We start from the raw sequence: 144,179 nt of genomic DNA on the forward strand, positions 1-144,179 counted from the left end.
CACATTTGCAAGTAGGTAAACATGTGCATACTTTGCATAGGGAACCGATATTTTTGTCTGTAATGATAATAGAAGGGGTCTATAACATAGTCCAACCCCTAATACTGATTTTTTTTAAAAAGTTAACAAATACATTAAGAAATGATATTTATAAAACCACCTCACACCTACAAGTAGTGAGCCATGTGTTTTTCATTATCTGTATGATAATAAAAATGTGGAGGACCTGGTTAGGCAAAAGAGATTTAGTTGAAAACATTTTCTTTGTCGAAGTAGTGACAGTCCAAACTTCACAATAGTCAATGACTTTATAATAACGCAGTAGTATAGATGTACTGCTACTCTCTTTGATAGAGAAGTGAATTTAGACATACGGGGGCGGATCCAGGAATTATACGGTTAGGGAGAGAGCGCAGCTTAATTTATGATGTAGGGGGTTTGGGTGCCGCCTTGAGGCCCCCAGTTGGTCCTTGGCGAACCCTGGTGGGAGCCCAGGGACTTCGCCCCCGGAACCTTCTGGGTTTAATTTACAGATTTTACAGGACTTGAAATATGTCTCCTATGTAGTTATATTTTCATTATACATTCTGTCACTCTTAATAAGGAGAAAGTAATAAAATTACACAAATTTTAAGGAATATAAGTTCTCCCAGTGAAAGAAATTCAATGAATCAAAATATTGGAATTGAAGAAATTATTGCTTTTTTATCGTTTACGTTTTTCTAAACAGAAGACCGCAATTTACATTTTAAATTGAAAAATTTTAAGGGGGGGGGTGCCGGCTGTGGCCCCCTTAAACCCACCACTGGCATAGCCTACATACATGTAGTATACAAAGATTTTATGATTATCAGAAGTATTTGATGACTTTTTTTTTTTTCAAAATGAGCAGTTGTTGTATAGTTTGATTTATCAAATAGTGACTGTCCATGATTTATTGAATTACACATAGCCATTCTTACACGTCGACTTGTTGATCGTCTAGCTGTACTATGTAATCTTCTGAGGGAAGCTTCCCATAGAGAGGTACACGAGCAGTACTTGGTGGATTTACGGCACCCTCCCCCCTTAATTTTTCTAAATTAAGGTAAATCGTGTTCACTTGTTTAGAAAAATGTGAACGATAAAAGAAGCAATAATTTCTTCCGCTCTCGGAGAAATAAATGACAAAATCTTTTAATTTATTGAAGGATTTTTATTGGGACAACTTACATTTTTTCCAAACACCCTTAAAATTTGCGTCGTTTTAGTAATTTCAGCTTATTAAAAATGGCAGAAAGTAGTAAAACTGACTACTAAGGATATATTTCAAGGCCTATAAAATCTGTAAAATACAGGATCTTCCGGAGGCTTCGCCCCCTCAAGGTGGCCCCCAGACCCCCTGCCTCATAAACTTGCCCCCCCCACCACCACAATTCTTGGATCCGCCCCTAACGAGACAATATTGTTACTTTCATGACTATTTACAAGGGAAAGCAAGTACGACGTTTTGTAAAGCAATATATATCTAAGAGTTATTTCCCTTTAACTGCTGGATTTCGTTGCTTTATTTTGTTGTTCCCATCGCTGACTTGTCAGTCATTCCCGTATAATTCAATTGATTGCCAAGTTCACATTATTGAAAAATGTACTTAAGAGTTACGACAAAACAATATAGCATAACAGTTCCCTTCAATGAAACAGAAAATAGAAATATTATAAAATGTGAAAATAGCTGTAGGTATAACGTTATGTAATATTTTTGTCAACTTTAACTGACATCATAAAATATTGTCTTGCGCCATCCCCTGAAACAATAAATGGTTATTTTCATGTTTACCTTCTTTTATTTGATGTTTAGATATGCTTTGAAGGCTTATTATATTTCTTAAATGTTCGTGGTTTAATTGGCTTTGTTGATTAATAACCTCCGTTACAAAATACATGTATATAATCTCCGTCACCGAGAGTTTAAGTCTGGGTGGTTAATACCCTGTATTATTTTTCAATGAAATAAAATCAGCTATCCAATTTCAGCTGTTGAAATGTTAATGTAACGACTGTTTGGGTCAGTTTTTATGTAAAATAATTTTGAAAATTCAAATTCCATATTTGGATCGATTGTCGATATAACCTCTGTTTCGAAAGTTTTCAAGAGTCTTGTATCTATTGACACTACTTGAGGTTTGTTTTTTTTTCAATAGGAAGGATTTCCATTGAAAAAATGCAACACAGGATAAAAAAGAATATTTAAACTTTTGACGTCAGGACAAAAAAAATTACCAAATAAAAAATACCTAAACTCCGTTATGTACATTGTCTGATTTTCGAATATAATTCCCCTTACACCACCACATGTATTTGTCGTAATTGCCAACAACATTAGCAGGGAGTAATAACGCATGCTATAAACTTTTAAAGTTGCATTATATAAATTTTTGGTATCTGAAAACTGTTAATAAGGTTACAAAATAGTGACTTAAAAAATTCCACCCAATTTTTTTTCTTTGATATCATTTCGTCGTCTGCATGGTAAATTGATTTCTAGCATTAAACTGGCAATCAATATCGCGTAAATATTGTTTAATGTAGATTTTTAGAATGTTGCGTTATGTAGGTTAGGTGTAACGAAGGTTGGTGCCATTCACAATTTCCATTTTTCTATCCTAACAAACATTGATATTTTTGTTTTCTTTCATGTCAAAAGATGTACCCGCGAAAATAAGTCAGCCAGCTTATAAAGGAGCAATACATTTATCAACCGTTTCTTCACAAACGCTATAACGTAGCTTAGGTTTTTATCATTTATTTGTCTTTTTCTTCTTCAATCTTAAATTGTTATATTTTCATGTACTGTATTTAATTTTATTTTGTCATAACTGACCTTTGACCTATGGAAATGGCTTATATAGGCATTGTGCCTGCTGTCTAATCCTATTTATGTATGTATTTTCTATATATATACATGAATAAAATACTGTTGAAATCAACGTAAGTTAGGTTCTTATATGCGACATGATAAAAATATACTAATTTGTGGAATTATGAAAATGTTATTACTGGTATGCTTAAGTTTTCTTCCTTTTTATAAGAGGGAACATATATATTCTGAATGAAAATACTATTTGGACTTCATAATGAATATATCTTAATATTATACGCAGTTTTAAAACATCGTTACGTTAGGTTGGGCGAATTTTGGTGACATCCACAAAATAGAATTTATTAAAGAAAGGGCAGGACATTGATCCCCGAAAGGTTTATATATGATTAATCATGGTTATTTTCCGTAATTTCAACTAATTTTGCACCACACAAGACCAACAGCTGAAAAGATATTAATGCCTTCGGTTTCTTACTTGTGAATGGTGACATCCGGTCCCCCCCCCCCCCCCCCCCCCCCCCGATATTTCCGGGGTCCAATTTGGTCAGTAATCGAAACATCTGTTAAAAGATTAACTCAAAACAAGAGAGAGTTTACATATTTTTGAGTATTCTCCCGATATTTTTCAGGAATGGTTCTTAATAATATTAACTGGGAAAAAAAACACGTTAAAAACCCGAAATTGTACGAATTACATGGGGATGACTAATGTACGTACACATTATATTTTGTTTGCTTCTTTTTTTAACTCACCTGAACTGAAAGCTCAAGTGAGCTCATGTATTCTGATCAATTTTTTGTCCAACGTCCGTCTGTTCGTCCGTTCGTAAACTTTCAACAGTTTTCACTTCTTTTCCAGAACCACTGAGCCAATGACTTTCAATCAAACTTGGCATTTGCAAAAATTGACCAGTAATTCTTTGTTCAATAGAGATAATCTATAGAGAACAATACATGGCAAAATCTGTACCATACCCCATATCAACCCGAGACTATATGTAGTTGTACGGCGAAAGCTTATATATACTAATTTATATGATTAGGCAATGTCAAAATCTGTACCATGTCCCATATCAACCTGAGACTATGCAAAGAAAGCTTATATAGGTAATGGCTGTTGTTTAATCCATTTATGTTTTATACATATATCTTAAAATATTGCTTAAATTAAATCAACCCGGAACTCAAATATCAGCCCGAGAGTCACAGCCAACGTAACCTGAGCTACGTCAAAACAAACTTCAAACGAGTGTATATATAGGCTGACATTTCACACGGGTATTTAATCAGAGGACAAAAGAACACGGGGGCCATGTTGGATTTAATGGTGAGACAGAATTATATTTGCATGACATTTTAACGCCATTGATATCTGTATTTTTAGTGATCAATGAGGGATATGTTTATGTGGAACTGCTAAGTAGGGCAAACAGTCATTCAGCTATACAGCCGCCACACTGTGGAACTCCTTACTTAACCATATAAGGGTAATCTCCTTCCATCAGTTCAGATCATTCATTGAATGGGAAGAAAAATCAGATGCAGCTCCTGTCGAGGACACAGCGTGGAGGTGTATGGTTGAGTTAGTGAATGTGCCATCATTTACTGTATTTAGGTGTATGGTTGAGTTAGTGAATGAGTCATCATTTACTGTATTGAGGTGTATGGTTGAGTTAGTGAATGTGTCATTATTTACTGTATTGAGGTGTATGGTTGAGTTAGTGAATGTGTCATCATTTACTGTATTGAGGTGTATGGTTGAGTTAGTGAATGAGTCATCATTTACTGTATTGAGGTATATGATTGAGTTAGTGAATGTGTCATTATTTACTGTATTGAGGTGTATGGTTGAGTTAGTGAATGAGTCATCATTTACTGTATTGAGGTATATGGTTGAGTTAGTGAATGTGTCATTATTTACTGTATTGAGGTGTATGGTTGAGTTAGTGAATGTGTCATCATTTACTGTATTGAGGTATATGATTGAGTTAGTGAATGTGTCATTATTTACTGTATTGAGGTGTATGGTTGAGTTAGTGAATGAGTCATCATTTACTGTATTGAGGTATATGATTGAGTTAGTGAATGTGTCATTATTTACTGTATTGAGGTGTATGGTTGAGTTAGTGAATGAGTCATCATTTACTGTATTGAGGTATATGGTTGAGTTAGTGAATGTGTCATTATTTACTGTATTGAGGTGTATGGTTGAGTTAGTGAATGTGTCATCATTTACTGTATTGAGGTGTATGGTTGAGTTAGTGAATGTGTCATCATTTACTGTATTGAGGTGTATGGTTGAGTTAGTGAATGTGTCATCATTTACTGTATTGAGGTGTATGGTTGAGTTAGTGAATGTGTTACCATTTACTGTATTGAGGTGTGTGGTTGAGTTAGTGAATGAGTCATCATTTACTGTATTGAGGTGTGTGGTTGAGTTAGTGAATGTGTCATCATTTACTGTATTGAGGTGTATGGTTGAGTTAGTGAATGTGTCATCATTTACTGTATTGAGGTGTATGGTTGAGTTAGTGAATATTTATTGTATTTATGTGTATGGTTGAGTTAGTGAATGTGTCATCATTTACTGTATTGAAATGCATGGTTGAGTTAGTGAATGTGTCATCATTTACTGTATTGAGGTGTATGGATGAGTTAGTGAATGTGTCATCATTTACTGTATTGAGGTGTATGGTTGAGTTAGTGAATGGGTCATCATTTACTGTATTGAGGTGTATGGTTGAGTTAGTGAATGAGTAATCATTTACTGTATTGAGGTGTATGGTGGAGTTAGTGAATGAGTCATCATTTACTGTATTGAGGTGTATGGTTGAGTTAGTGAATGTGTCATCATTTACTGTATTGAGGTGTATGGTTGAGTTAGTGAATGAGTCATCATTTACAGTATTGAGGTGTATGGTTGAGTTAGTGAATATTTATTGTATTGAGGTGTATGGTTGAGTTAGTGAATGTGTCATCATTTACTGTATTGAGGTGCATGGTTGATTTAGTGAATGAGTCATCATTTACTGTATTGAGGTGTATGGTTGAGTTAGTGAATATTTATTGTATTGAGGTGTGTGGTTGAGTTAGTAAATGTGTCATCATTTACTGTATTAAGGTGTATGGTGGAGTTAGTGAATGTGTCATCATTTACTGTATTGAGGTGCATGGTTGATTTAGTGAATGAGTCATCATTTACTGTATTGAGGTGTATGGTTGAGTTAGTGAATATTTATTGTATTGAGGTGTGTGGTTGAGTTAGTGAATGTGTCATCATTTACTGTATTGAGGTGTATGGTGGAGTTAGTGAATGTGTCATCATTTACTGTATTGAAGTGCATGGTTGAGTTAGTGAATGTGTCATCATTTACTGTATTGAGGTGTATGGTTGAGTTAGTGAATGTGTCATCATTTACTGTATTGAGGTGTATGGTTGAGTTAGTGAATGTGTCATCATTTACTGTATTGAGGTGTATGGTTGAGTTAGTGAATGTGTCATCATTTACTGTATTGAGGTGTGTGGTTGAGTTAGTGAATGTGTCATCATTTACTGTATTGAGGTGTACGGTTGAGTTAGTGAATGTGTCATCATTTACTGTATTGAAGTGCATGGTTGAGTTAGTGAATGTGTCATTATTTACTGTATTGAGGTGTATGGTGGAGTTAGTGAATGTGTCATCATTTACTGTATTGAGGTGTATGGTTGAGTTAGTGAATGTGTCATCCTTTACTGTATTAGTTTGCATTGTGCTTCATCGTTTGTATCATTATTTACGGTATTACATGTAGTTTGCATTTTGCTTCGTCGTTTTATGCAAAAGTTGCAGCCTTCCATCTGTATTACTGTAAAAAAATAATAATAAAAGCTTTATCTTTATTTGTTTTTTCTTTTCTTATAATATATTTATGTCTTCTTAACCTTATTTGCATATATTGTAACTTAATTATTGTTTGCTCTTAGCCATTTTTGTTTGTTTTCTTTCTTTTATTATAGTTTGTGGTAGAGAACGACCCAACCCCATGGCAATTAACGTTGCTCGATAAAATGTTCATCTTATAATTCATACATTTTGGTCATGCTTTGCTAACAGTTTAAACTCTCATGTAAACTACTATTTAGTTATGTTTATTTTTTATTTTATCATCGTGATTTATTATCTTTTTCCCCTTTAATTTTAGTTATATGTAATGTGGTTTAAATTTAATGCTTAAATCCTATAGTCTTCTGCTGGTGTATATTTAATTCTTAACGTTTGAAAGTGTGTATTTATGCTTGTAAATAGGTGCATGTGTTCCGCATGCTTACCTTTGTATTTCATTTTGTCTGTGGTGGTCGGATTGATTTTAAAAGATTTGATTGATTTGAACATATTTTATTGTATAAGAGCATATTATACAAAGGGTTTGAACACCAGTTCTTTCAACTTACGGGGTTCTCACCTGAAATACAACTGTCAATATACTAATTAATATCATAAATAAACATAATCATTTCTTAGTTACATTGAATAAACGGATAGATATACATGTATTAAAGGTTAGTAATTTGAATAAAGCATGGTGTTAGGTCGTGTAAACAGACGGTTTAAGACCTCCGCTCCGTAGAGGTCTTCTTGTTTGATTATGTATTGTACACAGTGCCAACTCCGAATAAAATTTACTTTGATAATAAGTTCATACTCTCTCTCTCTCTCTCTCTCTCTCTCTCTGGGAGTGGGTTGGTTGCTAAATCGATTCATGCATTTGAAAAATTTCCAAATCAATGCCCATAGGTTTTATATCAACCTCGAAGTCTAGTTTCTCAATTGTTTTATCAATTCTCAAACTCTTTAATTAAAATTTCTATTCTATTGACAGCGAACATCTCTTGTGACCCCAGCACCCGAAATATATCACCGGCGTAGTGCCCATGACGTCCTACTCTGTGTAAATATCCCCTAGAGTCATTGAAAACATTGTCTTATGAACCTATGCAAGGCCTGTGTTGGGGAGCACCTTTCGGATTCATCTAATAGACACAAACTTGTGTCCATTAAACACAGAAATTTTACTCCACACTAACCGAAATGTCAAGATCACGCTAAAAATCACTGCAAACTTCAATGAAGAAATGCAACATTCCTGTTTGTTCTACCCGCGTCACCTCAGGTTAATACAAAGATCACGATGTATCAGATGTTCTGGAAACATTCACCGTATTCAGCTCTAAAATACGAAGTTTAGAAAAAGATTTAGAAGAACTTTACACCAAACTTTATCTCCGATATGACGAAATGGTTTCCGATGTCCAAAACGGGAAAGGGAAACTGACAACGGCCGACCAACAAGAAGACTGGTACTGGGGGATCACCGCCATTGTCAACCAAAGGAAATCAGATATTGAGGAGATGTAAAAATAAATAACTTGACGCGTTAAAATACAGGTGAAATCACACAGAAAATTACAAAGCTCAAACAGATTATTTCCGACTTGAAATCAATCCTAGAATCAAATGACGTCTCCTTTACCTCTACTTACAAAGCTATGAATTCCGAGTTTAGAACAGTACCTCCTAAAGTCCTATTTACATTGCCAAGTTTTTCTCCTCAGAAAATAAACAACGATCAGCTTAATGAAATGGTTGGTTGTCTGTCTTAATTATCCATTAACACAGAAATAACTACGCAATGACATCACCAGAAGCTGTATCGTCTCATCCAGTCAAACCACTGCTTGATGAACCCCTACTCACTGCCATTATAGACACTGCGTATAACAGACTACGCAGTGTTAGCTGTCTCAGTGATGAACAAGTGTGGGCACGTGGGGACAACAAAACCATGAAGCTTCTCAACCTCAAGGGTAAACTACTAAAATCAATAAAAACCAAGTCGGGGATCTGGCCACAGGACATAGCAGTGACAAGGAACGGATATCTTGTTTATACTGATTGTTATAATAACACTGTAAACCTAGTGAAGAATAAACATATACAGGCCATGCTAACACTACAGGGGTGGACACCGCGATTTGTCTGCAGTACCGCCTCTGATGATCTACTGGTTACCATGGACAATGATGATGAAACACAATCCAAAGTTGTGCGTTACTCTGGCTCCACAGAGACACAAACCATTCGGTTTGATGATCAGGGTCAACCTCTTTATTCATCTCATTTCCTTAAATACATCAGCGAGAACAGGAACCTGGATATCTGTGTGGCTGACCGTGAAGCTAAAGCAGTAGTGGTGGTCAATCAGTCAGGAAAACTCCGATTTAGATACACTGGTCATCCTTCTAATACCAAAGACTCATTTGATCCAGTCGGAATCGCTACAGACAGCCAGAGTCATATTCTGACAGCAGCCACTGACTGTATCCACATCCTAGATCAGGACGGACAGTTCATCCGTTACATTAACAACTGTGGTTTACGCGATCCATACGGTTTATGTGTGGACATCAGAGACAACCTCTTTGTGGCTGAATGTGTTACTGGTAAAGTGAAAAAAATCCAATATCTATAAATACAATATTAATTACACATCTCAACGCAGTGTTAATTACAAATCTCAACGCAGTGTTAATTACATATCTAAATAGCGTTAATTACACGTCTCATAATAGTGTTAATTACACATTTCAAAAGTGTTCATTACGCATCTAAACATAGTGTTTATTTCACACATGTATCTTTAAAGGTGTGAATTACATATCTAAGCATTGTGTTAATTACTGCTGTCTGTTAATTATAGTTGCTTGTTAATTACAGCCCCGTGTTTGTGTACTGCAACAAAACTTGAGTTTCGTAACATAGAATACAAATTGAACATCATTCTGTTTGTTAATTATATCTTTCCATTTGTGTTTTATTATTTAATGTATACATGATAAATAAACATGATTTCAAGAACAGCCTTACAATATTACCGAATATTTACTTAGATAAGTAGTACCGTAACAAAGAGTGACCCCAAATGTCCGGCCTTCAGCACAGATCTTCAGACCCAGATTGCGTTTACAATCAATAACGGCACAACACGTATTTGAGTCTCCACAGTTCTGCAACATCAACATAGATAAAGTGTAATAATGGTCTGTATTTCATAACTTGAATATCTTACAACAGACCGCCGCGGTGGTCTATAGGTACAGTATCTGCCCATTAGTGAGTCATCATTTTATTTTTTCACAATATATTTCATTGAAAAATGCCTTTTTGAAAAAAGTGAGTACAACGTTATTTGTAGCTCATTTTTATGGATGAAAGGTGAAGATAACGAACAGTGATTAATCTCATAACTCCTACAAGCAATACAAAATAGACAGTTGGGCAAACACAGACCCCTGGGCACACCAGAGGTGGGAACAGGTGCCTAGGAGGAGTAAGCATCCCCTGTCGACCGGTCACACCCGCCGTGAGCCCTATATCCTGTTCAAGTAAATGGAATTATCCGCAGTCAAAATCAGTGTGCCAAGAACGGCTTAGCAATCGGTAGGAAACACGTCAGACAGCATTTGACCCAAAGATAGGTTGTATTGACGAACTAGATCGTTATATCGACCATATAATTTGCAAAATCCGGCCTTTAATCGAGACTGTTGAAACCCCTGTACCATCAACTTGTTTGTCAGCAGCTTACCTCGATTTAAAAACTGACTATACGCAGAACAAGCTCTTGCATATCGAATTAGTTGAGATATATAAACACCATATGCAGGTGATAATGGAATATTGCTACATAAATATGGGAAGTTGACGATGGAGAAGCTGAAATCATCCCGTTTGTCATACAGTTGAGTTGTCAATTTGCCGTTAATGTCTACTTTCAATAAAATATCAAAGTATGAAGCAGAAGTGGACGACTCTGTGGTGTCCTTTATTTCGAGCTCACAGGGATATATCAAATCGACATATGAATGAAAGTTATTATTGTTAATAGACAAAACGTTATCGATATATCGAAATGTCGAATTGAAGGCCACAGCGAGAGATTTTTTCTTCTCACGTAGAAGTTTTTGAGTAAATTCTGCTTCATATGAATATAGAAACAGGTCAGCTAACAAAGGAGCACAATTCGTGCCCATGGGAATTCCAACAGATTGTTGGAAGACCTGATCATCAAAGACCACGAAGATATTGTCAATGAGGAACTCTAGCATATTTTTTTATTTCAACTTCAGAGTACTTGTGCGTGGAATCAGAGTGGTGTTTAACAAAGTAAGTTTTTGAATGACTGATCACTAGATATGAATATTTGTGTTTTCCGTTTTTGTTGAAGAAACAACTGTCTATGATGTCAAAAAGTCTAGTCTTTAATTTATCGTGAGGAATGCTCGTGTATAGTGTTGAAAAGTCATAGGTTTTAATGTTATTGATTTGGGAAAAATTCTGCGATTTCAAGTTTACTAAAAGTTCTTGAGAATTTTTTAGAATCCACATTTGATTAACACCACTTCTGGCATATGTAGTCGCACGGTAAGTTTGAAGTTTCTCCTTCACATCTGTTAATATTTTCGTGAGGAGCAAAGATAGGAGCTTGGTAGAGCATTTACTGGATCCAGCAATGTATCTTTGTTTGTAAGGGTTGTTATGTAGTTTAGGAATCCAGTATAGGTACGGTAACTCATATCCATTCGACCCATTGACTGGGATATCAAATGTGTCTAAAACTGAAGAATGGTTTTGAAGAACTTCATCTTTTGAAAGGGCAGTTGAAGTATAAGTACGATTACCAAAAGTGGAATTAATGCCAAGTTCGTTGAAAATACAATTGTAATAATGAACCTTACAAACAAAGACAATGTTGTTACTAGCTTTGTCAGCTGGAACCAAAACATATTCCTCATGTAACCTATAACTATCTAATTCTTTTATCACTTCTGGTTTACTAAACACAGAAGGATAGATGGTACTTACTTTTGTTTTCATGTGTCTAATGCAGGATTTTAATATTCCTCTTATGCTTTTAACCCATTCTGACAATGTATCAATTCTTTTTCATATTTAGCCAATCGTCTGGCATAATCTTCGACAGAATTCATAATAGAGATGAAGTTCTGTCGCCAATTAAAAGACCGAGGTTTTCTGTATTTAGGACCTTTTAGAATAAGTGATTTGAGGTCCTCATTTTCAACTATATCAACATAACCAGTAATGACATGTCCAGCTACACTATATTTGAAAGAAGATGAAGAACAAGAACACGTTGGTGGATTACGTATAAGATAGGTCTATATCTAGGCACTGCAAAGTTTGTTTATATTTAAAAAGTTTGGATGCAATAGTAGAAGTATAGCTGTAGGAAATACAGGGTGTAGACTTGAACTTGAAATAAGTTGGAATACACGACTGCACCCTTTTATGACGGAGCCTGCAACATGTAATCCGCTGGAAAAGTGTTTAGCTAGTTTTGTAGTGTAGCTTTAGTGCTTATTGGTTAATTATATTTGTGTTTTCTCCATTATGTAATCCTTTCCCGTCCTGACGAAGGGACAGGTTGTCCCGAAAATTTGACAATTCCAGTTGTTCATGTCGTTGGTCATTCTAGTATATAGAACATCATATCTCTGATTTTAGAAATTTTATTTTCAAATTTCTGACTGATGATTTACCTTCAAAAATTAACAATTTATCTCGATGGCGTTCCAGATTGCCGTATCCTGGGACCCTGGATTCAAATTCCAATCTTGTCCACTGCATTCCCTGTTACATTATCGCAAATAAAGATGTCTACACATATTTATAGAAAATTGAGCTATCATACAGTCCATTTCAGACAAATACCCCCTGCCTATGGGAGAGATGTTAAGACCACAGGCACTCGACGTTTTAAAGATCTATAATAAAAATGTTGTCTAATTCCTGATAACATAATATTCACAACACATGTACCATGCCACCATCTTGGTTTTCTTTTTTACCAGCTGCATTGCATGAAAAGTTCGGCGAAATTTCGATATAATATGATAATTAGACCCCTACCGTTGTCAAGGTCTTATCTAAACACAATTAAATAATTTCAAGTGTTTGACACATCGCATTTTATTTTAAACATGTTATTTTCTATTAAGTAATCTACACTGTATATGTAAACAAAAACATGACACGAGCCTTGTTTACATACCAAAGAATTGTGATTACTGTATTTACTTGTAACTCAACAACCGATATTAAAACTTAGGTTGACCATTAGAAATGCTTTAGTTAAGCAATGTAAACTAGAAAACTTAAAAACTGAAACTTGAAATTTTCAGTATCTATGAGTTATTTCCCTTTAAACGCGTATCTTTCACTCAGTAAGATTAAATATCGTATAACATAGGCTTTCAGTGTTAAATTGCTATTACATTTCGTTGTTTTATCATGTTTCAGGGCTGTATAATGTACGTCATATATTGTTCCTGATATATTGTTCCTTCAAAAAAATTGTACAACATTAACCACAGATTACATGAACTGCAAACTACATGTGGATGTAGCATGTGGGGGAAACGAGTACATACATATTATATGAATGAATAAAAATAAATGTTTATTCGGTATATACATACATACAAACATACATAGATACCAAGGATAACCCAAGAAAGCTCGAAAGCTTATTTCCAATGGGGTCCTTTGATGAACGGATGTTTGCGCTAGGGGGTCATTTATGTGGGACGAAACTGGAGTACCCGGAGGAACCCCACGTGTCCGAGCGGGCGACCGCCATACCCTCTCGCATACAACCACTGCCGATCACGGGGATCGAACTCGGGTCGCAGCGGTGAGAAGAGAAAGCGCTACTGTATAATCTGCGCTACCCGGACACCCGGGTTGCAGATGAATTGCCAATCAGGAATATGAATAACGTTTAATCATTTTTGTCTCACTTGAGCTGAAAGCGTACGTGAGATATTCTGATATTTTTTTGTCCGGCGTCCGTCTGACTGTCCGTTCGTAAACTTTTACCATTTTCATTTCTTTTCCAGAACCACTGATCCAATAATTTTCCATGAAATTTGGCACAAATCATCCTTCGGTAAAAGGGATTCAATTTTGTTTTCAAAAGAAGAATCATGCTTCTTTCATGGGAGAGACAATCAAGAAAATGTAAAAATAAAGTGGAGTCATATAATAAGGTGGGATCATTAACAAATCTTTCCAAGAACCACTGAGCCACAAAATTTGAAACTTCCATGAAAGCTTCCTTACATGTTGTACATTCAGGATTGTTTACATCATGCCTACGACACCCCTTCTGGGGGTGTAGGGTTGGTTTACAATAGGGGACCAAAGTTTTACAAGTGGATATGTAGCAATTTGTTTTAAATATTCTATGATTAATCATGTTAATTTGAAAGCATCCCCATGTAGCGTAAATTCAAGTTTGTTCAAACTACCCCGGGCGTAGTGTAGGGACACCATCAGAAATCAAAGTTTTATGTGGGAATACATGTATATAGAAAAACATCACCATCTTCACTAGAACAGCAAGTATCACCCAAGTAGTGCAGATTCAAGTTTGTTCAAATTGGGGGTATGATGGGACACAGTGAATTTATATCGTTTGGGTTCGAATATACAATTAAAAAAGTAAATCAAGGTATAGAATTGTAAATAAATGATACCTAGTTTGCCGATGTAAAACCAATAAACAAAATGGTATAAAATGATATGGAGTTGGACTTTACTTTTTAATATTTGATATTCATCAAGCGTAACACAATTATTATAATAATCACATTTCTACTGAAAAATACCTGCCTCATCGGGCAAGTGTGTGTCCGAACTGGGCTTTCACTTGCCTCGTGCAATAGGATAACCGTTAATGTTGACCCCTGTAGTTGTAGAACAACGTAAGATTGTTTTCGTTCACTGGGACGAATTTCAATACACATGGGATATAATGAAAGGATATTCATATACACATTATATACATATACGATATATTTTTCTAATGAAAGGAAGTTTATGGCATGACTGTATTATATCATGCAATGTTAAATGCTGATAAAAAATGTATATTGTTAACATTATTAAATCAACGTTGATTTTAAAACTGTTTAAACTAGAGATAACATGCACATCTACAGTGTATATATACAGGCTAACGCGCCATACAGGTACAGTATTTAATCACAAGACTAGACGAAAGATCGAAATAACAGGTAGACCGTTTTGGATTTTCAGGTGAGGAAAAACTGTACATACATTGTACGCATATTTTGATATTGTAGTGTAATTACTATCAATATTGTTATGCCTGGTCTAACTATCAATTATAGTAAAAGTCAAGTGGTATGGATTGGTAGTAAGAGGTATTCAGTAAACAGATTAGTGGAAGATAAAGAATTGGTATAGGGCAATAATAAATTCCAAGCTCTTGGAATATAATTTGATGTTGATTTAGGTGAAACAGTAAAAAAAATTCGATAAAAAGAATCATTGCTATTCAAAATCTTTTGAAACATTGGGAAAGAAGGAATCTTACTCCTTCTGGGCGTATTACAGTGATTAAATCATTAGCAATTTCAAAATTGGTGTACTTGTTTATTTCATTACCAATCAATCTGAAGACATCACAGATAAGTTAAATAGAATATTCTTCAACTTTTTATGGAAAAGTTCTGTCGCAAAAGGAAAAAAATCAGTTGTCACACAAGATTATGAGAAAGGAGGATTAAATATGGTAAATATTGAAAACTTTATTGCAAGTCTAAAAATGTCATGGATTAAAAAACTTCTCTTTGATACAGCCAAATGGCAATCTATTATAGGAGCAGAAGTTGATATCAGCAATGTTATTAAATTTGGACAATTGTATGCTTTACAAAAACTTGAGAAATCAAAGAATATGTTTTGGAGGGATGTAATTAAATCCTGGAAATGATTATTTTTCTTTTTGAGAAAAAAATCTTCTGAACTTATGGTTAACAGTGTTTTATGGTACAATGAAAATATACAGGTAAATAGAAAAACTTTATATCTGAAAGAATGGTGTGAAAATAATGTATATACAGTTAACTCATTGTTAGATGAGAATGGAGACGAGATGAGAATGGAGATATCATGATAATCAATTCATGGAAATGTATAGAGTCAAATATCATTTTTGTGAATATCATTTTTTTGTAATTTTTGGTTTAGACAAGCATTGAAGAAATCAATGAGAGTTAATGGAATAAACCAGTTTATAAAAGTTCAACAACCTACTATTCCTCTACATATAGCCCCTTTCATATATTTTAAAAGGAACAACAAAAAACTGTACCAAATTTTTAATTATAGTGAGGAAAAACCTACAGGTCAAAAGAAGTCGGATATATAATTTGATATCTCTTAAGAAGAGTGGATTACAATTAATAAAACTATTTTTACTATTACAAAGGATACAAAATTACAGTGGCTATAATATCGCATAAATAATAAAATTTTAGTCACAAACTTATTTTTGTTAAAAATAAAGAAAATACACAACGATTTATGTTCGTTTTTGCGAAAGAAAAGGAATCATTAGAGCATGTTTTTATGACTGTGAAAATGTTGTTTTATTTTTCAAGAATGTGCAGTCTTGGTTGAGGGATTTTTTTTAGTAAATTTTGTTGATAAAATTTTTTTTTGCTGTATATTTGAGAAAATGAAAGGATCAATTTAATTAATTACAATTTAAAGTACTTTGTATATTGTTGCAAATGTAGAGGCAATCCACTTTTGTTAAATAACTTTGTTACCACTTGGACAAATGTGTACAAAGCAGAAAGGCGGTTAGCATGTAAAAATGATTATGGAGATGTCTTTGAGAAGAAATGGAATACATTTCATAAATTAAAAGATTTATAGATTTTAGATCATCCAGAATATATATGTATTTGTATACATTAGCCTATGTACCCTCAAAATTATTATCATTTATGTCATAACAGTACATTTGATAAACATTTGATACCTTTAGTTTGTGACAACCTATCAGATTAATATTATCTTGTATAGTGTACATATGATAAGCCAGAGTAACTTCATTCATTTCTAACCCTCCACCTCTTCTTTTATCTTTGAATGAATGCCTATTAGAGTGGATGTGTGAGTAAACGATAGATAAAATACACTGTACCCCTTAGTCAGGTGGGTTTGTAAGGGCATGGTATTAAAACCCTGACTGTCATTATGTGAATAAATGTTGTGTGAACCTGAATTTTTTTTATTGTAATGACATTAATACCAATATTGTAATACTATTGCTATCAATATAATATGATTTGATGTATTCCAAATTAGGGCCCAAATGGGTATAACACTTAACATATATGATTCAAATCACAAAACAACACAGGACTGAGATTCAGTACACAAATATATTTATTTTGTTCACAAATACATGTATAATGTCAACATGTGGACTGGGCATGCTCAATAATTGTCATGTATATGGGGATGCCATGTGTTGATTACAGACTCCGCTGAAATGGACATGTGTATGTAATACAATATCTTATTTTGTTAGTTATATCAGGGGTGGATCCAGAAACTGCGGTTAGGGGGACAGAACTTATATGAGACAGGGGTCTAGGGGCCGCTTTGAGGTCCCCAGTGGGTCCAGGGCGAAGTCCTTGTGGGGTCCTATGGGGCGAAGCTGCAGGAAGCTTCTGGATTTTACAGATTTTATAGGACTTGAAATATGTCTCCTATGTAGTCATCTGTACTATTTTCTGTCATTTTTGATACGGTGTAATTAATAAAATGACGCAAATTTTAAGGGGTTTTAATAAGAAATGTAAGTTTTCCCATTAAAAGTAATTCAATAAATCAAAAGATTTCTTCATTTATTTCTCTGAAACTGGAAGAAATGATTGTTTCCTTTATCGTTTACATTTTTCTAAACAAGACACAATGATTTACCTTAAATTTGAAAATTGTAGGGGTGGGGTGGGAGGCGCCGGCTGCGACCCCTTAAATGTGCCACTGAATATGATACACAAGAAAGCAAGAGACGGTGATAAAATTATTTCAGTAATAAGATATCCACTTCAACCAAAAACAACATATACAATACTAATGACACAAAAAGCTGTTAAAGCCAATGCAAAATATCCCTATTCCAAAAGTCACGAAAAAACTTAAATATAAGACTGTGTCTGTAGATTATAATAGGCTTTAGAGGATTCCAAGATACGGTGCTATAGGACAATTGGTTTATTTAAGATATCCATTTCTATCCATACCGGTCGCGGTAGCGTATTGGTAGATCGTTCGCTTCACAACCGGGAGGTCGCGAGATCGAACCCCGTTCCTGCCATGGACGCGTCAAATCCAAGACGTTAAAATGGGTAGTGATTGCTCCTACGCCAAACACTCGGCATTTAGAAGTGAAAATCATGGTCTTTCGGATATGGCCTTAAAACGGAGGTCCCGTGTCGCGACAGGCGTTGGCATGATAAAGAATCCTCACTACTACGACCCTCAGCGCTAAGCATAAGTCTAAATTTGTAGTACTTTACCTCCAGCTGGTGACGTCTCATTATGAGTGAAAAATTCTCGATGGGACGTAAAACAAAGAGAAAAAAACAATTACTCAACATCTACCCAAAGTAGCATGCACAATTACATACACAGTACCTTTAACAAAAGGTTTATGCATGCAATGCTTAGTTTGTAATTGAGAGAGTTGTTAACTTAATGATACATCTCAGTGTAAAATAGACGCACATGGATACTAACCAACCATGGCCGGGTTTCACAATACGATCTGTCATAAGATAAATCATAAGAGTTACTTAAGATCTGACTTATGAATATCATAAGATACATATACGGCATAAATCTTAAGAGAGATACTTTGTTACATTGTAAAATATCGTGTTTCTTTTATCATCTTTTAATTGCGTGGATGAATTTAAATGTTACATGTATATGAAAGTTTGTTTTTATGAAACAAAAAGTCTCCCCAGTTCCCTAAATTGGAAGAGCTCCAAATGAAACCTCCTTGCCTTAATGTACTGCATGATATGGAGAAGAAAGCATGAGCAGGAACATATACATTATGAACAACCATAAGCCATACAGGAGAAGTGTTCACAAACTATTTACATCCTTAACCCCTCAGATCCATTATAGCTTTAAGGATAACTATTGGATCCTCTTGTCCCTACGATATACATATCTGCAAATGGCATTGCAGTATTGTATAAAATGTCAAGTCTATCGGATAAGTCAGATAGGATTAGAAGCGTTCATAAACTATTTTAACATCCTCCACCCCTCTTAGATCCACTATAACTTTTAGGAAAATAATTGGATCCTCCTGCATATATACAAATGGCAATGAAGCTTTGTACAAAGTTTCAAATCTATCCAATAAGCCATATAGAAGTGTTCAAAAACTATTTTACTTACTCCACCCCTATTAAATCCATTAAAACTTTTGGGGAAATAATTGGATCCCTCTGTCCCGACAATATGAACATCTACAAATGGCAATGAAGCATTGCACAAAGTTTCAAATCTATCAGATAAGCCATATAGGAGAAGGGTTCACAAGTATTTTACACCCTCCAACCCTCTTAAATCCATAATAACTTTTAGGAAAATAATTGAATCCTCCTGTCCCACCAGTATGCACCTCAGCATTGTACAAAGTTTCAAATATATCCGACAAGCCGTATAGGCGGGGAAGCATTCACAATTTTTTTGTGACAGACAGACGGACGGACTTTCCTAAAAGTTATAGTGGATCCAAAAGGGGTGGAGGATGTAAAAATAGCTTGTGAACACTCCTCCTATAAAAGGTGAAGGTATCGAACAGTGATCAATCTCATAACTCCTATAAGCAATACAAAATAGATAGTTGGGCAAACACGGACCCCTGGACACATCAGAGGTGGGATCAGGTGTCTAGGAGGGGTAAGCATCCCCTGTCGAACGGTCACACCCGCCGTGACTTATCTGATAGATTTGAAATTTTGTACAATTTTAAATACTTCAATATAAATAGGAATTTGAAATCTTACGATTTTAGGCATTTGTAATTATTCAATACAGTGTATATCTATAATATTTAATACATGTACATTGTACTTATTTTTTAAATGATGTGACCTTACACTATATTTCAAAAGTTACACCCGTTTCGTGTACTGTTCAATTTCAGAAATTGTGATGCATATACAAAAATGAAAACATTGAATGATATTTTTATAGAAACATTATATCAAAAGTCATATATTTTTATATTTTCTCCCTCATTTTGTATTTGATAGTTGCTTAACTAATTTTTTATATAAAGAAGAAAAAGATAATAGGATTGATGCGTCCATTACAAGTTAGCAACACCGCACTTGTTTTTTTTCAACGAAATAATATACTGAATATAAAAAATGTATGAGGCTGTGGGTGTGTAGGGAAACCCAAAGACACAGGTAATACTTAAGCAAATTTATAACGAACTACGCATTAATCGAGCAAAATGCGTACGCGTGCTCATTTATGTATACATGTACATAATTCTGGGCGAAAAAGCTTCCCCATGCAGAAAGCCAATAACTGAATGAAATAAAATAGTACGAAAACTAACAGGACGATAAAAACGTGTAGAAATAGATTCACCCAACATTGCTATTGTGTCTATAAATAATAAATGAACGGTATTCAAATACGTTTACTTGTGACCACATAGCAGCTACAAAGTCCATGTGCATGCGCTCAGATAGATTTAAAATGTCTATGAAACGATGTCCAAACTTCTCAGCTGTTGAAATATCAGTATTGTTTGGCGAGATGGAGAAAAGGAAAGACATTTGTTTTCAAAACAAAACTGCGGTTCAAATACTATGAAGAAAACTTGGGGAGATGTCACTTCTAGAGTCATTGCTGTAAAGTTACAGATTACGTCCGGTCGAGGGAAATAATGGAGAAAAAGTGGAGAAAAAATGGACATGCCTAAACAGCAGAAGTAGGAAATAGTTGGCTGTGGGATATTCTAAACGAATATTGAGTTCATTATAAAGATCACATGTCGCGGTATAGGAAGCTTATCAATGATATCCCAACTGCCTATTTTGTATTGTTTATATGAGTTATGAGATTGGTCACTGTTCGTTATCTTCACCTTTCATCCATAGCCTTCATATAGTCTAATCGATTGTTTCTGTCCTTAAAACCACGTTCCCTCCGCATAAACTACCTATCTCTTATCACAACATAGTTCAGTATAGACTTAAGACAAGTATTTGGATGTCTTAAGATTTTTAACAATCTTAAGATATGACAGTTAAATTGTGAAACAGCTAGAATGGATATTATGACTAATTTTGGTCTTAAGACAGATCTTAGTCGTAAGATAGTTTTGTTACACTGGCCCCAGGACATTGCACCTCATGGGTTTGAAAATGAATTATTATGCACTAAATGCACTGGAAGTGAATGTGACTTCATTGTTGGCTAGTGAAGGTTGTTGTCAAACAAACCACATGTACAATGGATCATTGGCTGCGTGAGTCGGTATTTACTTACGATGCTCTGTATGGTACTCTGTAATGTACATGTAATCTAACTGATTGTCGTAATCTCTTAATATACGGCCTCTTCAGATTCTCCTCTCTTGCACACACAGATAGGCGACAACCACATTTATGCACACACAAAGTTAAGATATATTTTAAGTTTATCTTAGGACGGGTTTGGTGATGTCTTAACTTTAGGAGAAACCTTAAGGATATAATTATCTTAGGTTAGGACAGAGTGGATAGTCAAACTTAGGACTAAGATACATCTAAGTTTATCTTAAGATGTATCTTGTCCTAAGATGGCTTCCATACCATGCCTACTGCTCATTTTGAAAATAAATATATTTACGTCATCAATGAGACAGGTAATATTTTCATAAAATTCTGAGAGGGGGAGGGGTTTGGTTGTTAAATATATTCATACAATGTACATTTGAAATATCAAACTTAATGGTTGAGCAGCTGTATATTTTACTTGATAAGTGTAATTTCACCTTATCAGTTATTTTAACTTGTCAACACCTCTAACTAAGATTCCCTTTTTCATTGGCAGTGAACACTTCGTGTGACTCCGGCATCAGGAATGCATCCCTGGCGTTGTGCTCAGGAAGTCATCCAGTGTTACCTCTGTGAAACTGTCCCCATACAGGGTCGCTGTGAACTTTGTCGTAAAAATCTATGTGAAGCCTGTGCTGAGAAGCATGTTTCGGATTCTTCTAAAATACACAATGTCGTGTCCTATTTACGCAGGAAATTTACTCCAAAATGTCCAGACCACCCAGAAAAACACTGCGAACTTCACTGCAAAACATGTGACGTTAATGTCTGTTCTTTCTGCATATCATCTGGTAAACACGAAGGACACACACAATCAGATATTCTGGAAAATTTCAGCTCTGAAACAAGGAATTTACAAAAAGATTTGGAAGAATTGGAGACCAAAATTTATCCCAGATATAAAGACATGGCCTCCGATATCCAAACAGAGAAATCCGAGTTTGAAACGAATTACTGGAAACTAACAACAGCTGCCGACCAACAAGGAGAAGTCTGGTACCAAGAGATCACCGCCATTGTCAACCAGCGGAAATCTCACATTGAGGAGATGAAAAACAAACACCTATCTACCTTGGATAAAAATACAGAAGAAATTACACAGAAAATCACTGAACTCAAACAGATCATTTCCGACTTGAAATCAATACTAGAATCATATGACGTCTCATTAGCCTCTACTTACAAATCTAGGAATTCCGAATTTAGAAAATTACCGCCAAAAGTCCGAGTTACATTACCGAATTTTTCTCCTCAGAAAATAAACAAAGATCAGGTCAATGAAATGTTTGGTTCTCTGTCACCACTATCCATTAACACAGAACATAGCGACATAATAAAGTCACCAGAAGCTGTATCCTCTCCACCATTCAAACTATTGAAGTCACCAGAAGCTTTATCGTTTTCCCTAGTCAAACCACTTCTTGATGAACCGCGACTTACCGCCACCATACACACTGGGTACCAGAATCTATTCAGTGTTAGCTGTCTCAATGAAAAAGTCTGGACACGTGGGAATGACACGATTCTGAAGCTCCTCAACCTCAAGAGTAAACTCCTGACATCAATGCAAACCAAGTCAGGGAATGATCCAGGGGACATTGCAGTGACACGGGACGGAGATCTTCTTTATACTGACTACAGAAATAAGACTGTAAACCTAGTGAAGAATAAACAGATACAGATAGTTATCAGATTACAAAGGGGGTTGATACCTTTTAAACTACAGGGATGGAGGCCTCTCAATGTCTGCATTACCTCCTCCGATGATCTCCTGGTTACCATGATTAGTGATGATGAAACACAATCCAAAGCTGTCCGTTACTCTGGCTCCACAGAAAAACAAACAATTCAGTTTGATGATCAGGGTCGTCCTCTCTATTCAACTGGTAATTTCAGTAAATACATCAGGGAGAACAGGAACCTGGATATATGTGTGGCTGATTGGGGAGCTAGTGCAGTAGTGGTGGTCAATCAGTCTGGAAAATTTCGATTTAAATACACTGGTCATCCATCGGATACCAAGAAATCATTTTATCCACGCGGCATCATTACAGACAGCCAGAGTCACATCCTGACATCAGACTTTGTCAATCACCGTATCCACATCCTAGATCAGGACGGACAGTTCCTCCGTTACATTGACAACTGTGATTTACGCGATCCATGGGGTTTATGTGTGGACATCAGAGATAACCTCTTTGTGGCTGAGCGTGACACTGCTAAAGTGAAGAAAATCCAATACCTATAAAGACAGTGTACATTACACATAGTAAAACTGTTAATTACATATTTAAGTAGAGTGCTATTATCGGTCGACAGGGGATGCTTACTACTCCTAGGTACCTGATCCCACCTCTGGTGTGTCCAGGGGTCCGTGTTTGCCCAACTATCTATTTTGTATTGCTTATAGTAGTTATGAGATTGATCACCGTTCGTTATTTTTACCTTCTTACAACAGTGTGTTAATTACAGCAGCTTGTTAAGTACAATCCTGTGTTCATCACAGTCTTGTGTTTGTGATGTGTAATTAACATGTGTTTATCTGGTTAACTGATTGAACATTATAGTCTCTCACTGTTGTTTAGTAATTATATCTTACAATATCTGTAGTATTATATTTAGTGGAACATTATCAATCTTGACTAATTTGACTGCCTTGTTATAGTTATTTATCTATTCTATACACATGAAGTACAATGAATAACTTAAATATGTTTCCTAATATTTATGAATATTTTGTGTGCTAATGTTAATGTATATTTGTAAGACCCTAAAATGCGATAGTTGCTCCTTAGAAGTGCGATGGTCTGTGCCAAAGTGCGATGATCACACCAAAGTGCGATGGTCTGCGCTAACGTGCGATGGTTTGTTGACGATACGGACGCCAAAGTGGAATGGTCACACTAAAGTGCGGTGGTCCCTCTCTTTTATAGACACGATACGCCAACGTGCGATGGTGCATGGCTCAGTAACGTTTGTGACATCACATTATTATGACGTCATTCGTAACGTCTTTCAGAAGTAAATTGGAAAAGATATTTTGGTGTCCATTCAGTTTTGCAAAATCTATATCCCAAAATTCATTATGTCGTGGTGGTCTAGAGGTTAGAGCGTTCGCCCACATATGCGGAAAGCCTGGGTTGGAATCCCGGCCGCGACAAACCTAAGACGTTAAAGCACATCGCCAAACGCTCGGCAGCAGGTGTGAATGCCACGGGTCCTCGGGGACGCTACAGAACCTTTACTGTTGAATGGTCGTAAGCACCGAGCAACGCCCTGAATTTGAAACCATTCGCCGGTCTTGGTGACGTCTCCACATGAGTGAAAAATTCTCGAGAGGGACGTAAAACAAGATACAATCAATCACTTCATAATGCCCATGTATGACTGTGATAATGAGCGGGAAATTTAAAAAAGAATCCTAAGTTAAATGGACATAACTCTATCAAAGTATTTTTTTTTTACAAAACCGTCCATATATTAACTCAAACCCCGCCTCATTTCGTGATTTATTTATATACCAATAATTAGGATCATGTCACAAGACAACTTTTAACATGAGGCACCGCCAGACAAAAGCAAGCCTTGCAGAGGCGGATCCAAATGTGATACATATCGTTACGTTATTTACGTCTGAAGTGTTCAAGATACACACATCTACTTATTCTTATCTGTATCCCAAATTTCATTTCCAAATGCCTATCTATTACTGAGATAATAATCTGAAACTGAAAGTCCAAGGGGTATAACCCTATCAAATATTATTCAAGCATAACCAAATAAGATCTTATCTTGGATATCTGCATTATGTATCTACAATTTATAAACCAAATTTCAAAGGAAAATATATGTCAATAGCAGAGATAATAAACGGAAATAGAATTATGACAGAAGAACGGAATGACGGGAACGATTCACAACGTAAGCTCCTTACATTTCATGGCCGGAAGACTGGATATTGTACATAGTTTTATCAACAAACCTGACATTTTCTACAGCAATAGAGCTATCAAAGTCCTGCAATGTGTAAACGTCCTAGGAAAGTATCCTCGTCAATCAGCCGGACATCTCAAAGAACTGCTTCCTGCAAAATTTATTCTCACATTAGGGATTAGCGAACCAAAAATGACCTCTTCACACCATTACGTTATGCTTTTAGAACACGCATGTCTACAAAAAATTGATACAATGATAAAGCATACATATATATCAAACTGAGACCAAATCTCACTTTGTAAACATTCATAACACGTGTATTTGCATACATTAAGTGATAAACTTCATCCACAGAAATAATTTTCCATCCCCACACACAACCTAGGTAGGAATGTTTGCGTTTCGATAAAATCTGCTCTTGAAAATGATTTGTTTCAACTAATTTCATGTATATCCCCATGTCAAAGTTTCATCTCCAGTCTACCTCTAGGTCCCCTGAATTGAACAAACTTGAGTTTGTGCACCTGAAGATACTTGCATATCAAAATGATTTTAAAGATGTTTTCCAATATTTCTCCATATAAGACTTTAATCCCACATTGTGGTTCCAGCTCACTGTTGTTAGTCGTGATTTGAAAAACTTCAATCTTCACTAACTTGAACCTGATGATATATAAATATTACTATAGGAGTATTCAAGGCCTTGTGGTTATTGACACCATTTTCAAAGATTTCCCCCCAGATATCACCGTGCCAAACTTTTAACTATCGTATATGATTAAGATTATAAATGCTAGATTTTAAACTATACTGTCGGCCGATCTTATCATGATTTTCTTGCGGATTTAAAGACATCTGAAAGGGTGGGGGTATTAGCTACTAGCTAGCTACAGTATATGTAGTTAGCATCAAATCAGCTGCTAAAAAAACTTGAATATTCTAAAATATATATGAAATTTCAAAAATATTTTTGCAGTGATTCATTTTTTTTTACATTCACAAATAAATTACATATATTACTGAATATATCCTTTATATGCAATGTACAAGAGGGTAAATAGGATGGTACAAACGTCTAAGAAAGTACCCCCTTGTTCTATAACTGGGGGATTGTCCCTCTCAGGTGATTTTGATACGAACTAGAGAGGTTCATAGTACAACTGTATTATAAATTAAGGTTTAGAGACAACATTTTGAAGTAATTTGTTTTCCTTGGTTTTATTTAAAAGCGACAGAACGTGACAGTGAGATAGAAAATTTACAAAATCTCATGTTTCATCTACGTGTACAACTCTACAATACATTTTACAGTTCTGAATCCTGAAAGCAATAAAAGACAGATTAGTTGTACATCTGTATCAATGTAATATTTTCTAAATAGATTAAAGCAACATGTTTTCAAATCATTTTGAAATTCAAACAAATGCCTGTAATCTTTCATCTATGTTGTACATTGATGCAAAAATCTTACTGTCACACAGTTTACATTCATCAGTATTTGTAAACGAGGGCTTTTCAAATTTATGTTTTGTCAAAGTTGAGTAAACATTTTTGTTTTCCTGTAGACATGTTTGGTTTCATTTTGTTGTTTGATAAAGGAAATTTTAGAAAATTCATTTTTTGATATCAATGTTTTCAAAAATGTTTTGTACTCGCACAGTCAATTCTTCGTTTTTTTTGTAAGACTATCATAAAGTTCGCAAGATTTTGATAACCCATTATCATCAACATTTGTTTAACATATAATATGCCACTTTTTATTCATTCATCAAAACATATTGATTTGCCTTTCAAAAGGAAATTTATATTTGGTCATACTATTTGCAGGAAGAATGTTTCTGTAACATTGGATATTTGGTTTTTGTTGTTGTCTTAACATAGGTTAAACAGGAAAACACTTGTTTTTAGAGTGCCGTAATCATCAATAAAAACTGTTGATATTTCAGACGCCTTAACTCAATACGTTGCAGAAGCTCTCTCTATTTTCTTTAAGGTAGTACTCTACATCGTCATTATGGCTGACTTCCTTTAAAAACATGGATGAAAAAATCGTTGTCAGCAATATTTGACTTTTCCTTTTCCATTGAAATACCTAGCCGAGTAGCTCAGTAGGTTAGAATAACGACTGCTGAACTGTAGGTCGCAGGTTCGAGTCCAGCAGGGGTTTTAAAAAAATTTCAGATTACCTTCTACTAAAACTGTATTTTTTGACAAAATAAAGTAAATTTGAAAATTTTCAACTTCAAAATATTGTTGTACATATCCTCCACTTTTCATCAACATCAAATTTCTCTGGTGTAGCATACCCCCTTAATGACATGTTTACTTGTACGACATGTCAAAATTAATGTTAACAGTATCATAGTTTACGGTGTTCAAGTAAGATAAACAGCTAAGACCTTTAACATACTGGTAGGTAGTGAATTTTTCTTCTCCTATTTATACGATAGATTTTTTAATGAATAGAAACGGCATGGCCGTTTTGTTATGTCATCTAACATAGAATGTTGACATAGAAACCAAACATGAACAACGTCAAAACAAACTGTGCAAGTATTTAAACAACCAATAACACGTAGATAGTATACACAGGCTGACACGCCGCACAGGTATTTAATTCTCAGGACTAGACGGAAGGTCGAAATAACAGGGAGGCCATGTTGGATTTTCAGGTGAGACAAAATTATATCCACATATCCTGACATTATAACTCCATTATTATCGATATTTTTGGTAATCAATCTCACTTTGATAACACTTTCCTATAATTATGAAGGGGAGATTTGATAAATCAAATGATGCACTTCGAATATGAAAATTAATGGTCATACGTTTTATATCATGCTGTAATTTCAGCTTATCAATCGTTTTAACCTACCAAAATCTTTAATTAAGCTTTCCTTTTTTATTGGCAGTGAACATCTCGTGTTATCCCGACACTAGAAATGCACCCACGGCGCAGTGCCCAGGAAATCCTACTATGTGACCTCTGTGAAACTGTCCCCATACAGAGTCACTGTGAACTTTGTCATATTAACTTATGCAAGGCCTGTGTTGGGGAGCACCTCTCGGATTCGTCTGAAAGACACAAAGTTGTACCCTATAAACACAGAAAGTCTACTCCTATCTACCCGAAATGTCCTGATCATGCCGAAAAACGCTGTGAACTTCACTGCGAGGAATGTGATATTCCTGTCTGTTCTACCTGCGTTACCTCAGGTAAACACAAAGGTCACGAAATATCAGATGTTCTGGAAAAAATCAATTTAAAAACACAAAGTTTAAAAACAGATTTGGAAGAACTAGAGACCAGAATTTATCCTCGATATGACGAAATGGTTTCCGATGTCCAAATTGAGATAGCTGAGTTAAAAACGAATTATGGAAAACTGACAACAGCTGCCGACCAACAAGGAGAAGTCTGGCACCGAGAGATCACCGCCATTGTAAACCAGCGGAAATCTGACATTCAGGAGATGAAAAACAAACATTTGGCTGCGCTGAATAAAAACACAGAAGAAATCAAACGGAAAACATTTGAACTAAAACAGATCATTTCCGACTTGAAATCAATACTAGAATCAAATGACGTCTTCTTAACCTCTACTTACAAAGCCAGGAATTCCGAATTTAGAACATTACCTCCTAAAGTCCAAGCAACATTACCAAGTTTTTATGCTCAGAAAATAAACAAAGATCAGCTCAATGAAATGTTTGGCTCTCTGTCATCATTATCCATCAACAGAGAAAAACGCGGCTACACAATACCAAAATCATTGCTTGATGAACCTCGACTCACCGCAACTATAGACACTGGATATACACACCTATACAGTGTCAGCTGTCTGAGTGAAGAACAAGTCTGGACACGTGGGGATAAAACAATCATGAAGCTTCTCGATCTCAAAGGTAAAATACTGAAATCAATCCAAACCGAGTTAGGATATATACCACAGGACATATCAGTGACACGAGATGGAAATCTTGTTTATACCGACACTGATGAAAACACTGTAAACCTAGTGAAGAATAAACAGATACAGACCGTGATAAGACTACAGGGATGGATGCCTTGCTTTATCTGCTGTACCTCATCTGATGATCTCCTGGTCACCATGATCAGTGATGATGAAACGCAATCCAAAGTTGTCCGTTACTCTGGCTCCACAGAGACACAAACCATTCAATTTGATAATCAGGGTCAACCTCTCATAATGCAGATTCAAGTTTGTTCAAATCATGGGCTCCAGGGGTTGGATGGGGCCACAATAGGGGATCAAAGTTTTACATACAAATATATAGGAAAAATCTTCTTCTCAAGAACCACTGAGCCAGAAAAGCTGATTTTTACATGAAACCTTTTTGACATAGTGCAGATTCAAGTTTGTTCAAATCATGGCCTCTGGGGTAGGATGAGGCCACAAGGGGGATCAAAGTTTTACATACAAATATATAGTTAAAATCTTTTTCTCAATAACCACTGAGTCAGAAAAGCTGATATTTACAAGAAAACTTTCTGACATAGTGAAGATTCAAGTTTGTTCAAATCATGGCCCCTGGGGGGTAGGATGGGGCCACAGGTGGGGGGGGGTCAAAGTTTTACATACAAATATAGGAAAAAGCTTTAAAAATCTTCTTCTCAAGAACCATTGGGCCAAAGAAGTTGACATTTACATGAAAGCTTTCTGACATAGTGTAGATTCAAGTTTGCAAAGGGTAGTTTGGGCCATAATAGGGACTAAGGTTTTACATGCAAATATATATGGAAAGTCTTCAGATATGGGCCAAAGTGACTCAGGTGAGCGATGTGGCCAATGGGCCTCTTGTTTATATAATAATTTCGTTTTTTATTTAGTTTTCGTTTTTTATATAATAATTTCGTTTTTTCTATAGTAATTTCGTTTTTTATATAATAATTTCGTTTTTTATTTAGTTTTGGTTTGCACTAATGGGCTTCCGTAGTTTTCAGTGTAAATGACAGATTAAATCTTGTTATCAGCAGCAATTATTTTTTCTATGCTAGATTTTGTTGTCTGCATGGTACCAGTTTTCACATATCAAAATTTGATTTTTGACCATACGTTCCCTTTAATGAGAATAATTCATATCATATTACTGATCACTTGTTACAATAAACAAACAGGCCCATGGGCCACATCGCTCACCCGAGTCCCCTTGGCCCTGTTGTTGTTCAGCTATGGGACATTTAAAAGATTTTTTTGCAATCTTCATTCCCATGTAAAATGTTGATCCATATTGTGGTTTAAACCTAGCTCCATACTCACAACATGATACAAAGTCACATGGAACAAATCACTACATGCATATTACTATAAGTGTTCATAGCCCTGACATCATTTTCAAAGATTTTTCCTATACATAACCATGCCAAACTTTTATCATCTATTGTTGCCCCACCCTACACTCGGAACCACAATTTGAAGAAACATGAAACTGTATTAACTGAGAATGTTTGCATACATGTATCAACATGAACAATCATGAGCCTTAAAATTGAGAGGATTTTAAAAGAATTATCCTATATATCCCATGTTAAACTTTGATCTTCTATTGCGGACCCATCCTACCCGCTCAGGTCATGATTTGAACAAACATCAATCTGCAATACTTTGGGATGATTGTATATCAATATGAATATCCATGGCATTGTTGTTCTTGAGAGTGTTTTTTAAAAATCTATCCTATATACCCCCATGAAAAACTGTTATCCCCTTTCGTGGTCCAATCCTACCCTCGTGGCTCATGATTTAACAATTGTAAATCTGCATTATGTCAGGAAACGGTCATGTAAATTTCAATTTCTCTGACACAGTGGTTTTTACGAAAAAAAATTTTGAATGAATCCAACCTTTTTTGATAATTTCCCTTTGGAGGGAGTACGGATAAGTGGTTCTTAATTATGTTCACTTCGAAAGGGGCGTGTCTTTCATTTGAACAAGCTTGAATCCTCTTTACCCATGTTCTGTCCCACGTTTGGCTTAAATCAATCCTGGAGAAGTCGGAAATGTTAAAAGTTCACGGATGGACACAGACAAAATGTGATAAGAAAAGCTCACTTGAGTATTTGTCTCAGGTGAGGTAACACAGTCTCAGGGAATATATAGCTGCTGCACGCAAAGCATCGAAGAAACTATCTCGTTTGAGACAATTAAAGGAGAAGTTTTAAACGGTCTCGTGTTTGCTCCATACCTTCCTGGAGGAACTAATTATACTAAGGTATATATGAAGTTTGTCGTCAGAAAAATACAGTAATACATTGTTAAATCTTATGCTGGTCTGTTTATACAACTCTGTACCATATCACATGTTGTTCATGTCTTCATCACATGTTTGAATATACATAGTACATGCAGTTGTAAATGAATAATAATTTTGTAAGTTTGTTTCATGTTCAAATCTTTCTTTTTCAGAAAAAAGGGAAAAGAAGCCAAATCAAAAAGAAGATGAATCTCCATCAGATTCGGAATAATATGGGCTGAGTTTTCAAAAATACAAATTTTATCTGGTAAAAAAAACCTGTTGTTTATTCTATTTTATTACGGTTCAGGTTTTTAAGCATATTCACAGTTTATATAAAACATTAGTGAAAGGGTTTGAAAACATTTATCAGAATTGTTTGAAGAATGTCGTATATAATCTCGTAAAACTGAATTTTAAATACTCTCAAAATGTTTCCATAAATGTTCTCAAAACGTTCTTCTAAATGTTCTCAAATGGTTTCTTTGAAATGTTCTCAAAAACATTTCTTTTAAATGTTCTTAAAATGTTTCTTAGAAATATTTTGATAATGTTTCATGAAATGTTTTTAAAACATTCTGCTTAAATGTTATTTAGAAATGTTTTAAACATGTTTCTGAGATCATACAAAATCACTTGAATAAAACATTTTGTAAAATGTTTTTCCAACATTTGTTATAAAAATGTTTTTAAAATATTGCTGTGCTACCTGGGATAACACTCAGATGTTGATATTTCTACAAAAGTATAGCATACTACATAGGAAAAAGTGTCACATATGATCCTCATATGAAGTGAGTTTCATATGAGGATCATATGCAAGTCATATGTGTATCATATGAAACTCACTTCATATGAGAATCATATGTGACAAACATATGATTCTCATATGTAGAAAATAATATGAATTTCATATGAATTGATTTTCATATGATTATCACATGGTATAAATTTCATATGAAAATCACATGATTTTCTCATATAAAATAAATTAATGTGTACCATATATGAATTTTTAAAAAATAGTATGTCTTCTCTGACAGAGCAAAGTATACCGATAACGTAAATTCTCGCATATTTGAGGGTTTGAGAAAAAACACTGGTTGATTGCTCATTTTATGAAAAATGTACAATATTGGTTTAAAATCTTAATGTTGGGAAGGACACAAGTTTTTGAATATCTGCTTTCTAAATCAAAAGTTAACAAGCAAAATTTTGTCAAGTTATTCAATATATTTTAAGAAATATGTAAAATTTTAACCTTATTTAATCCAGAAAAGGGATTGATCAAAAATGAGAATTGCAACAAATGATAATTGTTCTTTAAAAAAAAAAGTTTTTTTCTGAACAAAGACAACAGAAATCATTTACTTTTAAAATTTAATTTTAGTGATGAATCCATAAATTAAAACATGTACAGCAGGAATCCATGATACATTAAAACATGTACAGCATATTCTTTACATAATCACACCATACAGCACATTTTTTTATGTTGGCATAAAAAAAGATCCCCCACTGGTCAATGAACACAAGTGTGGAGTATAGGTTTAAATATTATTTGCAGCCTTTCAACAGGGGTGGTCACATCCCAAACATGAGTGAAAAATTCTCAAAGGGATGTAAAACAAAAGCAAACAAACATGTATACCTATTTCAAAAAATTCTCAGAGCATCAAGGGGATTGCTTGTGCAAGTACACTAAAAATACATACAAAGAAGATTTATATCAAAAATGACTTTGCACAAGCTGATGGTTTAGAAAAATCAAAACTAGATGGACATTTTAGTGAATATACATTGACTAGAAACAATCTGTATCCCCTGGATAACTTGTGTTTAATAAACTTTGTATGCTTGAGTTCAGTCTCCTCTTGTTCAATCCTGGCTGGGGTTTTTCCTTCTTTGATGCTGCAATGGCACTGGATACAGTGATGAACAAGTGGCATGTAGGAAAGAACATTTGTAATAGGAATAACATCCAAATCCTCAGAGAACTTTATCACAGGACAACCAAGATGTGTTGGTCGCTGTATAACCCCCTTTTCAACAATTGCTAATGAACTTCTCCTAGCACCCTGAAGAAAGAGTAGACCACCTTTGAAGATTCCAACTTTAAACTGAAAGTGAAGAATATTAAAACATTTTATAATATCATATCATGATCAATGGTAACATACAATGTATCGTTCGTACAGAATTGCAGTCATCAAATTTCATTACTTTTTCATGACCTCAACCCATTTTCAATGACCTCAAAGACAGACAACAGACTGATGAATAAGACACAAATATGAGGTCTTTCTTACCACATGAAAACGACTTAGCAGTTGGACATATCAGGAAATATAATTTGAAAAAGTTTCTTCACATTTTCATTTGATTTGTACGAATTATACATTGTTACTGTATGTATAGTCCACAAAATGTGATTTAATGATGCTGTTTCTGAATAAACTGCACTATGGGGATAGAACAATCTAAGTTTTCTCCTCTTTAATGTCATTTTTTAAGATAGTACTCAAATCTCGTTGATCCACTTCTCTCTGAAGTTTTACGTGTTTCGTTGAACATCAATGTGAAGTCAGTGCCCCCACCCCCATGTTTCCCATATCCACCACCTTCAAGCACGTTGTGCAGAACGCTCTATCTATTTCTCTTAACAGCCCTGACCTACTCAAAATTGTGCTCCCACTCAGAAGAATAAACACATTTCCAAGGCACGACTCATCAGACTGCATACCGGTATATGTGCCATTACCTGTAGCACACTTGTTCATTCGCACCTAAATGCTCACAGTAATGGAAATTACTTTGTGTCAAGCCCTTTTATGATACAGATTATAACCAACATGGTTTTAGTAGTTCCGGATTAGGCGAAACAATATCCATTTATTTTAAAGGAGGAAAAAGTGAAATCCCATGGCTTTCCATGACCTAGCTCTCTCAAAATTCCCTTACTTTCTCAAGACCTAAAACCAAATTTCATGAGTGAGTTCAAATTCCATGACCCGTACGAACCATGTACATGCATTACACTATAAGGTTTAGTATCTTTGTTCCAAACTTGAAGTAATTCATTGGTAACCGTTATAATACACTCATGAGGAACATATATATCAAATAGCAATTGGAAATTAAGAGAGTGATTTTAAAAAGAATGCACCTCATCCTCTCTACTCAAATACATGATGGACATACCCTCAGCAATACTTGATCCATCTTTACATCTACACATTTGGTAGCTGATCATCTTCCCTTCCAAACAGGGGGATGGGATCCCTAGGTCAATAAGACCCTGCAATAGGAGGCATTGGTGTTGGAATGCTGACATATCTTGCAGCTTTGTTTTGTTGTTGGCTGTACGAAGTGGTCTCAAAAGCAAAGGCTTCTCACAGTCTTGTTTGATTTCTGATAGATTTCCTATATTAATGTAAAGAAAATTATGGATGCAAAGCTTTCAGTTTTGCTAAAGCATTACCAGTACTTGATTGTTTCAGGCCAAATAAACCTTCTTAAAACATATTGAAATAGTTTTTGCTGTCAGATATCTAGAACATGTACTATATTATTCTACAAGAATATTCATAACATTCATGCATGCAAATAAATGTGTACACACTTGCAGACATTCCAAAACATCTCTGGATGTGACATAGTCTTACTATGATATTTTGCTGAGGTTCATATAAATAATAATATAATTCTTTACATAAATTTTCAAAAAGTCTAATTTCTTATAAACTAATTTGGTATTTATATAGAGTTAAATTGACATACCAAAAAAGTTGCACATTTCCTTCCTAGTGGATAAATCCTGCACCTCCTTTGTACACTGCCTCCTACAACATTGCAATTTCAGTATGAAAACGTGCTTACATCAGAAGCATACCTCATTCAAAAACAAGAGGCCCATGGGCCACATCGTTCACCTGAGTCACCTTGGCCCATATCTGAAGACTTTCCATAGATATTTGCATGTAAAACCTTAGTCATTAATATGGACCCAACTACCCCTGGAGGCCACTAATTTTGCATACTTGAATCTACACTACGTCAGAGAGCTTTCATGTAAATGTCAACTTCTTTGGCCCAATGGTTCTTGAGAAGAAGATTTTTAAAGATTTTCCCTATATTTGTATGTAAAACTCTGACCCCCCCCCCCCCCCAGATATGAATATTAATTATCAAAGTCGTTTACTATATATTTTCATCAAAATGTCTATCAAAAATGAATGATCTTTCCTTGCAAGAATGTAGTACCATAATACTTTCTTTACAGATTAATTCATCTATATGCTACTCACAAATTTTTTCAAATCCTTCCCTTGTCTGCTGTTCACATTCTTGGTAATGTTAAATTTCACTCGCTGATGGGCATCTAGAGCAGTTAAATGGCTTTCAAGTGATGTTGCCTGAGTATCAGTTAATGAATCAATGCAGACTTTAAAAAGATGTTTTGATGTTCCAAGATGAAAAAGATGAAGAAGTCCAGATGGTACATCTCTATCAAATAAAAACAAGTAAATATGGTAATCACTCGGATTTAAAAAAAAAAAAGAAGAAATTCTCATTTAAGCCTTTGGTTCGGGTGAGCTAATATTAAAGCTGTACTACCCGATGTTCATGTATTTTTTTTGTACATAATTGCTTTAAAGCAGATTAATTTCTTTATAAAGTTATTAACTTTCCCTTAATTACATGCTTAAAAACATCTGCATGTAAAAGAATACAGTGCGAATATTATTTAGAAAATAAATATAGTGGGTGCATATATAAATCATCCCATAATAGACGTCTATAAATAGAACCACCCGCATCAGGGGAATCCCAACACGATGTATTAACTCAAACGCAACTGTCTAGTTTTAAGGCTGAAAGAGCGTAAAACAAGGAATTACTAGGAGGTATTTGATTTTTTTTTTCTATTAAAGTTATGGTGCGGTACTGTTATGTGGCGTCGGTGGCCGAGTGGTTAGGCTGTCAGACTTTTGACCGAAAGGTTCGAGTCCTGGTCGAGGCAGGGCTGACGTGTCCTTGGGAAAGGCAATTTACATGAATTTCCTCACTCCACCGAAGTGTAAAAGGGGTACCTGGCTATAGACAGTGAAAGATATTGTTAGAATGTTAGTGCTCTAGCGCTTGTAATGGCAGCTTGCACTGTATGCTTCCTAGGAGGCTGAGAAAGTTCTAGTTTGATATAAGGTCTGCCGGGGTAATAATGTACATTACATTTGTAAAGCACCTTTGAGCGTACATAGTGTATGAAAAGGGTGCTATATAAATATGGTATTATTATTATAACAAAATACACAGTTTTACACAGATAAGACCACCGATGATCTGAAAGTTTGAACTGGTAACATGACTGTCACTTGAAATGGCAGAGTACGTGACGCGGTTATTTGTATACATCGATTTAAAATCAAATAATTTGGGTTAAAACAGGTGAAATAATTTATGATATGTCGTACAGCCTCATAACTACATACGTGCGATGATTTAATAGCGCTTTTAGGAGATGGAAAAAAATATTGTAATTCGGACCATACAGCTTTAACAAAAGTGCTTCAAATATTCACCTTTACTATAACGTCAAATGATTTCCCTGGAACAGGTTATAATTCATTTTCGGGGAAGGAGACAACTTTTCATCAAGTGTTCGCTTTACGAACTACGTACCTATGGGGATTAAGGATGTCCCAGAAAGGGTTGTCATACTCCTTCACACCAAATGATGCCCAAGGGGATATGATTTCATGGAGGCGACTGCCGTCCCTTTGCTCACGTACAAGACCAGTTTTCCGTGGATACCTTAATGAGAATAATTTAGGGTTAAATTACAATTAAGTCAAACCTCCTTATCTTGAACTCAACCGGACCAAAATTAAACTTAGAAATATGCGAGGATTCAAGAAAACAAGGTAAAAAAAAAACATAACGGAAAAAGCGGTTGGGATTGCCAGTTCACATTGACACATGCATCCCTGATATCAGTTAGTGTTTGAGATAACAAAGATCTGCATCAATTGTATATTACTGAAGTTCATAAAGTGGTGTGGCCTGTGACAGTAATAGACCTCAGTTATTTATGAACCACTTTCACTACATTTGGTTATACTATGGTTTTACCTTTTCATTCTAATTATAAATAAGTGTTCATATTTATACATACCTGGCAATGTTCTTTGATATTGAAGGATTGCTCAAGTGGAGTTTGGCAATTTCAGTTGGTTTCAGAATGTATAAAGGTAAACCATTGTCATCTTCTCCCTGATATTACAATAAATCTGAATACAACTTTTTGGCAATGTAAATAAAATATCAATATTATAAAAAAAAAATTGAAATGTTAAGTTAAGGGTTGGGAATATGGTTATATTTCCTGACACCTTTCCTATGTAGGAAATATTGGGTAGATTAAAGGTTTTTTTTTCAGCATCGAAATACTGTGTAATATATCAGTTGAATAAAATCAATAGATATATATTTCATAATGAGAAAAAAAAAACCAAATGTTTTATACTCATAAACATTTTTTATAACTGCAATCTATAAAAAAAAGTCTGAATCTGTCCTCAGCTACTCTTAAAATAAATTCCATATCCAACAACAAAACACTGATTGGATCATCATGAATCCAAGTGTGATGAGTATGCATTTCAAGGGTAGATCCATGGGGGTGGGTGGAGGGGGAGGGGTCCAGACATCCGCTAAAGGGGGTCTTTAGCGGACCAAAAAATTTAATTTATTCAATTTCAACGAGACTTTTAGTAAAAATGATATGAAAGGTGGATACTTATATGCAATTACATTATTCAAATTTATCAACACCATGTAGTTTATCAGGATAAATGGGACGAAACACTGATACATGTGTATATATTTACGATATTTTATTTTCGTCAGATACAAGTATCATTTAAAAATTCTTAAAAAGTATATATAATATAAAATATTTTACCGCAGAGATTCTGGGGGCCTATGCAGCCCCAGCCCCCCCCCCCCCCCTCCACCTAATTGCAAGTAACCTTTAAACCAGCTCTTTTTTATCATTGAAAATCGGATGTGAATAAGTCCATAACAATGACTAGAATATGGGAAACAGGTAGTAAATTTAATGTTAATATGTGCACAATCAAAAGGCGTAAATAGGGTGGGGGTGGAGATTGTGAAACACCTAAAAGATCAAGTGCTAGACCCCCCTCCCCCTTCACAAATTTCTGGGTCCGCCTTTGCATTTTTACTCATACCAAATGAATGATGAATCTTACCTTAGCTATCAAGCTGTTTACATCCAAGTCCCCAAATTTCATGTTTCTGATATGATTTAACGATGGTACATTGGGAACACCAACTTCTTTTAAAATGAACCACACATACTTTGCCACTTCCAAACTCTTTTAAAGAAAACAAAATGGAATTGACAGGAATGACATTTTCAGATACTGTGGTTATACATTATTTTTACTGTTCAAAAACAAGTAGAGTTGGGGAATATCACTGATGCAAATTTCAGTATCAATATAAGAATTACTGACTTGGTCATGTATCAAAGCACATTACTAAAACAAATATTTAATTAATTCAAATGTCATATAATCATACCTCCCACACACACAAAAAAATGCATTTTCAGAGTTGATGATTAGGGAAATATTTGCGATCAGTTGTTCTAAACAAAGTATAATTCGATTCGATCTGTTTGTAATGAATGTGAAAATTCTAGTTTGTTTGGTTTTTTTAAATTTGGATTTTAATATGATTTACACATTTTACTTACAATGTGATGTGTTGTACTATGAAGCAATCCATATAAAAGAAGATTCAGCTTGTCTGGAAATGGATACCACTTGCTGTCATTTGTTTGGTCCTCGTATGTTTGGCTCTCAGAGTCACTACTGAAGCCTTCATTCTAAAAACAAAGTGTCAATATTTTCCTATCCTTTGTAAACATGAAACTAAACGGTCTAAAATTTGCACTCAACAACTTCTTGTAAATTAATAAAATTTCTAAATAATGATACAGAATATTCAAAGTACAATACCAATAGATCATAATCCTCTGTCTCCGAGACGGGTTCAGTCTCCCCATCGGTATCCGAATCGTCATCGTTAATTAACGTTGTGAAACTGTTTTCTAAAATTTCTGCGTCTCGTTGAAACGAACGCGAACTAAACTTCGTCGTATTGTCGAGATTTTCCTCCTTGTCACAACAGGTGTTCATCAGGCTTTTGAAGCTGTCATTTAATAGGTGTTTTCTTGTAAGATTGTGTCGATTTAAATGATTTATTTTGTCAAATGACACATCACAGACGTTGCAGCGAAAAGCCATCGCGCCAACTGTCAGTGCCAAAATCAATGTTCAGAAAACGCTTTCACACCGTTTGCATTACTTGCCATCGGTTCAAGCGCGAAGTTAACCAAGCATATTTTAGCACGCGCTAGCAGACGATCAAAACATAAAGGTTCGGAAAGATGGAGAGAGACTACTTGGCAGTAAGTATCGCTAAATTTGTTTATATTCAATACACTGACCCATATCTATGAATAAAATGTTTAGATTTCAATGCAATACAAGTATCTATGCGTGTTTACTCAATGTCTAAGGGCAGTAACTCGAACAAAGATGAGGAGTGGATCTAAGAACTGTCTGATATTTTGGTTTTATCATAAACAAACAGGAATCATAAATAAACAATTCGTTAACTTTTAATTGGCATTCAGTCATTAAGGTGCATATGGTATTTATTCACAGGACTCTCAAGATGACCTATTCGAAAACTCACAAGTGGGGCCTCTCCCAAATCTCTCAGATTCTCCACAATTAGCTCGAGTAGTTCCTGAATCACCCCCTGCTCCTCCCACTGTTGACATTCCTCCACAGGATAAAATTATGGCAGTGTTGTCAGAAATTTGTAAGGAACTTAATTTCTTTCTTTTTTTAATTATTGTAATGATTAACTTATTCAAAAGTATCAATTTATTCAAAAGTAATATATTATTTTTCAGTAAAAATTGTTTATGTCTAAATATTAATGTTTTCTGGGGGGAATAAATAAATAAATAAGTGATTATAATATAATTGATGCTTGTTTGTTTGATACATATTTCTCCTAGAATTAGAATTAAAAGCACAGTTTGACCAAAATCAAAACCTTCATAAATAAGGAATATATTTAATGTTCTTTTAAGTGAAAGAACAGAAAAGGCTGACAGAGGAGGTTAACAAATTGAGAGGAGAGGTCCAAAGGATTAAGAACAAAGAAGCACTCTCAATGACCAAAGTGTCAGTAGAAGGGTCAACTATTGAGGTATGGTGTTTTATCATTTGTAATGAAAGTCATATAAGATTAACAGTTAATATGATCCATTTTATATTCCAACAGAAAGTGAATTAAATTAATTAAAACCTACGGTATGATGAAAACTTTTAATTTTAGTAAAAGCATTTATGAATCATTTATTTACAAAAGCCAATAACATTTTACTTACCTTATGCTAGTATAACTGCAGGCCAGTAATATATTTAATATAGCTCACCTGAACTGAAACCTCAAGTGAGCTTTTCTGATCAACCGTCCGTCCATCTGTCTAGCTTCCATGGCCCCTGGGGGTCGTATATGGGGTCACAATAGGAGATCAAAGTTTTATATTGAAATATATTGCAATTTTTTTTTAAAATCTTCTTTTCAAGATCCACTGGACCAGAAAAGATGAAACTCAGATATACAAGCTCTCTGAAGTAATGTAGTTTGTAAATTGTTCAAATCATGGTCCCTGGGGGTTGTATGGGGCCACAATAGGGACTTGTGATTTTTTACATCAAAATATATAGGAAAAAACCCTTTATAAATCTTCAAATCAAGAACACTGACCCAGAACAGATGAAAGCCTTGTGTGAAAAATTCCTGACATAGTGTAGCTTGTAAATTGATAAAATCATGGTCCCCGGAGGCAGGGTGCGGCCACAATAGGCAATTTAATTTTTAATTAGCAAAATACAGGGAGAATGTTAAAACTTCTCTCCTCAAGAGCTGCAAAGCCATGAAAACTTATATTTATGTGAAAGCCTCCACAGCTGGCATAAATTCAATGAAGTTTGTTGAAATCTTGAACCCCAACGACAGGGTGGGGCCACAATAGATGATAAGAGTTTGACAATGGAATTTATTGGAAAGGGTTTTGAAAGCTAATTCTCAAGAATAGCAAAGCCATCATTTATCATATTTACATGGAAGCATTAATTGTCAGGAAGTGTACATTCAATTGTGTTCAAATTATGGCCCCTGGGTTTTAAGGTGGTGCCACAAAATGCAACAGTAAGCATTGTGGTTCATGGGCCTCTTATTTAAAGCCATCATATACCTGTTTTATTTTATATATGCTGTGAATTAATGAATTAATTGTATTTTCACAGAAGGAGTATATAAATTTCCTAAAAGTCAAATTCAGCGTATTTCCGTGGATCAATTTCCAAGATCAAGAAATACAGGTTTGTTAGTTGATATAATCCTGATGAACAGTGAAAATTGTTAACTGGTTAAATACTTCAAAAGAGGTGCAAAAGTGTTCACCTTGCTAACAAAATTAAGAATGAGTACCTTAAATTGGGACATATTGTTTTTATTTCAAAAGTGAAAAGTACATTTTTTGCTGTAAGAGGCAACATTTCCAATTTCAATTATCAGTTCACCTGAGCCAAAGAGCTTTTCTGTTCGAAGGGTGTCTGGCATCCATCTGTCTGTTTGTCCGTTCGTCTGTAAACTTTTCACATTTTTCACTTCTTTTCAAGAACCACTGACCCATTTTTAACCAAACTTGCCAACAAGCATCCTTGTGTGAAGTGGATTTCAGTTTCTTCAAATGAAGGACCATGCACCCTCTTCCAAGGGTTGATTTTTGTTGAATTAAAGAAAATTGAATTGCATTTTTCATAACATCTACTCAAGAACCACCGGACCAGAAAAGATCAAACTTCTGTAAAAGCTTCAATACATTAGTGTAGATTCAAGTTGTTTAAATCATGATTCCCGGGGCTAAGGCAGGGTCACAATAGGCAAATAAAGTTTTATATAGGAATATAACGGAAAAATCTTTACATCTCTTCTTCTCAAGAAGTGCAAAGCCAAGATCATAAGTGGTCATGTAACATGTTCAAACATTTAATTTATACCTTTGATGTTTAAATAAATAAATCATTTAAGTATTATTTCACACTGAAACATTATTCGGATGTAAATGCGTGTTGATAAATGATGTAATCTATCATAATGCCCTTTATGGGATTTTGATGATGTGACCAACTCATATTTTTACATCCCAATAAAAGTTTTGAAATGATACCTTATTTCGCAATAAAATACTTCTAAGAACTGGTGCAACCAAACTGCATCAGCCAAATTTTACAAAGGTTAATGAAGCTATATTATATTGTTATGCCTGCACTGAGAAGCAAAGACATTGACAAATTAACCCCCGTATGTTGTTTTTATTTCAAAAACAGGTATGAATTTTCTAACTGTATGATAACATTTTTTAGGGAATGCTGAAGGACTTTACCAGTAAAGCAGGTTGGGCAGAAAGAAGTCATGTCCTGGGGGTTTTGTCGAGCTTTGGCTCGACAAAATTTACTTATTACAGGAACCAGACAAGAGCAAAGGTAATTAAGAAACCATGTGTAGTAAAAGGTGATGTCTTGATTTAATGTAAATGTATTTCATTACAAATTAAGACATAAAACAATGTTAAACGTTTTAATGTAAAGGAAACTTTTTTCAGTGGGGTGAACTATTAAATACACATAATTCATGGAAATAATTTGATATTTGATTAATTGTATATTATGTTATTTGAAATATCTAGTTAACAGTATACATATGCTTGAAGTCATTATTCCTTTTTGTAGTTAATGGGCAACAAGGAGATTGATGTGGAGGGACTTTCTTTAAAGTCCCTCCACAACTACCTGTGGAAGTGTTTTTTGCCACCAGCAATTCCACTTGTGGACATAGAGAGGGAACGCTTGACCTTATTGCTGGTAATTAATTTCATGCAATATTGTTTGTTTTACCATTTTCAACCACATTAGTTATACAGTATTTTTCAAAATGCTCTATATATTAAGATAAAGATTTCGTTTATACCACATTTGCCTAGCAATAATTTATAGATTCATAAATTTGATATGTGAAAGAAATATTTAATTCTCTTTCTCTTGCCTGCATGGGAATCAAATTTTTGTCTCATGTAAATTCAGAAATTAAAGTAGACTTTAAAAATTCTAAACACTTTCATTTTAATTGCAATGAGACTACATTGTACTACAATCTGAAGTTTATTTATTTAAAAAAAAAAATAAGAAATGGAAATGGCATGCATTTACTCGTTGTCACATGTCGCGGTCAAAATGTACCATCCTCTCCCATTCTGGAAAGAGCTATGAGCGAACTCCAGATTTTGGCTTGAGACAATAGCATTTCCTTAGAAGGAAATCATTTCACTTTAGCATTGATTCACTTAAAGGCATGCATAATACCTGAAACAATACTTGTACATGTTTATTTCTAATTTCCATAGAGATCTTTCTGCGCATCACAGAAATTGTTCCGTAAAGGAGGAACAAGTGGCTTTGCTTTTTGGGCTGAATTCCATAAGTTTGTGGACACCGTCAACAAGGATGGTAGACTGGACAAGTGGGAGAAATTGGAGGAAAAGGAGGAGAGAAGAATTGAGAAATATTTATCATAACTTTTTAAATTAAGATTTTATAAATTCAAGTTATTGTTTATTGTATATTTGTGTATTTCTTCTTTAAAATCATGTGCAGTTATTGATTTACTTGTTACTTTTAAATATGATATGTTTTTTATATGTGTATGAAAGGAACTGAAATTTAGCACAAAATATAAGTATCGACAAGTGCTTTGTCTTCTTTTCGGTGAAAATTTCACTTTTTATAAATGTGAATCTTTCATTCTGATTTCAAAAGTTATGTAAATATGCACTGTCAAATCTTTTATTTCTGTTCATCGTTGAAGCCGTTCCATATCTATAAGATTGAGATATTTTAGAGAATATTGAGTAATCATTTTTTTGTACTTTGCATTGGTATTTAATCAAGAAGTAGTTGTAGAATGAATAGAAATACTTGATTTCCAGCATCTGCATATCACATAATTAAAGTACACATACATGTCTCATATGATTTACATATGAGTTTCCTTACATATGATTCTCATATAACATATTAACACAGCATGCACACAAAACCTTCATATGTGAATCATATGAAGTCCCTTACATATGATATACATATGTGAATCATATGTAAATCATATGAAACACATCATATGATTCACATATGATGCCCTTTTTTTATGATTCTCATATGAAGCTAATCATATGATCCACATATGAAAATCATATGTGGATCATATGTGGCAAGCATGCCTGTGTATAATTTAAACCTTAGTCAACAAATGATATCCTATCCAGAATCCAAAGTCAGGGGCGCAAGCTGATTAGTAAGGGGTTCTAGGGGGCGCCATGAAGTTCCCTTAGAAGTTCTAGCTTTTACACGCAATGTTTACCTTGTTGCCCTGTTACCTCAAGGCCCCCCTGAGGGGGGGGGGGGGGAGGGGGAGGGGGTGAATAAGCTTCCAGAAGCTTATAAGCAGACCCTTTTTAGTAACAAGTTCCCCAATACGGGTTCTTTTTGATTCGGAAGATATCAAATTGTACATTTTTGCACTCCTTTTACTTTTTGAATTAAAAAAAAGTTCAATATGTTTTAAAACTTCTTATTATTTTTTATAAGACTTGAATTTGCGATTTTATGTTGTTTTAACGATTGTACATATCGCTCACGTGATTATATAAATAATAAGATACGTTTACGACCTCTAGAATGATTTATTTATCATCTCCTTTTTCTCCTTTTTCTGTATTCGTTAGAAATATAGATACTTTTAAAATCCCATAATATAACTATTATTGACCTGTAAGTTATCTAAGAAATAAAAATTTCTTGAAGAATGGTCAAATAACAGACTTTTGAAATTTATTCCTAATAAAACTTAAGTTTTATTTTTCACCAAGGCAAAGCATAATGAAATTCCATGAAAAAAATGGGTTGTTTTTTTTTCAAAATTTTCAATTATAAATCATTTCTTCTCACAAACGTCTTGGTCTCACTTTTTCTAATGATTTAAAATGGTTTGTGTATATCAATGGTATTGTAAACAGGGGCGGATCCAGGAATTGCGGTTACGGGGGCGCCACTTTATGAGGCAGGGGGTCTGGGCCGGGCCGCCCTGAGGCAACAGGGCAACAAGGTAAACAATGCGTATACAAGCTAGGACTTCTAAGGAAACTCAAATTCATTTTATGTAGAAAAAGATAATCTAAATTGTATGTGACTTTTGTTAGACCTATACTAGAATATGCTTCAGTCGTATGGGGTGGATGTTCTTCTGCAGAAATTGCAAACGTAGAAAAAATACAGCTCCGTGCGGCTAGAATTGTAACGGGACTGCCAATTCTTGCATCCAAAGAATCTTTATATTTAGAAACAGATTGGGAACCACTATGTACATGTATAAAAGACAGGAAATCCCTAAATTGATGACAATGTATACAATTCACCTCAATCTTGTACCACAATATCTAGGCGATATCATTGACAATTTTCGAAAGGATACATGGTGCTACAATACACGTTACGAATATGACTATATACCTCCCAGAACTATAAGCAAGAAATATATAATAAATCATTTTTTTCCAGATGCCATTCGCAAATGGAACTCTTTAGCAAACGAAGCAAAGAAAAGAATTTCTATCTGTCAGTTCCGCCAAAACATTTCTAATAACAATAGTGCCTGAACATTTTCTTCTTGGCAAAAAAAAAAAAAAAAAAAAAAAAAAAAAGGTAAATATAATTCATACTAAATTAAGACATAACTGTTTGATTAACTATGATTTACACCGAAAAAACATGGTCAATTCTCCTAACTGTGATTACGGTACGAGAGAACACACATATCATTTTTTTTTTTCTTTGTTTGTAAAAGATTTTCAGTAATGTAATTTCGTTCACTTTCCCCTTTTCATAAATTTGAATGTTTTAAGAATCATTAGAATATGTTAAATTAATTTCAAGCATATTTTGTTGTTGTTGTGCGGGTGCACTTTTAGACATTTACTTTTCTTTAATGCTTTGAATGCTTTAAAGGAAACTGCAAGCATCAGTAAAACTTGGAAATCTAAGGTTTTTACTAATATTTAGTACAACAAAAGGAATATATACTCTAACATTTAAAGGCGATTGTCAATGCCTTTTTCAGGAGCTTCCGGGTGATTTGGCCTTGGGTCTCAACAAAGGCGTTGCCTTCGACTCACTGAGGGTGTCACGGACCCTTACCGTGCTTTTATACTGTAGCTATTGTGTCTTACCAACAAGGATCTAAATAAAGAGAAATAACTCTGGATCAATTTTTCCAATTGAATTTGTCAGAGTTATCTTTCTTTTAAGTTTTTTTTTTTTTTTTTACAGTATTTATGAAAACTAACGAATATTCAAATTCGAATATCATCTCATCAGACGAATATTCATTAACATCCCTAGTTTTTACTACTTCCTGCTTCTAATCTAACAAATTAGATAAGAATTAGAATGGCAGTTATCAAGAAGTATGAAAATATCTATCTACGACAGGAAATAACTAAAGAAACTTGATATATCAATGTGATTTTTCCCTCCAGAAAATTGTTCTCTATAGATCTAGGTCTTTTTTTTTTGTTTTTGTTTGTTTGTTTGTTTGTTTGTTTGTTTTTTGTTTTTTTTTTGTTTGTTAACCCGAATTGATCCATTGGAGCTTTTGAAATGTTCATACAATTAATAACTGGCCATTTTGACCCCACCTTGATACCAAAAATCCCTACTCCTGGGGTCATTAAATTTACTCTAAATATCAATATTATTGCAATTTCGTATCAATAGTACTAAAAAGATGTTATTTAAATGTTTTACACATAAACACAATAAACAGAACCTGATTGCCCTTCCGTGAACTCTTCAAAAATTAAGGTGTTATGAACTTTCATTATCAGGCGCGTAGCCAGAAAGAAGATGAAGTGTACGCAAAATATGGCAAGGGGTCTGGTAGTCGCCTTAAGACTGGGGCCCAGGGGTGAAACCTCCGGAAGTTCTTGGGTTTTACCAATGAAATCACCTAAGTATTTTTCTGCGTATGAACAGGGTTTCTTGTCAACCTCCAAAGACAAAAAGAAGTCACAAAATTACTTTCTTAAGTGTTGCCAATTCACCGTGTGTACTTGGACTGACTTTACATTTTTTTTTTTTGCGAATTGTATTGTCCGCTAAAATATTTCGTTATTTTTTCGACTGGTATATTATGGTAAATGTTAGAGATAACAAAGAATATCCTAAACCCGCCTACTACATGCTATGTACATATATGTACATGCATACATAAAAACATGACACGAGCCTTGTTTACATAACAAAGAATTCTGAGTGCTGTATCTCACTTAAATAATTCAACAACTGATATTCAAAACTATAGTTGCCACCACTTTCACAGCTATATATATATATATATATATATATATATATATATATATATCCAGATAGCATGACTACGTTGGCTAATGGTTGGACCGTTGGCCGATGGTTGGCGTTGGTTAAACAACGTTGGCCCAACATCGGACCAATGTCAACATATCACGTTCATACTCTGATGCCGTGGTTAGTCGGGAATACAACATTGGGCCAACGTTGTAATATTGTGACTAATTAATTGCCGGAGTTTGTTGTCAACACAATGCTGGCCCAACATAGGGCCAATGTCATCTTATCACTTTCATACTCTGGTACAAGGACTAGTTGGGAATACAACATTGGCCCAACATTGGGCCAACGTTGTAAGATCGTGATGAAATTCGACTAAAAGATAGATTTTAATATTTATGACATACGCACACACAAATGCACATGACTCGCATATTTTGAAGAAGAGGATGCTGAGTTAATTTAAACAAGATTAGTGTAGAATGTATAATTGATTTGAAATATTTATAATTTTTATAAAATATATACACACATAATTGATTTTTTTTTTTTTTTAGAAAACATTTTTAAAAAAATTATATACATTCATGCAAATATCGTTAATGCAGGGATACAAATATTAACCTTGCATATGAAAAGAATGAACTCAAAAGAGAAAGCTTTAACACATTGCAAAGATTACATAACTGCAATAAAGTGTTGGATTTAGGAAGCAGATTCTAAGATAAGAGCACATTTACTGACCAAGCAATTAGGACGGAGTTTTTCACAGCTTGAGACTGGCCAGTTTCTATGGTAATTTTGATATCTGATATGTTGGGATGGTCAACCCTGCATTTTTTCTTTACGCGTCCAGCATTCTTATCTCGGAATTTTACTGAAGAATAACGTGATACAAGACAACTGAAAAGGAAAATTTATTCTGGGGAATCGTTTTTATTGTGAATTCAAATTAAAGTAATACGTCCCGGTGAAATATATATAATGCCCCTTTAAGCTATCAGGGGGCATAACTAGGACTATTTCAATGTGTAGGCCCGAAAGATGAAATTGAAGGTTTCACCGAGGCGCGAAGTGCCGAGAGGATATAAGTGCGGGAGGGGGGAGGGTCAGGGGGTCACCCCTGAGAAAATTTTGAAATATTAAGACTCGTTTGTATAGAGCATCAAAATGATTGCTATAGATATTAAACTTTGTACAACGAGTCATTGTGCTCACCAAAGTTTTGAAAAAATATATAACCATTATGTAGAATACATTATAAAAAGAAAAGGTCCGACGGAATGATAATTTCACATCCGATTTTAGAAATATAAATGAACATCTTATTTTTTTGCTAATATTTATGGATATAAATGTGTTTTGAAAATGAAAACCAAAAAAATGTGCCAACTCGAGCCTAACGAAGCTAACTTATCTAAACAATAAAATGCTTTATTTGCATAAAAAGATATTTCTGATTTATATTGTTATTAGAATTATTTTTATCAGATAATGCGAGTATGGAGATTGCCTTAATATGAAATGTTTCATTTTACAATTTCTGTGTTTTCTTGGATATATTTTAGAATATTCAATCTTTTTTGCGGCTGCATGATTTGATGCTAACTGACTAGCTAGTAGCTACCCCCCACCCCCACCCCCACCCCCTTCCCCTTCCCCCTTTCCGATGTCTCTAAATCCGCAGGAAAATCATGATAAGATCGGCCGACAATATAGTTTAAAATCAAGCATTTACAATCTTAAGAATTATCAGTTTAATAGCTTTGAAATTCATCATTTTATTGAAAGAGTTGTAATTGTTTTGAAAACAGTGATTTCCGGATGCGCTAAAGTGACGTATATAAATGCGCAGATGAAAACAAGGGGCGTCTATTCCGCCATATTGAATTACTAAGCGAATAGAGGGGGATATTACAGCTTCAATCCGACTGTTATCCGAGGAATCCTCTGCTGGGATCTGCAATTTCTGAAATCTATGAGCAGACTGAGGAAATATTAAGTGTGTTGTCGTGTGATTTTACCAGACAATTGTTGGTAATATTGTAATTAACTTGTTGAGTCGAGTCTTCCGTTGTTTCCGGAAGTCGTAAAATGGGGACGAAGGACGACGAATATGATTACTTATTTAAAGGTATATACAATATTGAGGTGATGTTAAGGTGTATGAGCAAGTACTAGCAGATGCCATTGCATCTTGAAACCATCGGGTTATGTATTTTTCAGTTATCATTCGATTGTGCGATTTTTAGGGGTGCATGTTGAGATGTGTCAAAAGTTGTCAAACTACATAATGGCATCTCAATTATTCATTGTTGTCCAGAGACCTTCGGACGTGAATGTTGTGAGTTAGTTGTTGATATAACTTTGTCATTGCATTGTTCATCAGTGGGACTGGAAGGGGGATAAGCTCATGGAGGGCATGGCATTGCATTTCAATAGGTAGATCGATAGAGAGGGGGGTGGAGCTGACATTCAGACTGACTACACTGTGAAACAAACCCCAGTCTCACGTCAAGTATATGATTATTCCATTTAGTTTTAGACTACAGAGCTGAAATCTTTGACTGATAGGATCTGTATACAAATTACATGAACTTTTTTTGATTTTGAAAAAAGGTGTAATCAAGTAACAGGTACATTCACATAAGGAAGGTGTTTGAATCATTTTCTGTTTTGTGTCCTGGAATCTGATACTTTGTTGAGAGTAGGTATGTGTAAATATTTATATGCTGTCTGGAGTTTTTCTTTGTTCAGTTTTCATTTAAAACACTTCCTGTATCTCCTGATATTTAGTTGGTAAATAACCTGGTTCAGGTGTTGTGATGACTCAGTAATATATAGATATGATATTTTTAGTGTGTTGTATCTATGGTGTGTGTTGGCATTGCGTAATAAGTATTCTGTAACAAACAGTTCAGTCCAATCTCAACAGGTCTTGTCATCTCAGACTTACAGGTACAAGTGTCACCTGTTTTGCATCAGGTAAATTTACAGATTTTTGTAAAGTTGGAGTAACTTAATAGTAAGGATTGGAAGGGTGCTTAGTCCCATCATCATGATCAAGAAGAAAAAGTGATGCATAAAATCATTTGAATGCTTTGAAGGGCAGATTTTGTTTGGGGTGTCATTACAAATAACATTTCTCTTTCACCCCCATTCCCATTCGATTTAACTTTAGTACAGCAATATATAATGACTAAAGATCTTTGATAGTTTTCATAAGCGTGCTTGTCTAGTTTGTCAGTTTTATTTAGAGGAACATCTCGCAATAATTTCTACCTACACTATGTTTACAAGGAGGTAATTCATTCAATGCAGGATCCTGGCATCTATGTGTAACTTGGGGGGGGGGGGGGGGGGGGGGGGGGGGGGGACAAGACACCCAATGAGAGTGGGTGACTTTCAACAACACATCCTCAGCTCTTTAAGTAAAGAGCGATAGAGATGGCTCTGTGGTAGAGCATTTGCTTCGTAACCAGGTGGTCGTGAGTCCTAAGATGTAAACATTGGTAGTGATTGCAGCAATGCTCCTTCACCAAACACCCAGCATTTAAAAGTGAGAATCACAGGTCTTTTGGATGTGACCCAAAAAACCGAGATCCCATGTCACTGCAGGCGTTGGCACGATAAAGACCCCTCACTGCTACAGTCGTAAGCACCAAGCATAGGTCTAATTTTGTGATACTTCACACACAGCTCGTGAGGTCTCGATATGAGTGAAAATTCCTGAAAGGGCGTACAACAAACAAACAGCTTGGTAAGAAAAGGAAAATTGCTGAAGCTGGACCACTTAAAAATTTATGAAAATACACCTGTGGTGTGCATGAGTTCCTAAGTTTTTAGAAAACTGTGTTTGGCTAGTTATGAGTAGGAGACTGTTAAAAACAACAAAAGGTGTTTTGGAGCAGTATATTTTTTTTTTCTGTGCAATATAAAGTATTTGGTCTTCCGAAACTTTGTCCGGTCCGACAGAACCTTTAGTTATGTCGGACCAACAGTGATTTGAAAGATTTCAACAACTTTGATCTGTTAGCACACAGTTATCGACTCGCCACATGCAGTTTACTTTCGCCATTGGCGATCGGCTAGCGCTAACACAGGTTCTAGTTTCAAATTATCCATACAATATACACTCTGGATATATTTATCTATATGTCTGCAGGGTTTGAAGCTAACTTTTTATGTCTCCAGCCCAGCCGGACTGATGGGATATGATTTCAACCAGTCCGCAGAAAAATTTACCAGTCCAACAGAGTTTTCCAGAAATAATTAAACATGTTTCGTAAATGTTATTGAATTGAAATTTAACTCAATATGTCTCAGACAATATTGTAACACTTAAATGTGGGATTTATATTTACAAATCAGATTTGTCTGATATATACGGATCGAAGCATGCTAAATGTGTTTATAAAATTTCATAAGTATATTTTCAAAAATGATACTTTAGAAAATTAACCAGTCCCACCGGACTGACTAAAACAAATGTCAGTCAGTCCGCCAGACTTTTAACCAGTCACAGACTGACGGGCATATGTTAATTTCGAGCCCTGTGTATGCATTGCTATGCAGTGTGGTCCATTTCATTTGATTGTATGTCAGATTTGATGGCCCGTTGAAATTTTTTATGTAGTCGTGTCATTGACCCATTCTTGGTCTGCCCATTCCCTGATGTACCATGAAATCAAAATTGTTTCTGTATACGTAGGGTTATTTCTCTACATGCATACAAGTATCAATGTGCTCCAAATCTGTACAACAGTATCGTTATAAGACGGACACTCCAAAGGATCTGACTTTTAAAATTCCTTTGAAAAACACATTTGATTGCTTGGCCTATTCAGTATTAGGAATTGTCCATGACTGAGTAGAGTTGGACAGTCTAAAGTGTGAATGAAGTGTTATAATTGGGCAGTTGGATTTATCTAAATAGTTAAGTTTGAATTTTTTTCTCAATCGTACATTGTGTTGTTGTACCCTACATTCGTTCGATCGTACATTGTATAGTTGTACCCAACATTCGTTCGATTGTACATTGTGTGGTTGTACCCTCCATTAGTTAAGGACCAGGAAGCTGTGTTTGGAGGAACAAGTGTTCGGTATCCTGGTAGAGACTTGTATAATGTGGTTACTAGGAGGATGTCTTCTATCATAGGTTGCCATATACTCTGTCAGCCCGTCTGTACGTTTACCTGATTCGCAGTTTCAGATTTCCACAGCGTATTACGTAATGATGGGGATATGTAAATTTAAGTGTCCTGTGCTCTGTTGTGGGGAGTTGCTGTCAGGTGTCATTGTAACATTATCTTCATATTAGGGGAAATGGATACATGCACTAGACCTGTTTACATCATTCAGCTGAGAATAAGACAGAGATTATGAGATTATAGTAGTGTGTATTATAATACAAATTGGGTCCTTAGAAATTAGGAAAATCTGGCAAAGCAAAACTTTGTCTGACATTAGTCATTTTTATGAAATAAATTTTTAAGTCTTGATATAAATATGGTCAGATGCTATTTGATGTGTTTCGTACCAGTTGGTAGGCTGTTCATAGCACAGCAATTTTGACTGCTGATATTCCGTTTACCTGATGAAGATATAAGGCTTATGGTGGGTATGTCCGGTTAACAGCTAACAAGGGCCTCCTAGGCACATAATCCCACCTCTGGTATATATCCAGAGGTCCGTGTTTGCCCAACTCTAAATTTTGTATTCTTTATAGGAGTTATGAGATTAATTACTCTTCGTTATCATCAGTGTTTCATCATGTTCGCATACCGTAAATAATCGGGGGATAATTTCAACAATTTGTTATTGTTACAGTTGTTTTGATTGGTATTTAGGTATAAGTTCTACATTTTCTGTTACAGTTGTTCTGATTGGTGACAGTGGTGTGGGTAAAAGTAATCTCCTGTCCAGATTCACCAGAAATGAATTTAACCTTGAAAGTAAAAGCACGATAGGGGTGGAGTTTGCTACCAGGTAAGTATCGGGATTCGAGTACTGTTGATAGAGCCGGAAATCATGTTGGCCAAAACATTAGAAAATGCAATCAGTTGTTAAAGGGGCATTAGCTGTGAAAGTGATGGCAACCATTTTTGTCTCAAAATTTCTCAAGGGCATAGGAATGTATAATAATGACTATTAAAAACATTTATTTTGTACAAAAACAAGAGAAACCTAATCAAACTACATATTAATAACCACTTTTAGTGTAAAGAAATAGATAAGAAAGAATTATGCAAGACAATGATTATTTAATCATCAAAATTGCATATAAATTCATGTGCCTGCTTTGAGGTCAAAAGGTGTTCGAAATAATTAAATACTGGTGTTGTTACTGAAATATATAATATAGAGCATTTTTCATTGGATTTTTCAGGACAAAATGACAGCTAATGCCCCTTTAAGATCTCTGCTGAAATCGGTTTAATAGTTCACAGTGACCATGTTGACTGCTAATCGTGACATTATGCCAAGCACCTGAATTATATGAATAACAATTTTTTTAATTTTTTTTTATTTGACATTTTAAGGAGTATACAGGTGGATGGAAAGACAATCAAAGCACAGATCTGGGATACAGCAGGGCAGGAGCGGTACCGCGCCATCACTAGCGCGTAAGTATTGTAGTGCTACGTCATTGCATCATCACCAGCACATAAGTATCGCAGTGCTGCATCATTGTGTATGTCATCGCGCCATCACAAGCGCGTAAGTATCGCAGTGGTGTGTCATTGTGTACGTCATCATGAGTGTGCATGAATCGCAATACCGTATCATCACCCGTGTATCATTTGTTGTCACACTTCACTGCGTAAGAATCAAGGAACTGTCCTTACGCATGATTTCACACTAATGGAACAACATAATGGACATGTAGATAAATTTCATTTCTTTAAAAAAAAAAAATTTTTTTTTTACAAAATTGCAAACGTGGACTATTATTTTGCCCTAATCAAGACTTTGTGAAGAAATAAGAGCAAAAGAGTGAAATATTTTTGCATCATCAAAGGTTAAGCGTAAAATTGTAAATGTTTTGTTAATGAAAAATTTGCATTCATCATCGAAGTATTTATTGAACCAAAAAATTAAGAAGTTTTATTGATAGTCATCGATGTTGCTGGTAGCAACTACCACTTTGGATGTTTTTCCCTGATTGACACTTGTATGATAAAGACTAAGTGAAACAGCTGAAAAAATTTATTCATTAATAGTAACCCGTCATGTCACATTTACTCATTTTGTAAAGGTGTAGAGAATTTAACCAAAACGTCATCATTTACCCGCACATGTACAATCATTCCCCTTTTGTCACAACGGAGTGACTGTGATAATATTCCAACTAACATATCAGCTGAATGTTTTATTTCCCCGTAATCAATTCAAAACATTTTTTTTTTTTTTTTCCTTGCAGATATTACCGGGGAGCAGTAGGGGCTCTGCTGGTGTACGACATTGCCAAGCACCTCACGTACGAAAATGTGGAACGCTGGCTGAAGGAGTTAAGGGACCATGCCGACAATAACATAGTTATAATGTTAGTGGGAAACAAAAGTGATCTACGACATTTACGTGCAGTGCCCACGGACGAGGCACGAGCTTTCGCAGGTCAGTCAATGTCCGTGAATTTTAGGAGGTCTCTGCGAGACTTCAGAGCAAAAACTTAACACTTACTCATTCCCTAAGTTGCAAGGGGATACCCAGCTTTGTGAAGCTCTTGTTAACTGTGTAATTCAACGTTACACAGCATGTAATGGAATTATGTCTCCCCTCTTCCAGGGGGAGACGTTTTGTTTTTGTACTGTCCGTCTGTCTCCCACAAAATCTTGTGAACTCTTCTCCTATATGGCTTATCTGATAGATTTGAAACTTTGTACAATGCTTCATTGCCATTTGTAGATGTGCACATTGTCGGAACAGTAGGATCCAATTATTTTTTCTGAAAGTTAAAGTTGATCTAAGATGGGAGGAAGATGTTAAATAGCTTTTGAACACTTCTCATATATGGCTTATCGAATAGACTGGAGAATTTGTTCAAAACTTCAATGCCATTTGCAGATGTGCATATTGTAGGGACAGGAGGATCCAATTATTATTCTTAACGTTATAATGGATTTTAGGGGTGGCTGGTGTAAAATAGTTTGTGAACACTTCTCCTATATGGCTTATCAGAGTTCACAATGTTTAATGTTCCTGCCCATGCTTTCTCCTCCATACCATGCAGTACATTAAGGGGAGGAGGTTTCAATTGGAACACTTCCAATTTGGGGATCTGGGAAGATATTTGTTTTCCAATTTTTCAATCTCAAGTAATGGGATGCAGTGTAAATTCAATGTTCCCTGCCAGCTGTCACTTGCATGCAATTTTACTGTATGCTTAGAAGGAACATTTTTATGTTTATGACTTTGGGCTTGTATCTTAATAAACTTATACAAGATACTACTTCATCCACATTCAGTAATTTCCTGTTTTGAAAATTGAATTGCCCATGGGGAAGTGCTGATTCAAAATTCACTTGGCCACGCAGATAAAGCACTTGTCAAGGATTGGGTTTTGTCAGTCCTGTGTGGTTTATAGCTAAATCTATAAGCAAAATTCTACTAGATAACGGATTATCAAATTTAAAAAAAGATTTATTTTAACAGAAATATGGTCTATCGTAATACGCCAGGAGGATGTTTACTGAAGGGTTTGTTTGTTTTTTTACAGAGAAGAATAACCTGTCTTTCATTGAAACTTCGGCTCTGGATTCCACTAATGTAGAAACGGCATTTCAGAATATTTTAACAGGTAGGTGTGCAGAATATAGAAATCTGCCATTTCAGAGAATTTCACCCAAAGCAAATTCATTTGTCATAGTCATATGGCTCTGGATTCCACTAATGTTGAAACAGCATTTCAGAATATTTTAACAGGTAGATGTGCAGAAAATAGAAATCTGCCATTTCAGAGAATTTCACACAAAACAAATTCATTTTTCACCGTCATGGCACCGCAGATTCCTCATTATTTAGGAATGAAGCCAATTTTGACCTGTGTCGTGCGATATAATAGAACTTGGTGCAGTTTAATTAAATCCAAGTTAGGTTATATTCTATAGCATCAGTTGAAAGTGGCTTCATTCCTTGTAATGAAATGCAGAAAGACAAAACTAGACTGTTAGTAGGGCTGAAACGTGAAACGATACCCCCCCCCCCCCCCCCCCTTCACGATACGATACGCCCCTTTTATGATACGATACATATTGCAATACTTATGCCACGGTTCAATACTTTCAATATGATACAGTTTACAGAAGAAACCAATAATAACATGGAAGAAAAATTTAATTACCAAGATTCACGTTCATAATTTTAAACCCAAAATGTTTCCAAATTGCCAAACGGCAAGGTGCATGTTGGCTCTGTAGTTTTAACTGATGAAGTTAATTATTATTTTCGTAAGACTCAAGGCAACAACATTCTGAACGTTATTGGACGTTATTTTGCTCCTCGTGCAGGTTAAAATAATAAGTACAGGCTGAGCCTGATGTGTTTTCCTAAAGTAAGACATCTTAGTTCTAAGCATAACTGGAGCATGTACTTTATTTATCAAATTTGAAAACGTAAGGTGAAGTTTGCAATGAATCTTGATAACAGAAGATATGTGTAGGCTACATACACATGTACATGTAGATTGCATTGGCCTAATGTTTACTTCACAGCGCAAGATCAACGATGAAGTCGACCGACAGAAAGTTTAGATCGTACAACACTCAAAATACATCATGTACCAGAAAATGCAATAGACTTTGCGATTTTTAATTTTTATAAAAATTCTAAACTACCTTATAACTTACCATAGCATTTAGCATTGTCTCCAGTCAAATCCAGCACAGTAAACTATGTAGGCAGTTCACGTATTTAGGCGATCCACATGTCCATCGACGTGACGTCATCTGGTACATTTTTGAAGACATGAGGCATTGTATGTGTTGATAGATGGATGAAACATTCCCTCCCAAGTGAAAATATATTTTGTAATGAAACGGCAAAATTTGGAAATACTTGATATCCCGTTAATTTGTATTTGATGTCGTTGGATCAGAGTTCGTACTGAATTTTTACTGTTGGTATGCTATGGAATGTTGCTTGTATTGAAGAAAATTTACGTTTTAATTGAAATCATGGGGGGGGGGGGAAAATTGTCTAAGAAAAAGTATCTAAATGCAGTCTTCACGAAAACATTTAAAACTTGCTGGCCAGTCGGACCAGTGAACCGTCTGAATTAACTGGCCCACAGTGAAATTTACTGGCCCCACAAATTTTCATAGTACATGTTTATCACATACATTAAGGATGAATTGTAAAACTACAATTAATTTACTGAAACTATCCTTATTACTCACATTCATATCCACCCTAAGACATCCTTTCTGTCGATACCAGTAAAACAACACCGTACACGGTATTTTCTCTCTCTCTTCGCCCTCAACAAGACTACAAATTCACATATTTTTCACAAAAGAATTCACCTTAGGAAGTAGCCTTCTCTACCAACATCAAATGTAAACAATTGATTAATTCTGTAAACTATAGAAATTGCATAAAATTAAGAGATAACTGCAATCGACGGAAGTTCATTTTAATTGGACAATGCAATAAAGCAGCAGTTACTGCGATACAAAATGTGGCCACTTTTGTTGTTTCCATAAGTTTTTCGTTGAATATTCACGTCATCAACGTACAAGTTATCTTGACAATTACAAGTATAGTTAACGTCCTTTACTTTAGAGAAATAAACAAACCACGATGTCAAAACACTTACTTTATGTGCTATGTATTGTTTTATTTTGATGGTAATTTAAGTAGATAAAACATTTAGAATATCTAAATCCAACATTATATTTAATGTGACTTACAAAAAGTCTACAAGCCCATCAGACTTTCTGATTTTTTTTATTTTCACTTCCTCGACCCTATAATTCACTGGCCTCAGTCTTCGGACCACTGAGTTTTCGTGAAGACTGTTATTGTACACATTTTTTTCCATTGATATTCATTTTCATATAAGGCCTAACAACTTAACAGTGCTGCAATGTAAAAAGTAGAAAATGGAGAGAGAGAAAAAAAGTATTGCCATCTTTGGGTTGTCAAGGGGCCATATCATTATACCATATAACTATTCTGTTCAGTGTGCTCAGCCAATTAAACTGCATGTTACAAGTAAAATTAAGTTCTACACTAGTAATTCATATTGGCCAAATTAAGTATACCTGAATCCAAAGTATTAAGAATTTATTTTCAACATTTGCAGACTTTGTTTTGAAAGTCCGTGAGGGGTCATCATTTTACATAGGTTGTTCAGGATCTCATCTCTGAAAACATGCTGGGGATAATATATTCTTTTTGGGCATAATTGAATAACTGATTGGAGTTGAAGGTTTTAAAATCTAATGTCCTGATGAACAACACTGGTATTCCAATGTTTATACTCCCGAAAAACATTGACAGGTGGAGGGAAATGTATATAGGAATCGAGATTGATGTCTTGCATAACTACATAATAAATGGGAAAATATTCAAAAATCATGTGTATAAATGGAGGTTAAGATGATTAAATAGCACCAATGAGGTGATTGGAATGAGAGGATTGGATTGAAGTTTAACTTGATGTGTGGTGATAAATGCTGTATAGAATTTAGGGCTGGGACGATTCAGGGTTAGATCGATTCGGTTCGGTTTCAATTCAGAACATTGCGATTTGGTTATTTTTGATTCAGTTCATATTAGGTCCAATATATCTAATGACAGCACAAAAATTAACAATGAGTAGCATACTTGATTTAATTCTATTCAAGTTGTATAACTATATGTGGTCATTTGTAAGCATCATATCAATTTATAACGGCATTTTATAACTTTGATAAAAAAAGGAAACATTGAGTCTATTAGAATTTGTTATATTTATGTGCTACATAGTTTTTGGACTATTAAACAAATCTAGTCAATCTAAAATGTAAATGATATTGTTTTCATTGATATGTGTAAAAAAAAAAAATCAACAATTCTATCAATTGAGAGTCTTTGAAACTCTCTCCTTTATTGATTTACTTCTCTCTCATATAATCTGTCAAAACATTTAATCTGTGTCATTATCTACGATGTTGATTTCACCCATACACTGACAGAAATGCTATATGACATGTAAAGATAAACTTCAATGATCTTATGGGCCATATTCTGTTGGTATCTGAGTGATTAAAATGCTAAATCTCAACACAGTAGTAATTTAAATCTCTGTTGCATAAAAATCCACTTGTTTTGCACATCACTCGGATGCCATATTTGTTGTTTTGGTGTATGTAAAATCTCAACCAAACTGAAATCCGGAATTTGTAATCGTTGCATCAAATCGAATGGTATGAATCGCGGTGCACCGAAATTTTCGGTACACCGCACAACCCTAATAAAATTAGAAATACTATTTGTAATTGTTTTTCTCCTGTTTGTTTTTGTAGAAATTTACAAAATCGTCTCTCAGAAGCAGATTCGGGATAGCCCAGATGATGACAACTCCCCTAGTAACAATGTACAAACAATTCATGTGGCCCCTACTGATAACAATGCCCCGCGACAACAAAAGTGCTGCAACGTCTGAGGGCCCACCACCAGCTAAAGAAAATATTGTAGACCAGCAAGAGGAGACAACTCACTTCAGCATCAAATATTGTCAACAACGCCCAGAATGAAATATTATTACATATCATGTACCACTGCTCTGTAGGGTTTCCACTGTGGAGGCAGAATTAAGAATGGTGTTGTGCTTTGAGCACCCTGTATCTGTTTTGACTTTGTTTACCAAACTTTTAACATTACGGTTTGTATATATATGCCCCTCCAATATGTCTATAATCAGAAGAAGGCACAGGCTAATATGTTTCTTTTTTCTTGCTATGTAATATGTGATCGTTCCTTATTATGCTTTAAATTATGTGCATGCATGTAATTTTGATGATTAGAAATGATTGATCCAAGTTTATGTAGTTGCATACAGTGGTGAAATGGATTTAATCGTGAGTTTGATTTTTCAGTTGTTTTTTTTTGTAACGGAAACCACTCGTATGTGTTGACTTTCCATGTATTCACGAAAAGTTTACCTTTATACAAAACAAGGCCAGTGGTTATTTTTAGTAAGGAATGTATCGCTTTGCGTAAAGTCTGCCAATGAAATTGGTGGAAATTGAATATTTCTCTGGAAATATTGCCAGCATCACAGCGTAGAGAAAGCTGCCATACAGTGTATTTGTTGGTTAACCTGTATGTTTTTGTTGACTTATTTACAGTTAAGAAGGGATAGTGCAAACTGATGATGTTTGTTGGATTGGAATCAGTCTGTGACCACACACTTTAGAAGTTTAGAACCAGGGAAAAAACTTTTCATCTTGTGTCGAAATGCTCATCTGTCTTAAAACTCAGTAATATTCGTGTGTATATTTACACTCGTGTTTTGCATTGTAAGTTAAAATTTTCCATGTTTGGTGTAATTTCTATTTATAAAGAAAATGTATGCAAGGATAGTTAACAATGTAAGAGTTACTTCCCTTTTTGAGGAATTGCCAATCAGAAAGCTGTACGGTCAAAGACTGTTTCCAATGAAATGTTATAACTTGTACATACCTGTAATTGTGTATAGATTTTTTGAGTGGACCTGTATATGGTATGTTCACAATGCTGATGCTGAATTGAGGCTTGTTCCCTCGTTTTTCTTTGAACATTAATTACACAAGACATCAAGAAGAAGCTTTATCCTGTCCGTCTCTTATAGATATATAAAAGGTGGACAGTTTATTTAGCATTGTCTGTCAGGGGTTAGAGCAACACTATAACATTTTGAAATCGGGGAAAGTTTTTCTTTTTCCTTTTTGCTGTTGTCGATACTTGAAGAATTTTGTTAATGATTTTAGTTCGTCGATCAAGTAGAGTGAGAACAAAATCTGAAATTGGTGCAACATAGTACTGGTATTTAAAGTTTCTGAGACCAGGAGATGTGGGAAAAAATCTGGCTTGGTCAACAGAATTTCATATAATTAAACTCTAGGAAAATTTTCGTCATAGCTCTGAAATGATTCACTAGAAGTTGTTGCACATTTTATATTTTAGCTGGAAAATGTTGATAGAAATGTTATGTCAAGCAAACGGAACCTGTAGTTCATCAAACAGCAAGAAGGAAGGGAAAACCCCTCCGAAGGTGTTATTAAATATTAGAGGGATCATTGAGTACATGAATCAACGGTGGCTTCAACAAAAGTGCTATTTCCCGATACTGGTGTTGAGGCCGTATTTATTTTTCTGTTTTATAAATACGTATATATACACGCTGTGGTATAACGAACAAGATATATCAGTTGTTACGTCCTGATGCGACGAGGAGTTTTGTCTACTGTGGTATTTTTCTTACTATTAATTTAAAAAGTGTGTCCAAGAGACAAGGCTTTTGAACAGAGATTAACAGAAAGTTCTGTTGACTTTTGAGGGATTGGTCAATGGTAGAAGATTGCTGTAAATTATATAAATAGAAAGTTGAGGGGGGGGGGGGTGTTCGATGATGGTGGATGATCTTAGTTCATTAAATTTAAATCTGACACACTTTGAAAATGAAATGTAATGAAATACAAGTGATGAAATAAATATATATATAACAATTCTTGATATAAATGTATTTTTAAAAATGTACCGACTTATCAAACCTAAGTTAGATTTTTAAACTCATTCCAGTTATTTTGTCATATGAATCTTTCTTTGTCAAGAATTCTACCGCATGCCTTGTGTATTGTGGCATTTTGAGAGTGTCTGTATGGGGATCACTTGGCTGAAGAATTTATTACATGTGTGACACGAATGCGAGAGGATTATTCAAACATTGAAATAAACATGTAAAATATGATATGTAAGTGTTGTTATATTGTGTTAAAGTTTTGTTATATTGTCCCTGGGGGGGGGGGGGGGGGGGGTGCTCTGGGGTGGGATTTATGATATGATTGTTCTTTTATTGCTGCCGGTGAACATACTCAACAAGTTATGGAGTCTAATTTTTGCTCACTGTAAGGTAAGAATGTCGATGACTTGGTTTGCCTGTTACGTGTACATTTGTAGATGAGAATGTCAATGACTTGGTTTGCCCACAGGAGCTAAGCCCGTTTTGGGCCCGTACTCTATATTTATGGTATCGCAGAGTTCGGGCCCAAAACGGGCTTAGCCCGTGTGGGTTTGCCTGTTGCGTGTACATTTGTGGGTGAGAATGTTGGTGACTTGGTTTGCCTATTGCGTGTACACATGTAGGTGAGAATGTCGGTGACTTGGTTTGCGTGTACATTTGTAGGTGAGAATGTCGATGACTTGGTTTGCTTGTAACTAATGTTAGATGAGAATATTGATGGCTTGGTTTATCGGTAGATGAGTTTTCGATGTGTATAATGAAATGTAATACATGTACAGTGTATATCGTTTAGTGAATGAAATGTGTACAGGAACTAGAAAACGGACGCGGATCTGATACAGGTGTTGCGAAGGAGTGGCTGTTGAGTCAGGACAAACGCAAGATCAGTATGAATTTGTCCTAAAAAATGTCTATATTGGTAGTCACTTTAGCTAGCCTGTGCTGCAAAAAGGCGGGTGAGTTTTAAGCTCACATGAGCTGCGGGTTTTTTTCCCCATAAAACTTGGCTGACTTGTATGTCAGTTGTTGCACTTTACTGGTTTTCAGTGAAACTTTTGATTTCAAGGGACATGCCTCGTTCCAAGGGGAGTTAAGTCAAAAATAGCAAGTAAAGAGAAGAATAAGGTGTTCGAAAAGTCTCAAAAGTACTGAACCAGGAAAACCGAGCCTTGTATGAAATCTTCCTTGTATGTTTAACCATAAGTTCTTGGATTTAGAATTGGGGATTTAGTTCTACATAAGAAAATTTTTATATGATCTTGTCAAGAACCCTCGAGATGCACTGTTGATCTGATACGCAAGGAGCATAACTCATGTAATGTTCAGTGCAAGTTGTTAACGCCACCCCTCTCGGCTCTTCCCTTTGAATAGGGTGGGAACACAAAAGAGGTTAAGAAGTTTGTATTGAACTGCATACAGGGATTTTTAAAATAATGTTTCTTTAACAACAGGGCTACAATATGCCAAATTGGTATTTAAACACCACGTATATTAAAATTGGTATACACAATGATTTCCATGATGAAAGCAAAATATTATACAGTCGACTTTAAAAACCTTCAAGAGCCATGAAAAGGCACAACAACTGCCCATTCAGTGTGAATTCAAATGTGCATATGCCATGACCTCCAAGCCTATGGTGGAGACGAAGGGTTTATATTACAAAGGAACAAACATGGAATCTTCGAAAACCACTATAGGTTACAATATGCTAAGCTTTCATTGAGCGCCCTTATGTAGTATAGATGCACCATGCCTCTCGGGGGGTTTCTAGGGGCCATAAGAAGTTTGACATGAGAATCGTCTTTTGAAAAGGACTTGTCAAATCAATATACAAGTATCCTCATATAGTGCAGATTCAAATTCTTCCACACCACAGTGCCTTGCTTCAACAACAATACAATGAACATTTTACATAAAAAGGATACAGTGTTTGTTCATCTGAGAATTTCTTGCTCGTATAGGAACGTTGCCAGCTCTAACTGAAGTCTCGCAGATACTGACCTCGCTATACCTGGTGCTTAAACCCCCGTGTCAGTGAGGGCATCGTGTCAACGCCCACCGTCTGTTTATCAGGTCATAGCCGACTTTTTCTGGAACATTCACTCCCTGTGCGCATTGTCTTGGGTTAGACGTGGCGCCGGGGTTGGGAATCGAACCCAGGGTCCCCCCGGTCGTGGCTGCAATAATGTCATCTCAGATTGGAAGGGGGGGGGGGGGGTAAACAAAATCGGAGAGAGAGAGCCCTACATTATTGCAGCTATCCCGGTCGCAAAGCGTCCTAAATCAATAGGATAAGAATATAAAGAGAAAATATCCAACAATCAAAGGCACACATAAGTGGCGGATTTAGAGGTGGCCTAGAACCCCCCCTTCACCACAATAACGTGTGTAAAACCGTGGATCCGCCACTGTATATTGTCATATTAATGTGTAAACATACAGTAACGTAGATTTCAGTTTGTTAATTACTCTGTAATAGCCCTGAATTGAATGTTTTGCACTGTAAGATATACCATTGTTAAGGTGAGCAATGTGGCCCACGGGCCTATAGGTTTTCTCTCAGATAAGTTAAACAATGTACATGGGCGGTCCCTAGTGTCTAAGACAATGTTAATCGTCCTTCCTCCTCCTCCTCTTCCTCCTCCTCCTCCTCCTCCAAACACAGTCCTGAGTTCGGAATTTTATTAATAAATTCACTCGATTGACCAAGCCATGGTCTATATAAGCAAGTGCATATATAGCTCATGGCTTGCATGGTCAATCGAGTGAATTTTATTGACTTTATTGGTAAAATTTCGAACTCCCGTGCGCCAACACTTACATCATTGCCAGCGGTGTTCCATAATTTTTATCTGTAATTAAAAGGTCCGTGTTCTATTCATAGACAGGACGTAGCTCTGACTCACGGTTTGTTTGTAAACATTACACATACCTGCCAGACTGGCGAGTACAACGCTGTACATCATGGTTTTAAATATATAGCTTGTTTTCATTGGTGCATATGTATCTTGCTTGTTAACGTGACTCAGATATATGCACACGTACATTATATATATATTTGAATTCAATAAAAATATATTTAAACGTTCAAATATTTTTCGAGAGAAGTTATAAGTACTTTGTATTTTCGTTGTGCAGTATTTCCAGTGTTTGTGACGGTGTAGCCTTTAGGTGTTGAGATTGTAGTACTTATGGTGTACTAATATAGATCACTTACTGACTGTGTAATACGGGTTTTATAATCAAAATAACGACTAAAATTGAACGTAAGGATGAAAACGTCCAAGTGTACCCAAAGGTCCTGCGAACATTGCCGGAACCGGTCAGATCCCCCGAGTTATTCCGAGGACGAATACGATTACTTGGCGAAAGGTTTGTGCACAAATATACTGTATAACTCTACACAAATCGTATCTAGGCGAATTCATAATATATCCATATCAAACATGTTTAGGGAAATTTGACAACCAACTCGTAATTGGTAATTTACAAGTATGAAAAAATATGATGTCAGGTTGTTGTTGTTTTTTTCATTATGACATTTAAGAGAGATAGACAAAACAACATTGTTGGATAAGATACTTAAGGGTCTTTTTTGCTAGGAACGGCTCAATTCATTAAGTTTGATTACCATTACAATTAAGTGATTGATTTTCGACAAAGATAATATATTCATACAATTAATTACACATTGTATGAGATTTGTGCAGAGGAAATCTCGAACCGACAAAACTGATATTTAAAAAAAAAAAACAAAAACAAAAAACGGAAGAGGAATTAAGGGAGAAGTGAGCGCACCTGTGTGCCCCCTCCCCTACTTTTAGATTCCGAAAAAAGGAACTACGTATGTAGGTTATTAATCCCGACTTTCTTATTCAAATGTAATGGAAATCCTGTTTTTCGATGCTATACATTTTATAATTGTTCAGTGTAATGGTTAAAATTATCCGATGTAATTCCTACTTATTTTATATTACAGTTGTTCTGATTGGTATATACGTATAATGTCCATCATTTTCTGTTACAGTTGTTCTGATTGGTATATAGGTATAATGCTTATCATTTTCTGTTACAGTTGTTCTGATTGGTATATAGGTATAATGCTTATCATTTTCTGTTACAGTTGTTCTGATTGGTATATAGGTATAATGCCTATCGTTTTCTGTTACAGTTCTGATTGGTATTTAGGTATAATGCCTATTATTTTCTGTTACAGTTGTTCTGATTGGTATTTAGGTATATAATGCTTATCATTTTCTGTTACAGTTGTTCTGATTGGTGATAGTGGTGTGGGTAAAAGTAACCTCCTGTCCAGATTCACCAGAAATCAGTTTAGTCTGGAGAGCAAAAGCACGATAGGGGTGGAGTTTGCCACCAGGTATACTTACGTTGACGTCACGAGTAATAGTTGTAAATTTATATGTAGACCTACATTATTCAGTCTGACAGAGAGAGAGAGAGAGAGAGAGAGAGAGAGAGAGAGAGAGAGAAATAGAGAGAGAGAGATTTATAAGGTTTAGTGTGATTTAAAAAAAACAACTTCGTTATTCAATAAAACAAATTCATATTGTACGACTCTATATTAAAAAAAAAGTGATAGGTACCATGTATTTATCCCCACAACCAAGACGTCAGTATTAGCAAATAAGATTATCCACACTTATATTACACTCTGCACACGGTACTGTAGTGATCGTCATTGTGATAACTGATATTGATTACGTCATTTCCGTTTTCAGGAGTGTGCACGTGGACGGTAAGACGCTGAAGGCTCAGATATGGGACACTGCGGGACAGGATCGATACAGAGCCATTACTAACGCGTAAGTACTACACTACGCAGTGGCGGATCCAGTGGGAAAGGGGGTTCAGGGTCCCCCCCCCTTTTTTTGGGGGGGGGGGTCAGAAAATTTTGCTTTAAAAAAAGATAAAATAACGTATTTTGAGGGTGGAACCACCACCCCCTCTCTTGAAAACCAAAATTATTGGTAGAACCCCCCCCCCACTTTTTTTAAATGCCTGGATCTGCCCCTGCTACGACATAGATCGATATAATTAAGCGGACGTTTATGGTCATATATCAATGGCATTTTGTCTTCTCAATTTTTTTTTTCATCTCCTCGATATAAAGATTTTTTGCATGATTTCCGACATAAATTAAAAATCTATATTATGGTAATACAAACATACTTTGTATATCGACCTGGTTAGCTCAGTAGTTGGATCATCTAACTAGTAATGCAAAGGACCGGGTTCGATCTCCAATGTAATGCATAAAAGCTGCCAGTCCATTCTTGCCAATTCACCCGATTTTGTCGGGATACACCCTATTTCCGACCCGTGACCCGATTAATTTATGACAAAGCGGGTCATACCTTTTACCCGATTTTCGCCAAACCCGAAAATCTCCCGATTTTGTAAATGAGTTTGCGCAATTCCAAAAGCCCGGCTGGATCTACGTAAACAATGCCGATTGCAGGTTTAGTTATCAAAACCGGTGTTAACGACTTTGACAAATGGAGCCGAGTTTGAAGTCATTATATTGTGTAAAATAGTTTTCACTAGGAAGAGATCCTGACGCGCAAACAAACAAAAAAGAACCCGATCTACGGTACCTACCAACAAATCTGGGAAAACCACACGAGCACCCAATGTCTTCCGGATTATGGGGGGGAAAATAGAATAAAAAGGATAATCAAAACTATGAATCCTCCGTAAAATCTCCTTTGAAGTCGTTTTCACTTTGCTGATATCGCCACATGTACATGTATGTTTGAAAACCATCCTAAGGCCTACTAAGTTTAAAATCATCATTCAGTAATTATTGTAATTGTAATTAAAAGATTTATATAACGCCCTATCAACATTAGTTCTCTAAAGCGCTTTACAAATGTGAAAGAAAAGATAATATAAAATCGATGTGCACATACATGTAAATAAAATATTCATAGTGTCAGAATTAAAATGCATAAATATTATTATTAATATATAGAGATATGATATGATTACCCTAATAACATATGAAACAATTTAAAACAATCCTTAGGAATAATTAAATACATAAAAAGGACATAGGCATAATAACAAACAGCAGGGTTGTTTTTTGTTTTTTTTTGGTTGTTGTACGTTTAAAGCTATCGTGGACTCTTTTTCTATCTATTTGCTTTACGTCCCTTCGAGAATTTTTCACTCATCGCCAGCTGTAGGTGAAGTACCCGACATTTAGACCTATGCTTAGCGCTCAGAGTCATAGCAGTGAGGGTTCTTTATCGTGCCAACGCCTGCCGCGACACGGGACCTCCATTTTTAAGGTCATATCCAAAAGACCCGTGATTCTCACTTCTAAATGCCGAGCGTTTGGTGAAGGAGCAATAATCACTACCTATATGTAGGTTTGACGCGATCATGGACCAAATGGGACAGGAAATCACGACCTCCCGGTCACGAAGCGAACCCTAGCTAGATCGGTCGTGATAACCGTTTCTCAACTTGCATGCATACGTAATTATATAACTTTAGACTGAAAATTTTGATCTTTAAACAATATATGCTGCATGCGATTCTCAATGTTTAACGATAATTTAAAAAAAAAATGATTACACAAAGGTTGTATGTAATATTGCAGATACTACAGAAAAGCTGTGGGCGTGGTGATGGTCTATGACATCACTAAGCGCTTAACCTTCGACAACTTAGAAAAGTGGCTAAAGGAAGTGCGTGATTTCACTGATGACGACGTAATTCTAATTTTGGTGGGGAACAAAACAGATCTACGCCATTTACGTGCAGTGACGTCATCGGAGGCTCGGCTATATGCTGGTAAGTTTCCTAAGAAAAAACTTAGCCGTCATATTTATAAAGGTACATGTCTAACGTGTTTCATACCGATTGTTAGGCCGTTCTTGACACACTGATTCTGACTACGGATAACTCCGTTTACCTTATCAAGATATAGGGCTCACGGCGGTCACGGTCGACAGAGGATACTTACTCCTCCTAGGAACCTAACCCCACTTCTGATGTATCCAGGGGTCCGTGTTTGCCAAACGCTTTATTTTGTATTCCTAATTGAAGTTCTGCGATTGATCACCGTTCGTTATCTTCACCTTTCATATGATTTCAAAATATGCCTAAAACTTATGAAGACAGAAATATATTTCTGAAAGGTGAAGAAAACGAATTGCTCAATCCCACAATTCTTATAAGGAATGCAAAGTAATAATGATAATAATAAGTAATAATACCATATTTATATAGCACCCTTTTCATACACTATATACCCTCAAAGGTGCTTTACAATGCAAAGTAAAGAGTTGGGCAAAATTTTCTTCTAATGCACATAAAATACATTACTAAACTTGTGTCATTTCAGAGAAGAACAAGATGTCGTTTATTGAAACCTCAGCCTTAGACTGCTGCAACGTAGAGACAGCGTTTCAGACCGTTCTAACAGGTAATTCTGGAATTTCTATTCTAACAAATAATAAGTTTCCATCCTTATTTTACATTTATTTGTTTTCAACACCCTCTTCAATTTCTAATTTAGAGTTGTTTTTACTTCGTGAAAAGTGCATTATTATTCTTTCTCCAGAAATATACTCCTTGGTGTCACAGAAAGATCTCAGAGACAATTCGGGAGGTTTCAATCTTATTGACGATATCCAGACATTTGAAGTCACACAAAATGGAAAGGAAGAAGAAGGGAAAAAGAAGTGTTGTGTTATTATGTGATTCTTTTGTATCAACGTCATCATCACCGTCGGCAGTCATCATCGTCATCTTCAACGTCATCATCATCTTCATTGTCATCTTCATCATCATTATTACATTTGTATCATCACCGTCATCATCATTATTATTATTTCGTCATCATCATCGTCGTCATGATTTTCATCATGATCATTATCATCGATAGCAGAAGCGATTTTTCGATGTATAATTGTACCTACTTCAATTTACTTTGAAATGAAATAGTATGCGTTGTTGGCGAGATCCCCGCATAGTTCTAGGCAGTATGTCAGTGGTTGTGTCAGTCAGACTTAAAGGTTCGTGCTTTGAATAAATGAGATTTTGTTCGTTGAATTGATGTACAATGTCAAAGTTCATGCCCAGCACTCGTTACTTGTCTGTTATATTTTGTACTCGTATTTCCTACTGATGATGCACGTGTGTGTAGCGTTTTTGCTCGATATACACATGTATATATGTGTGTTGTTGTTGTTTTAGATGTGATACTTGCACTTTATACAAATTTATACACGTGTGTATGTTTGTGTATGTTTGTGTGCGTTTGTGTAAGACCTGTCGTTGGGTCGAATGCTGATTGACATGTTTTATACTAAAATAAATATTATCCTGTTCTAACTGTTTTTGTTGCGGATTACTCTGTTCACCCTGATCAAGATATATATAGCGCTCACGGCGAGTGTGACGGTCGACAGGAGACGATTACTCCTCCTAGGCACCCGTACCCACCTCTGGTATATCCAGGAGTCCGTGTTTGCCCAACTCTTAATTTTGTTTTACGTTTTGTATTTGTTCATTATCTTCACTTGACTGTGCATCAAGTGTATTTATTGCTGAATGAACAATAATTTGGTTAAATAAATTGAAAAGGTTCTAATACCAAGTGCTTCTTTTTTTTTCTTTTGTCATTTTCCCATTGAAATGTATATGCAAATGTCATCAAATAGCTTAGTATGGTGCCAATGGGGTTTTATATACGTTCACCATCTACTCAATCCACAGGGGCTAAACCCGTTTGGGTCTTATGGTATCACAGAGTTCGGACCCTAACGGGCTTAGCCCTTGTGACTCAAGACATTTCAACACACAAACAGGTCCACATGCATAAAATTTCAGGGTTTTTATTTTGATACAATATGTAGCCAAGCGACAAGACTGTACCAGTTTCCTTATTTTATTATAAACCAAAAGGCAAACAGTGATTTAAAAAGAACATATATAACAATAAAAATCATAGTAGCAAAAATTCCTATGGTAACCAATGACTAGCTAAAGTGTAAATTTATGTGTATTAGCTTTCCTAAATCGTACTAGAGCCTCCGACTTTTTACTGATGTATATTGATTTTTACTGATGTATATTGTGCGTTAAATGGGTAAGTTGTATGTAACATTATTTTCCTTATCGGCGGATCTAGAAGAGGTGGTTACAGGGGTTATATATCCCTTTTTTAATTTTTTTACCATGAATTAAAAACACAACTATCTGCACTTTCATCACGGTCTCAGCATATCCCCCCCCCCTCCTGCATTAGGACATCATAAACAAGGTTTTCGTTCGGCTTCTAAAAAGGAATATCATGCAATAAACGGGAGTGCTAAAATTTATGCCGCTTTTCAATCATCATATCTTTGTTAGTCAATAGCTTTAAAAAATCTTTACTGTGAACAGAATCTGTCTAGATGTTTTGTATGGAATGTAAACTTTTTTGTTTTTTTTGAAAAGCGCAATTTTTCGATGAAGTTCAAAACATGTATGACACAAAGTTGTAATCGCTGCAAATTTCCATTCCATTCCAAAAATGTGAAAACTATAACCCGTGGTTTGCGAGAGTCGTTTTTTCATCAGGAATAATTTTGATCGGGATCGACATTCTGAAAATAGTGGCGAGGATATTCGGATGAGATGTTGACAATCTTGCAGGTTGTTCTGAATGTTCATAAACACCAAAACAGGTACATTTACTGCTTAAATCCATGTTGCAATATTTTGTATTGTTTCTTAGTTTGATAAAATAAAACTATATTGTTCAATTTGTTGTCAAACTCGCTGTGATAAGTTTGACAAATACTGTAAACACAAGCCGTGTAACGGTGTATATACACTTTAAACTGTTAAACGTATCCTACAATATTTATTAACTAATGCAAACATTAAAACATTAGTAACACATATAAAGCACAAACATAGTCCCCAAATCAGGCACAAAAACAATAGACATAATTAATTATTAATAATTATTATGACAAGACAATAAGCAGTTTAAACAGCTGAAGTTAGTTCTAACTCGAAGGCATTATTCCGACTGTCAGATCAGGGAATTCCCACACACACACACACACACACACACACACACACACACACACACATATATATATACCTCCCGTGAACTGTGACTAATCAGAATACCCTACCCGACTACACTCGTCCCTGCAGCTTTCGAAATTGGTTTTAAAGGGAAAGGCAACCATAACCACATATTTGCTTTTATGAATAAAGTATCACTGACAGTCTTTAACAACAAAAACCCTGCTGAACAATTAAATCAATATTAATCTATCATGTATTTTAAATTACCCACCGCTAAGAGAGTGGCCATTGAAGTTTAATTTATGACGTTACACCGTCTATTCTGGTTTATTTCATCAAAAGCAGTACTGTAAATATGACAAGTCTCGAACAGTTAAGTTTGGAGCCGTATAGATTTGAGCCCATTCTTTCGCAAGAAGAAATTGAGAAAAGAAGACGTTCAGTTGAGTCGCAGACAAGGCAGACGGTAAACGTTCTTCATACAAATGTCTTGAACCTCAACTTGTCATTATGCAAATGATGGATCCACAGTTTACGTAGTCTTTTCTTTTCAAATGACTTGGTTGGGAATTTCGAGAAAAACAACAACCTTTTTTCACATCTCCCATTCGCATTAGCGTAATTAACTGCTTGACAGGAAGGCATCGATCAACCTATTTATTCGTAAGATCTACCACATGCACATCTTTGCTGATCTCACAGGTGCTTCGGTTCAGGACATGAGTTGATTTGATTAATATTTTTGTTGAAAATATTTCTAATGCATTATTTGGAGGAAGGGGTGGGGTGGGGGGGTCTTGAACCCAAGCACCTGTTGATGATCTTAGAATCTCATCAAAACCAGAACAGACGGTGTGACGTCAAAATTATCGATTTTTGTGGTCTTGAATACAAAAGAGTTGCACATCATGGCAGCCTCTTTAAGTCACAGGAATTTCAATTTTTGACATTTTCAAATTAGTACTGAAGCTTATCTAGGCCATATACCAACAAATTTTATGATAAATCTTTATCATATGATTAATCCTATCATTTATCATGTAAAAATCTTTTGGGTTGCCTTTCCCTTTAAACTTGGTATAGACCAAGGGTCTATGCCAAAACAATATGACATAGACCTCATCGAATGGGCAAAGGCTGCAACATTGAAAATAATTTTTTTTCATTTACTTGTAATGTACTTATAGAAAGCATATTTTCTTTCCATTTCCATAACATATTTTCTTTCCATTTCCATAACAATATCCTTCTTTCCCCTTAATATTTATCAGACATCAACTGACCATGTAGGGTCCTTTGGGATAACTTCATTGCTTTATCTGGACAATTGGCATAGACAATTTGGTCTATCTCAATTACAATTGGCATAGACCAGTGTTATTTGACATAGACTCGGTCTATCGGTCGGTGGTTAATTTCGAACACTGTCCCTGTGTTATAAGTTCAACACATATGGGATTTTGGATTGATTCTTTAAGCACGAGTAAGGTCGCACACAAATTGAAAGCCAACTTTTATCATTCAAGCAAACTGTTGAAAGTTTCTCCAACACTGTCTAAGATTTTTGAGAACATCACTGCACTTAAATGTTCATCACATCTCTAGGAAATAAGAATATAAAAGAGGGGATGTAGCATATTCCATCACTCATCACTATTCTGAAACTGAATGCCTGTTTTAAAGATATTTGTTAATAAAATCACAACATGTGAAATTTACATTAACATTAGACCATTATAAACAAATCTACAGAAAATTTGTCCGATCTATAGTGAGGTGAATATTTCAAGATTGATTTGAAAATAAAGTGACTAAGTAAAGTGAATTAATACAGCTCTACATATTTAACACTTGCCTCGATCCACTACTGTATAGCGGTTTTTTTTTCCGCAGGGTTATAATTTTGGCTTATTTTAGCAGTTAGATAGCTTTGCGCCAAAATTTCACTCGCCAAATATGCCCCCAATTGCGACTTCATTACGTGAAAGAGACAACTCTTCCCTGTCCGCCAAAATTTATTCCGCTAAAATTATTAGTGTACCTTTGAGCCAGCAAATCGCCAAATTTTAGACCCGTGGAATAAACCCTCTATATGGCACTTAAACAAATTAGACTATAGGAAATACCTCTAATGAATAAACAGTATTTGATGTAAAAGATTTATGCATATTCAGATATTAAGTGATAAAGTTGTCTCAAGCTATGAAATAATGAGAACAAATAACAGTACTGGGTGTTGTATGTAACTTACTTTGGACAAGAATGTTACATACTTCCACCCTTGGAAAAGTCTTATTTTTAGAAAAAAGTATGAATTTAATTACTAAAACACTACTTCACTTGGAAAAGCTTATGTTTTGATAGTATATTACTGGACAGATGAATGCTGTAACAACATGAAAACATTATGTCAATATCAAGTGAAATATACAGGGTTACGAATGTCCCACTTTTTAACCTGATTTTGTCGATGAATAAACCTATTAAATGATATTACAACAGCTTACAAGTATGAGTGCAAGGTATCAGGTGATGATAAACATCAAAATGTCGTGTCAAACCATAAACATGAACAATACTACTTAACTTGTTCCAGTACAACATATATAAAGGGTTTGACAAGATATTATTTACAATTTCCCCTTAGTGAATTCTTGCCCATATAGTTGAGAAAACCTAAATGCATGATTATGATGCCTATGAAGCTATCTACCAAAATTGTGAAATTCATGGCTCCTGGGTCAGAGTTTAGACCTTAGATGTCTAGCTGCAACCCACCTTCCCACCTGAGAATATGTCCCAGTCTTGCCTGACGAGAAGGTTTTAATCATTTTACCTGTTGTCATACGCGTATGTAATATGTATAGGTTTATTTAGCATCTGTGTTTGGGAATAGGCCTGGAATATATAAATTGCACATGTTTTAGGCCACTATTAAATAATTGTTTGTTGGACGTTTGCCTACCCTACCCCTTTGATGATGGGTAGGTAGGTAGGCTTTTTTTTTTTGGTCAGAATTAATTTTTTTTTTCGTGCATTAAATATTGTTCTCCCACATACGTCAGTGCTGTTGGAATTTTTTGTACATCGTCTACATATATCTGTATATTTTGTTTGCTATATTATATCTCTTCATTAGCTAAGTTCTTTGTCATTAATGAAATATGCTTTTAAATGTACATATGTGCCAGCCTTATCATATTCAGCTCTATCATGTTTATATATCTGGTTTTGTATATTACATCACTATTCATCAGTACACCACTTTGCACCACTTTATAAATAAGAATTAGTTTTGCTTTGCACTTTTGTATTGTTCTGTGTATGCACCCTTTAGTTCTTAGTCATCCTCTGCTTTATGCTAGTAGGCATGCAGTGTTATATATTCCATTGAACATGTCTGACACATGGAACTAGTGTGACAACTGTTTAATGTAGATTTGAAATTTCTAAATGAAATATATAAGTACTGCTCAGTAACATAAAAGCATGATGAGTGGATTCTATTTCAAAGTTTTTCTTGGGTATAAAATGTAAAGTAGCAGTCTAAAACATTGAAAACAATATGGATTTTGTATCTTTTTTTCAAATTCTAAGAAAGGCTTTGAAATAAATGTTAGATGCATTTCTGCATGAACTATTAACCAGACACTGCAAGCATCGTGTAACCTGGGGGTTCCAACTAGCATAGAATCTGTTATAATGGCTTGGTTTTAGAAAATAAATTTAACAGATATGTACTTCGACATGTGCTCTATGTTGTGTCTACGTTCGTCAGCCGCAGTTGAATCCGTGTCAAACTCAAGCAGTCTATTGGCTTTGCTTCGTTCCTTTGAGTTTTTAAACTCTATATTTATGCATAAAGTTGCGTACGATTTTGTCCTCTTCAGGTCGGACATTTTGAAACAAACCATCAAGGAAGCACTTGAAGCAAAGCAAGGTGACTGTCAAGCGCTTTACTGACTCGGACGGCTAAAATCCGGCTCGAAGTCGGTTCTGTTCCACACCGGACAATAACCAAAAAAAAAAAAACATCGCTGTTGGACCAATAAATTTTTTTGGGTCGGCAACCTTTTGAGAGGGTCGGGCGGCTAATGCCCAACAAACAATTTTTTAATAGTGGCCTTAAAGACATCCAGATTGAATGTACAAAAATTGTGAAACAGGCGCAAACATTTCAATTTCAGGTTGAATGAAATAAAATAGAGCAGTGAATCAATGAAAGTTGAATAATCATGGTGGCATATTCCATGGCGATACAATTTTTTTTACATTTTCTTCTTTTCATTCCGAAGTTAAAAAATTCATTTGTTTTTATTCCAACATGTTAGTAAGTAATTGAGCTAATAAGTAAGTTGTCTTACCTGAGCATTCATTTTAAAATCGATCATTATCATTTCTTTCTCAACCTTTTTTTTATGCCCTGCCATGAATTTGGCTGGGACATAATGCCATATAGTGTTTGTCATGTCCGTCCCTCAGTCCGTCCTTCTGTCCATCCTTCTGTCACTGTGACACACTTAGCGTTTAACTCTGTGTTTATCTCAGTTTCAAAGAAACTGTTCAAGATATTTTCATCAAACGTTGCATGCTGATACATATTGGTATCATCTATTCAACTGTATCAATAGTTTTTTACCTTGACATTTCCTTTGACCTTGACCTCACTTTTCCATATTTGGTGTTTAGCTCAATTTTAAAGCAACTATTGACAATATTTTAATGAAAAATCTTACACTGAGACATGTATATTAGTTGTAGCTATTCAACTGTGACATTATTTTATGACAATGACCTTCCCTGTGACCTTGACCTTACTATTTCCTATTTTGGTGTTTACCTCAGTTTCAAAGCAGTTAATAGAATTATTTGTGTCCCTTTCTGAACATGACCAGGACATACAGTAGAGGAGGGGATTTACAAGTCCAAGTGGTGTTTGTCATGTAATTTTATAATATACATGTATGTAAATGAGGACCTACATTCCATGCGAGTATAATCTCTTGTTGGAGGTAATTTTAAATAATGATAACCTTTCTATTGATGGCAAGGTAACATTTAACTATTGCAAAATTGCTATTTATCTTTTCATAGAAATTTTCTTAAAATTTTGATAAATTTGAACAAAATTCAGAATAAAATGAATATGTTGAATAGTTTAAAGATAAAAAACATTTTGAAAAAAAAGGTGACATTTTTTGTTAATTAGAACACTTCACTTTGCCATAGAAATAATGCATTTTATTGATTTAGTTTGATAAGGGAGAGTTTTAGAGAGATTTTCTTTCTCTTTTTTTTTTTTCATGTGGTTGTAAACAACTGAGATTTAACTGTATTAAAGGTTTTAGAGTTAATAACAATCGACAAGTGTTTCAAAGGTTCTCTTTAATTGTATACATTTCTGAACACAACTCAGATTTACCTGTATAAAGGCTAGCACCACACCAGACGAAGTTCACTAAAGGTGTAAACCCAGATACTGTCACAACAAGGGGAATTCCCTATTGTAAAACACTGCATTTCTCTTCTAATTCATGATCAGGTGAATGCAGAAGTGTTCAGCAACTTTCTCTTTCCATTGAAAAGCTATAATTTATTTTTAATTGAAGAAGATATTTCCCCTTGAATCGCACCTATGGTTTAAAGAAAAAAGGGTTCAGAATCTTATTTTTTCCACAAAATGAAAAATTTCAACCTATTTTGAATTGTGAATGGGGCAGAATATCAGGCCATGAGAAGGTATCAATAATCCATGTTTTTTTTTAGCTTACTTGAGCCAAAGACCCAATAATGTGAGTGTTTCTGATCAAAACGTTTCGTTGTTGTAAAATTTTCATAATTTCATCGTCTTCTTCAGAACCATTTCGCCAATTTCAACTAAACTTGGCATAAAGCATCCTGGGGTGAAGGGGATTCAAGTTTGTTCAAATGATGTGCAATGCCCTTCTCCAAGGGAGATAATCATAGCAAAATAGTGATGATACACTGACAAATTTTAAATATATTCTTCTCCAGAACCAGCAGGCTAATTTCAATTAAATTTGGTACAAATTATCCTTAGGTGAAGGGGATTCAAGTTTTTCAAATGAAGGTCAGTCACAAAAATGCAACAATAAGGTGGAGTCATTTAAAAATCTTCTCAAGAACCACTGGGCCAGAAATTTACTTGGAAGCTTCCTGACATTGTGTAGATTTAAGTTTGTTAAATTCATGGCCCCTGGGAGTAAAGTGGGGCCACAATAAGAAATCAAAGTTTTTACATGAAAATATATAGGAAACAAGTCTTTATAAATCTTCTTCTCAAGAACCACTAGTCCAGACAAGTTCGAATTTACATGGCAGCTTTCTGACATAGTGCAGATTTATGTTTGTAAAAATTTTGGCCCACGGAGTAGGTTGGGGCCACAATAGGGGATCAAAATTTTACATGCAAATATTTAGATATGGGCCAAGGTGACTCATGGGTCCCTTATTTTCATATTGCATTACAAATGTCACATTGGGCAGAGTATTCATGTCCTATGGATATTTTTCTTGTTAATATCAAGAATGTTGCCATTATATTGAAAACATTTTTTGTTTAAACTAACCCCAGGAAGAACCAGATGTTGAAAGAAGTCAGAACATGCAGGCCATGCCTTTAATAACCGTTCGCAAAGCATGCAAGCCACGCCTCTAAGTGGTCAGCATTTTATGCGAAGTATTCCATGCAAACTGTTCACCGTTCTGTGCAGACTGTTCACCGTTCCGTGCAGACCATTTGCCTTTCTGTGCAAGACTGGTTTCGTACCGTTCCATGCAAGTTGTTCCTTATAATGGAAACCCCACAATGAAATTGATAGTTGGACGAGAGGCTTCACTAAGACTTCTTTTGATAAAACTGGCGACTCCTCTAATTCTTTTGATGTTGAATCGTAAGTTTTATTTGTAAAGGTCTACAATATTGACAAAACTACTGAGCTTTGGGAGTATATTGCTTTGTTTGTGAAGCTCAGTAGTATTTTTTTTTTACATTTACCTTTATTAGCTAGGTCACCTGAGTCACTCATTTCTCATATTGTCGTTGGTCTTTGTCCGTCATCGTGTGTTGTTTATTAACATTTTGCATTTTTAAATTCTTCATGATCTTCTCTACTCCCAAACAACCGGTAAGTGAGAATGTTTCCCAGTTTACTTTCGGAAGAGTGGTGGTCTCTTCCCAGGTACATTGTATCTGGGTTCTCTCTTCCACCAATAAAAACTGGGCGCCACCAGATAAATGAAAAATTGTTGAGTGTGGCGGAAAACAGTCAAACAATCAAGTAATCTACTCCCAAACATGTGCCATATAGTAAAGGTATAATAAATCTTAGAAAATCTTTTTTACTCCCAGATGTCCATGAAGATCTCTACCTAAATTGTGAAAATCAAGACCCCTGGGTTAGGGGTTCAGGCCCTAGGTTGGGCCACAATAGCTCTGCTGAAAATGTATTAAATCTGAGGAAATTTTCTTCTTTACTCTCAAACATGTGTGAGGAAAAACTAAATGCATGGTTATGAATCCATGAGGCTCACTACCTAAATATTTATAATTAAGACCCCTGGATTTGTTATTTCGGTCTTAGGATGGGGCCAATATGGCTCTCTAGTGAAAATGTATTAGATCTTAGAAAAATCTTCTCTACTCTCAAGCATCATGGATGGGGACAAAAACTGCAGAAATGCAAACTTTCCATAATTCTTTTCTCGCTACCCCTCCACATGTATTAGAAAAACCAAATACATGGTTATGATGTCCTTGAAGCTCTCTGCCTAAATTGTGAAATCCATTACATCTGGGTTAGAGATTCGTGCCCAAGGGTTGGGTCAATATGGCCATATAGTGAGAGATCTTAAATCTTACAGACGTTTCTCTCCCTCCACATATGTATTAGAAAAACTAACTGCATAGTTTTGTTGACACATGCCCATGTGGCCCTCTACCTAAGTTGCGAAAAATCATGGCACCTGGGTGAAAGGTTTAAGTCCAAAAGTGGACTAATTCTGGCAATATCCACTTTAAATACATTATATCTTAGAGAAAAGCATTTTCTTGACTTCAACAATAATGGAAGATAAACTGAATGCTTGGTTTTGATGTTGACGAAGCTGTAATCTACATGCGCTGCCAGGTGAGAGGTGAAGATAACAAACCGTGATCAATGTCATAACTCCTATAAGCAATACAAAATAAAGAGTTGGGCAAACACGGACCCCTGGATATATCAAAGGTGGGATCAGGTGCCTAGGAGGAGTAAGCTTCCCTGCCGACCAGGGGTTCAGACTTGGGGCGAAACCAATATGGCAAAGTTTATATGGGATGATGTATTAAATCTGTAGAAAATCTTTTTTATATACTTCTGCAGAAATCTCCTTTATGTTCTCTTTCGCTTTGCTCAGCCGAACATAAAATATTTCCTGTTCTATCATCAAAATAAAATAAAACACAAAGATATATTTAGGTGGCGACAGTGTTAGCTAATTTTATTCACATATGTACAAAATAGCACGCGATTCTTTCAATCCACAGAAGGCAACCCGGAATTAAAGCTTCAATTGGCAATGCATGTCTTCTGAAGGGAAACCAGGATTTCCGAACGCTAACTTGAAAAAGTATTTGAAAAGAAAACTCATTCACAAAAATAAATACGGTTTCGAAAGAAACTTGCTGGTTGTAGCTAAATTGTCGAATGATATTCAAAATTCGAACACGAATTTAAATACCCTGATGGACAAATAACTGCGAATAATAAAGTAGTACCCAATAAAATTACAATGTAACAATACGCTCAATAAAGAATTGCAAACTGCTGACAGTACAAAATCATTCAGGTAGAACCATGAAAAAACTAAATCAACGAATTAAAAACATAATGCAATTTTTATTTTATTTGAAAAACGAATAGAAATATATTTCGTCTTGTGTATTGAGACAATTTTTAGCTCTTCTGAGCCGAAGGCTCAAAGAGCTAATGCTATGGCCATTTGTGCGGTGTGCGTAAACTTTTTAGAAAAAGGGCTATAACTCAAGAACCCCTTGGCCAATTTTTTTCAAATTTGTTACAGGGTATCATTGGCCCAAGGGCTTTCATACATACTAAATAGAGGGATGTGACCCTTTAACAATGGGAGATAATCAGGAAGATACAAACAAAAGTAGTGGTTGCTAAAAAATCTTCTTCTCAAGAACCACTGGGCAGATTATCACCAGACTTACACATAAGGATGAGGATATGTTGTAGATTAAAAATTGTTCAAGGCATTACCCTGGGGCAAAGGGCGTGGTCTCAAGGTCACTTCAAAGTTGACCTAAATTAAATTTTTTTTTAAATTCCTTAAATCTTAGATATTTTAGTCATTATAAGGACTAGGATCATCAAATTTTGACAGTTGATGCATCTTAGGACCTTGTGTCAAGTTGTCTCAAAAGTAGGTCACAGTGACCTACTTTTTGAATTTTGCAGTTATTTATTTTAAAATTAATTTTGATGCATATCTTGGACACTTTGAAGCCTATGATCATCAAAACTTGTCAGTTGGTGGATCATGGGACCTTGAAATGCGTCAACTGAAAAATAGGTCACCGTGACCTACTTTCTGAATTTTATGGCTTATCATTTATAGATATATTTTAAGTTGTTATTTCAAATACCGAAAGGTTTAGAATCATCAAATCTTGTAAGTTGATGCATCTTGAGGCCTTGAAATATATTTATAAAAAAGTAGGTCACAGTGACCTACTTTTTGAATTTTGCAGATATTCAAATTTCACATTTCCAATTTTAGATGCATATTTTGGGCACTGTAAAACCTAGGATCATCAAACTTTGTCAGTTGATGCGTCTTCAGTCTTCGGTTTGTGTCAACCAAAAAGTAGGTCACCGTGACCTACTTTTGGTATTTGACAGCTAAATTACTATATTTCAGACACTATTTGACCTACAATCATCAAACTTTGACAGTTGATGCATCTTGAGTCTGCGGAGTGTGTCGACCAAAAAGTAGGTCACCTTGACCTCCTTTTGGAATTTGACGGCTATATTTATATATTTCAGATACTATTTGACCTACAGTCATCAAACTTTTTCAGTTGTTGGGTCTTGCATGTTTGAAGGGTGTTGACGAAAAAGTAGGTCACCTTGACCTACTTTTGGAATTGGACGGCTATATTTATATATTTCAGATACTATTTGACCTACAGTCATCAAACTTTGTCAGTTGATGGGTCTTGCATGTTTGGAGTTCGCTGACCAAAAAGTAGGTCACCATGACCTACGATTGGAATTTGACAGCTATATTTCAATATTCAGATACTAATTGGCTTAAAATCATCAAACTTTGTCAGTTGATATTTCTTGGGTTCTCAAAATGTGTAAACCAAAAAGTAGGTCATATTGACCTACTGTTTTTTGAATTTTTAGGATTTAACTAAAGATTTAGAATACTAAGAGGTTAAGAATAGAAATGGTGGGGTTGTACAATTTATCAGAAGAGCAATTCTAGGCCCTTGGGCCTCTTGTTTTGTGCATAATGATAATGACAATATCCACGACCTTTATGGTCAGGTTGGTTGAAACTTGGGAATGGGGGCTAATTTGGCCACTGAGTACATGATGCTTTTATGCTTTGTAAATCTTTTGTTCTGCCTCCTGTTCTATTTAGTGATTTGCTGAAAACTGTTACAATGATATTTTGAACAACTTGAGTGTTTATGTTGCAAATTACACGCCAGTGTCTTGTACATGTATTTGTGGCAGTCAAATTCAAAACCTGAGTAACTGTTGAAGCAAGTAATGAAACAAGATACCCATGGGCCACATTACTCACGTGAGTCAGATTGGGCCATGTTTAAAGGTTCCCCCATATGCATGTAACACTTGTACATTATAATGCTGTGCCCCACTTCCTAATGACGTGTAGATCACAATTCAAACAATAATAAAGATGATGAAATTGCGTTATTAAACTAAAGTATTGTGATTTCCGAGTTAAATCTGATTATTTTAATCATTTATTTTCGAAATGCACCCGTGACAATAGGCCTAGTCGTCAACGATGCACATAACGTATCATAATTGGTCTAATCCAAAAATAGACGATAACTGCACTGAATAGTCAGATTACATAGGTTGCATTTGTTGAGATTTAAGATTATTGTTTTATATGGTTAGATCCATTCACTGAATCATACACCAACTTCAGATTATGTCGTCTTATGTTGCAGAAATCCAATCAACCCACTGAAAGAGACAGATCAGTTTCATACATATGTTTCGATACCAGGGAACGCAACTGTAACACAATATTGCAGGAGATCCATGTCTTGCTGAAGAAAATTTGGATGGCAACATTGGATTTGCTTAAATAGGAATGAAAATAGCCCTCTTCAGATGGCTGTCTATTAATGTACAACACCAGTGGACAAAGCTCTCCTAGCTCAGAAGAGTGCATCAACTCCATCAGAAGTAAAACATCAAGTTTTAGGTTGGATATGTCTTCTTAACATTCAAAACTAGCGCAAATAGAAAATATTATGGATGTAATGAATCTCTAGATTCTACCTGTGTAATAGAAAATTTACAAAAGTGTACAATAATGCATGGAAGTGATAAACTTGGTGATCAGAACAAAGATTTACAGAAAAATATGCCCGAACGTACCGGTGAGAAACTTAATCAATGTGATGTCTGCGGGAAAACTTTTAAACGGACAGGGGAATTAGAAATACACATGAGGACACACAATGGTGACAAACCTTATGGATGTGATGTCTGTGGGAAGACATTCAGTCAGACAGGATCTTTACAGAGACACATTAGGGCACATACTGGTAATAGACCTTTTAAATGCGATGTCTGTGGGAAGACATTCAGTCAGGCAGGAGGATTGCATATACACATGAGGACTCACACTGGTGATAGGCCTTATAAATGTGAAGTCTGTGGAAAGGCATTTGTTGAGAAAGGAACCTTACAGAAACACATTAGGACACATACTGGTGATAAACCTTATAAATGTGATGTTTGTGGGAATTCTTTCAAACAGGCAGGGGCATTACATACACACATGAGGACACACACTAAACGTTATGATAACAAATGCAGTATTTGTGAAAAGGCATTTAGTCAGACAGGATCATTACGGAGACACATGAGAACACATACTGGTGATAAACCTTATGAATGTGATGATTGTGGAAAGGCATTCAGTTGGGCAGGGGAGTTAAAGATACACGTGAGAACACATACTGGTGAGAAACCTTATAAATGTGATGTCTGTGGGAAGACATTCAGTCAGGCAGGAACTTTACAGATACATACGAGGACGCATAATGGTGAGAAACCTTATGAATGCGATTTCTGTGGGAAGGCATTTAGTCAGACAGGAACATTACAGACACACATAAGGACACATACTGGTGATAAACCTTACAAATGTGATGTCTGTTGGAAGGCATTCAATCATGCAGGAGACTTGCAGAAACACACAAGAACACATACAAGTGATAAACCTTATAAATGTGATGTTTGCGGTAATGCATACAGTAGGACAGGGTATTTACAGATACACAAAAGGACCCATACTGGCGAGAAACCTTATAAGTGTGATGTCTGTGGGAAGGCATTTTATGAGAAAGGAACCTTACAGAAACACTTGAGGATACATACTGGTGACAAACCTTATAAATGTGATGTCTGTGGGAAGGCGTTCATTCAGACGGGACACGTAAAGTCACACATGAGGACACATACTGACGATAAAGCTTATAAATTTGATTTTCTCCAATAAAATGGGTTATGAGAGATACACACTAACTTTTCTTCTCTTACTTGGCCTTTGGGCAAGTAAACTCGAAGTTTGATAACTTGTCCTAATGAAAAACTTAGTTATCCGAAATACTTTAGACTCTAATGAGCCTGTCAACCAGTGACTCTAATTATCTCTCTCTGTCAAATGGTGATACAGTACGATCTACTAGAATGGGCCTTCGCTATAATCTGACGATTTGGTAAAGAAAACAGCAATATATGAAGTTGGACTTTACGTTCTAATATTTGATATTTATCAAGCTTAACACAATTATTATAATGATTACATTTCCTACTTATCTAGATAATCACTTTCCCCATCAGGCAAGTGTTTATTGAGTTTTACTTCTACGTGGTATAAATGAAATGTGAATTCTAAAGAATTCTGAATATGTTTAGTAAATTTGAAATCGAAAAACATTTCTCATATCAACAGTATCAAAACGTACCACTTTTTAACAGTTTACACGATCATTCCTCACGATAAATTAAAGACGATTTTTTTTATCTCATAGACAGTTCATTCTTCAAGAAAATGGAAATATTCGTAGATCTTGTGATCAATCACCGAAAAACAATATTTTGTTGAACACCACTTTGATTCCATGCATAAGTACACTGAAGGTGAAATAAAAAAATATGCTGGACTTCCTCATAGACAATTTATTGGTAGCCTTTGGTAATCAGGTCTTACAACAGCCTATTGGAAGTTTGGAATTTCCATGGGCACGAAATGTGGATCTTTGTTACCTGACCTTTTTTATTTTATGAGGCAGAAATTATTCAAAAGCTACATGCGAATAAAAAATATCTTGCTGTGACTTTCCACTCGACATTCAGATATATCGACCACGTTTTTCTCTATTAACAATAATCATTTTCATTCATATGTCGATTTGATATATATCCGAGTGAAGTCGAAATAAAAGACACCACAGAGTCCTCGATATTTCCTTCGTACTTAGATATTTTATTTAAACTCAACTTTATGACAAATGGGATGATTTCTGCTTCACCATCGTCAACTTCCATATTTATGTAGCAATATTCAATTATCACTTGCATATGGTGTTTATTCTCTCAACTGATTCGATACGCAAGAAATTTTCTGCGTATGAGGAGTCTTTAAACTGAGACAATCTACCGACAAACACGTTGATGATCCAGGGATTTCAACAGTCGTTTGAAGTCAGCATATTGGAAATTCTACGGTCGTTATAGCGATCCATTTAGGCAATATAACCTATCTTTGGGTCAGATGCTGCCTGACGTGTTTCTAACCAATTGTTAGACTATTCTTGGTACGCTTAATATGACTACGGATTACTACGTTTACCAGCTGATCAAGACACAGGGCTCACGGCAGATGTGATCGGCCAAAAGGGGATGCTTACTCCCTCTAGGCACCTGATCTTTTCAATCAAGATCTATTCTGCGGATTAAAGAAGGACGCGTCCTGTTCGTCTAATGGGCTGATCGACAATACACGTAGTGATAATAACTTACGTAATTATTCTTCTATACGTAAAACTTATACGGTACCAATTTTGATGCACCAGATGCGCATTTCGACAAATTATGTCTCTTCAGTGATGCTCAACCGAAATGTTTGAAATCGGAAATAACAATGAAGTTTTAGAGCTATTATACGCAAAAACAGTGTGCCAAAAAAGTGGAGTCAAATTCGTTTAAGGATAAGAGCTGTGCGTGAGGGAGATAATTCTTAAATTTTGAAATGAATTTCTAAATTTTATAACAGCAATTAAATATACATCCGTATTTTCAAGCTAGTAACGAAGTACTTAGCTACTGGGCTGTAGAGACCCTCGGAGACTAACAGTCCACCAGCAGAGGCCTCGACCCAGGGGTCATAATGTAAAACTTATACGGTACCAATTTTGATGCACCATATGCGCATTTCGAGGAACAGAATTAACTACCCCGCCAGAGCATTAGCGTTATCCTCTAAAATGTTTCATTCAAGTACGTTTGCTCTGTATAATTGAACTCCTCATTAATAATCAAAATTCACAAATAATCTTCAATATGTACTAAGTATTGCCATTAAACGAATGAGGGACAATTTGCCACAATTTGAGCAATTATGTTGGTGTTAAGTACAGAATAATGGCTCTACAGATGAGCATAAATGCCGAATTAATTTTAATAGCTGGTGTATATAAGATAATTGGTTTGATATATTTATGTATATGTACAAACTACCATACTATCAACGACATGACTCCTGTTTCAGCGTTAGAGTTTGTGATCATCATAGCCATCTTGTGTAGCGGTACCACTGCGCGTCTTGTCAGGGGAGATAATCAGACGTCATTACCAGAGGGTGAGGGTATGTTTTTAAATTAATTTAAATTTTTTACTAGGCACTTGATCCCACCTCTGGTGTATCCAGGGGTCCGTGTTTGCCCAACTACCTATTCTGTATTGCTTATAGGATTTATGAGATTGATCACTGTTCGTTATCTTCACCTTTCATACTCAAGTTTATTCATGAAAGATGTAAACAATACGAATTTCCATTTACTTGTGTTTTACGTACCCTGTTCATTTTTTTTTTTTACACATTGAGACGTCACCAGCTGTAGGTGAATTCAGACAAATTTAAACCTATGATTTGGGCTGAGGACCATAGCAGTGGCGACTGCCAACGCTACACAGGAACTCCGTTATTAATGTTATGACCCAGAAAGACCCGTGATTCTAAATGCCGAGCGTTTTGGCGAAGGCGCAATAACTACCTGTGTTTGCTTCTCAGGTTTGACACGCCCTGATACGGTCCTGAATCGAACTCATGATCTCCCGGTTACAAAGCAAACAATCTATCACTGAGCTACCGCAACTGGTGGGTAGATTTAAAAAGTCTTGTTTTTTGAATTACGTTCACATGTTGCAAGATGTAAGCGATACGAATAAAAATTCGTAATGCACCCTGAAGATATCTCTGAATGTCTTCTTGTAAGTCAAATTCTTAACTAATCTTTAGGACTAAATGAAAACCATATGCAGACATCTACATATTCATTTGCAAATTTTATGGTCGTTATAACGATCTAACTTGTCTTGCAATACAACTTGTTATTGGGTGAAACGCGATCTGGAGTGTTTCATAGTAATTGGTAGGCCGTTCTTTGCACACTGGTTTTACCTACGGATTACTCCATTTACCACTGGTATGTCTAGGGTTCCGTGTTTGCCCTAGTCTTAATTGTGATTGATCACTGTTATCTTCACTTCTTCCTTCTAGATAAAATGCATTGCATTGGCGGAGCATAGGTATAAAAATAAAAACATTTTCATCATCAGGTAGTTTATCAATTGTTTAATTATACGCAGTGAATAGAATTCCTCCAAAATATTTTCTATCATGCACAAAGTTTAATTAAATGAAGATTTTGCAAGAAACCTATCCCATTACATGAGGTTGGTTGGCTGGCTTTTTATTATTGAAAATTTAGGTATATTCTCGGCAAGTAAGGGCCTCCGTGGCCGAGTGGTTAGAGCATCGCACTCAAAATCGCACGGCCTCCCACCTCTGGTCGGCGCGGGTTCCAATCCCGCTCGCGTCGGTAAGTGAAAAAGTTTTCCAGTTTACTTTCGGAAGGTCGGCAGTCTCTTCCCAGGTACATTATATCTGGGTTCTCTCTTCCACTAATAAAGACTGGGCGCTACCAGATAACTGAAAAAATGTTGAGTGTGGCGGAAAACAGCGCTTACCGTCTTTGAGCAGGGAATGATCTTTATCATGCCACAAATGCTGTGACACGCGACCTCTTTTTTGTGGTTTCATCCGAAGTACCGCCCCATGTAGATGCCTCTTACGAGAAGCAAGGCGTACTGAGGACCTATTCTAGCCAGTTTTCACAGGTGCTGCCTTAAGTTGAAAAGTTTTGAACATAGGACTTTCATATTTATTTCTATTATTTCTTAAGTGATATATACTTGTGAAATAAGAAAACGCTAGAATCTAGAACTACTTAAAAATATAAAAATATTTCTGACACCAACATCATGAGGTAAAAGGTCAAGTTCAAAACAAACTTTACTGTACTTTAATCGTAACATGATGACTTGATTACCTTTCAAGCATAAAAAAGTCTTCCTTTTTTTTTTTTTTTTTTTAGAAAAACGTGGCTAATTACAAAAGCATGACTGTTATATATTATTGCTTGACCACCGTTGCATGATAGGATTTTTCAGTTTTTAGAATATCATCATAATGAAAAGACAAATCGAAAGATCGTTTGTTCAATTACAGAGGAAAATAGACCATGTTTTAAGATGTACGAGGGCTGCATGGCTGGATTCAGTATAAAACCATCCACCAACGCCGATGGGAGTTTGCATTTCCCGGGCGACTTCTTCGGAACAGTCTGTGAGTATGTGTCGTCCCATCAAATTGTACAAGGTAACAGGGGACAGTTTCGTATGGCACGCCAAATTCACAAAAATGAGCTAAACATAGTTTCACAGTTGATAAACTAGGTTTATCGACTGTAAACTATAGTTTACGGACCGTAAACTATAGTTAACGACGTTAATCTATATTTCACAGCTGTAAACCATAGTTAACAGATAATCTATGTTTTACAAGCGTAAACTATAATTAACAATGAAAACAATCATTAGCGATTGCAAAACACAGTTTATCTGATAAATACGGTTTCTCGATTGTAAACTACGGTTTACAAGTCTAAACTATTATTAAATTTATCTGATAAATATAGTATCACAATTTGTGAAACTAGGATTAACAATTGTGAACTAGAGTTAACGAATGTAAATTATAGTTTACAAATGTGAATCTGTATTTATCACCAAAATCTATTGTTAACGTTTATTTAAAGACAGATAAACTTGGATTAGCATTTGTAAACTATAGTTTACAACCGTTAAATATAGTTTTACGGATGAAAACTATAGTTAACGAATCGTTAACTATAGTTTACAGTTCGTAAACTATAGTTTACAGTCGATAAACCTAGTTTATCAACTGTGAAACTATGTTTAGCTCATTTTTGTGAATTTGGCGTGCCATAGTTTCGCACTATAGGCCCGGTCAACTTTTTCGAAAAATGGAAATACCCCATATTTGAAGTGATATCACATGTGTAAAAATGTATACAATAATTTTAGGATGCATGTCAAATGCAGCTGAGTGCTTCATAAAAATGTTGATAAACAACATGTAGTTGTCACCATGATTCCTAGCATATAGGTGGGTGCAAATACGAAACTAAGACACGTGGTCAGTTGCTGAAGAAATTCCGGAGAAAACATGCAGGGTCTAGCAAAAGGTCTGTAGCTGTGAGGGAAGGTGGATGGCCCCATATGAGAGGTAGATTTTTGAGAAGGGCAGATAGGGTTCTTGATTGTGCACAGTGTCTAAATCCCCATGTTTGGTACTGTGATGGTGAGGGGGTGGTGCGGATTAGCCCAAATGAGGGAAAATCAAAGCAAAAAAGGGGAATCTGCTCAGAGCATGTTTTGTGCACCAGCACCAGTATTTATAGATTACATGTAATTTAGGGTCATAATTTATTAACTACACTAATATGAAATACAAGTATTGACATAAAATGGAAGTATGATTTTTCATTAGTCTGTCATAATCTGACTTTGGTGTATACCCCTTATCCACATGTTTCAAAACCAAAGAAACTGTCCCCTGCCACCCGAGTATGTGTCGTCCCATCAACTTGTACAAGTATGTGTCGTCCAATCAAATTAAATGTAATGCGCTGGTACTTTATGTAAATATATACACATGTAGTTAAATTTGATCGGGATCAAACGGTAAACTGTAATTCAAAGTATTTTTTAAAAAGATATAATGAAAACAAACACAATATATTCCAGATATATATTTATAAGGTTAAAGTAAAATAAGAACACCTACAAACAGCAGTTAAATTGCATTAAAATATGAAATTTTACTAGCGTACTCTAAAGTACTCTGTTTAGTAGGACCTGTCATTTATATCACTTATGTATTGCTTTAGATTTTGATAAAATGTTTTGTTTTTCCCGAATAATTCAGCTATTTCATCACCGGCGGTATTTGTTATGGACTCACAACGTACGAAGTTTGCGAGCCAAGTTTTCAACCAATCAATGTTATCAGAAATTTTAATAATATATCCATCAAACTGTGCCGCAATACGGAAGGTAAATATTCCAACATTTATGAAAATGTAATATGTTGACGGTGCTATCGTTTGAGCGAGCGCAGCTACACGTGTGTATATACTTTGTAATGTTCATGTTTTGATCAAGTTCAATTTAAACAATAATTTATCTATTTACCAAATACTCAGTACATGAATGAAATTAGACAGCAGAAACAACACATTTTAGTTTTCTCCCAGGGTTTCATATCAAATCATGAAAACATATCATACATGAATGTGATTGAAATATTTTTATACTACATTATTGTATATACACTGTACATCTTATTTCTTTTGCCTTTTCTGTGACTTGCTTAATCTTTGACGCGCGAAATGTTCTTAACTGTATGCTTTCGACTGCTTCTACTTTCCTTATTTCTACTTTCAATATATGTCCACGTTACTAATCATGTGATAAAAATGCCCAAGTCTTGTTGCAAACCTTTCCAAGTTTGTAAGACTGTGTGGACAACACTGCCTTTGAACATAAAACGAATTTCAATATAATGAGAATTTCAAATAAATCGATAGATTCAACACTATTATACATGTATGCACGGACACCCCCCCCCCCCCCTTGCGCACTTATTTAATTTTAAAAAAATGAAATTCATATAACAATCCCCTTGTAGCTATGGCACGTTTCAGAGGAGAAAATTAGAACAATAGGTAATTCTACTTGTAACACAATGATGAAATATTTCAGCATTCACATATAATTATTGAATACATTTAAGCTCCTCCGATTAGAATTAGAGCTAATTAATGATTTTTCAGTCATTAATAGTAAGTGGCATGGTTGGTTATTATGGGGGTGTGATCGTGGTTTGCATTACCGGACGTGCCAATGAAATAGTACTTAATTTTGGACACTAAAGGAAAACAAAACAAAGATGTAAAAAAAAAAAAAAAAAAAATATTTCGATTCGGCCGAATTCCATCAATTTTTTGTAATTTCTTAAATAGCTTAAATTCAGTTCCTGTGCACCCTCACATAGTTTAACAAGTTAGCATCTTTTTGTTCTTGTTAGAATAATAAATTTTCATTGAGAGTGTGGCATTTTAATCAGATTTGTGGTTTGTAATCGATTACTTCGTTTACCTGATCAAGATATAGAGCTCACGGCGGGTGTGACCGGTCGACAGGGGATGCTTACTCCTCCTAGATACCTGATCCCACCTTTGGTGTGTCCAGGGGTCCGTATTTTCCCAACTCTCTGTTTTAATTGCTTATGAGAGTTATGAGATTCATTACTGTTCATATCTTCACCTTTCACACAATTTGTATTCGATGCCATTTTATATATGCCTAATGTTTATGTATATCATCCCGGTAGCATGACTTTTACAAATTGAAATAACAAGTATTTAGATCCGCCACTGCCAGTCTTATCATGAAGTATGTCAAAACGTAGACATGACGTCACTTATCAGATTACCCTGCCTTTCATAAACATTGCACTTTGTTAAACATTACGCCTAATGGTGCACTGAATGTTCGAACTAGGAGACCACAATATTAGGACAATAATCCACGTAAGTCCACAATCATATTCCAAGGTGTGACTTTGCGAGATGTCATCCATTTTCGACCAAGGATTTCTGGGATTGGCGTCATTTTTTTCCTTGTTAAAGATTTGGATTTATCTCGGACTATTTTGCGCGTTTTAGTCATTAAAGCTCGCAGTACTGCTGGCTCGCTGACCTCACTATCATTATACAACGTACACATCTCCCCAATATACTTCAATGACTTTACAGAAATATAAAAATAAGACTTTAAAGGACACATCTCGTGTTTTCAAAGTATACAAAATTATATGCATTTTGTCTTCCTTATGCTTATAGAAATTAATTGTAATAGTTCGTTCGCTGAAGTATTGCGATAATTAGCCACAATACGGACTTAAATCGAAGCCCCGATTTCAAAAAGCCTAGTTAATTAGATAGGTAGTCACGTGGTACAGTGACGTCATATGCGACCTTCGTCGATCAACTTGTTGTAAAAGTAGTGTTAGATATTTTTAAAAACTCGGGTTTTAGGGGCCTAATTTATTTATCATGGATAACATTTATTTCGATGCTGACAAATTCCCCGCGTCTTATATCTTTTAGCCACCAGTGCATACAAATAGCGACCCAAATGTAGCGAGGAAACAATATGAAATCTGCATAAATTTGCGAGTAAATAATGTTTACATGGGATCACTGTGTAAACACAATTTGGTAATGCCATTTCTGTAAACAACTGTAATTAGCGTTGTTGCTTTTCTAAAATAAACAGTGCAATTATTATTAAATTTATCTTGGGAGAAGTTAGATAGGCCTAAATTATGATACGATTATGTATCATTGACAACTAGGCCTACTGTCACGGATGCATTTCGAAAAAAAAAAAAAAAAATGATCAAACTTACTGTGACAATCACAATACTTTTAAGTTATTTTATTCAAGCAATATTATTAATTATTATTTTTTGTTATCTACACGTTGTTACTTAGGAAGTGGGAGCGCGCCGTGCTGTTGTTGTAAACGCGTAGATCTTCCCGTTCCTAAAAAAAAAATGAAAGCAGTATAATTCAATTCAAAGTTGGGAAATATTATATTTTATTATTTATAACTGACAGTTCAATTGTCTTTTATCTTTAAATTTCTTTTTTAAAACTACCAGTTGGTAGACACTGCTAGCAAAGTTCTGCCTTTATGAAGGTGAAGGTCAATTGGTGCGAGTGTGTATTGAATTTGAGAGCAGAACGGAATGCATATGCCGTAGGCCTATATGTAACGGTGTGTAACTTCGATAGAACCATTTTCTCGCAGTTTATCTACGTCTTTGTCCAAGTGCTTGTTTGAAAAAGTACAGGGACAAATTCTACTGGGTTTTTTTTATGGCAAAGTCGTTGTGCTGACAAGAAATATTCACGTCTAGTACCTCATACCTTCGAAATTTGGAAAAAAAAACACAGTTCAAATCCTCTCAACTGACAGCAAGTACACCCTTAAACGGCACAAAACACCCTATTGCAGTGTTATTTACAAGCTGTTAATGTGATAATTGTTTGTTTGTCAATTAAATCTAATCTGTTTATGAAATGGCTAACAACTGTTTTCAAATCTTCTCGCTCGAGGTCGCATATGACGTCAAAGATAATGGCGCGTAAAATATCGAAGAAATATTGCAAGATTTGAATTTCATCGCTTTCAAACTCGAAAACTACGCGAACTGTTTCATTTAAAACACATGTAAAGTAGTTTTAGGCATGAAATGAATTAATTTTGCTGAAAAAATTAAAAAGTTTAAAAACATGCGATGTGTCCTTTAACATGAAGATTGAGGTAAAACAGAAAGCGAGAAGAGTTTATAAAATGCCTCATCTACGAGGTTATGAGGATAGCGTTACAAATACCACACGTCGTTTTGATATAGAAATATCGTGGTTTTTCAATGCTTAAGGTCTTTGATAATGAAATCCTAGAATTTACGATATTGATGAATGTTGGTTATTTTCACTTGTCAGCATTTCGCAAATTCTAATGGTCGGTCGTTATAATGGTTTGGTTTGCCAATACAACCTATCATTGGGTCCAATTCTGACTGACGTGTTTCATACCGATTGTTTGCCCGTTCTGGCACACTGATTTCGCCTACGAATTACTACGTTTTCCTGATCAAGATATATGGCTTACACCGGGTGTAACTGGTCGATAGGGAATGCTTACTCCTCCTAGGCACCTGATCCCACCTCTGGTATATACTGGTATATCCAGGGGTCCGTGTTTGCTCAACTCTCTATTTTGTATTTCTTATAGGAGTTATAAGATTGATCACTTCTCGTTATTTTCACCTTACATTGAATACCTTAAATGGTGCCTGTCACATAATGTCGGTGAAAATAACATTGCCTTTTTTGAAACATTATTTACTTCAGCTTTGGACTCTCTTGTTCCCTGCTTGAATGATAAAGAATTCCCTAAAGCATACATGAGCGTGATCGATTATGTGGGCTCTGGAAAAGAAAGCCGTTGCAAGTAAGTAATGGGATGTAAAATATATTTCTCCGTCATTTCCAAATCATCTTTGCAAGCCACGTTTTGATGTGTCTAATTTTCTATAGATGACAAGCAAATCATACACTTCCAAAGACTTTTGGATAATCAGAAAATTGTTTTGTTTGCACTATAAGCACTAAGGATATATTGGCGACAAGTAGTCGTAGTTGTTTTTTTTAAAGGGGCTTAAAAAAGCCCGTTCATTTGACCCTTGACCCTGACAGGTTAACATGGTTGGTTGGTTGTCTGTTTTGCGTCCCGTCCAGAACTTTCACTCAAGTTCAGACTTCATCAACATGCCTATGTCCGCCGAGGCAAGGGACCTAGACCTGCGTTTTTTGTTGTTGTTGTTGTCATAATCATCCAGATACTCGTGATTATCACTTCTAAACGCCGAACGTTTGGCAAAGGAGCAATCACTTAAGTTTGACACGGTAATGGCAAAAGCGTGTCTCGAACTCACGACCTCCTGGTTACTACTGAGCCACTGCGACCAGTTCTTAAGAACATTTATATTACATTACGTATTGGTGAGAATTACATCCACAGATGTCTCTTTCATAGCCTTTGTTCTACTGTATTGATACATAACTAATACATGCCCCGATAAAGCGTCATTAATTTAGTTTTTAAAACTGAATCAAGTATTAATAAATTTACAGGGGTGAAAGGTGAAGATAACGAACGGTGATCATCTCAACTCCCTTAAGGAATACAAAATAGAGTTAGGCAAACGGATAATGGCTACTCCTCCTAGGCACCTGATCCCATCTCTGGTATGTCCAGGGGTCCGTGTTTGCCCAACTCTCTATTTTGTATTCCTTATAGGAGTTATGAGATTGATCACTGTTCGTTTTCTACACCTTACATTGAATACATTAAATGGTGCCTGTCACATAATGTCGGTGAAAATAATATTGTTCTCATATCAATGTTTCTATTACGTTTCAAAGTGAATAATTTCCCGCAATGTATATAAAATGCAGACAAAAGTGGAAAAGGTTATCATTTTTTTTTATTTCGAAAGAATGATGAAACAACCAAACACAACACTGATTGTACATTTTTGAAATGTTTAAGGTCGATCGATCCTCATGTGATGTCATAGGTTTTTGCAAAAATCTTAATAAATTAAACTTTGCACATGATAGAAATATATCTTTCTGAGGAATGTTATTCACTGAATATAATAAAATATCTGGTAAACTAATAATACTGAAAAAGTTTATATTTTCCATAGATAATCAATTATTTATGATTTTAAAAATGTTGTCAAGGGCAATAACTCCTATGCTTGAATTTCCTCTACTGGATGTCTGTTATACATTGGTTTCCCTAATATGCACTATTAATCTATACATATTTATGAATTAGCAGTTGTTTTTTTAAAACTGTTGATATCTAAGTTTTGTCATTTCAACAAGTTTTTATCTAATTTTATTATTCTGTTTAACGAAAATGTGTGATTTTCTGATGTTGATGTATACTTCTGTTTTTGTATGCCTGACATCTTTAAAAAGGTGGTAACGTATACATTTTCTTTGGTTATTAATTTAATTAAACTATATTGAGTGGAAATTAATAAAGTTTTTCCACATTTAACCATTAATATTGATAAGTCATATGAGGACGGAACTACCTTAAGCAAATGTTCATAGTTCTGACCTGGGATGAGACAATTATTACATCAGTTTAGTTGAAATATAGTTTAAAACTTGTTCGACAAAAAATAAGGTTTGCCGAACTATCCAGCTATGCTAGAAGGGTCTTTCTATGTTTCTCTTCATAAATCGAGATAATTTTGGTCGTCAAACAGCGTCGGACACCCATGGTTGAATACGCTTCGTTCCTCTCTCCATCACCCGTGGGTCCATTCATTCCTACTCGCTCGTTTTCATGAATATATATTTAAAAATATCGTCCAACCAAAGTAATCGTTATAGAAATAGAACTCTTTTGTTTTTAAAGGTATCATTAACTTAACTTACCTATCACAATCATTAACCTAAATTGGGCTGAAAGCGTCTTGTTGATTGGACAAAGTCGCTCAGAGTGTACCATGAACGCCCAATCAAATTGCCTCAATAATTATTCATGAGAACGAGCGTGGGTTTCGGACAATGATCGTCAAAGAGACTCAAAATACTCACCTACGTCATTGCTCAGTCGTGGTTGTAGTATTACCGATATTGCATTAAACTAATCAGTGAGTTTTATTGAAGTTTGGCCAAAGAACAAATACGGCGGGTTTTGCGACTCTTCAAAGACAAGTGTGGCGACGCGGAGTATACCAGTCTGAAAACCGTGATGGAGGACTTTGGAAGAGATCTGCTTTCCTTTTTTCTTCCTGATATTGAGGATCCAAGTTGTAGTATTGATGTCAGCACCCTCACCCCCGACAGACGCAGGCGGGGCGTGGCCAGTGCGACTATCAAACGCATGGTGAATTTATGGATGTCATAATAAAATCATGCTACCAAACAGCATAAAATTTCAATTCAAGATGTCTTTTATACTAAGTTGTTACCATGGCAAATGTATAATAATTAAATTACAATGTCATTTTTCTTGACTCCTATACATGAGGCATACGGTCTGTGTTGATTTTACGTTAACTTTGTATAGTGCAGGGGCAAATGTTATTAAAATAGGCATCATCAGCATTTGGAAAAACTAAGCATTGGTGAAAAACTGTCATTATTACAATCATTTAACAAATATGCAAAGATATAAAGACGTGACAGGGTTATGATGTCGGGGAAGTAAATAATTGTTTAAACCAATCGCAATTGAGTAATCAGACACAATACACAATATACACATAGAGAGCCATATAATATTGATGTTCCTGTAAACACACACACACATACACACACACAAACACACGTGCAACGTACATAATGCCGAAACTCACCACATCAGACTTTACACGTGGAATTCAAAACACGATGTTATTCGTCATGTTGATGTATTTTAACGTACAATGGATGGGACGTCTCTATATTGTTATGATATTTGAAATACGGACAATTAATCTCTACAAATATAATTCTCACGTGATACTGACTACAGCAAGTCACATGACTCTTGTGAACACACACTGGAAACTCAACCAAAAGTGTATAAACTTCCCATATTACCTGAAAATCAATATTTTCATACATTGGTAGAGGCCACACACCAGAAACTTAATTATTTGAATCATTTCTCAAAAGAACAATTCTTTAAAAATAATTGAATTAGAATATGAGAGAAAGAGAGAGAGAGAAAAAAAAAAAAGAGAGAGAGAGAGAGAGAGAGAGAGAGAGAGAGAGAGAGAGAGAGAGAGATTGGACCTAATGCTTTATCAGTCTGAACAAAAATACACATCTCTACCGGTAATTGATGATAAACAGATTTCAACAAGGTATTCAATCCAAAGAGCAACGTAACGTAACATAAACTCAGATAATTGAAAATACATTTGATTATTTGAAGACACCATGAATTCATTTGATGCGCGCAACAATTCATTTAGTATTCTGAATAACTGAGTACATTGACTGCGTTGTTGATAACATTGATTATTCTGCTGAATTGATGCGCACTATAACAGATTTGTTGCTCTCTTCAAATGAATAGATGGTATCAACATTTGATCAAATTGTATCACACCACAATTCAATTAAAGGGAGCAATAATTTAATGATTGCACGCATCAATCTAACTACTGCACGCAAGTTTCGAATTATTATCATATTCAATTGAATTGATAAGTGCAATTATTGGACTATTGCTTTCTATCATATTTCAATTGATACGTGGAATACTTCATTTATTGAAAGCAACTAATTAGATATATCTTCGATTCAACATATCCACGACTGAATGAATGATCTCCTTAATGAATTGTTGTTTTCTTTCATAGAATTGATGTGCTCATTAATTCCTTTAAAAATCGTTGTAAATAGTTAAAGATATTTTCAATTGAATTCAAGAGATTTTCATATCAATTATACTCAGCTCAAAATTAGATCAAATCAATTATTATCATAAATTAAATTCATGTTGGGGGCATCAATCAAGTATTTGCCGTTCTTGGCACACTGATTTTGACTGCGGATAACTCCGTTTACCTGAACAGGATATGGGGCTTACGGCGGATGTGACCGGTCGACAGGGGATGCTTACTCCTCCTAGTCACCTGATCCCACCTCTGGTGTGTCCAGCGGTCCGTGCTTGCCCAACTATCTATTTTGTATTGCTTATAGGAGTTATGAGATTGATCACTGTTCGTTATCTTCACCTTTCATTGCTGTCATCATTTGAATCGATGAGCGCATTATTCAATCATTTTGTGTATTAATTGAATTGATGAGCGTACCTATTCAATTGACAAGAGCAATAGTTGATTTGAGTAGACAATATCTTACTATGTCCAGTTTTACCCTTGCCTTTGTGACTGTAAATCAATTGGGGTTATCTACTATCTAGGGACAATCATTGTACAAGTTTGTTAACTGTAAAGTATAGAGTTATTTAGGTATTGTTCGAACACGATTTTGTCTACAGACCGACGACCGATCTACCGACCAACAGATGCAATACATTATATATGTTTCTCTCTTTCAAGGGTAGGGGAAAAGAATTGGATTTGCTCTTTGCAATACCTTTGCCAAGAGGCAATGTTTTAACAGCAAAATGTCTATGAAACCATGTAAAACTGGACAGGGATTTCTCCTTCCTGATAGCAATTAGACAGTTAAACTGAGCCGGAGTTTTTAGTAGTTTGATGAAAATATAGAACTGTCTCTACAAAGCTGACTTTTTTGCAGAGGTCTAAGTGTGGCACATAACACTGTCTATAATAAAGAATGGACAGTATATATCACTTGTAACAGTTGTACAACAGTTTCTTAAACGATCTAACTTATTTTCGTTGTCCCTTATAAATGTTGACTGTCCTAATAAGACTAATATTCCTGTTGGGCAAGCACGGAAAAGGATTATTTCAAAATAGCTTAATAGTTGAATGTTTTCGAAATGAAATATGTTTATGGTTGTATCACCTTTGGTCATGAGTAACCTTTAAGTTGAATAAAGAAAAATATGACCTAAATACAAGAATTAAAATGTCTCAGTCTAAACACTATCTAACGTTTGGGTCATGTGACCTTGACCCTCTACAAACAACATGAACATATGATTATGACATACCTCTTGGCCATGAGCAGCTTTTTTGCCAAGTAAGACCTCTTGATGCACCTCTGATACAAATTTTGTCTTAGAATGTTACAATTTGAGACTTCAGAATCTGATACTTCTGTGTAACCTTGAACTGATCTAAATTACTTGTATTTAGGGTCATGATATTTCTTTGATCACAGTATATCATTTAGTACTAAATCTAGGATCTAGAAAGGGCACACATACATGTATCATATGTTCAAAAGGGCACTTTTCGTCGCGGTAAGACAATTTCGGGACACTTTCATTGTATCATACTATGATAGTAATAAAATAATCATTTAGCCTCTTTAAAAGTTAATACCTGCTGCCTTGATTTTAAACTTTTCAATCAACCTTATGAAAAAAAAAAAGAACAATTCTTCATATTCACAAATATTTTTTTAAAAAATATAGAGAAAAACGGCATGGTGAAATTAAAAAGGGCATGGCGCGGCGCCATGCTAGTTTGCTTTCGATTTAACACTATGACATATAATTTTCTAAAAAAAATTCATAATGAAATTATATTATGGAGGCCTTGTCCAAATGGTCATCATGCAGGGTTGATACACATTTTCTGGAGACAAGAAACCTTTATGCCGAATAAAGTCTTCTCCTATTTACAACGTACACATTCACAGTATTTGGGAAAACTAAGCTTTGATGTAAAACAGTCAATCATTTCATTAAATAGATCAGCGAAGAACAATTAGTACTATATAACACCATGTTTTATTCAAATATTTGCATATTTACTTGATATAACTAAGAAATAATTGTGTCTACTTATCAGTACAGGGGGTTCTGTCGTCTCGTTTTGCATTGTATTTCGCAAATTCTATGGTCGTTATATCAATCTAGTTTGTCAATACAGCCTGTCTTTGGTTCAATTGCTATATGGCGTGTTTCATACCGCTTGTTAAGCCGTTCTTTATGCACTTATTTTGACTGAGGATTACTCTGTTTACATGATTGGAATACGGTGCTCACGGCGGGTGGCCGTTCGACAGGGGATGCTTGTTCTTCCTGTGCTTCTGGTCGCACCTGTGCTATTTCCATGCGTTTGTATTCCTTATGGGAGTTATGAGATTGATCACCCTTCCTCCTCGTCGTCTTTTCATTATAATGATTAGTATTTTGATAGTTTTAGTTAAGAAGAGAACCCCAAAAGAACTTGTCAAATCTTTCGTATAGTATACACTTGTTCACTAAAAATGATCAGTTCAAACAAGTGATATATGGTCGATACAACTGATTATTCAATGAATGCCAATCTATTGTGGTGAAAGTAAATTTGGCGATCATAAATTTCTCTGAGTATAGGTCAACAGATAAAATAATGATAAAAAAGCGTATGAGTAACAAACAGCTTCTAACCTAAATCTGTAAGAAATGAGACTATAAAAGTAGTACTCGTGATACTATGGAACATCAGTTTTTGAGTTACAAGTGAGATAGAGCACTTGCAATTTTTTGTTATGTACACAAGGCGTGTGCCATATTTTGGTTAACATATAGATTACTTAATAGAAAATAGCATGTTTAAAACAAAATGAGATGCGCCAAACACTAGAAACTATTTGATTGTGTTCCGAATAAATTTGTAAATTGAAATATCTGCTTTAAACGAACTTTTACTAGTATATTTAACCTATGTAAACAAAAACATGGCACGATCCTTCTTTACATATAAAAAATTGTGATCTCTGTATCTCCCATGTGCCTCGAGAACTGACATTCAAATATTTGCTGACCATTAGAAATACCTTACTTAAGCATTCTAAACATGGAAAGATAAAATTTGAATTTTTTAAAGATCCAATCGTGTCCATGTCGTACCCGATTTAAACATTTATAATTCTATTTGTGAGGGTTTTAAAACTTCGTTCTTTAATCTGAAGGGCATTTTCTTAACAACTTTGAAATAAGGAATGGGAATTTTCTGAATCGTACTCCCATGGTGATTGTTTTCAGTGAAATTTCGTAGAATGAGAGATGACATCCCATTAAGTGAATTAATTCAACGATTTAAGCTGCATTTCATAAAGGTGATGATCCTGTGTCATTTTGACATACACAATTAAGGATTAATTTACAAACTGTAGTGACATTTACTATTAAGCAGGTGCAAGATGATTTTCTACAATTTGAACAGTTCATGGCCGTGTTAAATGCTGTCTGACGTGTTTCATACCGATTGTTAAGCCGTTCTTGGCACACTGATTTTGACTGCGGATAACTCCGTTTACCTGATCAGGATATAGGGCTCACGGCGGGTGTGACCGTTCAACAGGGAATGCTTACTCCTCCTAGACACCTGATCCCACCTCTGGTGTGTCCAGGGGTCGGTGTTTGCCCAACTATCTATTTTGTATTGCTTATAGGAGTTATGAGATTGATCACTGTTCATTATCTTCACCTTACATACAAACTGACTTTACAAACGAGCGTAATTAACGAATTAATTTTGGTAGAAGGTGCATACAAGAATATTGATGCGACGCATGTACCTACCATACCACCACACTACAGAGTGTGTATCAACGGCATGGCTCCTGTTTAAGCGTTAGGGTTTGTGATCATCACAACCATCTTGTACAAAGCAACCACTGCGCATCTTGTCAAGGGAGTTACTGAGACAGTAGCAATGGAAAGTAATTATAGGTGAATGTCGTTTTCTTAACTTAAATGTTTTTCATCATAAGGGTACATAGTTTGTAATACACCTGAAGTTACGAGGATATCTATTTATAACTTTAGGTGTATTACAAAATGCTCACCATCTTATATAGACATGTATATAATTGTATATTACCATTGCAGTGTACTCACGAAGTATTAATATTATCCTAGAAGTAAAGAACGCGTACATACGGACAAGGTGTATCACTAAAGGATTTTGATTAATAAAACAAGATTACAACAAACATTTCCACTAACCTAAAACATTCACAACTTCGATATTGATACCACTGTTGTTAATTCTACAGAGGAACAGAACTATGCAAATGTACGACAAGAGCATACTTTTACCATGTCATTATATTACACACTGAGTTTGAGTACGGATTGCTCCGTTTGCCTAATCAAGATACAAGGCTCACGGTGGGTGTGACCAGTCCAAAGGGTATGTTTACTCCTCCTAGGCACCCGATGTCACCTCTGGTTTATCCAGGGGTCCGTGTTTGCCCTCTTTATTTTGTATTCCTTGTGTGAGTTATTAATCGATTGCTATTTGTTTTCGTCACCTTTCATTCACTAAGGGAATCTGTGAGTTTCATTAATTAAGTTCCTTGCAGGAACCTTCCTGATAGAAATAGTATTTTTGTGCTTTTATCATCGTTAACTGAAGTGGAAAGCAAAACAAGTTAAAACAGTTGTGTTCGAAATCGTGGTTGTCACATTAATATGGTTTGTCGTGTTGTTTAAGAGTGCCTTTCTTTTTTCTGCTGACCAGCAATATGTACACCGGATATATATTGATTGTTTAATTGCAGAAGATGGGGGACAACGTCATGATGTCTACGAGAGAAAAAGGCAATATGATTAAAATCAGATCCACTGACGCAGATCTACGTGAGCGGATCAAAAGATCTGATTTTAGTCACTTTAAGGAAACGGTTGATTAAGATTATATTTTCATGTTGCAGCAGTTAAAATGCTGATAAAAATAGTCAGGCTAATATTTTGTACACAAATTATGATTGTAAACCTAAAGGAAAGAGAAATACGACATATATGTTCTTGAGATCAATTGATAATTTTTACTTCTGTAATTTCTACTATATGCCGACCAAATGAATGGCATTTGGAGTATGCAGTACATTTCAACACAACCATGCACGATGCAATTTTCAGGAAACATAATTTTATGGCATTTACTTTCCATTAACTTGAAACATGAAGTTTAGCAACTTAAAATGTTCATTAGACTTGAAACATGAATATTGATTAAATTGTATCTTTAATAAACTTGATATTTAACATTGAATTATGTGTGATTTTATCTGCAAATTTAATTGAGCATTAAATTCCAGTGATATTTGCAACGTCTTATATAACATACACTTAATCAAATGTAATTTTATCAAATACATTTTTCATTCAGTGACATGTTCTCAGACGTTCTATACTTATATGACGCAGAACGTGAATGTATTGGATTATAAAACGCTCTTCAACTCAGATGTGAGTGTGCAAACAACTTCACACGGACATGCGGGTATGTGTCAACCTTTTTTGACACAATTCTTTCGTGTGGTTCAAAATCGAATTTATAAGAAAAAACGTATGGATTATAAAAAATACTCTCACCCTATCTCTACACCAAACTTCTATTTCCAACAATTAATTCCCAATCTAATTACGTATACGCTTTACAGTGGATAAAACGAGCAATTGTTATCAAACTAGTATCAGATTTTATTATTTTTTCCTTGCATATTAATTTCAATTTTTGATGCATAATGTCTAATATATTTCACCGTTTCATATATTTCACCACGAAAAAGTGAATACGATAGAATGTGAGACAGGTTTCCTGAACAAAATGATGGAGATCTCTAAAACATTTTCCATTAAATTGTGCCGAAATGCAGACGGTAAAATCGTACTATATCCCTAGGTTCAAGATTATATGTTTAAACTACGTAAAATTCTTCATTCCATTACAATGATTTGGACAAAATACATTCACACGAAATGCCAATGAAAACATGCTTAATTTTGTATATTGTTTACTAATTTTGATAACGGATTACGTCGTTTTCCTGATCAAGTTATGATATTTATCACTGTTTGTTACCTTCACCTTTTATCGTCTGAATAAAATGACTAAATAAGGGGGCCAGGTATCATGTGAGGTGCTTACTCCTCCTAGGCACCTGATCTCACCTTTGGTATATCCAGGGGTCCGTGTTTGCCCAACTCTCCATTTTGTATTGCTTATAGGAGTTATGAGATTAATCACTGTTCGTTATCATTACCTTTCATCTACTCCAAGGTGATATCCTTTAACTGTTTCAATCATTTACTTCAGCCCTGAATATCCCTGTTCCCTGCTTGAATGATATAAAATTCTATGAAGAATACCAGCGCGCAGTCCAATATATGGGCCGTGGAAAGGAGAGTCGTTGCAAGTAAGTAATGGAATGTAAGATATATTTTCCCGCCATTTCCATAACATAAATTTGATTCAAGCAAAGTATTGGATTAATCTACTTTTCTTTAAATGATATAAGCGAATTGGACAGCTGTCTTGTGAAGATTTATGGGTAATCGGAAAGTTGGATTATTTGAACATGGAAGAAACGGTCGTTAGTTTGTTTTTGGAAGATGCGTAAAACAAACAAAAATAAAAGCTATTCATTTTACCCTTGATCCAGAGAGGTTAACAACATGGTTGGTTGGTTGATTGTTTGACAGTTTTATCGCTCATATTTAGACGTCACTAGTTGTAAGTGATGTACCAGAGATTTAGACCCATTCTTAGCGCCCGGGGCCGTAGCAGTGGTATTTCAACACACCTATCCATGTTACGGCATGGGACTTCCGTATTTAAGGTCATATCTCAAAGACCCACCATGCCATTCTAAATGCCTATCTTTTGTCCAAGGAGTAATCACTACCTAAGCGGCCAAGACACGAATGCGGATTGAACTCAGGACTTACTGGATTCGAAGCGAACGCATTACCACTGAGCTACCGCGACTAGTTCTAAACAACATTACGTATTGGTGATAATTACAGCCACATTTGTCATTTCCACAGCCTTTGTGGTACTGTGTTCGTATTTAAGAACTATATTGGAACATAACTAATACATGTCCAAATCAAGCATTATGAAAATAACATTGTTCTCTTATGAAAGGTGAAGAAAACGAACAGTGGTCAGTGGTCAATGTTTCTACGAGGCTTCAAAATGAACAATTTTCCACAATATCTTTGAAATACAGAAGAAAATTACCAATATTTTTATTTTTTAAATAATCATGAAGCAACTAAACACGACAGTATTGGACTTCAACTTACCAATTGCTGATTACACATTTCCAAGGTGTTGAAGCTAGTTTGTTTACCGCCATCAGTTTGTGTCTAGGCGCGCTATGTCATAAACTACCTACACCGCATAGGAACAGAATGGGAGGGGGTCTGCATGGTGTGGTGTATAACTTGTATATTGTTGGCTCCTAACAGGAATGTTTATACTTGTGTTAACGACTATTCATATAAACGTCTTGTCTGATTCAAACATTCAACCAACCAGTTTTAGTTGAAATAGTTTAAGACGTTTTGATAAAAAAAAGTTTACCAACATCTAAGCAAAGTTGATCAATCGATTCTTGTCGTCAGAAAGATTCAAAACACTCAAACGTTGTAGTATTATCGATATTGCTCTATACAACATTAGACTAATCAGTGAATTTTGTTGAAGTGCGGTCAACGAAGTCATACGCCGGATTTTGCGACTCTTCAAAGAAAGATGTGGTGCACCTGAGTATACCACTTTGAAAACAGTGATGGAGGACGTTGGTGGAGATATACTTCCGGCATCTGTCGGTCAAAGCTGCAGTATGGACATCAACACTCTTTACTCTGACAGACGTAGGCGGGGCGTGGCCAGTGCGACTCTCACGAGAATGATGGATTTATGGATTTAATAAAATTATGGTACCAAACAGCATACAATCTGATTTCAAGTTGTCATCTGTACTGCGTTCTAACCAAGGTAAATTTCCACGAATTAGATTACAATGTTATCTTATTTGTGCCATATTGCGTAATACATACAATACATAGTTTTTATGGTATTTACTTTGACTACACCTGATCCCACCTCTGGTGTGTCCAGGGGTCCGTGTTTGCCCAACTATCTATTTTGTATTGCTTGTGGGAGTTATGAAATTGATCACTGTTCGTTATCTTCACCTTGCATAGGGATCACGGCGGGTGTGACCGGTCGACAGGAGATGCTTAGTCCTCTTAGGTAACTGATCCCACCCTCGGTATATCCAGGGGTTCGTGTTTGCCCAACTCTTCATTTTGTATTCTTTATGGAAAAGGTGAAGATAATGAACAGGGATCAATATCATAACACCTATAAGCGACACGATATGGAATGGTGTCATATATTCATTTAAAACACAAATGTTTGAACTTGTAATATGGGGATAAAAGGAACACCATATAGAAACATTTCAATTTCCAACGACACGAACTCTAGTGGATTTGCATGGAAATGACAAAGAATAAATTTTACCATTCCAGATTAAGTTCACATTTACGCAATTATTTTGTACAGGTGTTTAGAACTCACTTTCAACACAAATATACATAATGAACGAATACATTTAAGGTTAGATAGTAAATGACTTGTTCAGTGACAGTGCTCGTCGGCGAGAATTCATTCCTTAGTCAGAGCGAAACACGATACATCTTTGACTGGGTCTTTTACAAGCCATCTTACCTGACAGTACATGTCTCTTTGTCTTATGAATTTAATTGATAATGATATAAGTTCACTGCTCAAACCAATTTTATATTTAATCAAATACAGAATATATATAGTTATCTATCATTTAACTAAAACATGCGGTAGTCTCCTGCAGAATATCAACAGCTGAGTCTCGACACTATATAATTAGCTTTTTGTCAGACACCGGTACTTACTGCACTGACATGAAAAATGCTGGTACTTCGAAATACCCAAACGGAAACAAACCGGTATACTCCAGTCTCATCAAAAGAAGAGTTTGTCAACGACTTCTCTGAAACAAACCGGTGTACTCCAGCCTCACCAGAAGAACGATTTGTCACTCTTCTGCTGTTCTTACCAGGTTTGAAAGAGAATCATTGTCTGTCCCAAATGTAAACTATATATCATTTCTGTTCGATTATTAGTTAGACACAAATAAAACAGGCGGACTAAATATAGCAAAAAACTATTTCCATTGAGATTTACCAATATATGTACAAGAATCCAGTATCTGCTAGACGTTTTGTGTGGTAAGACAGATGAATTCTCTAAACGGTCCGACCAAAATGCAATAAAAAAGGAAGGCATAACTGAAGGAAGTGCATTTTATTTGACCTGATAAAAACGTTTTACCCAATACTAAATATGTAGATTTCAATATTGTATTTGTAAAATGCATTTATCTATTAGATACAGGGAACGTACGTATAATATAACCGGCACAACTATCACGAGTGGATATGACATCCATACGATGTACATTGTACCATAAATAAAACCGCGATAGGGCAATTCGAACCATCAACGTCGATCTTATCGTCTTTAACAATAAGGTAGTGATTGTACTGTTTTGCCCCCCCCCCCCATGCATGCCTGCAAAAGGTGAATCTTTCTTCGTGATGTGAACTAGAGGGGCTCTTTTGTCTAGAATGATGGGTGTGTGTATGAATTTTAGGAATGAATTCAAAGGTTTAATGAACCTGATGCCATTGGTTGGGCACAAGGAATAGTCCATCGCACGGCGCAAAAATACCTGATATTCTCTCTAGTGAAGTTTACATTTCCACAGTAAACTGTGTGTTCAGATATCAAGGTGCAGAAACAGTTATATATCTACATACAATTTCATACCCATGACTTTAGGTTTCAAAATAAAAAAAAAATATATTTCGTTATGTTACAATAGATTTTTAGCAAAATTGGAAAATATTTTTAAGATAAAAAAAAAGTCATGCGAATAATCCAATTCAAACTGAGATACAGCAGTCTCATATGATGGGGTGATTTTAATGTCTGTTGAAGCGTGTGAAGTCTAATATCTAACCTGAAATCCTTTCGGAGATATATACATGATACATTGGGACTGTTATCTTATTATTCATATAATTAATACACCCAGAATATAAGCAAATACAACCACCAAAGGTAAGTTTTGTTTTGTTTAATTTTCACGTTGTCCCGATTTCGACGTTTTCAATTCAGCGACTTTGACGTAGTTTTCTATAAATTGTGACGCCAAAAGATAAGGGCTCTTTTCTCATAACGCCAGTCATGGGGGTTTTGAGATTGATCACTGTTTGCTATTTTTACCTTTTCATCATAGGATTGAGTATATTGGCAAACGTAGTTAGTGTGAGAAATCCAATTCAACGTGTGTTCGAATCTTATGCATACTATGCCCTTACGCAATAAAATATGTTCAATTCAAATTAGTGACACAGCTTTTTGATGTCTTTCTATCTATTGTGGTTATCTGAGTAAATCTGGTGGTCTTTGAATTCTCCAACAGGTAAAAACAATGATAGGATAGCGTACGAGTAACAGGTAACTTTAAACCAAAACCTGTAAGAAAAAAAAGACTTATTAAAATAGTACTGTAAATTCCTAAATATATGCGAGGAAATTATCGCGTAATTTCGCGAGAAACATCACTCGCAAAACATTCTCGCGTTTATTTTTCTATTGCGATTACACATGGAAAAACATTTGATCAACAGAATTCTAGTGAATTTATTTTCTTGCGATTTGACGTACACGAGTTACTTCGCGATAATAAGTACTCGCATAAAATAAAGAATATCCAGTACATATAATATCATTAAACAAGTTTAAGATTTTTAAATACTGGTTTATTTTTATTCCAAGCATATCTTTCTGTGAAAGGCGTAGCACCGATATGGATGTACAGATATTGATTGAAAATCTAGGACTCTAACTTCAGATATTAGCAGTCAGAATTCTACCTCAAAATTACAATTATCAAAATGTCATCGGGAATATCAAAGATTGTCATTTAGCATTTTTGGTTTTCTGTGAGTGAATCGACCGCATTTGGCAGTCTGAGCTTGAGTCCTTATGGATAAATCACATGTAATTGGTGACCTATGGATTTGAATCTTTTCGATCTAAATGGCATACAAACTGCTTTCTGAAATCTTTACTTTAATCTGGTGGGTATTTTCTTAACTTTAAGATATCCTCTGGAAATATCTTGAACGGTATTTCCACGAGTATTTGCTTGACAACGAAATTTCATTGCGAGGAAGAAAGTAAATTAAGTCAACAATTTCAGCCACCTGTTATAAAGGTGATGGTTCTCTGACCTTTTGGCGGACGAGGTCAAAGGCAATTTTAATTTCATTGGTGTTGCTGTATTACTAAACATGAAGGAAGGTTCCAGTTGCTAGAAAGGGGAAACGATAAAAACGTAAAAGACATAATTATTTTACAGAACAATTTGTTTAGGGCGACCAGTGCTCCAAATGTTTTATTTAAGATGTTCACTGTTCGTTATCTTCACCATTCATTCATTGTATATTGATTATATCTCATATCTAATAACTAGATGGTGGGGGTTAGTAGTTCTGGTACTATGTTGTTTGTTTGATATTCGTAGGATTGGTTAACTATATATCGTTAACCGATTGGTGACTGTATTATCTGCCATAATACTATCCATCTCATTGCGATCCAGCCTCACCCTCCAACACCTCCCAAATGCACCAACATAGTGAAGTTGAAGTGTGTTGTAGTAACATTCCATATGCTCCGTATGGGACGTATGGGTTGTCCCATGGTTTAAAAATAAATAAATATAAATAAATAAGGACCATTGTGTACCAACACGTCTGATGACTGCGGTATTGTCTTTTGATGGCCGGACACATACATGTGATGGTCGTATGTAATAAATTATAATGAAATAAAGAAGTAACTTATATTTATAAAAACTAAATAAAAAGTAAAAATTAATGAAATAAATTATAATTTTTATTTATATATTAATTTTAATAATGATTTTTATTTAATTTATTCCTTAAGTATATTAAAATTTAAAAAAATATAATAAGTAAATATAAAATTAAATATTTAAAATATTTGTTATTTATTTGGATTCTAATAGAAGGTAATAATTAGTAATCGCACGAGTCTCCGTCCTTCGTCCAATTCAAGATACACCGAAATAAATATACCATAACTATTACATAATTATTAATATTAGTAACAGGTGATAGTAATATGGATGTAGGTATGTATATACATGTGAAATAACTAAAATATATACAGAAAAGAATTAGGGTAGGGTCGCCAAAGAAAATTTTGATAATAGAGTGCCACTAGTTATTACTTTGTTAATCATAAATTATAAAATTATGCCAGACAACAATTTTGAGATCGTCATCAGGCAAGAATTTTGAGGTCGTCGTCAGGTGCTACACCTCAGACCCTGTACCATGTTTCTGTAACTGGATCCAGCTCGTAGCACGACATGGCTCCATAATTCTTATTCGATAGTATGTATTATGTGTATAAAACTGAAGATGTATAATGTAGTAAGTGGTGAGTTAGTACTTATGATAAAATTGTATGACAGATAAAATACCAACCATAAGAAGTGGTATACTTAATTACATAACATATAGATTTGATTAAATAATGAAAATACAGAATAGATGCAAAATCACAAATCGCATACATCCAACAAGCTTACATATATTAAATATAATAGTATGCAGCAGGCCTGCATACATACAAACTGCGACGTTGCATCTAAATGTTCGTCATAAAAAGAAGTTTACAAAATACATACGTATAATAACATACCTGGATTTTATGTATATTTGCATATATATACATATAATATACCGGGATTTGATGTATAGCTGCATCTATATTTTAACTACATGTTTATATAAACTAAAACGATAAAAACGCAAAGTTTATATTCCTAATATTAATATGCTACGATACTTATATACTGGTAATAGACCTTTTAAATGCGATGTCTGTGGGAAGACATTCAGTCAGGCAGGAGGATTGCATATACACATGAGGACTCACACTGGTGATAGGCCTTATAAATGTGAAGTCTGTGGAAAGGCATTTGTTGAGAAAGGAACCTTACAGAAACACATTAGGACACATACTGGTGATAAACCTTATAAATGTGATGTTTGTGGGAATTCTTTCAAACAGACAGGGGCATTACATACACACATGAGGACACACACTAAACGTTATGATAACAAATGCAGTATTTGTGAAAAGGCATTTAGTCAGACAGGATCATTACGGAGACACATGAGAACACATACTGGTGATAAACCTTATAAATGTGATGTCTGTGGGAAGACATTCAGTCAGGCAGGAACTTTACAGATACATACGAGGACGCATAATGGTGAGAAACCTTATGAATGCGATTTCTGTGGGAAGGCATTTAGTCAGACAGGAACATTACAGACACACATAAGGACACATACTGGTGATAAACCTTACAAATGTGATGTCTGTTGGAAGGCATTCAATCATGCAGGAGACTTGCAGAAACACACAAGAACACATACAAGTGATAAACCTTATAAATGTGATGTTTGCGGTAATGCATACAGTAGGACAGGGTATTTACAGATACACAAAAGGACCCATACTGGCGAGAAACCTTATAAGTGTGATGTCTGTGGGAAGGCATTTTATGAGAAAGGAACCTTACAGAAACACTTGAGGATACATACTGGTGACAAACCTTATAAATGTGATGTCTGTGGGAAGGCGTTCATTCAGACGGGACACGTAAAGTCACACATGAGGACACATACTGACGATAAAGCTTATAAATTTGATTTTCTCCAATAAAATGGGTTATGAGAGATACACACTAACTTTTCTTCTCTTACTTGGCCTTTGGGCAAGTAAACTCGAAGTTTGATAACTTGTCCTAATGAAAAACTTAGTTATCCGAAATACTTTAGACTCTAATGAGCCTGTCAACCAGTGACTCTAATTATCTCTCTCTGTCAAATGGTGATACAGTACGATCTACTAGAATGGGCCTTCGCTATAATCTGACGATTTGGTAAAGAAAACAGCAATATATGAAGTTGGACTTTACGTTCTAATATTTGATATTTATCAAGCTTAACACAATTATTATAATGATTACATTTCCTACTTATCTAGATAATCACTTTCCCCATCAGGCAAGTGTTTATTGAGTTTTACTTCTACGTGGTATAAATGAAATGTGAATTCTAAAGAATTCTGAATATGTTTAGTAAATTTGAAATCGAAAAACATTTCTCATATCAACAGTATCAAAACGTACCACTTTTTAACAGTTTACACGATCATTCCTCACGATAAATTAAAGACGATTTTTTTTATCTCATAGACAGTTCATTCTTCAAGAAAATGGAAATATTCGTAGATCTTGTGATCAATCACCGAAAAACAATATTTTGTTGAACACCACTTTGATTCCATGCATAAGTACACTGAAGGTGAAATAAAAAAATATGCTGGACTTCCTCATAGACAATTTATTGGTAGCCTTTGGTAATCAGGTCTTACAACAGCCTATTGGAAGTTTGGAATTTCCATGGGCACGAAATGTGGATCTTTGTTACCTGACCTTTTTTATTTTATGAGGCAGAAATTATTCAAAAGCTACATGCGAATAAAAAATATCTTGCTGTGACTTTCCACTCGACATTCAGATATATCGACCACGTTTTTCTCTATTAACAATAATCATTTTCATTCATATGTCGATTTGATATATATCCGAGTGAAGTCGAAATAAAAGACACCACAGAGTCCTCGATATTTCCTTCGTACTTAGATATTTTATTTAAACTCAACTTTATGACAAATGGGATGATTTCTGCTTCACCATCGTCAACTTCCATATTTATGTAGCAATATTCAATTATCACTTGCATATGGTGTTTATTCTCTCAACTGATTCGATACGCAAGAAATTTTCTGCGTATGAGGAGTCTTTAAACTGAGACAATCTACCGACAAACACGTTGATGATCCAGGGATTTCAACAGTCGTTTGAAGTCAGCATATTGGAAATTCTACGGTCGTTATAGCGATCCATTTAGGCAATATAACCTATCTTTGGGTCAGATGCTGCCTGACGTGTTTCTAACCAATTGTTAGACTATTCTTGGTACGCTTAATATGACTACGGATTACTACGTTTACCAGCTGATCAAGACACAGGGCTCACGGCAGATGTGATCGGCCAAAAGGGGATGCTTACTCCCTCTAGGCACCTGATCTTTTCAATCAAGATCTATTCTGCGGATTAAAGAAGGACGCGTCCTGTTCGTCTAATGGGCTGATCGACAATACACGTAGTGATAATAACTTACGTAATTATTCTTCTATATGTAAAACTTATACGGTACCAATTTTGATGCACCAGATGCGCATTTCGACAAATTATGTCTCTTCAGTGATGCTCAACCGAAATGTTTGAAATCGGAAATAACAATGAAGTTTTAGAGCTATTATACGCAAAAACAGTGTGCCAAAAAAGTGGAGTCAAATTCGTTTAAGGATAAGAGCTGTGCGTGAGGGAGATAATTCTTAAATTTTGAAATGAATTTCTAAATTTTATAACAGCAATTAAATATACATCCGTATTTTCAAGCTAGTAACGAAGTACTTAGCTACTGGGCTGTAGAGACCCTCGGAGACTAACAGTCCACCAGCAGAGGCCTCGACCCAGGGGTCATAATGTAAAACTTATACGGTACCAATTTTGATGCACCATATGCGCATTTCGAGGAACAGAATTAACTACCCCGCCAGAGCATTAGCGTTATCCTCTAAAATGTTTCATTCAAGTACGTTTGCTCTGTATAATTGAACTCCTCATTAATAATCAAAATTCACAAATAATCTTCAATATGTACTAAGTATTGCCATTAAACGAATGAGGGACAATTTGCCACAATTTGAGCAATTATGTTGGTGTTAAGTACAGAATAATGGCTCTACAGATGAGCATAAATGCCGAATTAATTTTAATAGCTGGTGTATATAAGATAATTGGTTTGATATATTTATGTATATGTACAAACTACCATACTATCAACGACATGACTCCTGTTTCAGCGTTAGAGTTTGTGATCATCATAGCCATCTTGTGTAGCGGTACCACTGCGCGTCTTGTCAGGGGAGATAATCAGACGTCATTACCAGAGGGTGAGGGTATGTTTTTAAATTAATTTAAATTTTTTACTAGGCACTTGATCCCACCTCTGGTGTATCCAGGGGTCCGTGTTTGCCCAACTACCTATTCTGTATTGCTTATAGGATTTATGAGATTGATCACTGTTCGTTATCTTCACCTTTCATACTCAAGTTTATTCATGAAAGATGTAAACAATACGAATTTCCATTTACTTGTGTTTTACGTACCCTGTTCATTTTTTTTTTTTACACATTGAGACGTCACCAGCTGTAGGTGAATTCAGACAAATTTAAACCTATGATTTGGGCTGAGGACCATAGCAGTGGCGACTGCCAACGCTACACAGGAACTCCGTTATTAATGTTATGACCCAGAAAGACCCGTGATTCTAAATGCCGAGCGTTTTGGCGAAGGCGCAATAACTACCTGTGTTTGCTTCTCAGGTTTGACACGCCCTGATACGGTCCTGAATCGAACTCATGATCTCCCGGTTACAAAGCAAACAATCTATCACTGAGCTACCGCAACTGGTGGGTAGATTTAAAAAGTCTTGTTTTTTGAATTACGTTCACATGTTGCAAGATGTAAGCGATACGAATAAAAATTCGTAATGCACCCTGAAGATATCTCTGAATGTCTTCTTGTAAGTCAAATTCTTAACTAATCTTTAGGACTAAATGAAAACCATATGCAGACATCTACATATTCATTTGCAAATTTTATGGTCGTTATAACGATCTAACTTGTCTTGCAATACAACTTGTTATTGGGTGAAACGCGATCTGGAGTGTTTCATAGTAATTGGTAGGCCGTTCTTTGCACACTGGTTTTACCTACGGATTACTCCATTTACCACTGGTATGTCTAGGGTTCCGTGTTTGCCCTAGTCTTAATTGTGATTGATCACTGTTATCTTCACTTCTTCCTTCTAGATAAAATGCATTGCATTGGCGGAGCATAGGTATAAAAATAAAAACATTTTCATCATCAGGTAGTTTATCAATTGTTTAATTATACGCAGTGAATAGAATTCCTCCAAAATATTTTCTATCATGCACAAAGTTTAATTAAATGAAGATTTTGCAAGAAACCTATCCCATTACATGAGGTTGGTTGGCTGGCTTTTTATTATTGAAAATTTAGGTATATTCTCGGCAAGTAAGGGCCTCCGTGGCCGAGTGGTTAGAGCATCGCACTCAAAATCGCACGGCCTCCCACCTCTGGTCGGCGCGGGTTCCAATCCCGCTCGCGTCGGTAAGTGAAAAAGTTTTCCAGTTTACTTTCGGAAGGTCGGCAGTCTCTTCCCAGGTACATTATATCTGGGTTCTCTCTTCCACTAATAAAGACTGGGCGCTACCAGATAACTGAAAAAATGTTGAGTGTGGCGGAAAACAGCGCTTACCGTCTTTGAGCAGGGAATGATCTTTATCATGCCACAAATGCTGTGACACGCGACCTCTTTTTTGTGGTTTCATCCGAAGTACCGCCCCATGTAGATGCCTCTTACGAGAAGCAAGGCGTACTGAGGACCTATTCTAGCCAGTTTTCACAGGTGCTGCCTTAAGTTGAAAAGTTTTGAACATAGGACTTTCATATTTATTTCTATTATTTCTTAAGTGATATATACTTGTGAAATAAGAAAACGCTAGAATCTAGAACTACTTAAAAATATAAAAATATTTCTGACACCAACATCATGAGGTAAAAGGTCAAGTTCAAAACAAACTTTACTGTACTTTAATCGTAACATGATGACTTGATTACCTTTCAAGCATAAAAAAGTCTTCCTTTTTTTTTTTTTTTTTTTAGAAAAACGTGGCTAATTACAAAAGCATGACTGTTATATATTATTGCTTGACCACCGTTGCATGATAGGATTTTTCAGTTTTTAGAATATCATCATAATGAAAAGACAAATCGAAAGATCGTTTGTTCAATTACAGAGGAAAATAGACCATGTTTTAAGATGTACGAGGGCTGCATGGCTGGATTCAGTATAAAACCATCCACCAACGCCGATGGGAGTTTGCATTTCCCGGGCGACTTCTTCGGAACAGTCTGTGAGTATGTGTCGTCCCATCAAATTGTACAAGGTAACAGGGGACAGTTTCGTATGGCACGCCAAATTCACAAAAATGAGCTAAACATAGTTTCACAGTTGATAAACTAGGTTTATCGACTGTAAACTATAGTTTACGGACCGTAAACTATAGTTAACGACGTTAATCTATATTTCACAGCTGTAAACCATAGTTAACAGATAATCTATGTTTTACAAGCGTAAACTATAATTAACAATGAAAACAATCATTAGCGATTGCAAAACACAGTTTATCTGATAAATACGGTTTCTCGATTGTAAACTACGGTTTACAAGTCTAAACTATTATTAAATTTATCTGATAAATATAGTATCACAATTTGTGAAACTAGGATTAACAATTGTGAACTAGAGTTAACGAATGTAAATTATAGTTTACAAATGTGAATCTGTATTTATCACCAAAATCTATTGTTAACGTTTATTTAAAGACAGATAAACTTGGATTAGCATTTGTAAACTATAGTTTACAACCGTTAAATATAGTTTTACGGATGAAAACTATAGTTAACGAATCGTTAACTATAGTTTACAGTTCGTAAACTATAGTTTACAGTCGATAAACCTAGTTTATCAACTGTGAAACTATGTTTAGCTCATTTTTGTGAATTTGGCGTGCCATAGTTTCGCACTATAGGCCCGGTCAACTTTTTCGAAAAATGGAAATACCCCATATTTGAAGTGATATCACATGTGTAAAAATGTATACAATAATTTTAGGATGCATGTCAAATGCAGCTGAGTGCTTCATAAAAATGTTGATAAACAACATGTAGTTGTCACCATGATTCCTAGCATATAGGTGGGTGCAAATACGAAACTAAGACACGTGGTCAGTTGCTGAAGAAATTCCGGAGAAAACATGCAGGGTCTAGCAAAAGGTCTGTAGCTGTGAGGGAAGGTGGATGGCCCCATATGAGAGGTAGATTTTTGAGAAGGGCAGATAGGGTTCTTGATTGTGCACAGTGTCTAAATCCCCATGTTTGGTACTGTGATGGTGAGGGGGTGGTGCGGATTAGCCCAAATGAGGGAAAATCAAAGCAAAAAAGGGGAATCTGCTCAGAGCATGTTTTGTGCACCAGCACCAGTATTTATAGATTACATGTAATTTAGGGTCATAATTTATTAACTACACTAATATGAAATACAAGTATTGACATAAAATGGAAGTATGATTTTTCATTAGTCTGTCATAATCTGACTTTGGTGTATACCCCTTATCCACATGTTTCAAAACCAAAGAAACTGTCCCCTGCCACCCGAGTATGTGTCGTCCCATCAACTTGTACAAGTATGTGTCGTCCAATCAAATTAAATGTAATGCGCTGGTACTTTATGTAAATATATACACATGTAGTTAAATTTGATCGGGATCAAACGGTAAACTGTAATTCAAAGTATTTTTTAAAAAGATATAATGAAAACAAACACAATATATTCCAGATATATATTTATAAGGTTAAAGTAAAATAAGAACACCTACAAACAGCAGTTAAATTGCATTAAAATATGAAATTTTACTAGCGTACTCTAAAGTACTCTGTTTAGTAGGACCTGTCATTTATATCACTTATGTATTGCTTTAGATTTTGATAAAATGTTTTGTTTTTCCCGAATAATTCAGCTATTTCATCACCGGCGGTATTTGTTATGGACTCACAACGTACGAAGTTTGCGAGCCAAGTTTTCAACCAATCAATGTTATCAGAAATTTTAATAATATATCCATCAAACTGTGCCGCAATACGGAAGGTAAATATTCCAACATTTATGAAAATGTAATATGTTGACGGTGCTATCGTTTGAGCGAGCGCAGCTACACGTGTGTATATACTTTGTAATGTTCATGTTTTGATCAAGTTCAATTTAAACAATAATTTATCTATTTACCAAATACTCAGTACATGAATGAAATTAGACAGCAGAAACAACACATTTTAGTTTTCTCCCAGGGTTTCATATCAAATCATGAAAACATATCATACATGAATGTGATTGAAATATTTTTATACTACATTATTGTATATACACTGTACATCTTATTTCTTTTGCCTTTTCTGTGACTTGCTTAATCTTTGACGCGCGAAATGTTCTTAACTGTATGCTTTCGACTGCTTCTACTTTCCTTATTTCTACTTTCAATATATGTCCACGTTACTAATCATGTGATAAAAATGCCCAAGTCTTGTTGCAAACCTTTCCAAGTTTGTAAGACTGTGTGGACAACACTGCCTTTGAACATAAAACGAATTTCAATATAATGAGAATTTCAAATAAATCGATAGATTCAACACTATTATACATGTATGCACGGACACCCCCCCCCCTTGCGCACTTATTTAATTTTAAAAAAATGAAATTCATATAACAATCCCCTTGTAGCTATGGCACGTTTCAGAGGAGAAAATTAGAACAATAGGTAATTCTACTTGTAACACAATGATGAAATATTTCAGCATTCACATATAATTATTGAATACATTTAAGCTCCTCCGATTAGAATTAGAGCTAATTAATGATTTTTCAGTCATTAATAGTAAGTGGCATGGTTGGTTATTATGGGGGTGTGATCGTGGTTTGCATTACCGGACGTGCCAATGAAATAGTACTTAATTTTGGACACTAAAGGAAAACAAAACAAAGATGTAAAAAAAAAAAAAAAAAAAATATTTCGATTCGGCCGAATTCCATCAATTTTTTGTAATTTCTTAAATAGCTTAAATTCAGTTCCTGTGCACCCTCACATAGTTTAACAAGTTAGCATCTTTTTGTTCTTGTTAGAATAATAAATTTTCATTGAGAGTGTGGCATTTTAATCAGATTTGTGGTTTGTAATCGATTACTTCGTTTACCTGATCAAGATATAGAGCTCACGGCGGGTGTGACCGGTCGACAGGGGATGCTTACTCCTCCTAGATACCTGATCCCACCTTTGGTGTGTCCAGGGGTCCGTATTTTCCCAACTCTCTGTTTTAATTGCTTATGAGAGTTATGAGATTCATTACTGTTCATATCTTCACCTTTCACACAATTTGTATTCGATGCCATTTTATATATGCCTAATGTTTATGTATATCATCCCGGTAGCATGACTTTTACAAATTGAAATAACAAGTATTTAGATCCGCCACTGCCAGTCTTATCATGAAGTATGTCAAAACGTAGACATGACGTCACTTATCAGATTACCCTGCCTTTCATAAACATTGCACTTTGTTAAACATTACGCCTAATGGTGCACTGAATGTTCGAACTAGGAGACCACAATATTAGGACAATAATCCACGTAAGTCCACAATCATATTCCAAGGTGTGACTTTGCGAGATGTCATCCATTTTCGACCAAGGATTTCTGGGATTGGCGTCATTTTTTTCCTTGTTAAAGATTTGGATTTATCTCGGACTATTTTGCGCGTTTTAGTCATTAAAGCTCGCAGTACTGCTGGCTCGCTGACCTCACTATCATTATACAACGTACACATCTCCCCAATATACTTCAATGACTTTACAGAAATATAAAAATAAGACTTTAAAGGACACATCTCGTGTTTTCAAAGTATACAAAATTATATGCATTTTGTCTTCCTTATGCTTATAGAAATTAATTGTAATAGTTCGTTCGCTGAAGTATTGCGATAATTAGCCACAATACGGACTTAAATCGAAGCCCCGATTTCAAAAAGCCTAGTTAATTAGATAGGTAGTCACGTGGTACAGTGACGTCATATGCGACCTTCGTCGATCAACTTGTTGTAAAAGTAGTGTTAGATATTTTTAAAAACTCGGGTTTTAGGGGCCTAATTTATTTATCATGGATAACATTTATTTCGATGCTGACAAATTCCCCGCGTCTTATATCTTTTAGCCACCAGTGCATACAAATAGCGACCCAAATGTAGCGAGGAAACAATATGAAATCTGCATAAATTTGCGAGTAAATAATGTTTACATGGGATCACTGTGTAAACACAATTTGGTAATGCCATTTCTGTAAACAACTGTAATTAGCGTTGTTGCTTTTCTAAAATAAACAGTGCAATTATTATTAAATTTATCTTGGGAGAAGTTAGATAGGCCTAAATTATGATACGATTATGTATCATTGACAACTAGGCCTACTGTCACGGATGCATTTCGAAAAAAAAAAAAAAAATGATCAAACTTACTGTGACAATCACAATACTTTTAAGTTATTTTATTCAAGCAATATTATTAATTATTATTTTTTGTTATCTACACGTTGTTACTTAGGAAGTGGGAGCGCGCCGTGCTGTTGTTGTAAACGCGTAGATCTTCCCGTTCCTAAAAAAAAAATGAAAGCAGTATAATTCAATTCAAAGTTGGGAAATATTATATTTTATTATTTATAACTGACAGTTCAATTATCTTTTATCTTTAAATTTCTTTTTTAAAACTACCAGTTGGTAGACACTGCTAGCAAAGTTCTGCCTTTATGAAGGTGAAGGTCAATTGGTGCGAGTGTGTATTGAATTTGAGAGCAGAACGGAATGCATATGCCGTAGGCCTATATGTAACGGTGTGTAACTTCGATAGAACCATTTTCTCGCAGTTTATCTACGTCTTTGTCCAAGTGCTTGTTTGAAAAAGTACAGGGACAAATTCTACTGGGTTTTTTTTATGGCAAAGTCGTTGTGCTGACAAGAAATATTCACGTCTAGTACCTCATACCTTCGAAATTTGGAAAAAAAAACACAGTTCAAATCCTCTCAACTGACAGCAAGTACACCCTTAAACGGCACAAAACACCCTATTGCAGTGTTATTTACAAGCTGTTAATGTGATAATTGTTTGTTTGTCAATTAAATCTAATCTGTTTATGAAATGGCTAACAACTGTTTTCAAATCTTCTCGCTCGAGGTCGCATATGACGTCAAAGATAATGGCGCGTAAAATATCGAAGAAATATTGCAAGATTTGAATTTCATCGCTTTCAAACTCGAAAACTACGCGAACTGTTTCATTTAAAACACATGTAAAGTAGTTTTAGGCATGAAATGAATTAATTTTGCTGAAAAAATTAAAAAGTTTAAAAACATGCGATGTGTCCTTTAACATGAAGATTGAGGTAAAACAGAAAGCGAGAAGAGTTTATAAAATGCCTCATCTACGAGGTTATGAGGATAGCGTTACAAATACCACACGTCGTTTTGATATAGAAATATCGTGGTTTTTCAATGCTTAAGGTCTTTGATAATGAAATCCTAGAATTTACGATATTGATGAATGTTGGTTATTTTCACTTGTCAGCATTTCGCAAATTCTAATGGTCGGTCGTTATAATGGTTTGGTTTGCCAATACAACCTATCATTGGGTCCAATTCTGACTGACGTGTTTCATACCGATTGTTTGCCCGTTCTGGCACACTGATTTCGCCTACGAATTACTACGTTTTCCTGATCAAGATATATGGCTTACACCGGGTGTAACTGGTCGATAGGGAATGCTTACTCCTCCTAGGCACCTGATCCCACCTCTGGTATATACTGGTATATCCAGGGGTCCGTGTTTGCTCAACTCTCTATTTTGTATTTCTTATAGGAGTTATAAGATTGATCACTTCTCGTTATTTTCACCTTACATTGAATACCTTAAATGGTGCCTGTCACATAATGTCGGTGAAAATAACATTGCCTTTTTTGAAACATTATTTACTTCAGCTTTGGACTCTCTTGTTCCCTGCTTGAATGATAAAGAATTCCCTAAAGCATACATGAGCGTGATCGATTATGTGGGCTCTGGAAAAGAAAGCCGTTGCAAGTAAGTAATGGGATGTAAAATATATTTCTCCGTCATTTCCAAATCATCTTTGCAAGCCACGTTTTGATGTGTCTAATTTTCTATAGATGACAAGCAAATCATACACTTCCAAAGACTTTTGGATAATCAGAAAATTGTTTTGTTTGCACTATAAGCACTAAGGATATATTGGCGACAAGTAGTCGTAGTTGTTTTTTTTAAAGGGGCTTAAAAAAGCCCGTTCATTTGACCCTTGACCCTGACAGGTTAACATGGTTGGTTGGTTGTCTGTTTTGCGTCCCGTCCAGAACTTTCACTCAAGTTCAGACTTCATCAACATGCCTATGTCCGCCGAGGCAAGGGACCTAGACCTGCGTTTTTTGTTGTTGTTGTTGTCATAATCATCCAGATACTCGTGATTATCACTTCTAAACGCCGAACGTTTGGCAAAGGAGCAATCACTTAAGTTTGACACGGTAATGGCAAAAGCGTGTCTCGAACTCACGACCTCCTGGTTACTACTGAGCCACTGCGACCAGTTCTTAAGAACATTTATATTACATTACGTATTGGTGAGAATTACATCCACAGATGTCTCTTTCATAGCCTTTGTTCTACTGTATTGATACATAACTAATACATGCCCCGATAAAGCGTCATTAATTTAGTTTTTAAAACTGAATCAAGTATTAATAAATTTACAGGGGTGAAAGGTGAAGATAACGAACGGTGATCATCTCAACTCCCTTAAGGAATACAAAATAGAGTTAGGCAAACGGATAATGGCTACTCCTCCTAGGCACCTGATCCCATCTCTGGTATGTCCAGGGGTCCGTGTTTGCCCAACTCTCTATTTTGTATTCCTTATAGGAGTTATGAGATTGATCACTGTTCGTTTTCTACACCTTACATTGAATACATTAAATGGTGCCTGTCACATAATGTCGGTGAAAATAATATTGTTCTCATATCAATGTTTCTATTACGTTTCAAAGTGAATAATTTCCCGCAATGTATATAAAATGCAGACAAAAGTGGAAAAGGTTATCATTTTTTTTTATTTCGAAAGAATGATGAAACAACCAAACACAACACTGATTGTACATTTTTGAAATGTTTAAGGTCGATCGATCCTCATGTGATGTCATAGGTTTTTGCAAAAATCTTAATAAATTAAACTTTGCACATGATAGAAATATATCTTTCTGAGGAATGTTATTCACTGAATATAATAAAATATCTGGTAAACTAATAATACTGAAAAAGTTTATATTTTCCATAGATAATCAATTATTTATGATTTTAAAAATGTTGTCAAGGGCAATAACTCCTATGCTTGAATTTCCTCTACTGGATGTCTGTTATACATTGGTTTCCCTAATATGCACTATTAATCTATACATATTTATGAATTAGCAGTTGTTTTTTTAAAACTGTTGATATCTAAGTTTTGTCATTTCAACAAGTTTTTATCTAATTTTATTATTCTGTTTAACGAAAATGTGTGATTTTCTGATGTTGATGTATACTTCTGTTTTTGTATGCCTGACATCTTTAAAAAGGTGGTAACGTATACATTTTCTTTGGTTATTAATTTAATTAAACTATATTGAGTGGAAATTAATAAAGTTTTTCCACATTTAACCATTAATATTGATAAGTCATATGAGGACGGAACTACCTTAAGCAAATGTTCATAGTTCTGACCTGGGATGAGACAATTATTACATCAGTTTAGTTGAAATATAGTTTAAAACTTGTTCGACAAAAAATAAGGTTTGCCGAACTATCCAGCTATGCTAGAAGGGTCTTTCTATGTTTCTCTTCATAAATCGAGATAATTTTGGTCGTCAAACAGCGTCGGACACCCATGGTTGAATACGCTTCGTTCCTCTCTCCATCACCCGTGGGTCCATTCATTCCTACTCGCTCGTTTTCATGAATATATATTTAAAAATATCGTCCAACCAAAGTAATCGTTATAGAAATAGAACTCTTTTGTTTTTAAAGGTATCATTAACTTAACTTACCTATCACAATCATTAACCTAAATTGGGCTGAAAGCGTCTTGTTGATTGGACAAAGTCGCTCAGAGTGTACCATGAACGCCCAATCAAATTGCCTCAATAATTATTCATGAGAACGAGCGTGGGTTTCGGACAATGATCGTCAAAGAGACTCAAAATACTCACCTACGTCATTGCTCAGTCGTGGTTGTAGTATTACCGATATTGCATTAAACTAATCAGTGAGTTTTATTGAAGTTTGGCCAAAGAACAAATACGGCGGGTTTTGCGACTCTTCAAAGACAAGTGTGGCGACGCGGAGTATACCAGTCTGAAAACCGTGATGGAGGACTTTGGAAGAGATCTGCTTTCCTTTTTTCTTCCTGATATTGAGGATCCAAGTTGTAGTATTGATGTCAGCACCCTCACCCCCGACAGACGCAGGCGGGGCGTGGCCAGTGCGACTATCAAACGCATGGTGAATTTATGGATGTCATAATAAAATCATGCTACCAAACAGCATAAAATTTCAATTCAAGATGTCTTTTATACTAAGTTGTTACCATGGCAAATGTATAATAATTAAATTACAATGTCATTTTTCTTGACTCCTATACATGAGGCATACGGTCTGTGTTGATTTTACGTTAACTTTGTATAGTGCAGGGGCAAATGTTATTAAAATAGGCATCATCAGCATTTGGAAAAACTAAGCATTGGTGAAAAACTGTCATTATTACAATCATTTAACAAATATGCAAAGATATAAAGACGTGACAGGGTTATGATGTCGGGGAAGTAAATAATTGTTTAAACCAATCGCAATTGAGTAATCAGACACAATACACAATATACACATAGAGAGCCATATAATATTGATGTTCCTGTAAACACACACACACATACACACACACAAACACACGTGCAACGTACATAATGCCGAAACTCACCACATCAGACTTTACACGTGGAATTCAAAACACGATGTTATTCGTCATGTTGATGTATTTTAACGTACAATGGATGGGACGTCTCTATATTGTTATGATATTTGAAATACGGACAATTAATCTCTACAAATATAATTCTCACGTGATACTGACTACAGCAAGTCACATGACTCTTGTGAACACACACTGGAAACTCAACCAAAAGTGTATAAACTTCCCATATTACCTGAAAATCAATATTTTCATACATTGGTAGAGGCCACACACCAGAAACTTAATTATTTGAATCATTTCTCAAAAGAACAATTCTTGAATTAGAATATGAGAGAAAGAGAGAGAGAAAAAAAAAAAAGAGAGAGAGAGAGAGAGAGAGAGAGAGAGAGAGAGAGAGATTGGACCTAATGCTTTATCAGTCTGAACAAAAATACACATCTCTACCGGTAATTGATGATAAACAGATTTCAACAAGGTATTCAATCCAAAGAGCAACGTAACGTAACATAAACTCAGATAATTGAAAATACATTTGATTATTTGAAGACACCATGAATTCATTTGATGCGCGCAACAATTCATTTAGTATTCTGAATAACTGAGTACATTGACTGCGTTGTTGATAACATTGATTATTCTGCTGAATTGATGCGCACTATAACAGATTTGTTGCTCTCTTCAAATGAATAGATGGTATCAACATTTGATCAAATTGTATCACACCACAATTCAATTAAAGGGAGCAATAATTTAATGATTGCACGCATCAATCTAACTACTGCACGCAAGTTTCGAATTATTATCATATTCAATTGAATTGATAAGTGCAATTATTGGACTATTGCTTTCTATCATATTTCAATTGATACGTGGAATACTTCATTTATTGAAAGCAACTAATTAGATATATCTTCGATTCAACATATCCACGACTGAATGAATGATCTCCTTAATGAATTGTTGTTCTCTTTCATAGAATTGATGTGCTCATTAATTCCTTTAAAAATCGTTGTAAATAGTTAAAGATATTTTCAATTGAATTCAAGAGATTTTCATATCAATTATACTCAGCTCAAAATTAGATCAAATCAATTATTATCATAAATTAAATTCATGTTGGGGGCATCAATCAAGTATTTGCCGTTCTTGGCACACTGATTTTGACTGCGGATAACTCCGTTTACCTGAACAGGATATGGGGCTTACGGCGGATGTGACCGGTCGACAGGGGATGCTTACTCCTCCTAGTCACCTGATCCCACCTCTGGTGTGTCCAGCGGTCCGTGCTTGCCCAACTATCTATTTTGTATTGCTTATAGGAGTTATGAGATTGATCACTGTTCGTTATCTTCACCTTTCATTGCTGTCATCATTTGAATCGATGAGCGCATTATTCAATCATTTTGTGTATTAATTGAATTGATGAGCGTACCTATTCAATTGACAAGAGCAATAGTTGATTTGAGTAGACAATATCTTACTATGTCCAGTTTTACCCTTGCCTTTGTGACTGTAAATCAATTGGGGTTATCTACTATCTAGGGACAATCATTGTACAAGTTTGTTAACTGTAAAGTATAGAGTTATTTAGGTATTGTTCGAACACGATTTTGTCTACAGACCGACGACCGATCTACCGACCAACAGATGCAATACATTATATATGTTTCTCTCTTTCAAGGGTAGGGGAAAAGAATTGGATTTGCTCTTTGCAATACCTTTGCCAAGAGGCAATGTTTTAACAGCAAAATGTCTATGAAACCATGTAAAACTGGACAGGGATTTCTCCTTCCTGATAGCAATTAGACAGTTAAACTGAGCCGGAGTTTTTAGTAGTTTGATGAAAATATAGAACTGTCTCTACAAAGCTGACTTTTTTGCAGAGGTCTAAGTGTGGCACATAACACTGTCTATAATAAAGAATGGACAGTATATATCACTTGTAACAGTTGTACAACAGTTTCTTAAACGATCTAACTTATTTTCGTTGTCCCTTATAAATGTTGACTGTCCTAATAAGACTAATATTCCTGTTGGGCAAGCACGGAAAAGGATTATTTCAAAATAGCTTAATAGTTGAATGTTTTCGAAATGAAATATGTTTATGGTTGTATCACCTTTGGTCATGAGTAACCTTTAAGTTGAATAAAGAAAAATATGACCTAAATACAAGAATTAAAATGTCTCAGTCTAAACACTATCTAACGTTTGGGTCATGTGACCTTGACCCTCTACAAACAACATGAACATATGATTATGACATACCTCTTGGCCATGAGCAGCTTTTTTGCCAAGTAAGACCTCTTGATGCACCTCTGATACAAATTTTGTCTTAGAATGTTACAATTTGAGACTTCAGAATCTGATACTTCTGTGTAACCTTGAACTGATCTAAATTACTTGTATTTAGGGTCATGACATTTCTTTGATCACAGTATATCATTTAGTACTAAATCTAGGATCTAGAAAGGGCACACATACATGTATCATATGTTCAAAAGGGCACTTTTCGTCGCGGTAAGACAATTTCGGGACACTTTCATTGTATCATACTATGATAGTAATAAAATAATCATTTAGCCTCTTTAAAAGTTAATACCTGCTGCCTTGATTTTAAACTTTTCAATCAACCTTATGAAAAAAAAAAAGAACAATTCTTCATATTCACAAATATTTTTTTTAAAATTATAGAGAAAAACGGCATGGTGAAATTAAAAAGGGCATGGCGCGGCGCCATGCTAGTTTGCTTTCGATTTAACACTATGACATATAATTTTCTAAAAAAAATTCATAATGAAATTATATTATGGAGGCCTTGTCCAAATGGTCATCATGCAGGGTTGATACACATTTTCTGGAGACAAGAAACCTTTATGCCGAATAAAGTCTTCTCCTATTTACAACGTACACATTCACAGTATTTGGGAAAACTAAGCTTTGATGTAAAACAGTCAATCATTTCATTAAATAGATCAGCGAAGAACAATTAGTACTATATAACACCATGTTTTATTCAAATATTTGCATATTTACTTGATATAACTAAGAAATAATTGTGTCTACTTATCAGTACAGGGGGTTCTGTCGTCTCGTTTTGCATTGTATTTCGCAAATTCTATGGTCGTTATATCAATCTAGTTTGTCAATACAGCCTGTCTTTGGTTCAATTGCTATATGGCGTGTTTCATACCGCTTGTTAAGCCGTTCTTTATGCACTTATTTTGACTGAGGATTACTCTGTTTACATGATTGGAATACGGTGCTCACGGCGGGTGGCCGTTCGACAGGGGATGCTTGTTCTTCCTGTGCTTCTGGTCGCACCTGTGCTATTTCCATGCGTTTGTATTCCTTATGGGAGTTATGAGATTGATCACCCTTCCTCCTCGTCGTCTTTTCATTATAATGATTAGTATTTTGATAGTTTTAGTTAAGAAGAGAACCCCAAAAGAACTTGTCAAATCTTTCGTATAGTATACACTTGTTCACTAAAAATGATCAGTTCAAACAAGTGATATATGGTCGATACAACTGATTATTCAATGAATGCCAATCTATTGTGGTGAAAGTAAATTTGGCGATCATAAATTTCTCTGAGTATAGGTCAACAGATAAAATAATGATAAAAAAGCGTATGAGTAACAAACAGCTTCTAACCTAAATCTGTAAGAAATGAGACTATAAAAGTAGTACTCGTGATACTATGGAACATCAGTTTTTGAGTTACAAGTGAGATAGAGCACTTGCAATTTTTTGTTATGTACACAAGGCGTGTGCCATATTTTGGTTAACATATAGATTACTTAATAGAAAATAGCATGTTTAAAACAAAATGAGATGCGCCAAACACTAGAAACTATTTGATTGTGTTCCGAATAAATTTGTAAATTGAAATATCTGCTTTAAACGAACTTTTACTAGTATATTTAACCTATGTAAACAAAAACATGGCACGATCCTTCTTTACATATAAAAAATTGTGAGCTCTGTATCTCCCATGTGCCTCGAGAACTGACATTCAAATATTTGCTGACCATTAGAAATACCTTACTTAAGCATTCTAAACATGGACAGATAAAATTTGAATTTTTTAAAGATCCAATCGTGTCCATGTCGTACCCGATTTAAACATTTATAATTCTATTTGTGAGGGTTTTAAAACTTCGTTCTTTAATCTGAAGGGCATTTTCTTAACAACTTTGAAATAAGGAATGGGAATTTTCTGAATCGTACTCCCATGGTGATTGTTTTCAGTGAAATTTCGTAGAATGAGAGATGACATCCCATTAAGTGAATTAATTCAACGATTTAAGCTGCATTTCATAAAGGTGATGATCCTGTGTCATTTTGACATACACAATTAAGGATTAATTTACAAACTGTAGTGACATTTACTATTAAGCAGGTGCAAGATGATTTTCTACAATTTGAACAGTTCATGGCCGTGTTAAATGCTGTCTGACGTGTTTCATACCGATTGTTAAGCCGTTCTTGGCACACTGATTTTGACTGCGGATAACAGGATATAGGGCTCACGGCGGGTGTGACCGTTCAACAGGGAATGCTTACTCCTCCTAGACACCTGATCCCACCTCTGGTGTGTCCAGGGGTCGGTGTTTGCCCAACTATCTATTTTGTATTGCTTATAGGAGTTATGAGATTGATCACTGTTCATTATCTTCACCTTACATACAAACTGACTTTACAAACGAGCGTAATTAACGAATTAATTTTGGTAGAAGGTGCATACAAGAATATTGATGCGACGCATGTACCTACCATACCACCACACTACAGAGTGTGTATCAACGGCATGGCTCCTGTTTAAGCGTTAGGGTTTGTGATCATCACAACCATCTTGTACAAAGCAACCACTGCGCATCTTGTCAAGGGAGTTACTGAGACAGTAGCAATGGAAAGTAATTATAGGTGAATGTCGTTTTCTTAACTTAAATGTTTTTCATCATAAGGGTACATAGTTTGTAATACACCTGAAGTTACGAGGATATCTATTTATAACTTTAGGTGTATTACAAAATGCTCACCATCTTATATAGACATGTATATAATTGTATATTACCATTGCAGTGTACTCACGAAGTATTAATATTATCCTAGAAGTAAAGAACGCGTACATACGGACAAGGTGTATCACTAAAGGATTTTGATTAATAAAACAAGATTACAACAAACATTTCCACTAACCTAAAACATTCACAACTTCGATATTGATACCACTGTTGTTAATTCTACAGAGGAACAGAACTATGCAAATGTACGACAAGAGCATACTTTTACCATGTCATTATATTACACACTGAGTTTGAGTACGGATTGCTCCGTTTGCCTAATCAAGATACAAGGCTCACGGTGGGTGTGACCAGTCCAAAGGGTATGTTTACTCCTCCTAGGCACCCGATGTCACCTCTGGTTTATCCAGGGGTCCGTGTTTGCCCTCTTTATTTTGTATTCCTTGTGTGAGTTATTAATCGATTGCTATTTGTTTTCGTCACCTTTCATTCACTAAGGGAATCTGTGAGTTTCATTAATTAAGTTCCTTGCAGGAACCTTCCTGATAGAAATAGTATTTTTGTGCTTTTATCATCGTTAACTGAAGTGGAAAGCAAAACAAGTTAAAACAGTTGTGTTCGAAATCGTGGTTGTCACATTAATATGGTTTGTCGTGTTGTTTAAGAGTGCCTTTCTTTTTTCTGCTGACCAGCAATATGTACACCGGATATATATTGATTGTTTAATTGCAGAAGATGGGGGACAACGTCATGATGTCTACGAGAGAAAAAGGCAATATGATTAAAATCAGATCCACTGACGCAGATCTACGTGAGCGGATCAAAAGATCTGATTTTAGTCACTTTAAGGAAACGGTTGATTAAGATTATATTTTCATGTTGCAGCAGTTAAAATGCTGATAAAAATAGTCAGGCTAATATTTTGTACACAAATTATGATTGTAAACCTAAAGGAAAGAGAAATACGACATATATGTTCTTGAGATCAATTGATAATTTTTACTTCTGTAATTTCTACTATATGCCGACCAAATGAATGGCATTTGGAGTATGCAGTACATTTCAACACAACCATGCACGATGCAATTTTCAGGAAACATAATTTTATGGCATTTACTTTCCATTAACTTGAAACATGAAGTTTAGCAACTTAAAATGTTCATTAGACTTGAAACATGAATATTGATTAAATTGTATCTTTAATAAACTTGATATTTAACATTGAATTATGTGTGATTTTATCTGCAAATTTAATTGAGCATTAAATTCCAGTGATATTTGCAACGTCTTATATAACATACACTTAATCAAATGTAATTTTATCAAATACATTTTTCATTCAGTGACATGTTCTCAGACGTTCTATACTTATATGACGCAGAACGTGAATGTATTGGATTATAAAACGCTCTTCAACTCAGATGTGAGTGTGCAAACAACTTCACACGGACATGCGGGTATGTGTCAACCTTTTTTGACACAATTCTTTCGTGTGGTTCAAAATCGAATTTATAAGAAAAAACGTATGGATTATAAAAAATACTCTCACCCTATCTCTACACCAAACTTCTATTTCCAACAATTAATTCCCAATCTAATTACGTATACGCTTTACAGTGGATAAAACGAGCAATTGTTATCAAACTAGTATCAGATTTTATTATTTTTTCCTTGCATATTAATTTCAATTTTTGATGCATAATGTCTAATATATTTCACCGTTTCATATATTTCACCACGAAAAAGTGAATACGATAGAATGTGAGACAGGTTTCCTGAACAAAATGATGGAGATCTCTAAAACATTTTCCATTAAATTGTGCCGAAATGCAGACGGTAAAATCGTACTATATCCCTAGGTTCAAGATTATATGTTTAAACTACGTAAAATTCTTCATTCCATTACAATGATTTGGACAAAATACATTCACACGAAATGCCAATGAAAACATGCTTAATTTTGTATATTGTTTACTAATTTTGATAACGGATTACGTCGTTTTCCTGATCAAGTTATGATATTTATCACTGTTTGTTACCTTCACCTTTTATCGTCTGAATAAAATGACTAAATAAGGGGGCCAGGTATCATGTGAGGTGCTTACTCCTCCTAGGCACCTGATCTCACCTTTGGTATATCCAGGGGTCCGTGTTTGCCCAACTCTCCATTTTGTATTGCTTATAGGAGTTATGAGATTAATCACTGTTCGTTATCATTACCTTTCATCTACTCCAAGGTGATATCCTTTAACTGTTTCAATCATTTACTTCAGCCCTGAATATCCCTGTTCCCTGCTTGAATGATATAAAATTCTATGAAGAATACCAGCGCGCAGTCCAATATATGGGCCGTGGAAAGGAGAGTCGTTGCAAGTAAGTAATGGAATGTAAGATATATTTTCCCGCCATTTCCATAACATAAATTTGATTCAAGCAAAGTATTGGATTAATCTACTTTTCTTTAAATGATATAAGCGAATTGGACAGCTGTCTTGTGAAGATTTATGGGTAATCGGAAAGTTGGATTATTTGAACATGGAAGAAACGGTCGTTAGTTTGTTTTTGGAAGATGCGTAAAACAAACAAAAATAAAAGCTATTCATTTTACCCTTGATCCAGAGAGGTTAACAACATGGTTGGTTGGTTGATTGTTTGACAGTTTTATCGCTCATATTTAGACGTCACTAGTTGTAAGTGATGTACCAGAGATTTAGACCCATTCTTAGCGCCCGGGGCCGTAGCAGTGGTATTTCAACACACCTATCCATGTTACGGCATGGGACTTCCGTATTTAAGGTCATATCTCAAAGACCCACCATGCCATTCTAAATGCCTATCTTTTGTCCAAGGAGTAATCACTACCTAAGCGGCCAAGACACGAATGCGGATTGAACTCAGGACTTACTGGATTCGAAGCGAACGCATTACCACTGAGCTACCGCGACTAGTTCTAAACAACATTACGTATTGGTGATAATTACAGCCACATTTGTCATTTCCACAGCCTTTGTGGTACTGTGTTCGTATTTAAGAACTATATTGGAACATAACTAATACATGTCCAAATCAAGCATTATGAAAATAACATTGTTCTCTTATGAAAGGTGAAGAAAACGAACAGTGGTCAGTGGTCAATGTTTCTACGAGGCTTCAAAATGAACAATTTTCCACAATATCTTTGAAATACAGAAGAAAATTACCAATATTTTTATTTTTTAAATAATCATGAAGCAACTAAACACGACAGTATTGGACTTCTACTTACCAATTGCTGATTACACATTTCCAAGGTGTTGAAGCTAGTTTGTTTACCGCCATCAGTTTGTGTCTAGGCGCGCTATGTCATAAACTACCTACACCGCATAGGAACAGAATGGGAGGGGGTCTGCATGGTGTGGTGTATAACTTGTATATTGTTGGCTCCTAACAGGAATGTTTATACTTGTGTTAACGACTATTCATATAAACGTCTTGTCTGATTCAAACATTCAACCAACCAGTTTTAGTTGAAATAGTTTAAGACGTTTTGATAAAAAAAAGTTTACCAACATCTAAGCAAAGTTGATCAATCGATTCTTGTCGTCAGAAAGATTCAAAACACTCAAACGTTGTAGTATTATCGATATTGCTCTATACAACATTAGACTAATCAGTGAATTTTGTTGAAGTGCGGTCAACGAAGTCATACGCCGGATTTTGCGACTCTTCAAAGAAAGATGTGGTGCACCTGAGTATACCACTTTGAAAACAGTGATGGAGGACGTTGGTGGAGATATACTTCCGGCATCTGTCGGTCAAAGCTGCAGTATGGACATCAACACTCTTTACTCTGACAGACGTAGGCGGGGCGTGGCCAGTGCGACTCTCACGAGAATGATGGATTTATGGATTTAATAAAATTATGGTACCAAACAGCATACAATCTGATTTCAAGTTGTCATCTGTACTGCGTTCTAACCAAGGTAAATTTCCACGAATTAGATTACAATGTTATCTTATTTGTGCCATATTGCGTAATACATACAATACATAGTTTTTATGGTATTTACTTTGACTACACCTGATCCCACCTCTGGTGTGTCCAGGGGTCCGTGTTTGCCCAACTATCTATTTTGTATTGCTTGTGGGAGTTATGAAATTGATCACTGTTCGTTATCTTCACCTTGCATAGGGATCACGGCGGGTGTGACCGGTCGACAGGAGATGCTTAGTCCTCTTAGGTAACTGATCCCACCCTCGGTATATCCAGGGGTTCGTGTTTGCCCAACTCTTCATTTTGTATTCTTTATGGAAAAGGTGAAGATAATGAACAGCGATCAATATCATAACACCTATAAGCGACACGATATGGAATGGTGTCATATATTCATTTAAAACACAAATGTTTGAACTTGTAATATGGGGATAAAAGGAACACCATATAGAAACATTTCAATTTCCAACGACACGAACTCTAGTGGATTTGCATGGAAATGACAAAGAATAAATTTTACCATTCCAGATTAAGTTCACATTTACGCAATTATTTTGTACAGGTGTTTAGAACTCACTTTCAACACAAATATACATAATGAACGAATACATTTAAGGTTAGATAGTAAATGACTTGTTCAGTGACAGTGCTCGTCGGCGAGAATTCATTCCTTAGTCAGAGCGAAACACGATACATCTTTGACTGGGTCTTTTACAAGCCATCTTACCTGACAGTACATGTCTCTTTGTCTTATGAATTTAATTGATAATGATATAAGTTCACTGCTCAAACCAATTTTATATTTAATCAAATACAGAATATATATAGTTATCTATCATTTAACTAAAACATGCGGTAGTCTCCTGCAGAATATCAACAGCTGAGTCTCGACACTATATAATTAGCTTTTTGTCAGACACCGGTACTTACTGCACTGACATGAAAAATGCTGGTACTTCGAAATACCCAAACGGAAACAAACCGGTATACTCCAGTCTCATCAAAAGAAGAGTTTGTCAACGACTTCTCTGAAACAAACCGGTGTACTCCAGCCTCACCAGAAGAACGATTTGTCACTCTTCTGCTGTTCTTACCAGGTTTGAAAGAGAATCATTGTCTGTCCCAAATGTAAACTATATATCATTTCTGTTCGATTATTAGTTAGACACAAATAAAACAGGCGGACTAAATATAGCAAAAAACTATTTCCATTGAGATTTACCAATATATGTACAAGAATCCAGTATCTGCTAGACGTTTTGTGTGGTAAGACAGATGAATTCTCTAAACGGTCCGACCAAAATGTAATAAAAAAGGAAGGCATAACTGAAGGAAGTGCATTTTATTTGACCTGATAAAAACGTTTTACCCAATACTAAATATGTAGATTTCAATATTGTATTTGTAAAATGCATTTATCTATTAGATACAGGGAACGTACGTATAATATAACCGGCACAACTATCACGAGTGGATATGACATCCATACGATGTACATTGTACCATAAATAAAACCGCGATAGGGCAATTCGAACCATCAACGTCGATCTTATCGTCTTTAACAATAAGGTAGTGATTGTACTGTTTTGCCCCCACCCACCCCCCCCCCCCCATGCATGCCTGCAAAAGGTGAATCTTTCTTCGTGATGTGAACTAGAGGGGCTCTTTTGTCTAGAATGATGGGTGTGTGTATGAATTTTAGGAATGAATTCAAAGGTTTAATGAACCTGATGCCATTGGTTGGGCACAAGGAATAGTCCATCGCACGGCGCAAAAATACCTGATATTCTCTCTAGTGAAGTTTACATTTCCACAGTAAACTGTGTGTTCAGATATCAAGGTGCAGAAACAGTTATATATCTACATACAATTTCATACCCATGACTTTAGGTTTCAAAATAAAAAAAAAATATATTTCGTTATGTTACAATAGATTTTTAGCAAAATTGGAAAATATTTTTAAGATAAAAAAAAAGTCATGCGAATAATCCAATTCAAACTGAGATACAGCAGTCTCATATGATGGGGTGATTTTAATGTCTGTTGAAGCGTGTGAAGTCTAATATCTAACCTGAAATCCTTTCGGAGATATATACATGATACATTGGGACTGTTATCTTATTATTCATATAATTAATACACCCAGAATATAAGCAAATACAACCACCAAAGGTAAGTTTTGTTTTGTTTAATTTTCACGTTGTCCCGATTTCGACGTTTTCAATTCAGCGACTTTGACGTAGTTTTCTATAAATTGTGACGCCAAAAGATAAGGGCTCTTTTCTCATAACGCCAGTCATGGGGGTTTTGAGATTGATCACTGTTTGCTATTTTTACCTTTTCATCATAGGATTGAGTATATTGGCAAACGTAGTTAGTGTGAGAAATCCAATTCAACGTGTGTTCGAATCTTATGCATACTATGCCCTTACGCAATAAAATATGTTCAATTCAAATTAGTGACACAGCTTTTTGATGTCTTTCTATCTATTGTGGTTATCTGAGTAAATCTGGTGGTCTTTGAATTCTCCAACAGGTAAAAACAATGATAGGATAGCGTACGAGTAACAGGTAACTTTAAACCAAAACCTGTAAGAAAAAAAAGACTTATTAAAATAGTACTGTAAATTCCTAAATATATGCGAGGAAATTATCGCGTAATTTCGCGAGAAACATCACTCGCAAAACATTCTCGCGTTTATTTTTCTATTGCGATTACACATGGAAAAACATTTGATCAACAGAATTCTAGTGAATTTATTTTCTTGCGATTTGACGTACACGAGTTACTTCGCGATAATAAGTACTCGCATAAAATAAAGAATATCCAGTACATATAATATCATTAAACAAGTTTAAGATTTTTAAATACTGGTTTATTTTTATTCCAAGCATATCTTTCTGTGAAAGGCGTAGCACCGATATGGATGTACAGATATTGATTGAAAATCTAGGACTCTAACTTCAGATATTAGCAGTCAGAATTCTACCTCAAAATTACAATTATCAAAATGTCATCGGGAATATCAAAGCTTGTCATTTAGCATTTTTGGTTTTCTGTGAGTGAATCGACCGCATTTGGCAGTCTGAGCTTGAGTCCTTATGGATAAATCACATGTAATTGGTGACCTATGGATTTGAATCTTTTCGATCTAAATGGCATACAAACTGCTTTCTGAAATCTTTACTTTAATCTGGTGGGTATTTTCTTAACTTTAAGATATCCTCTGGAAATATCTTGAACGGTATTTCCACGAGTATTTGCTTGACAACGAAATTTCATTGCGAGGAAGAAAGTAAATTAAGTCAACAATTTCAGCCACCTGTTATAAAGGTGATGGTTCTCTGACCTTTTGGCGGACGAGGTCAAAGGCAATTTTAATTTCATTGGTGTTGCTGTATTACTAAACATGAAGGAAGGTTCCAGTTGCTAGAAAGGGGAAACGATAAAAACCTAAAAGACATAATTATTTTACAGAACAATTTGTTTAGGGCGACCAGTGCTCCAAATGTTTTATTTAAGATGTTCACTGTTCGTTATCTTCACCATTCATTCATTGTATATTGATTATATCTCATATCTAATAACTAGATGGTGGGGGTTAGTAGTTCTGGTACTATGTTGTTTGTTTGATATTCGTAGGATTGGTTAACTATATATCGTTAACCGATTGGTGACTGTATTATCTGCCATAATACTATCCATCTCATTGCGATCCAGCCTCACCCTCCAACACCTCCCAAATGCACCAACATAGTGAAGTTGAAGTGTGTTGTAGTAACATTCCATATGCTCCGTATGGGACGTATGGGTTGTCCCATGGTTTAAAAATAAATAAATATAAATAAATAAGGACCATTGTGTACCAACACGTCTGATGACTGCGGTATTGTCTTTTGATGGCCGGACACATACATGTGATGGTCGTATGTAATAAATTATAATGAAATAAAGAAGTAACTTATATTTATAAAAACTAAATAAAAAGTAAAAATTAATGAAATAAATTATAATTTTTATTTATATATTAATTTTAATAATGATTTTTATTTAATTTATTCCTTAAGTATATTAAAATTTAAAAAAATATAATAAGTAAATATAAAATTAAATATTTAAAATATTTGTTATTTATTTGGATTCTAATAGAAGGTAATAATTAGTAATCGCACGAGTCTCCGTCCTTCGTCCAATTCAAGATACACCGAAATAAATATACCATAACTATTACATAATTATTAATATTAGTAACAGGTGATAGTAATATGGATGTAGGTATGTATATACATGTGAAATAACTAAAATATATACAGAAAAGAATTAGGGTAGGGTCGCCAAAGAAAATTTTGATAATAGAGTGCCACTAGTTATTACTTTGTTAATCATAAATTATAAAATTATGCCAGACAACAATTTTGAGATCGTCATCAGGCAAGAATTTTGAGGTCGTCGTCAGGTGCTACACCTCAGACCCTGTACCATGTTTCTGTAACTGGATCCAGCTCGTAGCACGACATGGCTCCATAATTCTTATTCGATAGTATGTATTATGTGTATAAAACTGAAGATGTATAATGTAGTAAGTGGTGAGTTAGTACTTATGATAAAATTGTATGACAGATAAAATACCAACCATAAGAAGTGGTATACTTAATTACATAACATATAGATTTGATTAAATAATGAAAATACAGAATAGATGCAAAATCACAAATCGCATACATCCAACAAGCTTACATATATTAAATATAATAGTATGCAGCAGGCCTGCATACATACAAACTGCGACGTTGCATCTAAATGTTCGTCATAAAAAGAAGTTTACAAAATACATACGTATAATAACATACCTGGATTTTATGTATATTTGCATATATATACATATAATATACCGGGATTTGATGTATAGCTGCATCTATATTTTAACTACATGTTTATATAAACTAAAACGATAAAAACGCAAAGTTTATATTCCTAATATTAATATGCTACGATACTTATATACTGGTAATAGACCTTTTAAATGCGATGTCTGTGGGAAGACATTCAGTCAGGCAGGAGGATTGCATATACACATGAGGACTCACACTGGTGATAGGCCTTATAAATGTGAAGTCTGTGGAAAGGCATTTGTTGAGAAAGGAACCTTACAGAAACACATTAGGACACATACTGGTGATAAACCTTATAAATGTGATGTTTGTGGGAATTCTTTCAAACAGACAGGGGCATTACATACACACATGAGGACACACACTAAACGTTATGATAACAAATGCAGTATTTGTGAAAAGGCATTTAGTCAGACAGGATCATTACGGAGACACATGAGAACACATACTGGTGATAAACCTTATGAATGTGATGATTGTGGAAAGGCATTCAGTTGGGCAGGGGAGTTAAAGATACACGTGAGGACACATAATGGTGATAAACCTTATAAATGTGATGTCTGTGGGAAGACATTCAGTCAGGCAGGAACTTTACAGATACATACGAGGACGCATAATGGTGAGAAACCTTATGAATGCGATTTCTGTGGGAAGGCATTTAGTCAGACAGGAACATTACAGACACACATAAGGACACATACTGGTGATAAACCTTACAAATGTGATGTCTGTTGGAAGGCATTCAATCATGCAGGAGACTTGCAGAAACACACAAGAACACATACAAGTGATAAACCTTATAAATGTGATGTTTGCGGTAATGCATACAGTAGGACAGGGTATTTACAGATACACAAAAGGACTCATACTGGCGAGAAACCTTATAAGTGTGATGTCTGTGGGAAGGCATTTTATGAGAAAGGAACCTTACAGAAACACTTGAGGATACATACTGGTGACAAACCTTATAAATGTGATGTCTGTGGGAAGGCGTTCATTCAGACGGGACACGTAAAGTCACACATGAGGACACATACTGACGATAAAGCTTATAAATTTGATTTTCTCCAATAAAATGGGTTATGAGAGATACACACTAACTTTTCTTCTCTTACTTGGCCTTTGGGCAAGTAAACTCGAAGTTTGATAACTTGTCCTAATGAAAAACTTAGTTATCCGAAATACTTTAGACTCTAATGAGCCTGTCAACCAGTGACTCTAATTATCTCTCTCTGTCAAATGGTGATACAGTACGATCTACTAGAATGGGCCTTCGCTATAATCTGACGATTTGGTAAAGAAAACAGCAATATATGAAGTTGGACTTTACGTTCTAATATTTGATATTTATCAAGCTTAACACAATTATTATAATGATTACATTTCCTACTTATCTAGATAATCACTTTCCCCATCAGGCAAGTGTTTATTGAGTTTTACTTCTACGTGGTATAAATGAAATGTGAATTCTAAAGAATTCTGAATATGTTTAGTAAATTTGAAATCGAAAAACATTTCTCATATCAACAGTATCAAAACGTACCACTTTTTAACAGTTTACACGATCATTCCTCACGATAAATTAAAGACGATTTTTTTTATCTCATAGACAGTTCATTCTTCAAGAAAATGGAAATATTCGTAGATCTTGTGATCAATCACCGAAAAACAATATTTTGTTGAACACCACTTTGATTCCATGCATAAGTACACTGAAGGTGAAATAAAAAATATGCTGGACTTCCTCATAGACAATTTATTGGTAGCCTTTGGTAATCAGGTCTTACAACAGCCTATTGGAAGTTTGGAATTTCCATGGGCACGAAATGTGGATCTTTGTTACCTGACCTTTTTTATTTTATGAGGCAGAAATTATTCAAAAGCTACATGAGAATAAAAAATATCTTGCTGTGACTTTCCACTCGACATTCAGATATATCGACCACGTTTTTCTCTATTAACAATAATCATTTTCATTCATATGTCGATTTGATATATATCCGAGTGAAGTCGAAATAAAAGACACCACAGTGTCCTCGATATTTCCTTCGTACTTTGATATTTTATTTAAACTCAACTTTATGACAAATGGGATGATTTCTGCTTCACCATCGTCAACTTCCATATTTATGTAGCAATATTCAATTATCACTTGCATATGGTGTTTATTCTCTCAACTGATTCGATACGCAAGAAATTTTCTGCGTATGAGGAGTCTTTAAACTGAGACAATCTACCGACAAACACGTTGATGATCCAGGGATTTCAACAGTCGTTTGAAGTCAGCATATTGGAAATTCTACGGTCGTTATAGCGATCCATTTAGGCAATATAACCTATCTTTGGGTCAGATGCTGCCTGACGTGTTTCTAACCAATTGTTAGACTATTCTTGGTACGCTTAATATGACTACGGATTACTACGTTTACCAGCTGATCAAGACACAGGGCTCACGGCAGATGTGATCGGCCAAAAGGGGATGCTTACTCCCTCTAGGCACCTGATCTTTTCAATCAAGATCTATTCTGCGGATTAAAGAAGGACGCGTCCTGTTCGTCTAATGGGCTGATCGACAATACACGTAGTGATAATAACTTACGTAATTATTCTTCTATATGTAAAACTTATACGGTACCAATTTTGATGCACCAGATGCGTATTTCGACAAATTATGTCTCTTCAGTGATGTTCAACCGAAATGTTTGAAATCGGAAATAACAATGAAGTTTTAGAGCTATTATACGCAAAAACAGTGTGCCAAAAAAGTGGAGTCAAATTCGTTTAAGGATAAGAGCTGTGCGTGAGGGAGATAATTCTTAAATTTTGAAATGAATTTCTAAATTTTATAACAGCAATTAAATATACATCCGTATTTTCAAGCTAGTAACGAAGTACTTAGCTACTGGGCTGTAGAGACCCTCGGAGACTAACAGTCCACCAGCAGAGGCCTCGACCCAGGGGTCATAATGTAAAACTTATACGGTACCAATTTTGATGCACCATATGCGCATTTCGAGGAACAGAATTAACTACCCCGCCAGAGCATTAGCGTTATCCTCTAAAATGTTTCATTCAAGTACGTTTGCTCTGTATAATTGAACTCCTCATTAATAATCAAAATTCACAAATAATCTTCAATATGTACTAAGTATTGCCATTAAACGAATGAGGGACAATTTGCCACAATTTGAGCAATTATGTTGGTGTTAAGTACAGAATAATGGCTCTACAGATGAGCATAAATGCCGAATTAATTTTAATAGCTGGTGTATATAAGATAATTCATTTGATATATTTAT

General features: G+C 35.3%; 11 protein-coding genes across 16 annotated transcripts; 10 read left to right on the forward strand and 1 right to left on the reverse strand.

The window, feature by feature from the left end:
• The first annotated feature begins 6,265 nt into the window (after window positions 1-6,265).
• Window positions 6,266-23,957, forward strand: LOC125663072 (uncharacterized). The gene is made up of 2 exons (XM_048895388.2): window positions 6,266-9,368; window positions 21,911-23,957. Exons 1-2 carry the CDS (start codon window positions 8,534-8,536, stop codon window positions 23,632-23,634), a joined length of 2,559 nt encoding a protein of 852 aa, XP_048751345.2. The 5' UTR covers window positions 6,266-8,533; the 3' UTR covers window positions 23,635-23,957.
• A 3,910-nt stretch (window positions 23,958-27,867) lies between these two features.
• Window positions 27,868-32,037, forward strand: LOC130049544 (tripartite motif-containing protein 45-like). The gene is made up of 3 exons (XM_056147353.1): window positions 27,868-27,994; window positions 28,238-29,231; window positions 31,754-32,037. Exons 2-3 carry the CDS (start codon window positions 28,268-28,270, stop codon window positions 31,810-31,812), a joined length of 1,023 nt encoding a protein of 340 aa, XP_056003328.1. The 5' UTR covers window positions 27,868-27,994; window positions 28,238-28,267; the 3' UTR covers window positions 31,813-32,037.
• A 909-nt stretch (window positions 32,038-32,946) lies between these two features.
• Window positions 32,947-39,808, reverse strand: LOC125663077 (uncharacterized). Its single transcript, XM_056147552.1, has 9 exons — window positions 39,629-39,808; window positions 39,364-39,495; window positions 38,855-38,980; window positions 37,756-37,853; window positions 37,263-37,394; window positions 35,888-36,086; window positions 35,361-35,454; window positions 34,747-35,003; window positions 32,947-33,700 (listed from the first exon to the last, which is right to left on the reverse strand). Exons 1-9 carry the CDS (start codon window positions 39,806-39,808, stop codon window positions 33,305-33,307), a joined length of 1,614 nt encoding a protein of 537 aa, XP_056003527.1. The 3' UTR covers window positions 32,947-33,304.
• Window positions 39,809-40,812: 1,004 nt separating this feature from the next.
• On the forward strand, window positions 40,813-44,507 carry LOC125662548 (uncharacterized). Its single transcript, XM_048894782.2, has 5 exons — window positions 40,813-40,895; window positions 42,002-42,076; window positions 43,124-43,243; window positions 43,490-43,621; window positions 44,161-44,507. Exons 1-5 carry the CDS (start codon window positions 40,860-40,862, stop codon window positions 44,329-44,331), a joined length of 534 nt encoding a protein of 177 aa, XP_048750739.2. The 5' UTR covers window positions 40,813-40,859; the 3' UTR covers window positions 44,332-44,507.
• Window positions 44,508-50,011: 5,504 nt separating this feature from the next.
• Window positions 50,012-63,110, forward strand: LOC125661543 (ras-related protein Rab-11A). Its single transcript, XM_056147364.1, has 6 exons — window positions 50,012-50,309; window positions 54,052-54,163; window positions 54,718-54,801; window positions 55,599-55,792; window positions 56,895-56,975; window positions 60,685-63,110. The coding sequence occupies exons 1-6, from the start codon at window positions 50,270-50,272 to the stop codon at window positions 60,822-60,824; spliced, it is 651 nt and encodes a 216-aa protein (XP_056003339.1). The 5' UTR covers window positions 50,012-50,269; the 3' UTR covers window positions 60,825-63,110.
• Window positions 63,111-65,895: 2,785 nt separating this feature from the next.
• Window positions 65,896-71,250, forward strand: LOC125662772 (ras-related protein Rab-11A). Its single transcript, XM_048895125.2, has 6 exons — window positions 65,896-66,257; window positions 67,152-67,263; window positions 67,625-67,708; window positions 69,511-69,704; window positions 70,258-70,338; window positions 70,477-71,250. The coding sequence occupies exons 1-6, from the start codon at window positions 66,158-66,160 to the stop codon at window positions 70,614-70,616; spliced, it is 711 nt and encodes a 236-aa protein (XP_048751082.1). The 5' UTR covers window positions 65,896-66,157; the 3' UTR covers window positions 70,617-71,250.
• Window positions 71,251-71,394: 144 nt separating this feature from the next.
• On the forward strand, window positions 71,395-85,766 carry LOC125662756 (zinc finger protein ZFP2-like). 2 transcript variants are annotated; one of them, XM_056147351.1, is made up of 2 exons: window positions 71,395-72,622; window positions 84,131-85,766. In XM_056147351.1, exon 2 carries the CDS (start codon window positions 84,555-84,557, stop codon window positions 85,746-85,748), a length of 1,194 nt encoding a protein of 397 aa, XP_056003326.1. In that variant the 5' UTR covers window positions 71,395-72,622; window positions 84,131-84,554; the 3' UTR covers window positions 85,749-85,766. The 2 variants fall into 2 exon arrangements, with proteins under 2 accessions (XP_056003326.1, XP_048751055.2); XM_048895098.2 differs by having other exon boundaries at window positions 71,395-72,586; window positions 84,184-85,766.
• A 2,236-nt stretch (window positions 85,767-88,002) lies between these two features.
• LOC125662773 (uncharacterized) lies at window positions 88,003-107,896 on the forward strand. 3 transcript variants are annotated; one of them, XR_008798093.1, is made up of 7 exons: window positions 88,005-88,118; window positions 90,045-90,165; window positions 91,827-91,954; window positions 95,887-95,986; window positions 104,713-105,437; window positions 106,254-106,353; window positions 107,649-107,896. XR_008798093.1 is itself a non-coding variant. In XM_048895128.2 (5 exons), the coding sequence occupies exons 1-5, from the start codon at window positions 88,007-88,009 to the stop codon at window positions 98,468-98,470; spliced, it is 702 nt and encodes a 233-aa protein (XP_048751085.2). In that variant the 5' UTR covers window positions 88,003-88,006; the 3' UTR covers window positions 98,471-98,504. The 3 variants fall into 3 exon arrangements, 2 of the variants coding, with proteins under 2 accessions (XP_048751085.2, XP_048751086.2); XM_048895128.2 differs by lacking the exons at window positions 104,713-105,437; window positions 106,254-106,353; window positions 107,649-107,896 and adding an exon at window positions 98,230-98,504 and having other exon boundaries at window positions 88,003-88,118; XM_048895129.2 differs by lacking the exons at window positions 104,713-105,437; window positions 106,254-106,353; window positions 107,649-107,896 and adding an exon at window positions 98,230-98,504 and having other exon boundaries at window positions 88,004-88,112.
• Window positions 107,897-112,840: 4,944 nt separating this feature from the next.
• LOC130049547 (zinc finger protein 235-like) lies at window positions 112,841-113,843 on the forward strand. Its single transcript, XM_056147355.1, has one exon. It carries the CDS (start codon window positions 112,929-112,931, stop codon window positions 113,823-113,825), a length of 897 nt encoding a protein of 298 aa, XP_056003330.1. The 5' UTR covers window positions 112,841-112,928; the 3' UTR covers window positions 113,826-113,843.
• A 2,236-nt stretch (window positions 113,844-116,079) lies between these two features.
• Window positions 116,080-135,930, forward strand: LOC130049549 (uncharacterized). Of its 3 annotated transcripts, XR_008798092.1 has the most exons (7): window positions 116,083-116,195; window positions 118,122-118,242; window positions 119,904-120,031; window positions 123,959-124,058; window positions 132,747-133,471; window positions 134,288-134,387; window positions 135,683-135,930. XR_008798092.1 is itself a non-coding variant. In XM_056147361.1 (5 exons), exons 1-5 carry the CDS (start codon window positions 116,084-116,086, stop codon window positions 126,540-126,542), a joined length of 702 nt encoding a protein of 233 aa, XP_056003336.1. In that variant the 5' UTR covers window positions 116,080-116,083; the 3' UTR covers window positions 126,543-126,576. The 3 variants fall into 3 exon arrangements, 2 of the variants coding, with proteins under 2 accessions (XP_056003336.1, XP_056003337.1); XM_056147361.1 differs by lacking the exons at window positions 132,747-133,471; window positions 134,288-134,387; window positions 135,683-135,930 and adding an exon at window positions 126,302-126,576 and having other exon boundaries at window positions 116,080-116,195; XM_056147362.1 differs by lacking the exons at window positions 132,747-133,471; window positions 134,288-134,387; window positions 135,683-135,930 and adding an exon at window positions 126,302-126,576 and having other exon boundaries at window positions 116,083-116,189.
• A 4,965-nt stretch (window positions 135,931-140,895) lies between these two features.
• On the forward strand, window positions 140,896-141,972 carry LOC130049546 (zinc finger protein ZFP2-like). Its single transcript, XM_056147354.1, has one exon. The coding sequence runs from the start codon at window positions 140,974-140,976 to the stop codon at window positions 141,952-141,954; it is 981 nt and encodes a 326-aa protein (XP_056003329.1). The 5' UTR covers window positions 140,896-140,973; the 3' UTR covers window positions 141,955-141,972.
• The last annotated feature ends 2,207 nt before the right edge of the window (window positions 141,973-144,179 follow it).

This window comes from Ostrea edulis, chromosome 8 (assembly GCF_947568905.1).
Source record: "Ostrea edulis chromosome 8, xbOstEdul1.1, whole genome shotgun sequence".
NCBI lineage: Eukaryota > Metazoa > Mollusca > Bivalvia > Ostreida > Ostreidae > Ostrea > Ostrea edulis.

Excerpts from the sequence above, each read along its gene's own strand:
- LOC125663072 (XM_048895388.2), top strand. The coding sequence starts at position 8,534 with ATGACATCACCAGAAGCTGTATCGTCTCATCCAGTCAAACCACTGCTT. Across the intron at positions 9,369-21,910 it reads AGTGAAAAAAATCCAATATC|GAATGCATCCCTGGCGTTGT; the intron begins TATAAATACAAT and ends CTCCGGCATCAG.
- LOC130049544 (XM_056147353.1), top strand. The coding sequence starts at position 28,268 with ATGCACCCACGGCGCAGTGCCCAGGAAATCCTACTATGTGACCTCTGT. Across the intron at positions 29,232-31,753 it reads GAAGCTTCTCGATCTCAAAG|AAAAAAGGGAAAAGAAGCCA; the intron begins GTAAAATACTGA and ends TTTCTTTTTCAG.
- LOC125663077 (XM_056147552.1), bottom strand. The coding sequence starts at position 39,808 with ATGAACACCTGTTGTGACAAGGAGGAAAATCTCGACAATACGACGAAG. Across the intron at positions 35,004-35,360 it reads GGAAATGTGCAACTTTTTTG|GAAATCTATCAGAAATCAAA; the intron begins GTATGTCAATTT and ends ACATTAATATAG. Across the intron at positions 33,701-34,746 it reads ATTTGAGTAGAGAGGATGAG|TTTAAAGTTGGAATCTTCAA; the intron begins GTGCATTCTTTT and ends CTTCACTTTCAG.
- LOC125662548 (XM_048894782.2), top strand. The coding sequence starts at position 40,860 with ATGACCAAAGTGTCAGTAGAAGGGTCAACTATTGAG. Across the intron at positions 43,244-43,489 it reads GGAACCAGACAAGAGCAAAG|TTAATGGGCAACAAGGAGAT; the intron begins GTAATTAAGAAA and ends TCCTTTTTGTAG. Across the intron at positions 43,622-44,160 it reads AACGCTTGACCTTATTGCTG|AGATCTTTCTGCGCATCACA; the intron begins GTAATTAATTTC and ends TAATTTCCATAG.
- LOC125661543 (XM_056147364.1), top strand. The coding sequence starts at position 50,270 with ATGGGGACGAAGGACGACGAATATGATTACTTATTTAAAG. Across the intron at positions 54,164-54,717 it reads GGGGTGGAGTTTGCTACCAG|GAGTATACAGGTGGATGGAA; the intron begins GTAAGTATCGGG and ends TGACATTTTAAG. Across the intron at positions 54,802-55,598 it reads TACCGCGCCATCACTAGCGC|ATATTACCGGGGAGCAGTAG; the intron begins GTAAGTATTGTA and ends TTTTCCTTGCAG.
- LOC125662772 (XM_048895125.2), top strand. The coding sequence starts at position 66,158 with ATGAAAACGTCCAAGTGTACCCAAAGGTCCTGCGAACATTGCCGGAAC. Across the intron at positions 69,705-70,257 it reads GGAGGCTCGGCTATATGCTG|AGAAGAACAAGATGTCGTTT; the intron begins GTAAGTTTCCTA and ends GTGTCATTTCAG. Across the intron at positions 70,339-70,476 it reads GTTTCAGACCGTTCTAACAG|AAATATACTCCTTGGTGTCA; the intron begins GTAATTCTGGAA and ends TTCTTTCTCCAG.
- LOC125662756 (XM_056147351.1), top strand. The coding sequence starts at position 84,555 with ATGCATGGAAGTGATAAACTTGGTGATCAGAACAAAGATTTACAGAAA.
- LOC125662773 (XM_048895128.2), top strand. The coding sequence starts at position 88,007 with ATGACTCCTGTTTCAGCGTTAGAGTTTGTGATCATCATAGCCATCTTG. Across the intron at positions 90,166-91,826 it reads TTCTTCGGAACAGTCTGTGA|CTATTTCATCACCGGCGGTA; the intron begins GTATGTGTCGTC and ends CGAATAATTCAG. Across the intron at positions 91,955-95,886 it reads ACTGTGCCGCAATACGGAAG|CTTTGGACTCTCTTGTTCCC; the intron begins GTAAATATTCCA and ends TATTTACTTCAG.
- LOC130049547 (XM_056147355.1), top strand. The coding sequence starts at position 112,929 with ATGCTACGATACTTATATACTGGTAATAGACCTTTTAAATGCGATGTC.
- LOC130049549 (XM_056147361.1), top strand. The coding sequence starts at position 116,084 with ATGACTCCTGTTTCAGCGTTAGAGTTTGTGATCATCATAGCCATCTTG. Across the intron at positions 118,243-119,903 it reads TTCTTCGGAACAGTCTGTGA|CTATTTCATCACCGGCGGTA; the intron begins GTATGTGTCGTC and ends CGAATAATTCAG. Across the intron at positions 120,032-123,958 it reads ACTGTGCCGCAATACGGAAG|CTTTGGACTCTCTTGTTCCC; the intron begins GTAAATATTCCA and ends TATTTACTTCAG.
- LOC130049546 (XM_056147354.1), top strand. The coding sequence starts at position 140,974 with ATGCTACGATACTTATATACTGGTAATAGACCTTTTAAATGCGATGTC.